This window comes from Hylobates moloch, unplaced genomic scaffold, assembly GCF_009828535.3.
Source record: "Hylobates moloch isolate HMO894 unplaced genomic scaffold, HMol_V3 SCAFFOLD_21, whole genome shotgun sequence".
Lineage (NCBI taxonomy): Eukaryota > Metazoa > Chordata > Mammalia > Primates > Hylobatidae > Hylobates > Hylobates moloch.
The window spans coordinates 14,105,653-14,234,559 of NW_026652296.1; the positions used below are offsets into that span (position 1 = coordinate 14,105,653).

At 45.3% G+C, this 128,907-nt stretch overlaps 2 protein-coding genes across 2 annotated transcripts in view; both read left to right on the plus strand.

Annotated features, from left to right (window-relative positions):
• Positions 1 to 26,528: 26,528 nt before the first annotated feature.
• SLC13A3 (solute carrier family 13 member 3) lies at positions 26,529 to 121,070 on the plus strand. Its single transcript, XM_032142190.2, has 13 exons — positions 26,529 to 26,677; positions 64,998 to 65,263; positions 68,118 to 68,281; positions 78,648 to 78,714; positions 82,319 to 82,504; positions 86,035 to 86,160; positions 89,296 to 89,391; positions 90,389 to 90,493; positions 95,048 to 95,145; positions 103,253 to 103,365; positions 112,534 to 112,695; positions 115,348 to 115,485; positions 118,685 to 121,070. Exons 1-13 carry the CDS (start codon positions 26,567 to 26,569, stop codon positions 118,859 to 118,861), a joined length of 1,809 nt encoding a protein of 602 aa, XP_031998081.2. The 5' UTR covers positions 26,529 to 26,566; the 3' UTR covers positions 118,862 to 121,070.
• A 7,246-nt stretch (positions 121,071 to 128,316) lies between these two features.
• The window catches only part of OCSTAMP (osteoclast stimulatory transmembrane protein), a 9,318-nt gene continuing 8,727 nt past the window's right edge, over positions 128,317 to 128,907 (plus strand). The window contains 1 exon segment of the mRNA XM_032142730.2: positions 128,317 to 128,360. Within this exon segment, the coding sequence (XP_031998621.1) occupies positions 128,317 to 128,360 (44 nt within the window).

Consider the following 128,907-nt stretch of genomic DNA (forward strand, 5'->3'; position numbering starts at 1 on the left):
TGCCAGGCTGCCATTCCAAAGCTTCTGAATCAAAGGTCTGAGACTGGCCTGAGAATCTGCATTGCTAACAAGCTCCCAGATGATGCTGAGGCTGCTGTTCTGAGAACTCCTACCTGAAGGAAAATCAAAGTATGTCATCAGAAAAATAGGAAATGGATGCTGAGAGGGCAAGAAACAAAATACCATCTGCCATACCCATTTTACAGATTGGGGAGTAGAGCCTCAGAGGTGCTAAGCAACTTTCCCAGAGTCATCAGCCTGTAAATGGTAGAAGTTGTGCCAGGCATTATTGCCTACCAAAAGTCACCCTCTTTTATTTATTTATTTATTTATTTATTTTTGAGACAGAGTCTCACTCTGTCACTCAGGCTGGAGTGTAGTGGTGTGATCTTGGCTCATCGCAACCTCCACCTCCCAGGTTCAAGCAATTCTCCCACCTCAGCCTCCCCAGTAGCTGGGATTACAGGTGCCCACCACCATGGCTGGCTAATTTTTGAATTTTTAGTAGAGATGGGGATATCACCATATTGGCCAAGCTGGTCTCGAACTCCTGACCTTAAATGATCCACCTGCCTTGGCCTCCCAAAATGCTGGGATTACAGGCGTGAGCCCATCCCCCCTGCTTTTTTTTCTGACACGGAGTCTCGCTCTGTCGCCCAGGCTAGAGTGCAGTGGCGTGATCTCGGCTCATTGCAGGCTTCACCTCCTGGGTTCACGCCATTCTCCTGCCTCAGCCTTTCAAGTAGCTGGGACTACAGGCGCCTGCCACCACACCCGGCAAATTTTTGTATTTTTAGTAGAGACGGGGTTTCACCGTGTTAGCCAGGATGGTCTCAATTTTTGTATTTTTTAGTAGAGACAGGATTTCGACATGTTGGCCAGGCTAGTCTCAAACTCCTGACCTCAAGTGGTCTGCCTGCCTCGGCCTCCCAAAGTGCTGGGATTATAGGCATGAGCCACGGCATCCGGCCTACCCTCCTTATTGCTTTTGGACAGAACCCCAATTAGTCTAGATATTTTTAGGCGAAGATAGCTTCATCTCAGGAAAGGTCAGATTGGTCTCTAATTAGGAATGGGCATGTGTATTAGGCCTTTTGCATTGCTGTAAAGAAACACCTGAGGCTGGGTAATTTGTAGGGAAAAGAGGCTTAATTGGCTCACGGTTTTGCAGGCTGTACAAGCATGGCTCCAGCATCTGCGTCTGGTGAGGGCCTCAGGAAGCTTCCGATCATGGTGGAAGGCAAAGGGGGAGCAGACAGTGTCACATGGCGAGAGCAGGAACAAGAGAGAGAAGGGGAGGAGCCAGACTCCTTTAAACAACCGGCTCTCTTGTGCACTAACAGAGCCAGGGCTCACTCAGAGATTACCACAGAGAGGGCACCAAGCCATTCACAAGGGATCTACCCCCATGATCCAGTACCTCCCACCAGCCCCACCTCCTACACTGGAGGTCACATTTCAACCTGAGATTTGGAGGGGGCAAACTTCCAAACTGTATCAGCATGTGACCCTTTTCTGGCCAATAAGATACAAGAGCAAATCTGGGAAGATTGCTTCTGTGGAAGATTTTGCTTCTCCTGGAAGGTGAGGAGATGTAAGAATTCTCTCCCTGCTCTGACACCAGCACATCCCATCAACAATTTCTGCTTTTCAATGCAATGGCAATAACCAGAGTTTCAGCAGCCATCTGGAGACCATGAGTCCACCCCGATGATAAAGAGTCAATGAGAGGAAGATGATGAGGTAGAAGGATGGGCAGAGTGTGAGTCTGTTCTTAGTAACCTCAGACCTCACTTTCTGAACTTATTATGTGCACAGGTAAACATCTCCAAAGCTGAAGCTACTGTAAATCAGATTTTCCATCACTTGAAGCCAAAAGCATTCCTAACCAACACAGATACAGACCCCAGGTCCCCAAAGCCATACTTGTTCATAGCATCTTGCTGCCTTTCACCATCAGGTTGGGGCCTCTCTATTTAGATCAAAGTGAAGGAGACAGACTAACTCCAGCCCCTTCTTACCAAGGCCTGGGAGGTGAGAACCCTGCACTGAGACCCAGCCTACTCAAGGCCTGGCCAAAGTCTGCCACCAACTCCCTCTGAGAGTTTGGGGAAAATTCTAGACTTCCCTGGGCCTCAGTATCTCCACCTGTAAAGTGGAAGATTTGATCTAGATCCAGTGGGTTGCTGTAACTGTAGGCAGTTTCCTTGGGTTCACATAATGTTTGCTTTTTAGCTGCCAATGTCAAACAATTTCATATGCTAGTGTTAAACAGTTTCATATGCTAGTGTTAAACAATTTCAAACATACATATGGATGGTTTCATATGTAAAAATCCAGACATCTGGCTTCTCTGGAAACATCATCAGGAGATCTTGCCACATGGAGCCCCTGTTCTAACATCTCTTCTTTTAGAGTGGGCTGTGCTTTCCAATTTGCCCCAGTCTCCACTGCTCCCTATTGCTGTCTGGCTCTGAGTCACTGTTTATCATCACGCTGGCCCCATTGTTCTTCTTATAGAGGTAAGAGGAGAGTGAGATATGTCTTACTCCTCTTGTTACTTGTCCCTGAGAGCATTTGAATTTGCAACCTCTAGATAAGATGGCATGTATCTTCCCCAGGGCCTCAAAGGCATCCCAAAACTCAACAGGTCCCAAAACAAATCCTGGTTTCACCCATGGTCTCTGCCCCCATCACAAACTTGCCATCTTAGTAAATAGCAGCCCCAGGGATCCAGAACTTCACCCCAAACCTGCGGGCTCTCTTTGACTCCCATCTTTCACCAGCTCCCCTCACCCCTATTCAATCCAGCAAAAGATCCTGCCAGCTTTACTTTCAAAATATAATTAAAAAGTTGGGAGAGTGGCTGCCCTTGGGGAAGGGGCAGTGATTTGGAGGGGGCTTCTGGGGACTTCTAGGGGGATGGACAAGTTCTATTTCTTGAGCTCGATGCTGGTTATGTGGGTGGATTGGGTTTGTAAAACTTCATGAAACTGCAGGCATGTTTATATGTGTATTTTTCAGTATTTATGTTGTACTTCAATAAAAAGCTGATGAGGCCAGGTGGTGGCTTGTGCCTGTAATGCCAGCACTTTGGAAGGCCGAGGTGGGCGGATCACCTGAGGTCAGGAGTTCAAGTCCAGTGTGGCCAACATGGCGAAACCCTGTCTCTACTAAAAACACAAAAATTAGCCAGGCATGATGGCGGGCGCCTGTAATCCCAGCTACTTGGGAGGCTGAGACAGGAGAATCACTCGAACCCAGGAGGCGGAGGTTGCAGTGAGCCGAGATCACCACTGCACTCCAGCCTGGACAGGGTGAGACTCTGTCTCAAAAAAAAAAAAAAAGCCGATGAATTTGGAACTACTCTCTGTTCCCCCTCCTGGCCACCCTGGCAGAGGCCATGTGATCTTTTGCCTGAACCCCTGCAGTTGCCTCTCATGGTTCTCCCCACTTCTGCCCTCGTCCCCACTGTTTCCACACAGCCCAGGAATTCTATTAAATCTCAGTTCAGATCTGCCAGGCAAGGTGGTGCATGCCTGTAGTCCCAGCAACTGGGGAGGCTGAGGCGGAAAGGATCTCTTGAGCCCAGGAGTTCCAGGCTGCTGTGAGCTGTGATTGCACCACTGCACCCCAGCCTGGATGACACAGTTTAGTTTTAGTTAAAAACAAAATTAAAATTAAACAAACTAAAAGAAAAGAAAAGAAAAGAAAAGAAAAAAAGGGGCCGGGCGTAGTGGCTCGTGCCTGTAATCCTAACACTTTGAGAGGCTGAGGGCTGAGATGGGCGGATTGCCTGAGCTGTTTCAGACCAGCCTGGGCAACATGGTGAAACCTTGTCTCTACTAAAAAAAAAAAAAATTAGCTGGGCGTGGCAGCATGTGCCTGTAGTCCCAGCTACTCGGGAGGCTGAGGCAGGAGAATTGCTTGAACCTAGGAGGCAGAGGTTGCAGTGAGACGAGATTGCGCCACTGCACTCTAGCCTGGGTGACAGTGCGAGACTCCGTCTCCAAAAAAAAAAAAAGAAAAGAAAAAAAAGAAAACCACTCCACTTCCCCCCTCCAACCTCAGCACTCCCTATTCTGACCTCTCTGCTGTTCCTTTCCCTGCTTTTCCCCTGGGTCAGCCACACTGGGTTCCTTGCTGTTCTTCCAACTTGCCAGCCTTGCGCACATCTCAGGGCCTTCATAGCAGCTGTTCCCTTTCCCTGAAACACTTTTCCCACTGATCGCCACATGGCTGCCTCCCTCATTTCCTTCAGGTCTCTACCAAATGCCACTGTGTCTGGGAAGCCCCCACAGCACCCTCACCCCAGCCCCATCGACTGCCCATCTTCATTCCTGTCAAGCGCATCATGGCCCCCCACAGCCTCTGTATTCACTTGCTCATTTGTTTGCTGTCTGTGGCCCCCTCTAGAACTGGGGCTCTTGGCAGGGAGCTCTGTTTGGTTCACTGCTCTAGCCCTAGTTTCTACCATGGTGCCTGAGATTTAGTAGGTGCTTCTTAGGTATTTTGAATTGAATTGAATTCTCTCTTCCAAACCTAGCCTGCTTGTTGGAAAGAAAATCAAGGATCTACGTGAGCCTTCCTCTGATTCCTCCCACTCCCCCAAACACACACACACACACACACACACACACACACATACACACACACAGGCGTGCATGCACTCCCCACCTACCCTCTGTCTCCCCTGCTGGAGGCAAAACAGAGTATGGTCCTGGCCTGAGGTTTGGAACAAAAAACAGAACACTGGGGGTCTGCTGCCGATCAAAGGCCTCTCCGTGTTTGTAAACCTTGACTCTCTGCCCGGGATGGAGGAGACAAGGGGATGGCCCAGAACCCAGGGTTAGTCAACGTTCCAGGCCAGGAAGGCCCAGGCCTGCCCCCTTCCCCATAGTGAGGAAAGGCCCCACAAGGGCAAACTGTTTGACTTCCCCCTCCAGGGGAAAGAACGGGGAACTAATCCCCACTCCAGTCTGAGGGCTCTCTGTTGGGACCTGCATCAAAGCCAATATTGTTCTTGGAGCTGCAGAGACCTCAAACAAAATGTCACACTGAGAGATGTTGACGGGGTATGGGGGTCAGGGTGCGGAGGTGGAGGGGAGGGGAACCAAAAGTCCCTTCTGTGGAGGGAAGAATGGAATTTGGTGCCAAGATTCCCCTCATACTCTCTCCCACTGCCTACCTTATTTTTCTTCATAGCACTAAGTTCCACATGACATGCTGTGTATTTCACACATGTATCTTATCACAGAGCTACTAAAATGAAAACTCTGTGACAGCAAAACTGGTGTCTGATTTGATCACTTGTATCCTCAGCACCCAGAATGATGCCTGGTACACAATAGGTGCTCAACTAATCCTTGTTGAATGAACACGATTTTGACTGATATTCCTAACAATAAAACCCAATGATGTAGAGCGTGTTTCATCCTTCGATATTGATTGCTCCTCTCCATGTTCTAGGCACTGGGAGTGTGGCAGGGGGCAATTGGGACTCCCTTGTTCCCCTGGAGTTTAACCTAGTGGTAAACACTTTCAGACAACGAATCATGCTATGAAGGAATAATTTGGGGATTTTGTACAGGGTGAGTGACGTGGAGGAAGGCTGTGTTTCATTAGATCAGGAGGTCGCGGGTGGGGAACCTCTGAGGAGGTGACATTTGAGCTGAGGACTGAGTGAGTAGAAGGAACCAGTCATGGTGATGGCGGCGGGAGCTTGGGGAGGGTGCACAGGGAGATCCAGGCAGACTGAGCATTTGTGAAAGCAGAGAACTTGCTATGCTCAAGGAGCAGAAAGAAGACTGCAAAGATGACAGCCCCCAGCAATGGAAGGGAATGGGGGCAGGGTTGAAGGACCAGGCAGGACCTGATCGTTCATGTAAATGCCTAGCACTGTGCTTGGCACACAGCAAGCCTCCATAACTGGGCTGATGACCATTGTTAATATATTTATTCATACCTCACATAGCATGTTATTTCCCAATTAGAAATCATACTTCCCTGTAATTAGGGGTTGATAGGTACGTGGTGCTGTGCCAAACGAATAAACGGGAACAGCACTTAGAACAGTGCCTGGCTTTTCATTCTCTGAGACTTATCATAAACCTATGATGTAGTTGTTTTTATTATCTACATTTTCCACAAGGCCATGGAGGCTCAGAGGGGTGATATGAGCCCACCAGGTGCACAGTTTCAGTGTTAAACATCTGCTGCTTGACACACTACACCCCAAACTTAAACAATAATCATGCAATAATACATCATGATTTTGTGGGGCAAGAATTAGAGTGGGGCTCAGCTAGGTGGTTCTTCTGTTCTCCGTGGCATCGAGGAATGCACTCAGGGTCACTCAGCCATCAGATGAGCTCATCTGGAGGGCCTAAGACAGCTTCACTCATGTGTCTTATGCCCTGATGGGGCTGGCTGGAAGTCTGGGCTCAGCTGTCAACCAGAGCAGATACTCATGGCCTCTCCAGCATGACAGCCTCAGGGCAGTAGTCCAGGTCTCCAAGGACAAGTGTTCTAGAAATCAGGCAGAAGCTGCACGGCTTTATTCATGCCCTGGAAGCCGTATTGGGTCACTTCCACGGTAAGCTGTTGGTCAAAGCAGTCAGAAGCTCACCTGGGTTCATCAGGAGGGGGAATAGACCCTGCCTCCCAGTGGAAAGGATGTCACAGGATTTGTAGCTATGTTTTATAACCACATAGGGACTGGCGTTTGAACTGCCTACCCCACTAGATGGGAAGCCGCATGAAGGAGGGATGCTGCCTGCCTCATTTCATGTCAGATCCCCAGTGTTCAGCACAGTGCCTGGTACAGGTTTGAATTCAGTAAATGTTTGCTGAATGAATAAATGAATAGATGATTCCAAAATCCATACTCCTGTTGCCATGGGCTCAGCAGAGCTTGGGTATGAATGACTACTGCTCTGTAGGGTGAAGGGAGATGTTGAGCAGAAATGCAACCTTGACAGAGGCCTTGACCAATTGCATGAGTTCTCTGAAGGGGGATGGCCCCTCAGAGTTGTCTCAAATTGGGGTGAGGAGGCTGGGAACTTGTATTCCTGCTTCAGTCAGTAACTGGATGTCAGCCACTCTGGGAAGGAAACATGACCTTGGCTAAAGTGGCACTGTTTGCTGAGGCAATTATCAAATGGGCTCATAGCCAAGGATTGACTACTGGAAGCATTCCCAGCAGATAGAGATTTTTGTTCCTAAAGGGGCACTGGGCAGTGCATTCCAACATTCATAACAGAGTATGATGTGCAAATAATCTTCCGCTTGCTCATGTCCCCAACATAACAACTTCAGTCACACATAACTGAAAACATAGACACATAAGGCTCAACATATTAGGTTTTCTACTGCCTTGTAAACAAAGTACAGAGGTGGTTCCATGAATTCATGAAGGAACCCAACTCCCATCTTTCTGCTTTTCCATCCTTAGTGTGTACCTTTCATTCTCAAGGTCAGTTCATGTTGATTTCTGTATTAAATCACCTCACAACTTGCAACAACATTATTTTGTTATTTCTCATAATTCCATGATTGACTGGGCTCAGTTGGGTGGTTCTTCTGCTCCACATGGTGCAGCTGAGATCACTTAGCGGGCTGCATTTAGTGGGAGCTCTGCTGGGGCTGAGACATCCAAAATAGCTTCCTGTCTTTGAGGGCCCCTCTCTATGGAGTCTTTCATCATTTAGTAGTCTAGTCCTTGCTTCTTTATGGTGTGACATTGGCTGCCAAGAGGGAGTGTTTAAAGAAGACAAGCCCTAATGTGCAAGTGGTTATAAGTCTTTGTTTGCATCACATTTGCTGATGTCCCATTGGCCAAAGCAAGTTACATGGCCAAGCCCAGAGTCACTGTGGGAGGGGACTACACAGGGGTGTGAATACCAGGAGGCATGAGTCTGTGGAGGCCACCAATACATCCCTTACACTTCCTGATCAACAATGGCTGCTGGAGCTCAAGCCATGAGTCAGGAAGGAAGAAGGGAGAGGAAAGAAAAAAGGGTATGCTCCTTTAAAGACATGGTCCTAAATGTCCCACATAACAACTTCTACTCACTTCTCATTGGCCAGATCTTAATCCTATAGATACACCAACTGTAGGGAAGCCTGAGAATTGTTTTTAAAGCTGGTCATGTATTCCAGGGAAGTGGCACTAAGGTCCAAAGGAAGCTGCATGTGGGTGGTCCCTGCTACACCAGCCTCCCAAGCCTCCCGTTGCACCTTCTAGGAGACAAGCAAGGTAACCAATTTTTTATTTATCCTTCTGCATTGTTAAGTATGCATGTAATTTTTTTCTTTCTTTACACACTGGCCAGTATGAAGTTTTATATGGATTTCTATACAGATACTTCTTAACTTACAATGGTGTTACCCCTCAATAAACCATTGTAAGTTGAAAATATCCTAAGTTAAAAGGCATTTAATACTCTCAATAAATCCATTGTAAAGTTGAAAAATTCTGAGTCTAACCATCAAAAATCAGAAATGTCTGTATAATGGTCTTAGCACAGTGCTTGGAAAACAATTTTATAAATTGTAGGCATTGCCCCTCAAAAATGGTATTTATTATTTATACAAATAGTAGTACAATAAAATTATGAGTACCTTGAGTCACATTCTCTAATTTGCCTTGGGTGCCAGTGGTCAGACCCACCCAGCTCATGTGGTCTCTTGCCAATAGCTTCCATCAACCTGAGGTTTTTCTAACTTTGCCCTAAGTTGGGCATGATGGCAGGCTTGGGAACAGTCTAGTTGAGGGTTAGCAACACAGACTTTGGAGTCAGAAGACACATCTCTGAGTTTTAGTCTTTTCTTCTGTAATGAAGGTAATCACATCCATCTGGAAGGGTGGTTGTAAAAATAAAATGAGAAAAGCTGAGCAAGCACTGAGCATAGTGTCTGGGGCATAGTAAGTGCTCAGTCAATGGTATGGGATGCCTTGATGAAAGGACTTGACCTGTCTCTCTGACAGTCTTTAAAAGGAAGTTAAGCAGGGTGGGGGGTCCACGAGGGGGGTGGAACACAAGATTTCTCCTTTAGCTGAAGTGTGTCTCTGGATTTCAGGCCATGTGTTATATTCCTTCACTCAACACATACAATAACTTCTTGATCTTCTGATGACTCCAACAAGAAAAAAAGTTCAGTATTTGTGTGGGGATATGGGAGTAGCAGTGTGTATCATTGGGATTTCAGCTCTATCATGCACCAGCTGTGTGACCTGGGACAAATGTCTTAATCCCTCTCAGTCTCAGTTTCCTTATCTGTCCAATGAACATACCTAGTAAGGAATGAAAATTAATATTGGTCAAGCCATCCATTGACTGTGGAAGTTCTTTAAGAATTCCCTTCCACAGTCTACTGAACAGTTTATCTCAACAGTAGGCTTAAAATATTCAGTAAAATGTGCTGTAAACAGATGTACTGTCATCTAGACTTTGTTGCTCCATTTATAGAGCATAAGCAGCATAGATTTAGAATAATTCTTATGGACCTTAAGATTTTCAGAATGGCAAACGAGCAAAGCTTCAACTTAGATTTACCAGCTGCATTAGGCCCTAACCAGAGAGTCAACTTGTCCTTTGACGCTTTGAAGCCAGGCATTGACTTCTTTCTGGCTATGAAAGTCCTAGATGGCATCTTCTTCCAATAGAAGAGTATTTCATCTATGTTGAAAATCTGTTGTTCAGTGTAGTCATCTTCATCGGTGACCTTAGCTTGATCTTCTGGTTAACTTGGTGTAGCGTCTACATCATCACTTGCTGTTTCACCTTGCACTTTTATGTTATGCAGATGGCTTCTTTCCTTAAACCTCATGAACTCAGCTAACTTCAAACTTTTCTTCTGCAGCTTCCTCACCTCTCTCAGTCTTCATAGAATTAAAGAGAGTTAGGGTCTTGCTCTGGATTAGGCTTTGGCTTGGGAATGTTGTGGCTGGCTTGATCTTCTGTGTTAGACTACTAAAACTTTCTCCATATCAGCAATAAGGCTGTTTTGCTTTCTTATCATCCATGTGTTCATTGGAGTAGCACTTTTAATTTCCTTCCAGAACTTTTCCTTTACACTCACAAGTTGGCTGACGTTTGGCACAAGAGGCCTAGTTTTTGGCCAGCGTTGGTTTTCGACATGCCTTCCTCACTAAGTGTAACCATTTCTAGGTTTTGATTTTAAAGTGAGAGATGTATGACTCTTTCTTTCACTGGAATACTTTGAGGCCATTGAAGGATTATTAGTTGGACTAATTTCAATAGTATTGTATCTCAGGGAATAGGAAGGCCTGAGGAGAGGGAGAGAGATTGGGGGAACAGCCAGTCAGTGGAGCAATCAGAATGCACACAATATTTATCCACTAAGTTTGCCATCTCATATGGGCACAGTTCATGGCACCTCAAAACAATTACAATAGTAACGTCAAAGATCACTGATCACAGATCACCATAACAGATATAATGATGAAAAAGTTTGAAATTTTGCAAGAATTACCAAAATGCTACCTAGAAACATGAAGTGAGCACATGCTGTTGGAAAAATGATGCCAAGAGAATTGCTCACTGTATGGTTGTCACAAAAATGCAGTATCTGTAAAACACAACGAGACGAGATATGCCTGTTACACATTATAGTTCTCATTTCAGATGAGGAAACTCAGTTTGAGTGAAACCTCCTGCCCAGCAACAAGCAAGTGGCCCAGCCAGAATTTGAATGTAGCTTTGTCTAATGCAGGGCTGATAGACTCACATAGGTAATGCAGATGGATTTTATAAGGATGGAATGAGTTAAGACAGGTAAAGTACTGAAAACAGAACCTGGCAAATAGTAAGTGTGGTATATGTGCTCGCTAATATTAATATTGTTATGATGATGACTACGTTTGGGCCACCAGATTGAAACCTCTGCTCTAATGCTAAATATTGTACTCTTAATCTCTTAGCTGGTTCTGGAACAGGGAATCCAACCCAGGCCCACCGGTAAAATATGCCCTGGTCCCAGCTGCCTTCACTCAGACTTTGGGGCATGGACCACAGTTCCTTTGATGTCAATGAATCCAATTCTCTAGAAATACCTTTTCTGGTTTGGAGTACCCCATCCTCCCATGCCCAGACCTTGAAGGTCCAAAGTGCTCCCTGGAGGGCCTCTGTCCCTCCATACACTGTTGTCTGGAGCCTTTGATGAAGCCGGTTATTGGGCTGGTTCAGGATCAAGTCCCAACCTGAAAGGTCATGGGAGACAGTTTCATCATAGCTTGGAATGGGTCCATTGGGAAATAACTTGCCCTCAGTGTTTATAGGAACGGCATCAGCATGATCTGGATAGGAAGTGAGTGCCACATCCCTTCCTGGGTCTTTCTCTTGCTATCTCGTAGTCTCCCAGATTTCAGATTTTGGCCTCAAATTTTTGGAATTTTGCCATTGTCATGTACTCCCTGCACTCCAAGTTACTTGGCATTTTTCTTTGAGTTGCTTTACATTGTAAACTTAAATAGATATAAGTTAAACGGAGAGCTTTCTAAAAAAGTCGTAGGCTTTAATAAAAAACAAAAATCACAGCCAGGTGTGATGGCTCATGCCTGTAATCCCAACACTTTGAGAGGCCGAGGCAGGAAGATCGCTTGAGCCCAGGAGTTCGAGACCAGCCTGGGCAACATAGCAAGACTCTATCTCTACAAAAAATTTAAAAATTAGCCAGGCATGGTGGTGTGTGCCTGTAGTTCCAGCTACTCAGGATGCTGAAGTGGGAGGATTGCTTAAGCCAGGGAATCAAGGCTGCAGTGAGCCGTGATCACACGACTGCACTCCAGCCTGGGTAACAGAGTGAGACCCTGTCTCAAAGCAACAACAACAACAACAACAACAACAACAGCAAAGCAACAAAACCAAAACCAAGAATCACTCTCCTTAAGTCAAAAGTAATTATAAGAATAAATAAAATAAAAATAAAACAATATTGCCTGGCTCAGCAGGAGGCCAATGTTTCTGACTCCAAACCCTTTTCTGTCTGTTACAAAGGAAGATTTATAGGGGATGAGGTCTTAAAGGGATACTGACACCCAACTGAGACTCTCTCCACGGTATAATGAGGAGTTAAAGAAAGGTGACACAGGATAACTTTCACTTTCTGTGATTCAATGTTATTTAAATGCCCGACATGAAATTATCCGTGTTTCCTCACTAGTATTCCTCTCACACTTTGAGAAATATTCCACCATCTCATATTTGATCCCAGTACCAGTTCCTCTCTCTCATACCCTCATCACAGTTTCAGCAAGAACTGCCATTTCTGCTGGCAAAGTATATCCAGAATTGAATCCTTTCCTACCACCTCTGCTGTTACTACTCTGGTCCAAGCCACCATCGTCTTAGCCTGAGGTATCTTTGAAATAAAAAGCACACGCACTAGGATGGCTATCATAAAAAAGGTAAATAATGACAAGTGCTGGGAAAATGTAGAGAAACTGGAACCCTCATACACTGCTGGTGGGATTGTGAAATAGTGCAGACACCTTGGAAAACAGTCGGGCAGTTCCTCAGAAGGTTAGACATAGAGTTACCATATGACCCAGAAATTCCACTCCTAGGTATGTACCTAAGAGAAATATAAACATGTCCAAAAACTTGTACACTAAAGGTCAAGGCAGCATTATTCATAATAGCCAGAAAATTCAAACGGTCCAAATGTGTATTAACTGATGAATGAATAATAAAGTAGAATACACCCATACAATGAAATATTATTCAGCAATAAAAAGAAATGTAGCACCAATGCGTGCTATGACAGAGATGAATCTTGAAAGCATTGTTAAGTCAGAGAAGCCAGACACAAAAAGACCACATATTATATGATTCCATTTATATGAAATGTCCAGAATAGGCAAAGCTATACAGACAGAAACTATCTTAGTAGTTGCCTGGGACTCGGGAGGTTGTGGGGAGATAGGGAGTGACTGTTAGTGGGCATGAGGTTTCCCTTTGGGGTGATGAAAATGTTTTAAATTGATTGTAGTGATGGTTGCATTGTGAGTGTCCTGAAAAATCATTACATTACACATACCTTTTTTTTTTTTTTTGAGACAGTGTATCGTTCTGTCACCCAGGCTGGACTGCAGTGATGCAAACACCACTCACTGAAGCCTTGACATCCTGGGCTCAAGTGATCCTCCTGTCTTAGCCTCCCAAGTAGCTGGGACTACAGGCACACACCACCATGCCTGGCTAATTGACATATTCACTTTTAAACAGGTGAATTATATGCTATATGAACTATATCTCAGTAACACTGACTTAAAAAAAAATGAAAGCAGAATATGCCACTCTGCTTAAATCTCCACAATGGCTGCCCTTGTCACTGAGTGTGAAAGTCCCTACTTGGGCTTTCGGGATCCTACTTTGAGTCCTTGCTGGCTGGCTGTGACCCTGTCTCTGCACTCCAGTTCCTTGATGATGCTAAGACCTGTCATGTTGGCTGCTGCCTCAAAGCCATTGCATTTCACTTCTCCTTCTTCCTGGAATGCTTCCTTTGCATACTCAGAAGTTCATTTGTTCACTTTCTTTAGGTCTCGGTTTAACTTAGGGTCCTCTTCATGGACAGCTTCCCTGACCACCTTATCTACAACAGCACCTCCAAAGCATCACTGTCAACTTTCCTTTGCTGCTTCCTTGTGTTTTCTTCCCAGATTTGTCATATTTTCATCTTTTGATTATACATTTTACTCATTTATTTGTTTATTATTTGTACCTGCCATCATGTAAGTTCCATGAGGTCAGGGATTTTAATTTTTTAGTCTTATTCATTAGTGTATATACAGCCTGATACATGGTTGCCATATAACAAATATTGAATAAAACACACGATGAAAGGTATGTCTGATTAATCCCAAGTTTGCTAATGAGCAAAACTGAGTCTGGTAGGTATTCAAATATTATTAATAGTTAAGTAAACATAGACAAGGCATCTAACATAGACCATGCCCAGGCCCCAGAGCTGTTGGGTGTCAAGATTCTGTACTAACTCAGGAGGGTCGCTTCAGCCTTTAGACCTGATGTGATAAAAATCCAGTTCACATTTCCCAGGTTTCACCAGAATCTGGCAAAGGATGAATTAGATTTTTAGGGACAGTGGTTCTCAATCCAAGCTACCCTTTAGAATCTGCTTGGAGCTTAAAAAAAATCCTGATGCCCAAGCCACACCCTAGACAATGAAATCAGACTCTCTGAGGATGGAGCATCAGCACTTTTAATGCTCCTCAGGTGATTCCAATGTGCAGCCGGGGTTGAGAACCATATGGTAGAAGTTTAAAGAAGTGCAGGTAGCACCCTTGTTATCTGAGGGGAATGAGTATTGGGAAACAGCCTCTTGAGTGAATACACTCAAATTGTCGACAACTCCTTTAATATTAATACTTTCAGGGATTTGGTGAATGGAGAATACTCACTGCTACTTTACTTTTTTCAATGCTCAGTATTAAAGTCATATTGCCCAGATCTAATAAACACCTATACTAGAGTTATTACGGTGTAGTGATTGGTTATGCGTGTGGACTCTGCAGTGAAATTGCTTGGGTTTGAATCCCCACTCAATAGTTGTGTGTCCTTGGATAAGTTACTCAATTTCCCTGTACCTCAGTTTCCTCCTCTGCAAAATGGGAATATAATAGAACCTATTTCATAGGGTTATTTAAATGTTCAATGAATTAAATCATGTAAAGCTCTTAGAATAGGACCTGAACTGGAGTAAACAGGTAGTGAATGTGGCCATTATTATTCATGAATAAATAAGCTGGAAAGCCAACATTCCTTGCATTTGACATAGATCACAAACTTGATTAAATTCCCTTGAACAATATAACTGCAATTACAAATCTTAGTAAAGCCCCCCAACCGTTTTTTTTTTTTTTTTTTTTTTTTTTTTTGAGACAGGGTCTCGATCTGTCACCCAGGCTGGAGTGTAGTGGCACAATTATAGCTCACTGTAGCCTTCACCTCCTGGGCTTAATCAATCCTCCCACTTCAGCCTCTCAAGTAGCTGAGACTACAGGCGTGCACCACCATGGCCTGCTAATTTTTGTATTTTTTTTGTAGAGACAGGGTCTCACTATGTTGCCCAGGCTGGTCTCAAACTCCTGAGCTCAAACGGTCCTCCTGCCTCTGCCTCCCAGAGTGCTGAAATTACAGGTGTGAGCCACTGCACCCAGCTAAGCTGATTCTTTTTAATTTAATTTAATTTTTTAAAATAGCAATGATATCTCACTATGTTGCCCAGGTTGATATCAAACTCCTGGTCTCAAGCAATCCTACCTCGGCCTCCCAAAGTGCTGGGATTACAGGTGTGACACACCATGCCCAGACCCCAAGCAGATTATTTCAAATGGTTCAAGCATATTAAACAGCAGACCAAATATACACAAATTCATTGCTGATAAGACTTATAAATTCATATCTTCACAGCAAGGCCAGTTACAAAAGTGCTGAACTCATATAATTTACTTTGTTTCTTATTTATATTTTCAGAACTTTGCAAGGTTCTAATTTTTACCCCTTCCTAGATACAACAACAAAGAAAAAATTCTTCATGAGCATTTAGTAATCTCACCCAATTCAAAAGCAAAGGAATGCTGTGTCAAACATGCCATGCCTATAGGAGCTGAGTTACCAGCTGGCTGACTTCTGATCAGAACATTTTGGATCTTCTTGTATATTTCAAGATGATTCAGGTTCATCTTGAATGATCCAGAGTGTTTGAGCAGTGTGCTTAGTTCCTTTTCGTAATATAAATTTTCCCTGCTATAGCAGGTGCTTACTTCCTTTTTGTAATGTCATTTTCGTCTGCTATATCGGGTGTCCATAAGTCTCTATATTCTATTTGGAGTTTAATCTTGAAAGACTTGAGGTTTTCCCCCAAATGAAATATTCTTTGACTTTCACATGGTAGGCAGGAATGACCCAATGGTCCTGGTATTTTGATAGACTACCACAGTGTCTGATGGCATTATTAGAAACATGTTTTTGTTGTTATTTTTTTGGAAAGAGTTCCACTTCTGGTTCTAGTATAGGAAATGATAAGAGACTGTTGCTCCCACTCTAACACCACCCCATCAAAATAGGCTTTATTAGTTATAAAATCATAGTTTTTAAAACTTCATGGAAAGCTGAGGACACAAAGAAACCTAAAGGAGCTAACCTCCAAGAGGAAATGCCAAGATCATCATAGGGGAGAAGAGACTCATAGCTGCTCCAAACCCTAGCACAACTGCTGGAGAAAGAGGAGACTGCCATGGATGGGCAGGAAGAAACCAGCTAAGTTTTCAATAACATGAGAGCTTCTGTGTAGCTTATAATGGAGATAAACTCTACTCACTGAATAGGTCTGAGTCTGCCCACCAAGTCTTACCACGGGATTTATCAAGTGCGGGGATATTACACCAAAACAGGTGATAAAAGGAGGGCTAAGAAGGATTCCCCTGAAAGCAAGAGGGCCTCTCTTAAGTATAAGACACTCTCAAAAGTTGGCACAGGGGAGCAGGTCAGGAGAACAGACAGAAAACCTGAGGTAGAAGAATTGAGAGATTCCCTCCCCTCCCAGGCGTGCCTGGCTTTTGACTATCAGAAGCTGATAGTGAAAAGACACCCCTACCAGTCATTCCAGGCCTTCAAAATGTGTAGAACCATAACCCTCAAAAGGCCAGATGAACAACTAGGCTGAAAAAATCCTCCCAGGTGTAGGAAATGGGCGGCAGGATTCGAGAACAAAGAGAACTCACCAAAGACCAAAAAGCCCCATGGCAACTTGTCTCTACACAAGAGAGAGAACTCCCAGCATTCCCAAATTGGGCAACTCTTCTGGGAAGCAAAGGCAGATTCCTAAAATCTCACCAGTGCTCAGGTCTCAGATCTGCTGAAGGAAAAGTTCTAAATCTACCCTCAAAACGTTTGGAGCCAGTGATGAACTGAAACAAACTAAAACTGCACCAAAGCTGAAACCCAGCTCAACCACAGGTAAGACTGGTTAACTCCATACTCTATCAGTTTTACAGGAAAAGGGGAGTACCCCCTCCCGGAGGTAAATACTATTTACTTCATTCTCTACTGTTCTTTCTTACAAAAAGGTCAATAATGCATTCAAAGATTAGCAAACACACAGACAATAATAAAATGTGACAGTCATTAAAGAAAAGTACTAATAGAAGCAGATTCAGATTTGGCCTAGATTTTGGAACTCCCAGAGACTTAAAAAATCTACAACAAAATTATAAAAATGAAAGAATCTAAAGAACAACATGCATAAACAAATGGAAAACTTCAGCAGAGAACTGGAAACTATTAAAAGAACTAGCGAAAATTCTAGAGATGAAAACTACAACATCAGAAATGAACACTTAGATCTATAGGAGACTGGGCACAACAAAGACAGGAATCAGTAGACAGGTAATAGAAAATGCCTGTTTGAAACACGTAGAGAAGAAAAAGTGAAAAAAATAAAGAACAAAGAGTCTGAAATTTGTAAGATGATACCAAATGCTCTAACATAAATGTTACTGGAATTCTAGAAGGAAAGGAGAGAGAGAGTGGGGCAAAAGAGGTATTTGAAGAGATAATGACTGGAAATATACCAAAATTGTTGAAAGACATCAATGCACGGATCCAAGCAGCTCAGCAAACTCCGAGTAAATAAATGTAAGGGAAACACTACTCCTAAATGTTTCAGTCAAACTTATGAAAAGTGAAAGATAAAGAGATCTGGCCGGGCGCGGTGGCTCACGCTTGTAATCCCAGCACTTTGGGAGGCCGAGGTGGGTGGATCACGAGGTCAGGAGATCGAGACCACGGTGAAACCCCGTCTCTACTAAAAATACAAAAAATTAGCCGGGCGTGGTGGCGGGCACCTGTAGTCCCAGCTACTCTGAGAGGCTGAGGCAGGAGAATGGTGTGAACCCGGGAGGCGGAGCTTGCAGTGAGCTGAGATTGCGCCACTGCACTCCAGCCTGGGCGACAGAGCAAGACTCCGTCTCGAAAAAAAAAAAAAAAAAAGAGATCTTACAAGTAGCCAAAATAAAAATGGGGCATTACTTACAGGGGAACAATGATATGAAGGGTGGCTGATTTCTTACCAGACATTACTTACAGGGGATCAATTATATGAATGGTGGCTAATCTCTTACCAGAAACAATAGAAACTTGAACATAATGGAATGAGATCTTTAAGTGCTAAAAGAAAAAATAATTATCAATCTAGACTTCTATATCTGGTGAAAGTAACTTCAAAAACAAAAGCAAAAATAAAGATACTTTCAGATAAACAGAAGCTGAGAGAATTTCCTTTCAACAAGCCAGCACTATAAGAAATGGTAAAAGAAATGCTAGCACCTGAAAGAGAAATGATCCTGCATCTGCAGGAAGAAGTGAAGAGATAAGGTAAATATTTGGGAAAATACGAAATACTTTTTGAAGTACATTTATCTTTTATTTATATAATTTATACATGTCTTTTAAAGACTACTGATTGTTTAGAAAATCAAAACAATATATTGTGCAGTTCAAACAGTGGTGTTCTGGTAAATGTTTTAACAATTGGCTGCTGGAAGAAAAGCCCTTATTTATAGAATTTTATTAATTTCATGGTGTAAATATTCTTGCTATGGGTGATTTCATGCTACCATCAGTTCTACAACTGGCTCACAAATTTTCTGAAAGAGTAACAGTCATTTCTCATAAGCTAGCATGGTTTATCTTCAGCACATACTTGGGTTTATAGAATACATAAATTTAAAAAGACAATAAAAGTACAAAGGAAGAGAAGAGGGTGGTAAATGGAATTTTTTACATTATTTCCATTATTGTAAGGCTTTCTTTCTTTCTTCTTCTTCTTTTTTTTTTTTTTTTTTTTTTTTTGAGATAGGGTCTCACTCTGTCACACAAGCTGGTGTGCAGAACTGTGATCTCAGCTCACTGCAACCTCCACCTCCCCGGGCTCGAGCTATCCTCCCACCTCAGCCTCCCAGGTAGCTGGGACTACAGATGCCTGCTACTACGCTCGGCTAATTTTTGTATTTTTTGTAGAGATGAGGTTTCACCATGTTGGCCAGGCTGGTCTCAAACTCCTGAACTCAAGCAACACCCTCCTCGGCCTCCCAGATTGCTGGGATTACAGGCATGAGCAACCATACTTGGCCACCATTATGGTAAGGCTCTTATATTGTTCCTAAAATAATATATCATTGTTCAAAGGTAGACTGTGATAAAGATGCACATCATAATCTCTAGAGAAACCACTAAAATAATAAAACAGAAAAAAGCTAAAAAATTAATAGAGGAAATAAAATAAAATACACCAAAATATAATCAATTGATACAAAAGAAAGCAAGAGAGGAGGAAGAGAGGAACAAAGAACATTTTAAATAAGATAAATACAAAACCAATAGCAAAATGAGACACTGAAATCCAACCAGATAAATAATTACATTAGATGTAAATTGATTAGACATTCCAATTAAAATATCAGAGAATGTTAGACTAGATAAAAAAGCAGAGTTCATCAATACACTGTATACAGTAAACACATTGTACATATAGAAACAGGTTGACAGTTAAAAAAGTGGAAAAGATATACAATATAAACATTGAGCATAAGAAAGCTATTGTGGCTATTTAAATATCAGATAAAGTGGACTTCAAGACAAAGGGCATCTATGGTGATAAAGAGAGAGATTTTAGAATGATAGAAAGGTGAACCCACCAATAAGACATAACAATCTTAAGTGTGTACACATTTAATAACAGAGCTTCAAAGTCTATGAAGTGAAAATTGACAGAACTAAAGTGAGAAATAGACAAATCCACAATTAAATTGGAGATTTTAAGAATCTAAATTTGAAAAGCAGGATCAGCCAACTTGACCCAATGAATATTTTTTGTCACTAAATATACTCAATCACTTAAAAAAAAAATTATGTAAAAAATTAGAGACAGGATCTCACTGTGTTGCCCAGGCTGGTCTCGAACTCCTGTGCTCAAGCAGTCCTCCTGCCTTGGCCTCCCAAAGTGCTGGGATTACAGGTGTGAGCCACCACACCTGGCCTCAATGCACTTCTGTTCTGGCTTTATTGAGGTATAACTATACATAATAAAATTCACCCATTTTAAATGATCAGTTTGATGGAATTTAATAATTATATACAACTGTATTACCACCACCACAGTCAGGAGAACACATGTATCACCCTTTACATTTCCTCATGCTGTTTCCAATTGATCCTGTCTTTTGACCCCCATTGCTTGGCAATCACTGATATGGTTTCTACAATTGAAGTTTGCCTCTTTTAACTCTTCATATAGATATAATTATGCAGAATGTAGTTTTTTGTGTTCAGCTTCTTTCATATAGCATAATGGCTTTTTTTAATATTTATCTGTAGTGTTGCATGTATCAGTATTCCAAAGTAACTACCACCCAGCAGTAACAAGGACACCACCCTCCCGCAGTGTCAATGGAAGCCACATGGGGAGCAAAGACAAGGCACTCCTACTCCTCCAGCCGGGGAGGAATCAGGAGAGGGCTGATGGGAGCTAGAACTCCCAGCACTCCCCAGCAGTAATGAACCCCCCTGAGATGGTTTTGATGTTTGTCCTGTCCAAATCTCATGTTGAAATATAATCCCTAATGTTGGAGGTGGGGCCCGGTGGGAGGTGTTTGGGTCATGGGGTTGGATCTGTGCTGTCCTTGAGATGTGAGTTCTCAGGAAATCTGGTTGTTTAAAAGTGTGTGGCACCTGCCCCCACCGCCTTGCTCCTGCTCTGGACATGTGAGCTGCCTGCTCCTGCTTCACCTTCTGCCACGAGTAAAAGCTCCCCAAGGCCTCCCCAGAAGCCGAGCAGATGACAGCGCCATGTTTCATGTACAGCCTTGCAGAACGATGAGCTAATTAAACCTCTTTTCTTTATCAGTTACTCAGCCTCACATATTTCTTTATAGCAATGCAAAAACGGCCTGACAACTCCCCCCACCTCAGATATTAATGGAGGATGAGGTGGGGAACTACTTTCATCTGGTAGTAATGAGGTGACATCCCCATTTCCTTTGCAAGAGCACTGAAAGAAGTCAGCAAAAACAGAAGGTTTAAATAAGAGCCAAAATTTTGTAATACAATACCCAAAATGTCCAGGTTCCAAAGGAAAGTCACTTGTTGTATAAGACAAGTGGAAGGTCTCACACTGACTTTTTTTTTTTTTTTTTTTGAGACATTGTCGCACTCTGTCATCCAGTTTGGAATGCAGTGGTACAATCTCGGCTCATTGTAACTTCTGCCTCCCGGGTTCAAATGATTTTCGTGCCTCAGCCTCCTGAGTAGCTGGGATTACAAGCATGCCATCACACCCAGCTACTTCCTGGAGGTAGAAGCCTTATCTTACGAGCTCAGTGCCCTCTGATGATGTCCCGGATCATGATAAAAGTTTTTTTTCAAACTTTTTCTCAAAAGCTTTTTTTGTTGGTTTGTTAGTAAAGACGAGGTTTTGCCATGTTGACTAGGCTGGTCAAACTGACTTTTGATGCTTAATATCAAGATGACATGATGGTGTCACACTGGAAACAAACGAAAAAAGTAGAAAACCTCAGCAAAGAAACAGAAGACTTAGCAAGGTAATAGAAGATACAAAGAAGAATCAAATGAAAATTGTATAATTGGAAAATATTATACAATGGATGGGTTCAACAGCAAATGGAGAGGGCAGAAGGATCAGTGAACCGGGACATGGAACAATGGAAATTACTCATTGTGAACAACAGAGAGAGAATAGACTGAAAAGGTAAATAGAGCTGCAGGGACAGGGGGAACTACAGCAAAAGATCTAACATCTGTGTCACTGAAATTATGCAAGGAGAGGAAAAAGAGGGTGGGACAAAATTATTCAAAGAAATAATGGCCGAAAACTTCTCAAATTTGGCTATGTATATATAATAATATATAGCATATATATTATATACAGTATAATATATACTGTATAGTATATATAGTACACATAGTATATATAATATATAGATATATATAGATACAAAATAAAGCAGAGAGGAGGAAGAGAGGAACAAAGAACAAATAAGATAGATAGAAAACAAATAGCAAAATGAGACACTAAAATCCAACCAGATAAATAATTACATTAAATGTAAATTGATTAGCACTCCAATTAAAATATCAGAGAATGTTAGACTAGATAAAAATATAGATATACTGTGTATATATATCTATATATAATATATAGATACAAAAGAAAATAGTATAAATATACTATATATAATATACAGTATATCTGTATTATTATATAGTATATATAATATATATTATATATGTGTGTGTGGTATATATATGCATGTGTGGTATATATATACATGTGTGATATATATATATATACATGTGTGGTGTATATATATATACGTGTGTGTGTGTGGCGTATATATATACGTGTGTGGTATATATATAATATATGTGTTTGTGTGGTATATATATAATATATATGTGGTATATATATGTATTATATATGTGGTATATATATGTATATATATTTGTATATATATGTGTGTGTGTGGTACCACATGTGTATACCACATATATATAATACATATATACATATATATACACCACATATATAATACATATATATTCCACACACACACACACACACACACACACACACATATATGTTAGCTCCCTGAGACCTCCCCAGAAGCCGAGCAGATGGCAGCGCCATGCTTCCTGTACAGCCTGCATAACCATGAGCTAATTAAACCTCTTTTGGCTTATATGTGTATATTTGGTATATGTCTCTCTCTATATATATGAATGAACATATCTATGTGTATATATATGTGTGTGTGTGTGTGTGTGTATATATATGTATATATATAAATCTACAGACCCAAGAAGCTGAGTGAACTCCAAATATTACTAGGGTAAACCAAAGAAATCCACACCACGACATATCATGGCCAAACTTCTCAAAACATAACACAAAAAAAAGAAATCTTGGAAAATATTTATTCAAGAGAAAGAGAAATGAACCTTACCTATGGAGAAGAAATAATTCAAATGATATCATATTTTTCACCAAAGACCATGGAGGCCAGAAAGTAGGTGCATAACATTTCTCAAGTGCTCAAAGAAAATAACAGAATTCTATATCCACTGAAAATAAGAACCAAGGGGAAATCAAGACCTTCTCAGATGTTGGAAAACTAAGAGAATTTGTTGCCTGCAGACCTGGTCTCAAAGAATGATGAAAGGAAGTTCTTGGCCAGGCGTGGTGGCTCATGCCTATAATCCCAACAATTTGGGAGGCCTAGGCCAGTGGATCACCTGAGGTCAAGAGTTCGAGACCAGCCTGGCCAACATGGTGTAAACCCATCTCTACTAAAAATACAAAAAATTAGCCGGGTGTGATGGTGGGTGCCTGTAATCCCAGCTACTCACAGGGCTGAGGCAGGAGAATCACTTGAACCTGGAAGGCGGAGGTTGTAGTGAGCTCAGATGGCGCCATTGCACCCTAGTCTGGGCAACAAGAGCAAAACTCCATGTCAAAAAAAAAATTATATCTGGTAGTTGAAGCAAAACTTAAAACACTGATGTGGTTCTAAATGTAGGTAGAGAAAATACTGAAAGCAGTATTTTAAACTGGGTAAGGCAAAGGGGCATGAAGTAAGGTTTCTATGCTTCGCTGGAATTGGTAAAATGGCAATACCAGTGGATTATGACTTATAAGTTATGTACATGCAATGTAATACCTAGAGCAGTTACTTAAAAAAAGCCATGCAAATGACAAAAACCAAAACGCTAAAAAAATGGACCAAGGCCCTAGATAGACATTTCTCCAAACAAGATTTACAGATGACCAATAAACACATGGAAAGATGTTCAACATCAATAATCATTAGAGAGACGCACATCAAAATCACAATGAGATACCACTTCACACCTATTAGGATGGCTAGTATTTTAAAAAATCACAGAAAATAAGTGTTGGTGAGGATGTGGTGAAACTGGAACACTTGCATACTGTGGGAATGTAAATAGTGCAGGCTCTGTGAAAAACAGTATGGCCATTTCTCAACAGTAATTTTTAAAAAGCGCAGAATTACCTTATGATCCAGCAATTCCACTTCTGGGTATATACCCAGAAGAATTGAAAGCAAGGACTCAGACAGATACTCTTTGTACACCCATGTTTATAGCTGCATTACTCACAATAGCCAAAAGGTAGAAACAACCCAATGTCTATCAACAAATGAATGGATAAAGACGATATGGTATATCCATACAATGGAATATTATTCAGCCTTAGAAAGGAATTATGACACACGCTACAACATGGACGAGCCTTAAGGACACAAAGCTAGTCACAAAAGGATAAATATTCCATGATACCGCTTGTATGAGCTATCCAGATTAATCAAATTTATAGAGACAGAAAGTAGAATGATGGTTTCCAGAGGCTGTGGGAGGAGAGAATGAAGTTATTTTGTAATGAATACAGTGTTTCAAAACTGTAAAACTTCTGACAAGCTTGTCCAACCTGCCTTAGTTTGTTGTTGTTCTTTTCTTGTTTGTTTGTTTTAAGCTTTTAGCAGCCTGAAGCCATGGTTTTTAGTTTCTGTCTCTAGTGATGAGTGGAAAAGAGGGATGAGGAAGGGGCTTTACTGGCCCAACCAGAAACAGAAACTAAGAACTCATGACTGTATTCTTTCCCTTGGACACCTCTGTGAGAACAAAGCAAACTAAACATATGAGAAACTCTTTGGGATCTAAGGCTATGCAGAGAGCTTAACCCGATGATCCAAAGGAAAAATTTGATAAATTTAGCTACATCAAAATTAGAAATGTTTGCTTGGTGATATATAGTTAAGAGGCTGAAAAGACAAGCTACAGATGGAGAGAAATATTTGCTAACAACATAACTGACAAAGGACTGACATCTAGAATTTGCGAAGAACTTTCAAAACTCAACTGTAAAAAACCAAATAATACAAGTAGAAAACAGGCAAATGACAGGAAAAGACAGTTCACCAAAGAGGATATAGAGATGGCAAATTAGCATGTGAAAAGATGTTAAACATCACTAGCCACTAGGGAAATATAAATTAAAACCACAATGAGCTATTACTACGTCCCTGTCAGAATGGTTAAAATAAACAGTGACAACACCAAATGTTGGCAAAGATGTGGAGAAACTGGATGATCCATACATTGTTGATGGAAGTACAAAATAGTGCAATCACTTTGGAAGACAGGTTGACAGTGTTTTAAAAAGCTAAGCATTGCAAATACTGGGCCACCCAGCAGTTGCACTCCTGTATGGTTACCCGAGAGTAAATAGAAGTGAATAGAAGTGACTCACCCACCTTAAAAAAAAAAAAAAAAAATTAGCCGAACATGGTGGCACACACCTGTAATCCCAGCTATTCAGGAGGCTGAGGCAGGAGAATTGCTTGACCCCGGGAGGCAGAGGTGCAGTGATCCGAGATCGCTCCACTGATCCCCAGCCTGGGTTACTACAGAGTGAGACTACATCTCAAAAACAAAACAAAACAAAACAAAAAACCAAAAATAAGAATACCTCATCAGCAGCAATAACTCTCATTGCGCACCTGCTCTGCCAGACACTGCGCTAATCACATTACATGTGTTATCTCATTTAAACTTCCTAACAGCCTCCTTGTCTGGTGTAGACTATTTTTAAAAATTTAACTTCTAAGTTCAGGGGTACATGTGCAGGTTTGTTGTATAGGTAAACTTGTGTCACGGGGATTTGTTGTACAGATTATTTCGTCATCCAGGTATTAAGTCTAGTGCCCATTAGTTATTTTTCCTGATCCTCTGTCTCCTCCCACCCTCCAGCCTCCCATAGGCTTCAGTGTCAGTTGTTCCCCTCTATGTGTCCATGTGCTCTCATCATTTCGCTCCCGCTTATAAGTGAAAACATGTGGCATTTGGTTTTCTGTTCCTGTGTTAGTTTGCTAAGGATAATGGCCTCCAGCTCCATCCATGTTCCCGCAAAAAACATGATGTCCTTCTTTTTTGTGACTGCATAGTATTCCATGGTGTAGACTATTATTATCACCACTCCACTTTCAGGCTCAGAGGCTGTTGTTCAAGGCCACGCAGTGAGTATGTGGCAGTGCCAGGATTTGAACCCGGGTAATAGGAGTACGCGCCTTAATCCTCGCCTTGTCATCCTCAGCCATCTCACAGGCTAGTAAACAGAGGCGAGGAGAGGATAAGCCAGCTGCCCCAGGCCACATTGCTGGGAAGCCAAGAGGCTGAGACCCAAGGCCACACTGCCCTGCGGCTGGGGTCCCGTTTGCTAGTTCTAGTGCCTAACTTTCTCCAACGTTCCCGGGCCTCTTTCACCCGGTCCCAGGGGTGCAGGCACCACCCTTTTCCTCCAGGAGGAGCAGGGAGAGGGCGGGTTCCCCAGCGCAGTCCCCTCCCCGACCCTCCCCCAGGCTTTAAGCCGGCGCCGGGGCCAGGCGGGGCAGTCCCGGGCCGGCCCGTACCGCCGGGCGATCGCGCTGATGGCGGCGCTGGCGGCAGCGGCCAAGAAGGTGTGGAGCGCGCGGCGGCTGCTGGTGCTGCTGTTCACGCCGCTCGCGCTGCTGCCGGTGGTCTTCGCCCTCCCGCCCAAGGTAACGCCTCCTCCGCCTGTGCGCCCCCAGTCAGCCACAGGCGGGATCCTCTTCTCCCAAGCCTCCAAGTTGGGAGACCGCTGAGGTCCCAGTGTAGACAGGCTCCACCAGACCCCCTCGCCTTCCCTCCCTTGCACCTGCCGCGGACCGCTGTGAACGCTCCTAACGCCTCTTCCCTCTTCACAGCTGCTCCTTAGAGCTTGAGTCCCACCCTACCTTCTGGATCTCACTTCCATGGGAATAATTTCGTTTCGTTTCAGTGACAGGTTCTCGCCGGTCACCCAGGCTGGAGTGCGGTGGTGTGATCATAGCTCACTGCAGCCTCCAACTCCTGGATTCAAGCGATCCTCCTTCTGCAGCCTCCCTAGTGGCTAGAACTACAGGTGCATGGCCAGCTAATTTTTTTTTAATAGAGATAGGGTCTCAGTATGTTGTCCAGGCTGGTCTCGAACTCCTGGACTCAAGCAATTCTCCCACCTTCGTCTCCCATATACTGGGATTACAGACGTGAACCACTGTGCCTAGCAGAATTCTTTCTTTCCTGAGCTCTAATTCTGTGCTTGGTGCTGTGTTGCACATTTGACTTGACAGTCACAATGAACACTTACTGTGTGCCAAGCTGTGTGACCTGGGGCAAGTCACTTAACCTCTCTGAACTTCAGTTTACTCGTGTGTAAAAATGGGAGAAATGATAGTGCCCACCCATAGGGCAGCGGTGAATATCAATGAGGCAATATATGTAAATCTCTTATAACTAAACCTGGTACAGAATAAATGCCCAATAAGCAGTGGCTGGTCTTTTTCTGCACCAGGTCCTTACATGACGAGGACGGTAAGATTCATGCGTGCTTACTAGGGGTGAGGATTTGCCTTTTGTGTATCACTTTATTTAATCACTTCAACGCGTCTCAGAGGGGAAAGATTACTTGACCCATTTTCCAGAGGAGAAAACCAAGGCTCAGAGAGAGAAAGTGACTTGCTCAGAGTCACACAGCAAGTGACTGTGTCAGTATTCAGTCCCCGGCTTGTCAGAATCCAGAACCCTAGCTGTTTTCAGTCTCCCCAAGGAAGTAACCCCTGTAAGATCAAAGGCCGCAGGTGGAATTCAGGAGTCATAACTGAAATCAACACTAGTGGGGGCTGGAAGGAGATGGTACCACAGATCTCTTTTGGGTTCTTCACCTGTGCCCAGCCCAGCCAGGGCATCATGAGAGGGCACTAGGCTTGTAAGATAAGGCTTCTACCTCCAGGAAGTTGCTTCACCATCTCTCAGGGAGATATTAAGTGTTCACAAAAATAAAAGTAAAGAGGAGGTATAATTTAGTGGTGCATTACCCAGCACCGATCAGCTGAGACCAGGGAGGTTCTCCTGGAAGAAGGAGCCCTCCTTGGGCACATGGAGTAAGAAGGTGACACCAGGTGGTTCCAAGGACACCCGGGGCTGACACACAGCAAGTTCATTAGTGTGGAATTATCTAAGCTATTAGACTTTCTCGACATGGAGGAGAAAAACACAATAAATGATGGAAGAAGGATGAGATCACCTTTGCAAAACCCAGCCCACCCCAGGCCACTTTCTGACCTGTGGATCTTAAGATCTTGAACCAAACTCCTTTCCTCTTTGGGTTTTGCTTCCCTGTAACTGGAGTGATTGCACCGCTAGCTTCTGGGATCGATGTGAGAGGTTGAGTAAGTCTTTGTGAAACATCTTTGGTGGAAGTGTGGGTGGCTGAGCCTTGACTGATTGCTGTCTGCGAGGCCATAGGTCTCTATTCTCAGTAGGGGTCCCAACAGCTTCTCTCTGCTCTGTCCTCTAGCAAGAGCATGAACCCAGGAGCAGATCCAAAGGTTATGGGGCCTGGAGCATATACCGTTTGATGGGATCTCTTTAAGAAAATGAATACAGATTTACAAATACAAGATTCGGTACAAGGCTTGGGAGAGGCTCTGAAGCTTGAGCTTCACAAAGGATCCTCTTCCTATCTGAACTCCAACATGCACAACTGAATGGAAGGCAGGGAGAGATAACAGGGAGAGCTCCTGGGATGTAACCCCTTATGATGGTGCTAAGCCTGACGAAAAAGGTGTTTTATTGAATGCTTAGCTCTTACCACGTGCTAGGGGCCATGCTAGGAGCTTGTCAGGCTTGTCCCATGTAACGCCCACAACAATCAGAGAGGTAGCTGTTATTTGCTTCCCTATTTGACAGATGAAGAAACAGAAGCTCAGCGGGGTTAGGTAACTTGCCTAAGGTCACACAGCTGCTACAAAGCTAGAATGCAGAACCTGTACTCCTTTGTGTGTGTGTGTATGTGTGTGTGTGTGTGTGTGTGTGTCTTGCTCTGTCACACAGGCTGGAGTGCAGTGGCACAATCTTGACTCACTACAACCTCAACCTCCCAGGCTTAAGCCATCCTCCTGCCTCAGCCTCCCAAGTAGCTGGGATGACCAGCTCCTGCCACCACACCCGGCTAATTTTTATATTTTTAGTAGAGATGGGGTTTCACTGTGTGTCACCCAGGCTGGTCTCAAAATCCTGGACTCAAGCGATCCACCAGCCTCAGCCTCCCAAATCGCTGGGATTACAGGCAAGAGTCTGTACTTCTTTCTAACTGCTGTGCCTTACATGCTCTTCTTAGTTATAATTCAATACAAACCACTCCTTTGTTTCCTACAGTTCCCTTGTGGGGACCCTTTATATGGCTCTAGATGTCACTGCCTCTTTAAGTGGTTGATGAACCAGGGCCTCCTCCCAGGAGGCAGGTCTGGCCCTTTGGAGAACCTTCGCCTCCCTCAAAATCTCTATTGGCATACCTGAAGCCCCCCTCCCATATAACAATATTTATAAAATTATCATTATTAGATTCTCTGACATTAAGAGCAGACATGTTTCTCAATTTCATATACAATGCGAATAAAAAGTATCCCTAGAAAACATCCCCATGTTTATTGTTCTGGGACACACATTTAATCCATTTCCCATTTAGAAAAAAAAAAAAGGTGCAGCTCACTGCCAGTGCAGTATTCTCGGTGCAAAACGGGACATGGGTTAAAGCAAGCACAGTAGGTTTGTTACGCACACGGAGCTTCAAGACAATTCTGGTCATCTTCACCAGTCACTCCCTGTGAGAGCCTCCCCAAACAGTGGACTAACTTCAAAACATGCTTGCTGGGCAATTCAAGACAGGCGTCCTCAGCATCCACTCCAACATCAGATTGCCACTTCTCAGCCTCTTCCACATGGATATTCTGGCGCCACGAATGCAGGTTGTATTGTATACATGGGTCACTAACAACTTGCGAAACTGCAGATATCACATCAGGAAAGAAGTTGGAGATGCTTGGTTATTTGTCATTTAACAGGCAGTGTGGAGCAGGAGACAACCCCTCTTTGGGGCCTGGGTTTCCAGCTTGATGACGTCTCCTATCCACTGCTGCTTTGCTGTTCTAGAAGTCTGTGTAGTCGAGAGGGTTGGTCCTCATGCACCTGTCCCTGGTGACTGGTGGGCTTGTCTTTGGGGAAGCTGGAGTCAATCCGCAGAGCAGAGCTGGAAGGAACAATTCTTACATTATGTCCTCTGGCTCAGAAATGCTGTCAGCAGGGATGAAAAGGAGTGGGATGAGCTCTGGAATGCATGGCTGCTGCTTTCAGCACCACTGGGCATCCCAGCTCTTGCTATGAAGAGGGCTGGGGGCTCAGGGAGTTGGGATGCTACCCCAGGGACTACGTCAATGTTTTCCAAGAATGGCCATCCTGCAAGTTAGAGGTTTGGGGAGTGATCTCAGCTAGTGGGCACAGATGGGGCTGTTATTAATAAAACAGGCTTGCAAATAAGCTCCAGCCCCACTTGTTTGTAGAGAGGCCTTACCCCCTTTCCTGCCTTATGCCCCCTGAGAGCAAATTAAATGATACTGACCACATGTCCCAGAGGAGTTCTTAACACTGGGGACTCACAGGTGACTCTAAAGATGCTCTGAGAAGGAAGAGTTTGGGGATGCTCTTGGCAAGGCTGCTACAGAGTGTTGTGCAAGCTGTGCACTGCACAAGGTGCTTGAGGAGGCAAGTGAGGCTGAACCTGCCTGCATTCCACATGCCAAGCTGTGCACCCTGGTGCACAGCTGGACCCACCTGAGGAAGGGCCTTTTTTTCTAATTTGCACAAAGGTGTCATGTTGGCCAACAGCAGACTTGCTCTGGGGTAGAGATCTTTTGGGGGGATGGTAGTATACCTGTAAGGTCAGAGGACCCCTTTCTTGCATTTGCCTAATTTGTGGGCAGGTAGACGACCAGGAAGATGGTCCTTTCATTCCCAGTTTTGAGGCTTTGGAATCAGAACTGCATTTGCATTCCACATACTTGCTGGGCAAGTCATTTTCTATTTCTGGCCTTAGTTTCTTCATTTATAATAGAGCCATAATATTATATTCTTTCCCAGTTATTTTCTGGCCTCAGTGAGTTAATACATTGTGCCTGTACTATAAATTCTTAGTTTTTTATTTAATGCTGAAAATAGGTTTTAGTTCTCCCATTTTGCAGATGATGAAACTGAGGCTCAGAGAAGTTAAATGACGGAGAGAACATGGGCTTTAGAGTTGAGAAAACCTGGATTTGTGTCTGGCTGTGAAGAAGGGAGCCTGGGCTGGAGACCTTGAATTTCTGAGCCTCAGTCTCATTTGTGAAGTGGGGAGGGCTGACACCTTCTCATTCTGTTACGAGAATTAGGGGAAGATACAGGAGGTGTCCAGAGCAGTGCCCAGTGTATAGTGGGAGTTTATAATTAGAGCAATAGCCACACATTTTTCTCACATTTACCAAATGCTGTTTTACATGCATCTCAAATTTCAGCTCATTTACTCTTCACATCAAATGTAGGAAATTCAAACAATAATTATCCCCGTTTTTAGAGATGAGGAAAGTGAGGCACAGAGAGGTTAAATTCCCAAGGTCACACAGCTACTAAACACTACTTCGGTCACTCCTCCTCCTCTCTTGGTCCTGGACTTTGGAAGTGATGGTGGCCAGGGTTTAGAGAGGCCCTTGAGTTTTCCCCAGTAGAGGTTTTCCAGGAAAAAACTGCAAGTCCAGCTCTGTGGATTGAGCACCTTCTCTGGCCAGACACTGCCTGCTGATTTTACCTTCTATCATCTCATTTGGGCCTCAGGGAGCTCAGACAGGGAGTTTTCCCACATGCACCCCAGAAGGGAGTGAGTCTGGTTTGGTTTCCATCATCCAAATACCCACTCACATCATTTTGGCAAGAGTCCCTCACCACTCAGTATTATTTACTTAATTACATTTCTGTTATTTATTCTTTTACATTAATGTCTTACTGCCCTCTCCTTTAAAAAAAAAACTTAAATGCAATGACTTTAAAAGGAGATTTTATGTGGGTATCATATATGGAAAACCAAGATCATCATGGATGATCAGGAGAAGAAAACTAGCAATAAATAGGTAAATATTTAACGCTGATTAATACTGGGTACATACTGCCTGGTTGAAGATGTGGGCCTGTGACCTGCCCTCTCTTTGTTGCAAAGGGAGGGATATCATCAAGTGAGGCATTAAAGACAAACTAGTACCAAACCGAGACTTTGTTTTGAAATAATGAGAGAGAAAGAAGGATTAGAAGGGAGGTAACTTCATTGTTCCACCCAAAGTCTTCTGGAGTTGGCTTTTTATGCTTCAAGAAATATTGGACCCATAGCCTGAAAATGTGCCGTGTCTAGGGATGTTGAGGTTGACTGACAGCCCCAGCTCCTCAGTTTCCGCATCTGTACATGTATGGCCTTTTTGCCACCATGAAGCTTGGTGAGCTGTTAAGTAAAGGAAATCTCTGGCATGTGGCTGGCTGAACAGTGACCCACCAAAGATGTCAGTGTCCTAATCTCCTGAACCACTGAATGTTACTTTCTATGGAAAAAGGGGACTTTGCAGATGTGATTAGGTAAAGGATCTTGAAACAGGGAGATTATTGTACAGTATCCAGGTGGACCTGATGTAATCCACAAGGGGCGTTCTGAAAGGCAGGCAGGAGAAGTTGAAGTCAGAAGGTAATAGGATGATGGAAGCAGAGGGAGAAAAAGCAATGTGATGTGGGGGCTGTGAGCTGAGGAATGCAGGTGGCCTCCAGAAGCTGGAACAGGCAAGGCATGGATTCTATCTCCTGGAGCTTCCAGGAGGAACCAGCCTGGCCAACACCTTGACTTTAGCCTAGTGAAAATGATTTCAGAATTCTGGCCTCCAAAACTCTAAAAGAATACATTTGTGTTTCTTAAGCCACTCCTCTTGGGGTCATTTGTTACAGCAGCAAGAAAAGATGAATACATGGCAAAACCACCCCACCAGACTGGTTCTCCCAGGAGCGGCTGGGAAGTTTAGCCCCATGTCTCCCTCTGAATTTTGATGCATCAATTGCCCATAATTCCCAGATAGGTCCCATCATGTGGGCCCTGTGTTCCTGGGATGCAAACCCTGGTGTTCAGGAGAGAGCCTGGCTTGGTCAAAAAGTTCCAGCCTTTGGATTCATTTGGATACGAATTCATCTCTGGCCCCTGCCCTGATGAGCTGTGTGATGCAGGAAGAGTGTCTTCACCTCTCTGAACCCAGTTCCCCAGCTGAAAAATGGAAATGTCCACAGTCCTTTCTTCACAGGATTTTACAATGAATAAATAAGTTCATATATGCAAAATGTATGTCTCAGAGGACATGTAAATTTTATTTTATTTTTTGGCAATTTAACCTTTACACATGCTTTTCTGGGTGGGATCTTTGAAATTGACTTGGAAAAAAAACTGGGAGATGCTGGTAGCATTTGGTGGAAAGGACTATGTTGAAATGGTCAGTCCTGCGTCTCGGTTTTCTCATCTGGAGATTGGGTCTAATCATAGTTCAACCTCATAGCATTGTGGGGAGGAAATGGGTTCATATGTTTGAGGCACTTACTGGAGTGCTGGCTTATAGTTAGCACTCAGTAACTGTCAGCTATTGTTATTACAGTTGCCATCGTAACATTTCAGAACTGGTGATCATTCCAGTTTAACCCCCACTAAAAGGAAACTGAGGCCCAGAAAAGGAAGTGAATTTTCCAAAGGCTTCAGTGAGGGGCAGGGTGGGGATGAGCATTTCCATCCCCCTCTCCAGGGAGTACCCTATCTCAGGCATCGGTCATCAATGTTTTTATTTTTTTATTTTTTTATTTTTATTTATTTTTTATTTTTATTTTTTTCTTCTTGAGACGGAGTCTCGCTCTGTCGCCCAGGCTGGAGTGAAGTGGCGCAATCTCGGCTCACTGCAAGCTCCGCCTCCCGGGTTCACGCCATTCTCCTGCCTCAGCCTCTCCGAGTAGCTGGGACTACAGGCGCCCGCCACCACGCCCGGCTAATTTTTTGTATTTTTAGTAGAGACGGGGTTTCACCGTGGTCTCGATCTCCTGACCTCGTGATCTGCCCGCCTCGGCCTCCCAAAGTGGTGGGATTACAAGCGTGAGCCACCGCGCCCGGCCAATGTTTTTATTTTAATTAATTAATTATTTTTGAGACAGGGTCTTTCTCTGTTGCCCAGGCTGGTGTGCAGCGGCACGATCCCGGCTCACTACAATTTCTGTCTCCTGGGCTCAAGTGATCCTCTCACATCAGTCTCCCAAGTGGCTGGGACTACAAGCACACATCACCACGCCTGGCTAATTTTTGTATTTTTTGTAGAGATGGAGTCATGCCACTCAACTGGTCTCAAACTCCTGGGCTCAAGCTATCCGCCCCTCTCAGCCTCCTAAAATTCTGGGATTACAGGCACGAGCAACTGTATCTGGCCTCATTAATGTTTTATGCTAAAGACATTTCATTTAATCTCTGATGGCTAACTTCTAGATGACAGGTGAGGGGGGTCAGAAGTCAAGTTCACTTATTTCTATTCAGATCATAGCTAGCTCTCAACAAAGGTTAAGGACAGCTCATGTTTACTGTGTGTTTATTAGGAGTTCTGGTCCCCGTTTCCTTGCTAATCCCATCTTCCAACCCCACTCCACCTCTCACGCCCTCTGCTCCCACCACTCTGGCTTTCTTACTGCTCCTTAAATATCCCAAGCTTGCTCTCACCCCAGGACCTTTGCACTTGCAGCTCCCTCGTTCTGAACCTCTGTTCTCCCAGATGTCCACAAGGCTGGCTCCTTCCCTTCATTGATCTCCGTTCAGATCTTACCTCTGAAAAGGCCTTCCCTGCCCCTATCTTTAGAACCTATCTAAAATAGAAAGTGAAAAATCCTTTACACTCCATTCTGCCTTATTTTTCTTCATGGTCTTTATCACTACCTGGCAACGTATTATGTATTTAATTATGTATCTGCTGGTGCATTATCTATATTAACCCCCTTCCCCCCTCCCCACCCATGGGGTATAAGCTCACAAGGGCAGGGATTTTTTTTTTTTGTCCTGCTCACCATTGTATCTTTGATGCCAGCCCAGTGCCTGGCACATAGTAGGTGCTCATAAGTATGTGTCAAATAAGTGAAAGAAAGAATGCCAGTTGTGTACTAAGTTCTTGGCATGCATTTTCTCATTAATCCTCACCATGACCCCAAGAAGGAGCTACTACGATTCTCTCCATTTGCCCAATGAAGAGCCCACGTGCAGACAGGAGGAGCCCCCTGCCCACATTAGGCTGGCAGATGGCGGCAGATGGTTCCCAGGCTGACTTCCAAACTCCTGCTGTCGCCTATCTCCCCTGGCCCTTTGCCTCCTGCAGAAAGTTGCTGACCCTGCACACTCCAGGAATAATCAGAGGCTGATTCGAGAGCCAGGTTGGCAATCCAGGGACAGGGACAGGCTGTGACTCACCATAAAGCTCTGGGGTCAGGCTGACAAGCTGAGAAGGCTTCTTGTCTCTGGCTGGCTTTGCGCTTGGACTGGACGTGGTGAGATGAAGAGAGGAAGGAAGGGTGCTCCTGGGGAATGGGAAGCCCAAGAGGCCGGGAGCAGGAAGAGCCCTGAGCAGGGGGAGAGGGCAAGGAGTCATCTTCCCAACTCTAGATGCAGACTTCCAGTGCACAGCGACCCAGGAGGGCAGAAACTGGCAAAAGCAACCATAGACTGAGCACCTACTAAGCGCCAGGTGTTATGCTGGGTACTTCACATGCATTGCAGCCAATGCTTAGAACATCCAGACAAGGGAGGCCTATGAGGAGGCAACCGAGGGTCAGCACAGTGCAGTGTTGTAGCCCATGGTCCCCCCCGGGGGTAGAATTTAAAATGACACCCACACTCACAGCTGTGGCCCCAGGACCCTGTGTCATCCAGCTCCTGCCCACCTGTCCCCTTGTGTCTGTTTTAATGGTAATGGAATTTGTTTTAATCAGGTATGATAAACACACAGACACAGAAATCAGCATCATCAAAGAAGTTTTATGCTCGCATGGCTCTAGAAGCAGGAGGCATACCATGCCACACAGGGCCACACAGGGGAGCAGCAGGGTCTGTCGGGAGGCAGAGGAAATAAGAGGAAACGTGGGCATGAGCGTTTACTGTGGGCAATATGTTCGGGCAAGGCAGGGCGGGCAGGTTTAGGATTGGCTGGTTAGTTTGAATCATTTCAGTGGCTCTGGGGCATAGGGGCTTCCCCTAGTTGTCTTGTACCTGGCTCTGGGGTGATTAGGGCAGGTGGATTCATGTGAGATCCCTCAAAAAGAGGTGGTAGGGAGTATGGGGTCTGCACTGGTTGTTTCACATATGAAGGAATGCTTGCAGGCTAGGAATTCTTTCTAGGAATTTGCTAGCGCTGGGAAGGGGCAGTCCCTCCAGGGTCTCAGAGCCTCAAATACAGAAATTAGAAAACCTGATTTTACAACTTCCCATGCCCTTCTCTTTTCTCACTGTGCCCCAGCCTCATGTGCCTTCTTTCGGTCCTTCAAAGCTGCGAAGCTTGCTCCTGCCTCAGGCCCTTTGCACTTGCTTCCCTGGACCATTCTTGCCCCAGATCTTCCATAGCTGGGTGCTTCTGGTCATGTAAGTCTCGGCTCCGATGGTACCTCCTCCTAAAAGTCCTCCTTGATTACTGCTTCTCAAGCACACCTGCCCTTTTCATCCCACAAATTGCTCTCTAAAACAGCCTTCTGTTTTATTTCTTCATGGCATTCACCCTGATCTGAAATGATCATTTCTTTGTCTAGTGTCTGCCTCTCCCCCTTGGCTGTGAGTGACCTAAGAGCAGGTTTATGCTTATGGTGTGCTCTATGGCAGCCCTGTACCTAGAGTAGTGCCTGACACATAGTAGGTGCTCAGTAAAAAAGTATTCATTCCATGAATTTGGATTTGAACACAAGTTCTGATTTCAGAACCTGTACAAGGTCAAAACCCCAGACTGCTTCCCGGTTTGCGTAACGTTTGAGCAGGAATCAGGGTTTCCGGCCCTTTCTATTTTGAGCTGGGAAGACTGAGGCCCAGAAGGGGACTGAAGAGACTTTGCTAACCTCTCCCAGCCTAGTGGACCCAGATCCCTCATCTGTGCCCCTCCATGCTCTCCCTACCCGGTTTGACCCATTGCCCCAACCCTCAAGTGGGCACATAGACCCGCTGACCCCAGAACAATTCCTCTGAGGTCCAGCCAACTTTCCACTTTCCCGGAGCTCCTGCCAGGTGTGTAAACAGGCTGGCGTGACTTCCAGTGACGCAGCAGGGAGCAAGATCGTGTTTCCTGACCCAACTCAACAGGACAGTGCTCTCTGGACTGATGAGCAGAATTCTCTGACACCGCCAGACCTTGAAGACACGAAGTCAGCACCCTAGCTAGGGGCAGACCCGGCCCGGGCCTGGAACAAGTCAGACACGTGTGTCCAAACTGCTGTCTTCAGCTGAGATGCACCAGGGACTTGGGAAGAGCCACATGAGGTCACACCGCTTCCCGGCAAGTCATTTCCCTCCCCTGAGCCTCAATTTATTCATCTGCAAAGTGGGCATAATGATACTCATCTGCTGGGAAGACTCAACGGTGTGGACACACAGTAGGTGCTTAATAAAGGATTGCTGCTGTTGCTATTATCTGCAGAGAGTCCAGGCTCTCTGCTCTTTCTGTTTGTCCTTGAAATTCACATGAAGAGGGACAGCCATGGGAAGGTGCCTGTGGTGCTGGTGGGAGCACCCATAGGCAGAACACAACAGTGAGCCCCAGCTAGAAAAAGACATTGGAGCAGAGCCGGGGAGGCCAGCAAGGCCCTGCCCTGCCGGCCAACCTGGTGAAGCCCTTCCCCACCCTTTTAGCTCTGCTCTCCTGCAGGACCTTACCAGCCCTCTGCGCAGAGAGAGGACTTTGATTTCCACTGTACTCAGCTCCCCTACAGGAAAGTGCCGATACCTGGGAGGCTGTAGGATGTGACTTCAGCTTTGTTGATGTCCTGGGCCACATCACATGCCTTATTCTTGCACTCTCCTCTGTTCCCGGAGGAGACTTCAAAAGAGCCACAGCCAGCACCTCTCTAGCATCTACTAAGTGCCAGGCGTGGTTCTAAGCACTCATGATATGCTTGTGAGCTTTTTTTATGTTCATTGTGGCTCTGTGGGCTGGTGTGTTATTATCCACATTTGCAGATGAAGAAACTGAGGCACCGAGTGTTTCCGTCACTTGCCCAAGCTCCCACAGCTGGGAAGTGGCCGAGGTAAGATTCCAACCTCACCATTCTGGCTCCAGGGTCTGTGTTCTCAGCCACGCAGTATGACCCAGAGGTGATGGAGCCATTTTACAGGTGAGGAAGTTGAGGCTCAGAGCGATTAAGCCATTTGCCCAGCATCTCATAGCCATTGACAAAGTAGTGGGGTTGGCACTTGAGCCTAGGTCTGCCTTGTTGAAAACAAGTGGAGGCCAGCAGGGAAGGGAGCAATTGTGCTGGATGGGGAAGGTGGGACATCAAGACAGGCTTCTCAGAGGACAGTGACATCATCCAGACACTGGAGTGGGAGTCTGGAAATCTCAGGGGGCTTTCTGAAGATTGGAGTTTGTGGAGACAAGAACTAACACACGTGATCAGGCAGTGGGGGGAGGAGCTTGGGTTCGGCTGCTTGGTTCCAACTCTGGCTTTTTTTTTTTTTTTTCTGAGACAGAGTCTCAGTCTCTGTTGCCCAGGCTGGAGTGCAGTGGCACGATCTCAGCTCACTGCAACCTCTGCTTCCCAGGTTTAAGCAATTCTCCTGCCTCAGCCTCCCGAGTAGCTGGGATTACAGGCACCTGCCCACCACGCCAGGCTAATTTTTGTATTTTTAGTAGAAACGGGGTTTCACCATGTTGGCCAGTCTGGTCTCGAACTCTTGACCTCAGGTGATCCGCCCCCCACCCGCCTTGACCTCCCAAAGTGCTAGGATTACAGGCGTGAGCCACCACGCCTGGCCCCAGTCCTGGCTTTTTTTTTTTTTTTTTGAGACGGAGTCTTGCTCTGTCGCCCAGGCTGGAGTGCAGTGGCGCGATCTCGGCTCACTGCAACCTCCGCCTCCCGGGTTCACGCCATTCTCCTGCCTCAGCCTCTCCGAGTAGCTGGGACTACAGGCGCCCGCCACCACGCCCGGCTAATTTTTTGTATTTTTGGTAGAGACGGGGTTTCACTGTGGTCTCGATCTCCTGACCTCGTGATCCGCCCGCCTCGGCCTCCCAAAGTGCTGGGATTACAAGCGTGAGCCACCGCGCCCGGCCAGTCCTGGCTTTTTAACCAACTGTGTGACCTTGGGCCAGTTACTTAACCTCTTTGTGCTTCAGTTTCTTCATCTGTGAAATGGATATGATAATAATAGATGATGCTTGTAAAGAGCTAAAAAATCATTGGCTACCTTCAGGGACAAAGCACCTACTGTGTCACAGGCCTTAGAGGATATGCTTTAAATCAGTGAGTCTTCCAGCAAATTTGCTCCCAGGAGACATGTGGCAATGTCTGGAGGCAATTTTGATTCTCACACTGGGCGTAGGGTGCTACTGGCGGCTGATGGGTAGAGGCCAGGGATGCTGCTAAACACCCTCCCATGCACAGGACAGCCCCCCACAGAGAATCCTCAGACCCCAAATGTCAGTGGTGCCACGGCTGAGAACCCCTGCCCCAAATGCATTCGTTCCTTTGATCTCTCTGACATGCGGAGGCAGGCATGGTCCAGAGTCCCATTTTGCTGATGAGGAAACTGAGACCTAAAGAGGGGCATGCTAGCCTGTGAGCACACAGCCTGGAGGCAGAGGGCCTGGCAGGAAGGAGAGGATTTGGAAATGGAGGGCGTTCCAGGCATGAGAAAGGCACTCCTGCCCTCAGGGCCTCTCAGAGGCCAGCTCCAGGCTTCACTGGACGGAGCTGACGGCCCCTCTGTCCGCAGCAGTTAGGACAGCCGCCTTTCCCTTGCTAGGGAAATAATAAAAGAGGCCCTTGTTCACCACCACCCACAGCCCCGCTTCTGCCCTGGGTTTTACCATGCCTCCTGCACCTTTCTCTCTTGACAAGCTGAAAGTGCTGGCTCTGGGGGCCTAGGGATGAGGGGCAGAGCAAAGGAACATTCTTCCAGCTCCTCTTATTAACCAATCCCTGCCCCCACCTGTAGCCCCGCTCAGACTTCTCTGGAAAGGGCTAGAATCAGTCAGCAAAACTTCTCATGGTGCCTGAGTTAGGCATTTTACGCTGCAGAGTGCCCAATCGCAAGTGTGGGCTGCTCACTGGGCAGCCAGTCCTGCTTGGCCAGTGCCTGGGACCAGAATCATGGGACGTCCAGGCCTGGGGAGTCCTGCCAAGGCCCGGCTCTCACCTTTCTTTGGAGTTGATAGGGGAGACCAAGGCCTGTTCCGAGAGGACTTTCTCACCCCCCACTAAACCAGACATCAATCGCTTCCTGCTCCTAACTTTTTTCTTGCTGTGGAACCTGTACTTCTCCAGACCCTGGCTTTCCCTTCCTGGAGAAGGAGCCTGCCTCCCCTGGGGTGGTATGTCCCCCTGAATCACCTTCTGGGTGGGTGGAGGAGGAAGGACAGCACCATGAGAGCATGAACCCTAGCACCAGCCTCCCTGGACTCCAGCTTTGCTCTCCCACTTCCTGGCTGTGTGACCTCGGGCAAGTTACTTAGCCTCTCTGTGCCCCAGTCGCCTCCTCTGTAAAATGAAAATACTGATCGGGCCTACCTCATAGGAATGTTGTGATGATGGGTTCATATGCCCAGAGTACTTAGGGGTGTACCTGGCCCAGAACAGGTGCTAGGTCAATGTTTGCTATTGTCAGTAGCAGTCGTAGTGGTATTATTTGCCTTATAAATGAGTTCTTGGCCCTGGGGTCTGGAAGGGCATTATAGGGAATGAGGTTTGTTCTTGAATCCTCTTGACCTCCTCCCTTTACTCACTGTGTGGGTTCTTGGGTTCTCTGAGCCTCCATTTCCTCCCGTATAAAATGGAATAAAGCTCATCTCCTAGGGGCTGCTGGGAAGATTAACTGAGATAATGCTCATTCAGAGAAAAACCTCAGTGAGAGTTCCCTTGTCATTCTTATTCTTGGCCAAAATCCCAAAGTCTCAGATGCCTGAGAAGTGAGGGACCGTGAGCAGTGGAGGCGCATTGTCAAAAGGGGCTTGGAAACAGGCCGGGCCTTTCCAGCAGGGCCGGCTTCCCCCAGGACCAGCTTCCACTTCACTCACTGGTTTCCCAACTGCGCACCCTCCCAGGATGCCTGGGGCAGGACCAGCTGGACCCAGGTGGAGCTGGGATGATGGTAAACATAAGATGATTGAAAATGTCAGGCCAGGTGCAGTAGCTCACGCCTGTAATCCTAGCACTTTGGGAGGCTGAGGTGGGCAGATCACAAGGTCAGGAGATCGAGACCATCCTGGCCAACATGGTGAAATCCCATCTCTACGAAAAATACAAAAATTAGCCAGGAGTGGTGGCGGGTGCTTGTAATCCCAGCTACTCAGGAGGCTGAGGCAGGAGAATCACTTGAACCCAGGAGGCGGAGGCTGCAGTGAGCCAAGATCGCACCACTGCACTCCAGCCTGGGTGACAGAGTCTGTCTCAAAAAAAAAAAGAAAGAAAAAGAAAAAAAAATATCAAGGGCGGGGCAGAGCCCAGGGCCCAAGCAGCAGTGGGAGCACAGAATGTGGGCTTGGATGAGCCAGGACAGAGCCGAGTTTGGCCAAGAACTACGCTGCAGGTGAAAGCCAGGCACTTCCCTTGCCAGCCTCAGTTTTCTCATCCGTCCCATGGGCCCACCAGCCTCATGGGGCTGTGATGAGGAGCCAGGGAAACCAGGTGCTTTGTAAACCAAAAAAGTGCCCTCCAAATAGTGAGAGGTTAATAGGGACCTTGTCCATCTTGTCCACCAATGCACCCCAGTACCTGGTGCACAACAGGTGCTTAATCCATGTGTCCTGAATGATTATGAAATCAAAAGGGATATTTCCTCAGTGTTCCCTGTGTGCCAGGTGCTACCCACAAGTGACTAATATAATCAGTCAAAAAATTTCAATTGAGCACCTGCTGGGTACCAGCTACTATTCTAGGGGGACATGGCAGACAGTCACAGTGAACCAGACAGTCACAAATCCTTTCAGCTATGCAGCTGACATTCTAGCGAGGGATAAATAAGCAAGATCTATAGTATTGTTACCAGAAAGGGGTCCCAATCCAGACCCCAAGAGAGGGCCCTTGGATCTTGTGCAAGTAACGATTTGGGGTGAGTCCACAGAGTAAAGTGAATTTATTAGAGAAGTGAAAAAACAAAAGAATGGCTCCTCCACAGGCAGAGCAGTGGCATGGGCTGCTCAACGGAGCATACTTGTGGCTATTTCTCGATCATCTGCTAAACAAGGGGTGGATTATTCATGAGTTTTCTGGGAAATGGGTGGGAAGTTCCTGGAACTGAGGGTTCCTCCCCTTTTTAAACCATATAGGGTAACTTCTGGATGCTGCCACGGCATTGATAAACTGTCATGGCACCGGTGGGAGTGTCTTTTAGCATGCTAATGCATTAGAATTAGCATATAATGAGCAGTGAGGACAACTAGAGGTCACTTTCCTTGCCATCTTGGTTTTGGCCAGCTTCTTTGCTGCATCCTGTTTCATGAATTGGATCTTTGTGACCTGTATCTTGTGAAACCAGTCCTGCTGACCTCCTATCTCATTCTGTGACTTAGGCTGCCTAACCTCCTGGGAATGCAGCCCGGCAGGTCTCAGGCTCATTTTCCCCAGCTCCTGTTCAAGATGGAGTCGCTCTGGTTCAAACGCCTCTGACAGTAGGTCCCACGATAACTGTTATGGAGAACAAAAGCAGGGTAGGGAGGGAGTTGGGGATGAGAGTAGCACAATTGTAGAGTCTGGAAGGTGTCCTGGAAAAGGGAGCATTGGAACACACACCGAAAGGAGGTGACATTCGAGCAAAGACCTGAAGAAGGTGAAGGAGCAAGCCCTGAGCATCTATAAAGGAAGAGCGTTCCAGGCATAGGAAACAGCAAGTACAAAAGTCCCTTTGGATGGACCCAAGCGTGATTCTTGGCCTCGGTAGAGGGTTTCTCTTGGGTTCTCTCTCATCTAACCAGGCTGGGTCCTTTCCCTGGGCCTGCCATGTGTGCTTCAAATTCCTTTCCCTTTGGGGCCCATATATATGTGGTACCTGGAATCATTACCTTTATCTCCAAATGGTAGACCCAAAGTGGTTTACAGATCGTTGGGAATAACCTTCTAACATAAAGAAGGGTGGGAGCATGGCAAATGTCCAAGAAACAGCAAGTGGTCTTCCTCGGTCCTCATAACAGCCTTTTCCAGGAGACTGATCCTTGGTCCCCTGGTCACAGAAAAACTAAACTGAAGAGCCCAGATGGGATTTAAAGACTTGTCCCACCTCAGTGCCTTCAGGCAGGGTTTCACTTCACCTGGAGAAAGGCCTCCCTTTAGCACCAGCTGCAAAGGTGTGAGAGAGGAAAAGGGAGGTAGAGGGGCCCTGAAGGGAGCTTTTGGTGCACCCCACCACCCCGCTCCATGATGGGAGATGAAGGAACCAGCTGGACAGTTGGGAAGACTGAGGCAAAGAGAGAGGATGGAGCTGCCCAAGGTCACACCATGAATCAGCTTATTTTCTCAGAACAACGTGTTCTACCCTCCTCAGGCTGAGCGAGGCTACCAGGAGCTCCTGCATCCAGGGCACACCCCCACAACCACCCTCCTGTCTGGCTCGTGAATGATTAGTGAGGCCTGGGCAGCCACAGGGTGTGAGCCACTGCAGGAACGCTTTTAATGAATGGCTCCAAGAACTTGAACTTGTCACAACATCCACTAATGAGTCCAGGGGTCTAGCAGAGTCCACTGTAGGGGAGGGGTGGGGGGCGGGGTTCAGGCATCTCCTGGGGCAAGTTTGCTGCCCTTTCTGTTTCCCCCATTGAGTCTTGTGCCCAGATGGACACAGGTGGCCCCTAGCTGCTTTCTCAGAGTGTTTTGGGGCATGGGACAAGGTAAGAGGGAGCCTCGGTTGGCAACCAGAGACAAGACTTCTGGGTGGCCTCAACTACTTCCATCTGCATCACCTCTGGATTAATCCTCCACGCCTCAGTCTCTCCCTCTGGAAAGTGGGCACACGAAAATCAGTTCTGCTCGCCCTCAAGACTGAATTAGCCCCCAGAGAGGATGTGAAAATGCCTATCAAGCACCTTCTGTTGAGTGCCTGTCCTTTCATTTCCTCTACTAGAACCTACCAGAGCCTGGGAAGAGCTGAAGACACAATTACTGTGAAGGGCTTTAATCAGCACCCACACATAGTAAGTGCTCAGTAAATGCTGGCTGCTCCCTTCACTATAATCTTCATCGCTGAGCCGTGGGGATAGCGCCCATAAGATCAGGACTAGGGCCCCGGGCTAGACCACCATGGTAGGATCGTGGCTCCATCCCTTGCTAGATGTACACACATGGGCAGAGAAGTTGCTGAACCTCTGTGTGCTTCATCATTTCTAAACAGGGTCACTGGGACACACAGGCGAGCTAATGTACCCCAAAAAGCATGGCTTGGTGCCTAAGCATAGTAAGCCCTCAATCGATAGTTGCTTTGTTCTTCTTGTCTATGGTTTGCACTGAGGCAGAGGGCCTTGAGCAAGTCACTTGAGCTCTCTGAGCTACAATAAACCAAGCCACCCATAAACAGTAGTTGTTGCTGCCTCTCGGGGCAGTGGGTAGAGTTTAACAAGGGAATTGCAGAACAGTGCCTGGTGTGTAGCAAGGGCTCAACACGTGTAGCTATCTCGGATAGTAGTGGTGTGGCACTGAGGCCATGAGGGTGAGTTGCTCCAGAGGCTGGGGGAGAAATGCCCGTATTGCAGGACTGTCAAAGCATAGCCATGTCCACCTGCCTTTTGATCTCCCCTGGGCATTCTCTGAGGATGGCCTAATATGCATCCGAAATTACAGATGGAGACAGGGAGGCTCCAAAAAGCCAATGAATCAGCCTGAAGCTGGCGGCTTGTAAGTGGTGGAGCTGAGATTTGCACCCAAGCTGTGTGACTCCTAGTGGCCTTGTTCCCCTGAGCCTTCACCTGCCTGATTGAACCTCCTCCTTCAAAGTGGAGGTCTCATGCCAATGTGCTTCTTGGCCTTGGCAGAGAGGGTTTCTCTTGGGTTCTGTCTCTTCTTTCCAGGTTGGGTCCTTTTGCTGGGCCTGTTGTGTGTGTTCCAAACTTCTTTCCCTTTGGGGTCCATATATATGTGGCAACTGGAATCGTTACCTTCATCCCCAAATGGTGGACTTGAAGTGGCTTACGGATCATTGGGATGAAACTTCTAATATAAAGAGGGCAAGGAATGTAACACAGTAACATCTGCCAGTAGTAGGTAACATTAGATATGTAAATCTCCAGATAGATACATAGATAGATAGATAGATAGAGAGAGAGAGAGAGAGAGAGAGAGATAGATGATAGATCTGGGTGGATAAAGAACCATCTATCTATCTATCATCTATCTATCTATCTATCTATCTATCTATCTATCTATCTATCTATCATCTATCTATCTATCTCTCTGTCTATCTATCTATCTATCTATCATCTATCTATCATCTATCTATCTATCTATCTATCTATCTATCTATCTATCATCTATCTATCTATCATCTATCTATTGAAAGAGAGAAAGGGAGAGAAGAAGGAAGGGAGAGAGAGAGTGAGAGGAAGAAAGAGAGAGAGAGAGAGATTACTCTGGGCTATACATTGCACCCAGCCTTTTACCTACATGAACTTATTTAATCCTTCCGACAATAACTCTATGAGGTTGAAATTCTTATCATCATTATTATCATCACCCCCATTTTACAGAAAACCAAGGAACAAAGTTAAGTCATTTGCTCTGGAAGCTATAGTTGCAGGATTGGAACCCAGGCACTCTGGCACTGGATACCAAGCTCATAACCCATAGGCTTCTCTGTTTCTTGGCATCAGGTCTGGATTTCAACCCCCAGCTCCCAGCTCCCTGTCCATGGCTCTTTCCCCTGATCCTGGCAGCTTTTTTTTTTTTTCCCCTTGGGGGCTGGCCTTCTTTCAGGCAATGTCCCACCATGGTGATTCTGTGAAGCCATCGTTCCCATGTTATCCATGAGTAAACTGATGCTCGGAGTGGGGAAGGGACACCAGTCCTGAGTGCCTAAGCCATGATGCTTCAAACCTTATGTGGCTCCAGAGGTTCTGGCACTTTGCAGGCTCAGTCCTGGGCGACGGGATACTGTGAGGTTTAAGGCTTGGCTTCTGCCTTGCTAGAGTGCAAAGTTCAGCACTTCACAGCCCCAGCCCTGGACACTCCTGAGGAGTGGGACCCTTGTAGGCAGCAGGAGGGCACTGCTGTGGGCAGCTGGCCTCAGTCCTTACCCCAAAGTGTGGGCCAGCCAGCTCTCTGCCTGGCATGGAGCTACCAGTACCTGCCAAGAGCCTGGTCACTGCCCAGTGCCTTGACAAAAATGCCAGTTGCAGCCCAGCAGGAAGCTGGGGCAGGGGGAAGGGGGCAGTGGTGGTGGAGACAGTGTCCTGAAAACTCCGGCCCCTGGGTCCCGGGAACAGACCATTTCTCTTTCTTTCCTTTGCTACACAAAGAGGGCAAGTTGGGGGGCAGTAGGAGAAAAGTTGCCTTGTGTATGCCTGGAAATCATTCCTCAGCTCAAAAATTAACCACCTGACATGGCATTTTTTTCCCTCTCTCTCCACCCCCCGTCACCCCTGCGCGTTTTGCTTACAGGCTTTAATCCCTGTGGTCATGTATTGGCTAAGCCTGAGAAGCTGGGATTTCTTTGGCGGGGGGATTATAAGGCTTCCTATAAGAAAGCCAGACCTTGGAGAGTATGTCTGGGTTGGGTGGGTGTCAGCAGGGCTGAGTTGGGGACCAAGGCTAGGACTAGGGTGGCCACATGAGGCACTTGGAGAGCAAGATTGAAGGAGGAGCTCACTCAGGGTCACGCATGAGCCTCGCCCACATGGCAGCCCTGCTGCCAACTCCTGCTGCATGATAAAGCCCGGGGCACAATGGTCTTTCAATGAACTAAGAGAAAGCATGGCCTTAACGTGCAAAATCTACCTCTGACTCACTGTGTGACCTCAGGGAAGCCACTTTCCTTCTCGGGACAACCATTTCCTCCATTGTATATACTAGAAGTTAGATTAGACCAGGGTTTCTCCACTTTGTTCAGCACTGTGGACATTAACCCTATTGGAACACATAATTCTTTATTGTAAGGGGCTGTTCTGGACACTGCAGGATGTTTAGCAGCATCCCAGCCCTGGACTCACTAGATGCCAGGAGCACCCTCCACCAGTCAGGACAATAAAATATGTCCCCTGGGGGACAAAATCACCCCCTGTCGAGAACCATTGGATTAAATGATCTCAGCTTCATTCTGACTCTCATATTTTAAGTACAATATTTTTGAAGCCCAGCTTTATGAAATTGATCTAATTGTATTATTAATAATAATGTTATTTAATACAACATAACAATATATCATATTTATTGAGCTACTGTATGTATCAATCACTGGGTCAGTGGTTACCTTATATTAATAACTATCTCTCCAAGGAAGATGTTGTGATCATATGTCTACAGCACACAAGGAAACTGAAGGTGAAGAGAGTTAACAGGCCCAGGATCAACAGCTAGAATGTGGAAGAATCGGGTCTTGAATTCAGGCTCCTCTGATTCCAAATCCCATATTGTTTCAACTGCGCATGTTTGTTGTAGAAAGATTAGAAAATATAGATATGCAAAAGAAAACAGCACTTTCTGATCACAGAATTACTAGGTGGGAGGCACTTATGGTTTAAGTTAGTAGAACAAAGACTTTTTCATTCCATTCACCTTTCTGAAGCAGTCTGAAAACAACCACAGAAGCAACAAAAGGAGAAGAATATGCCATCTTTGATGAATGAAGGAAAGACCACAATCCCACCTCGCCAGCATATGAAGAAGAGCTGACAATGGCAGGAAACTTTGACCAAAATGCAGAAGGAAATCAAGAGTTGCGCATGTTTCTGCAGATCGTGGGCAGGACGAGGAGTTCTCCTGAAGTGTTTTTGAACTCTGACACTTCTTAATACTGGCAAAGCCTGGAGCATGCATGTGGGAGAAGGGAGAGTTCCTGAGATGTATGTGACAGTACAGCATTCAGATGAACTGATTGAGGAGGCTCCAAGACCCTTGTCAAGAAGCGGGATGTTGGAATGGCACGTGAGAGAGAGATTGTGGATAGTGATTACCTGTATGGCTGTAAAGGTTCTAGTTTTCTCTTGGTCAGTCAAAGAGACATAAATGCTAAAGAGACACCAAAGAACTGTGACCTTCCTAGGTCTTCACACTGAGTAAGGGGCTCCCCCTTGCTTAGAGGAGAGGCATGTTCGGGTCCATGTTGGTGGGAAAGCATTCTGAGACAGTCAACAGAGCCAATGCTTGGATACCTGCGGGCCAGCGCCTTTCCCCACACTTTCCTCCAACAAAGAACCGGTCTTAAAAGAATGACCCCAATTCTGTAATAAGTAGCCAACATGAGATCTGCCAAAAAGAGAGCATGAGAAATAAAAAAGAAAGAAACATAAAATAGAAAGGAGAAAAAAAAGAATAAATACTAGAAGATTTGTGTTACGAAGTGGGAGAAACTATGGGACAGATATTTTTCAGTGAAATATATAAAAAAAATTGCTTGCCTAGAACAAATCTCAAAATAAGAAACAAAAAGGGCAAAGAAGAGAGATTAAGAAGCAGAAGGGGGTGAAAAAACAGCACTCAGGAAGTAAGTAGAAGAGAAAAATAAAGCTATTCTCTTATAAATGCTGTATCAGAAAGAGCAAAATAGGGAAATATTAAAAACACAATCAGAGACATGATATACAGGCTAAAAAAGATTGAACAAAATGAAGTGGAAAAGAAAAGTAAGAAAGGACGAATGAAAAACAATCAATATGGAAGACAAAGGAAATCCAACATCAGCATAATTGGTGTTCCTGAAGAAGAAAATAAAATGGAAAACAATATTGGGATCTTTAATAGAAGAACATTTCTCCAAAACTAAAACATATGCAGGTTGAAAGAGCTTACTGTCTTCCAGAAAAAGCTTATGGACACTCATCAACACCAAGACAAATTGTGGTAACATTAATGGACTTGAAGCTTAATAAAAAAACCTTATGGATATCCAGGCAAAAAAATTCAAGTGAGCTATAAGGGGTGGGAGAAATCAGGCTGGACTCAAATGTCTGCAATAATTAAATATCTACTAATTCTCAGAGAAAGAACATGTAACCCAACAATTTTACAGATATATCACTTTTGTATTCAGGGGATGCCTTCTTTTCTAAAATATATGCATATTTGTTGTTGAAGTTTGGAAAATAGAGGATATAAGAAAGAAATCCAAATTTATTCATAATGTCATCCCTAAGATAGAAATGTCAATCACACACTTCAAAATGCTGTCACAGACATTTGTCCTAATGGAATCCTCTGTGATGTAGACATCCCAATATTACTATTCCCAATTAGAAGATGAACAAATTCAGGCTCAGAGTGTTCAGTGATTTGCTGCAAGAATTCAGCAGCAAAACCACCCATGCCCAGGCTTCCTGGCCCTTGGGCCTGAGTTCTCTAGAACAGCTCTGTCCTATAAAACTTTCTGTGATGATGGAGATGTTCCATATCTGCTCTGTCCAGAATGGTAGACCCTAGTCCCATGTGGCTGTTGAGCACTTGAAATGTGGCTAATGTTACTAAGAAACTGGAATTTTAAATTTCGTTTGATTTTAATGAACTTGAACTTAAATTCCACATGTGGCCCAGGGCCTCCACTGTTTAGACAGGCCAGCACTAGAGAGTTCCTTGGCATTCTTTCCCCTTCAAAGGCAGCTGACCGCTTTCCATTTCAGCCGTCCTCTCAACCTCATCCATATCAAGTTCACCCAGAATCTGGCCTCTGGGGTCAGCCTTGATCATTAGGACTAGGCTCCTTCCCTGTGGCACCTGTCTTCTCCAGGTGCAGACTCCGTTAGGCCTTGCTGTCAGTTCCTTCAGCCCTAGAGATTTTAGCTGAGTCCCACTGGCTTCTGATGGCAGAGGGAGTAGGCTGGGAGCTGAGCAATGTTTTACCTGAAGCTGCTATTCCTTCTTCCCTGGGCCCACTCAGCAAGATTCTCCCTCCCAAAATGGAGCCTCTGGACAGAAACAAGTGGCAAGAAAGCAAACTGCTCACCCTGGCTTGACCCAGAAAATGAGTCTGCAAAATCAGACAACTCTCCCAACCTCTGAACTCCAGAAGTTAAAATTGAAAGGGACAGTGCCTCGGGATCATGTGGCCCCACACTCCTTCCTACCTGAATCTGCCCTTGAGGACCCAAGGGAAGCTTCTATTTTGCAAACATGCAGACTGAACCTCAGTGTGGCCACGTGGCTGGTGTGAGTTCATGGAACAGGAGGCCCAGAGGCAGAGGTTGACCAGAGCTGCTGTTGGGTGGAGTAAAATCATGGATCCACCTGGACTCCCCTCTATGGTTCCACTATTTCAAACGGACCAGGGCTGGGAGTGATGAGATCTACTCTTAGGCTCTGCATGGTCCTGAAGACACCACACCTCCTCTCCAGACCTCAGTTTATATCTGTAAAATGGGGATTTTAAAATGGAGCAGGGGTTTTCAGTGCAGAGTCCGGTGATCCCTACTAATCGGTCAACATCTTGACATTACATTCAGTATTGCGTATGTGTGGGCACATATACAATATGTGGGGTTTTCATTAATTACTGCAGAGGTCCGTCCTTCTACCAATTCAAATCACTTAGATGAGAGGTCATAAATTGGTGACTATGGGTTGAATACCACCTGCAGCTGTAGTTTTTTTTTTAATTGGCCCACAGTTTCCTTTTAATGAGCAAATCTTTTAAAACTGAGATTTCACATAGAAGCAAAATTTCAAGCTTCTCTTGAAACATCAGGAGAGCTGGCATCACGGGACCCACATTCCTGCATCACAACAATCAGAGGAGCTGAGCAGCAGTTGTTGTCCTCGTGGTAGGGGGGGCCCCTGTGTTCCCCACTTCACCACAGGCCCCGCCCCTCCCTAGTGCACTCATGACACCGAAGTCCAATGCCAGCTGTAAGTTACCATTAAGCTTGGGCACTTTTATCCCCTGCTAAAATAATAGTATTCTGTATCCACAGCATGGTTGGAAGTGCAAATCAGACTTGAGAAAACGTGACTTTTCTTACACCAGCCCACATTACTCATTAAATTGTCCCCTGCATATGAGTTTGAAATGCCTGACTTTATATAATTTATTCATTCTTTTAACAAATACCTGTTGAGGCACTGAGGATAGAGGTGAACAAAGACAGAAAAGGCCCTGTTTGCATGGTGCTCATGGTCTGCAAGGAGGAGAGAGAGAGATAATAAGTGAATGAACAAAAAATAAACTTCAGCTAGTGATAAGTGGCTCCACAAGAATGGAGCCAGATAATGTGCAGCAGACCACAATGAGCAGTGTGATCAGAGATGGACTCCCTGGAGGGGAGACCTTTGAAGTGAGGGCTGAACAGCAAGGAGCCAGCCAGCCAGAGATAGAAGGGGAGTGGGTGGGGTCAAGAGGGCCAGGCAGAGGGAACAGCAGGTGCAAAGACCTGGACGGGGGGGAAAAGGCCTGGCGTGATTGTTCTGAGAGCCCACCACTTAGCATTTTACAGGCCTCAGTGCTCTAGTCTCTGCCTCCAAGTCCCCTGGGAGATTTTTGCTCTCTGGAAGTTAGTTTTGTTCTTAAGTCCTGGCAAAGTGGGAAGGTGGGGGGATGAGGGGCAGCAGCACTTCTTACTAATTCTCCACCAGATGTCTGGCATACAGCTGGCAAATCTGAATCCATTTGCCCACAGGAAGCTCAGCTGAGGCAGGGCAGGCATTTGGGGTCACTCTGGCTCTGCTCCAGTCCCTCTCCAGCAAGGTAATAAAACACACTCGACCCACTTGCTGCCCAAACCCCAAGTGGGCCAAGGATTGACTTCCCAACTCCTGCCATTTCCCTTGGGTCACCTCCCCAGCTGACATGTGCTGTATCTGGAGTCATTCCTTCACAGAGGGCTGAGTTGACATCCTGACAGGAGCATCCAGAGAGAGAGGGGAGAAAGAGGGAGGGAGAGAAAGGGAGGGGGAGTGAGAGAGGAAGAAGAGGGAGGGAGGAGGAGACAGAAAAAGGGAGGAGGAGGGAGAGAGAGAAAGGGAGGAGAGAGAGGAAGGAAAGAGAAAGGGAGGGGGAGGGAGAGAGGGGAAGGACAGAGGGAGTGGGAGGAAGGAGGGAGGGAGAGGAGAGAAAAAGAAGGGGGTGGGGAGAGAGAGAGAGAGAGCGAGAATACAGCTTTGAAAAGCAACCCTTGCAGCCAGAATTTAAACAACATTCCTCCCATTTATGTCATGTACAGAATGAATACATCACACAAAAGGACTCACAGGATGTCACCTCCAAAGCAGATGTATTCTAGTGTTCACAACAACTTTTTCCATAATAGCCCCAAACTGGAAATAATCCAAATGTCCACCAGCAGGAAAATGTACAAATAAATTCCCATGTATTCACAGAATGGAATACTACTCAGCAGCAAAAAAGAATAGGCTACTGATACACACAACTGCATGGAGGAATCTCACAGACATTATGCTGACCAAAACAGCCAGACACACTTCAAGCTCATTCTTGTTGGTAAAATTAAAATTAAAAAACAGCCAGAGATAGAAGTACATCCTGTATGATTCCATTATGTCCCAGAACAGGCAAAAACCAATCTATAGTGATAGAAATCACAGCACTGTTTTGGAGGGGATGGGGGAATTGACCTGAAAGGGGCATGTAGGAACTTTCTGGGGAGATGTAAATGTCCTATATCTTGATTGGGATCGTGGCTATATGAATATGACCATTTGTCAGAACTTTTATTTTATGTAAGTTATAGCTCAATAAGCTATTTTTTTAAAGTCATGTTTATTTTTCTCTCCAGCTAGTGCTCTAAAATATTTTCAGTGGGGGAAGTTCTTTTCCTATTACTTGGACAAAAACCCCTGCAGACACATGCCTTTTCCTATCACTCTTGAGATGTAATTAAAATCCTCCAATTACTTTAATACACAAACATGGTCTCAATTCAGAAATTAGAATGGTCAGTTCCAGGTGATCATCAAAACGTGGAACTCGATTTGAAGTGAAATCCTTTCCCCTCCCCTTCCTAGGGGCTCTGCAGGCTGGAAGCTGGGAAAGAAAGATGAAAGAGAGATCATTGTCTCCTGAGTTCCCCTTTATGGTTTCACCTCTTCTTCCTTATTTTCTTAAGCAAGGTTTGTGACAGCCATAGTGAAAGAAGCCAGGGGGCAGGAAGAGGCAAGGAGCCCAGTAGGTGCATGACTCCTGCCCCTCAGCTTCCCTTTACAGCAGACACTTCTCTTGTGAGCATTACAGGGTCGGGAGACTAGAGGATCTCCCCCTTCTCAGAACACTTCACAGCCCTTCCTTTGGGTTTTTTTTCCCTGGCTGCTCCCCCTCTAGTTCCTGGTTTCCTATACATGGGAACTCCCTCAGGGGTCCTATATCACTTAGAAGCAGACCTCTTAGGCAGGATTTTAAAGAGGACCTGGGCTGAAATTCTCACTTCATAACCACATCTGGTCTTTAGAAATACTTGGGCTTTCCCTCCTCACATCTTTGGAATGTTGGCCCAGCTAGGATTGAGGGATAAAACACAGGGTGCTAAGTTCACTTTGAATTTCAGATGAACAAGGAGTCATTTTTAAACTATAAGTATTTCCCAAATAGTGCATAGGATATACTTATGCTAAACAATTTTGCTGCTATCCATCCTAATACTGATTGGATATTTGGGAATAGCTTGTCTAGCTCTCCCCATCTCCCCCTTGTGTAATAGCATAATGCTATGAGCAGCTTGCCTTGTGTCTACCCAGCAGGCTGTCCACTACTTTCATCTCTGTGACCCTGGTCAGGTTACTTATTCACTCTCTGCTTCAGTTGCATTATCTGCTAAATGGAGATAATCATGGAACCTCCTTCATAGGGCTGTTGTGACAATCGCAATTAAACTGAGATAATACACAGGTACAGTTGTTTGGGCAGTGTCTGCCACATAGCAAATTCTCAGTAGGTATTGACTGTTATTAGTATTATTATGGTGATAGTGATTGTTGTTGCTATTGCATGAAAAGAGGAAGAACTAGAGCCTCCAGATAGGTTATTTTCTGGAGAAAGGAGCCAGAACTAGAAGGATGGGGTTCCTGTGAATGAGGAATTGGGAAGGAACAGGATGGTTATTATTAGCATGCCTTGTGGGAGACAGTGAGGCATAGATGGGGAGTGATGGAGGGGCAGAGATGGCAAGGACAAGCCAGGAAGCTTGAGAGGGGTTCTCTTGGCCTAGGACGGAGAGAGATTTTCAGGCATGCTAGAGAATAGAGAGGATGTAGGCATTTGACAAGAACACCCACAGATTGTGCAGAAATACATAGTGATAAAGAGAAAACTCTGGTCAAGCCACCTGGGTTCAAATCCTGACTGCCTTAGCAGCTATGGGCAAGTTACCTGACTTTTCCTGTCTGCCTCCATTGTCCCATCAGTAAAACAGAGCTAATAATATCTGCCTCAAAGGATTGCTGTGAAAATAAAATGAGTTCATAAATGCAATTACTTGGAAATTAATTGCTAGCGATCGTTATACTTTGAGTCCCTTAAATGTTTAAAAGAGAAGAGTTTAAAAATTAGAATTCCTTTTAGACTATGCAGTTTGTAAGCTGCAACACTACCCTGGGACTGAATTACCTGGGACACAGCGTTATATGCATGACCCAAATTAACATCTTTTTATAATTTCCCCCAAAACAGAGGGGGAAAGTAATAGTACTTTCCTGAATCCAGGTGTGTCAGTGTGTGCCTGTCATCCCAGCTACTTGGGAGGCTGAGATGGGAGGTTCACTTGAGCGCAGGAATTCAAGACCAGCCTGGGCAACATAGTGAGACCTTGGTTCAAAAAAAAAAAAAAGAAAGAAAGAGAGAAAAGAAAGGAAAAGAAAAGATTGTTGGGGCATTACATGAGTTAATACATAGAAGACACCTGAAACTTAGAGAATACTCAAAAAATGTTGGTGGTTGTGATTGTCATTATACTGTAGTTATTCTTCTGCATAGAGATGTGAAGCTGCATAGAAAGGAAACTCTCACCAGAGCTCCTCAGAATTGAAATTTTCCAGGTGACTCCATGTCACTGTTCTCAACCATTATATTCCATTTTCTTTTCTTTTAATGCCTTTGTCAGGATCACCCAGGTAACAGGGTTATCCTGTCCTCATAAAATGAATTGGGAAGTGTTCCCTTTTTCTCTGCTCTCTGAAAGAGTTTGTACAAGATGGTATTATTTATTCCTTCAATGTTTGGTAGAATTACCATTGAAGCCAGAAGGGCTTGGAGCTTTTTTGTGGGGAGGTTTTTAATGATTGATTCAGTTTCTTCAATAGACACTGAAATATTCAGCTTTTTAATTTCTTTTTCTGATAGTTGAGAAAGGTATGTTTTTATCAGGAAGTTTCTCTGGTTACTTGAAACCATCAAAGTTATTGGTGAAAAGTTGTTCAAACTATCCTTTTTGTATCCCTTTGATATTGTAAGATCTGAGTCATGTCTTTTTAAAATTCTTGTCATCTATTAAGTTCTGACCTTAGAGTGTCCCTAGCCGGGAAGCCATATTGCTTTCTTAAATTTGTAACTTTGGTGCTATTCATGAGTATCAGACACACACACACACACACACACACACACACAAACCACACACCAATTCCTGTTGGGTTAGAGGAGCAAATTTGCAAGGATCCCCTACTGTTCCAGAAATCTGCCCTCATATTTTAAAGTACAATAGGCAAATAAATGCTCAAGTGCCTGCTGGACAAAGGGGAGGCTCTGACATTAGGAATCTGCAAAAGCTTTTATTCTCTAAGATTTAGTTTAAATAGCTCTTCCTAAGAGAAGTGTTCCCTGCTATCTTTCTTTGTCCTCTAAGTTAAGTTAATTACTTTCCCCTAGGTGTCCCTAGCTTACTGAGAACCACATGTTGGTCCCATTGTAGTTATTTGAGCCGGCATCCACCTGCCTGATCCCTAGACTCTGAGATCTTCAAGGGCAGATGTTCACTTACTCATCTCTACCTCCTGAACTTCCAGCATGGTGGCCAGCAAAGAGTCAGGGTCACAATCTATTTATTCTTTCACTCATTCCACACTCCCTGAAACCAACTCCGTCAATGCGTTGGGGACTGTGCCAAGTGCTGGGGACACAGAAGTGAACAAGACAAAAGCAACGGGGTCCCTCTTCTCAGGGAACTTTCTTAGTAGTCGAGGAGACAGAGTCAGTAAATCATTTTGAATGGACGAACCTTTGCAGGTTACAATTTGGCACCATTTACCACCCTATTTTCCATGGAGCATAAGTTGTGGAGGATTTTAAGAAATATTTCAATCTGTGGTCAAATGTATTTTGGAAACTTTGGGTTAGATAAGGTCAAATAAATATGTGTACTACATGATTTGTCAGCCCTTTCAGTGTACCAATTATGAATTTTTAGCGGAGTGGTGGGGAGAACAGTTCCTGAAAAACTTGTTTGATTTTAGAACCATTTCTTGGGAAGATATCATGTGACCTTGGATGTGATGTGCTGGGAAGTTCCACACAGAGATTGCTTAAGACTTCCTGGGTTGCCCCTAGTAGCTGACTCAGCTGCCAGTTATTCTGTCCGTGCACAATGTACTCAATGTATTTTCCTGGATTTGGAGCCACAACTTTTTTAATTCCAGAACCATCAATAAGATGAGAGGACTTCAAAAAGTTCATGAAAAAATGGAATTAAAAGACAAAAATAAAAATACAAACTTCGTTTCTCAACATAAGCTCCATCAAGTTATAGACACTTTTGTAATGATGATACCAGCTATTTAATCCATCATTAAGAAACTAAGAGTCTGGGGAATTTAACCATGTCAATGTCATCTTTTTTTACATTATTAACTGAAGAAAAATGGGTGCTCTTTAAAGATTTTTAAAGATTAGGAACAAAAAGAAGTCAGAAGAAGCCAAATCAGGACCATAAGACAGAAGCCTAATGATTTCCCATTAAAACTCTCACAAAACTGTCCTTGTTTGATGAGAGGAAGGAGCAGGAGCATTGCTGTGGTGAAGGACTCTCTGGGGAAGCTTTCCCTAGCATTTTTCTGCTAAAGCTTTGGCTAACCCTCATAAAACTCTCATAATGAGCAGATGTTATTGTTCCTTGGCCCTCCAGAAAGTCAACAAGGAAAACGCCTTGAGCATCCCCCCCAAATGTTGCCATGACCTTTGCTCTTGACCAGTTCGCTATTGCTTTTACCGGACCACTTCCAACTCTTGATGGCCATTGCCTTGATTGTGCTTTGTCTTCAGGATTGTACTGGCAAAGCCATGTTTCATCTCCTGTTACAATTCTTAGAAGAAATGCTTCAGGATCTTGATCCCATTTGTTTAAAATTTCCATTGACTGTTCTGCTCTTGTCTACGGCTGATCTTGGCGCAGCGGTCTTGGTACCCATCAAGTGGAAAGTTTGCCCAGCTTTAATTTTCCAGTCAGAATTGTGTATGCTGAACCAATTGAGATGTCTGTGGTGTTGGCTATTGTTTCTGCTGTTAATTGTTAGTCCCTTTCAATTAGGGCATGAGCAAGATTAATTTTTTTTTCCTTGCAGATCCATGTGGATGCTCTGCCACTGCAGGCTTCATCTTCAACATAGTCTCATCCCTTCTAAAACAAATTATCCAGTTGTAAACTAGAATTTCTTTGGAGCATTGTCCCCATAAACTGTTCATAAAGTGTCAATTATTTCATTGTTCTTCCATCTAAACTTTGCCATCAATTTGATATTTGTTTTTGCTTCAATTTTAGCAGAATTCATGTTGCTCTGATAGGGGCCGTTTTCGAACTATCCTTTTTAGTGCCTCAAACTAGATTCTGTTCAGACGTGATAATAAGTTAGTATGAGTTTATTTTGGTGCAAAAATTTGAAATTCATGCATAGTTTTTAAATAATACATATTTTTCATGAACTTTTTGAAGATCCCTTGTCTTAACCTCTCTGTGCCTCAATTTTCTCATTTGCTAAATGTAAATGAAAATAATACTAACCTTCCTTTCATAAGGTTGTTTAATGAACGAATAGATATAACATACTTAGAACAGTCCCAGGCACATAGTAACATCCAATAAATGTTAGTTCTTATTTTTTGAATAGATATGACATACTTAGAACAGTCCCAGGCACATAGTAACATCCAATAAATGTTAGTTCTTATTTTTTCCATCACTGTGTGACAGAGATATTCTGAATTTTGCAATAGCAAGGATGAAAGCACACACATTAAGTTCTATTAAAATGTCAGGTATTATTTATTGTTAGGAGGATGGAGAAGGTGAGTGTTTTAGTCAGGAGTCTGAGTTGCAGATGACAGAAACTTGAATCACAGAGACATTAAGTCACCTATCCAAGGTCACAAAAGTCATGGTGTAGTCAAGCTATAGTTCAAATCCAGGAAGTCTTGCAACAAGCCCATGTTCTTAACCGCTGTGCTGTTCTGCTCTTCTGTGAACCGAGCTGTGAGAGCATAGATATTGGAACTGACCAGGACTTTAGGGTGGGGGTCACAGGATAAAAATGGCCTTTACAAGATGAGTCATAATTCACTAGATGAAGAAGCAGAAGAATGTTCCTGGCAAAAGGAAAAGCATGTGCAAAGGCCCAGAGAATGACAAGCAGTGTAGACTGCTGAGAGAACTGTGTCCAAGAGAACAGAGAAAGTGGGGAATGTGGGAAGCCTGTACTGAGACACATTGATAAGCTTTGAATGCCATGACTGTGAGTCTGGGGGCCATGGGGAGCCAGAGGAGGTGTTTGAGCAGGGGAGCGACATAATCTGAAGTGCATTTTAGAAGTATTCCTTTGACTGCTTATGTGGAGGATTCATGAAGACAAATGCAAAGGTTGAGAAATAGTCTCAGTGAAAGCTGATGAAGTTTGACCTTAGTCAAGGGCAGTGCAGATGGAGAGGAGAGACCTAAACACTCAGGCTCTAATGACAGGGCTTGGACTCTCTTGTATCAGATCATGCCTGGGACCTCTCTCAACTGGGTTTGGCTCAGATAAACCCCAAATCCAGCTGGATAATATGGGCCTTTTTTTGACTCAAATACAAAAGAGGCTTCCAGCATAGGCAAGAAGGCAGTCCCTCTCCTTCTCTGTGCCAAACACCTCTCAAATCCTAGCTCAAAAAGATGCCACGCTCTCTGAGAAGCCTTCTGTCTTAGATCGGGTCTTCAGAAGGACCCTGAGACAACAATTTGATTGCAAGGAATTTGGGGGCAGTGGAGAAGGGAAACAGTGAAGAGCATGGAAGAAATACAAGTGTGTCAATGAAGAGGTTACTACCAGCAGCAGGGACTCAGCCTTACTGGGGACTTCTGGGAAATGGTATTCCACATGCCTCAGTTATCCCACTGAAAGGCAACTGAACTTCGTGGCTGGGAGCTACTCCTGGAGTGTTATTTCTTGGCAGTCTTGGCCAAGTGTGCTTCTAAAACTGGAGAAATCTGAAGATGTCACTGGTGTGAACAGGAATGGTGGGCACTGAAGGGAGAGATGGAGGACTGTCTTAGTCCATTTGGGCTACTATAACAAAATATCTTAGACTGGGTAATAGTTAAACAATAGAAATATATTGCTTACAGTTCTGGGGGCTGTGAAGTTCAAGAACAAGGCACTGGCAGATTCAGTGCCTGGTGGGGCCTTGCTCTTTGCTTCAAAGACAGTGCCTTATTGCTGTGTCCTTACATGGCAGAAGGAAGGCTCTTAAGCCCCTTTTATGAGGAAACTAATCCTATTAGTGAGGGCAGAGCCCTCATGACCTAATCACCTCCCAAAGTCCCTGCCTCTTATTACCACTACAATGGGGATGAGGATTCCATGTATGAATCTGGAGGGACAGAAACACTGAGACCATAGCAAGGAGGTGCTGAGGTGTCTGCCCTTCTCAGACCCCTGACACAGCTCCCTTTCACCTTTGCTCCATAGCTCACTGTCTTAAACTCTGTTTTAGCACTTGTCTCTCTGGGAGGTGAATGATTTGTCTTCATGTCTGTCTCCTTGAGCAGTGGAAGCAGATGAACCAGGGATGGGCTAGGCACCAAACCTTGAATGCCAGGTAGAGGGGTGGATTACAGTCTAGGAATCTAGGACCAAAGATGGGCTAGGCACCAAACCTTGAATGCCAAGCAGAGGGGTGTACTACAGTCTAGGAGTGTAGGTGTCTCATAATAGACCTAAGATGAAAGTGAAACGTCTTATAGTCATATCGTTTTCAAAACACAAAGATGAGGATTGGCTGAAGGGGTCCAAGAGTTCCTTTATGGTATGTCTGGGCTTCTGTGGGAATTTGAGATTATAATCTCCACCAAGGACTCATATTTACAAATTGGGATACCTGTTGGTCTGGCAAGTGGTACACAGAACAGGATACATGGGGCATTCCTTCCTGGGTCAGCAGGAAGATTTGATAGAAAGTAATTGTATATTTTTAAAAGCATGAATTCATTGTGGAGCAGGATACCAAGCATGGGTGGAAGAAAGTCAGTTTTGTGCAGAATGTGATGCAGATTTCCTGGCCCGGGGCGTGATACATGAATGTTCTTCTGCCTGGAGGCCCACAGTGGTGTGCTGCAGCTAGCTTATGCTGGCTTGGGAAATGTGATTGTCAAATTTTTAGGAATTCTAATAGCCAGTTATTAAATACAGACCTTAATACATACACACACACACCCACACCCACACACACACACATGCACACACACACTAGTTTTTCAGAAAGCCAGTTGTTCAACATTTACCAACACACATCCGTTGTTTGAGGGATATTTGGCAGAAAGAGCCTGGGAAGGTGATTTGGGTTTGAGAAGCCCTGTAGTTTTTTTTTGTTTGGTTTTCAGAGACCAGGTTTCACTGTGTTGCCCAGGCTGGACTTGAACTCCTGGCCTCAAGCAATCATCTTTCCTAAGCCTCCCAAGGACCTGGGACTATAGGTACCTGACTAAGAACTGTTTATTGATTGGTGTGGCCAGATTTGCTTGTTAAAAATTTAGAGACTATGTCTTAGTCGTTTTCCTTGTACTAGCTTCCAGCCCAGGGCATAGCATGTGGTCAGGAATAAAGTTTGCTAAATGGATGGATGAATGAATGATAGCTTGGATCAAGCTTTTTCTCTAAGTTGTAGAAGCATGTATTCATCATTCAACAGATATTTTGAGTGCCTACAATGTGCCAGGAACTGTTCTTGGCACTGGGAACACAATCCCTGCTCTCCTAGAGCTTGCATTCTAATAGAGGAGAAAACATACAGAGCTATAAAATCTGCTTTCAGGTGGTAACCGGTTACATAAAAGAACATGAAGCAGGATAAGGGGCTGGAGACAGGGTTTCATGCTGCTTTTGTACCGGGAGCCAAGACTCAAGAGGAGAGGTGGCTCCATCTCTCCAAAGTTGTGTGTCTTCAGGAAGGCCTCTTTGGCTCTCTGAGCTGTGGAAACCGATTGTTCCCAGCTGATATTCAGGTTCCCAGCCTAAGAAGCCTGAGGCAGCCTTGGCCAAGTCTGAAGCCTTGGGTACGCTGGCTCCCCAGGTGGTTACTAAAGCTCTGTAGGCAGAATGTTGGGATTCCAAGAGCTTCTCTAAACAGGGTGCTGTTTATTGTGCCACTGCTTCCCCACATCCCTGTTTGCTGTACTATATACCCGGGACGGGCCTGCCCTCTTATCTCTGTGGAATTCTGGGATGATGCCCTTTGGCTCCAAGCACACATTGAGGCTTTTCCACAAAAGGGTCTCAGCTTCTTGTTGGGGGAGCTTTGGGGTTCTGGAAACAGCTCTGACACCCACCTGCTGACTCACTCTTCCCCTCTCTGGTCCCAGTCTCCACATCTGTAGAGCCAGGGAAATGATAGGGGCTTGGTGATGATCTGATGATCTGCCATTGAGTCCCCAAATCGGGGAAGTTTAGGGGCTGCCAGGATAGGTGGAAGGGAGGGAGAGAACAGAGAAGCCCACTGACAGCTCTTTATCTCACTTCTCCAGAAGATGCCTTTTTCTCTGATTTTTTACATTCAGAGTTTTTCTGTTTTATATATTGAGATTCAACATACAATTTTGCTTGAACAAAGGGCTGGGGGTTATAAGTATTTATGGACTCTGGTCTTGTGATTCTCAAAGATATCTTACCTCTGAGATGCAGGATCCGCCTGATTTGAGAAACTGAAAGGATGATGACAAATCAAAACTTAGAGAATTTTTGGTTGTGGAGTTTGATTCTGTATTATTCCTTTTGCTTTCAACCTTTAGTGTGTGTGTCCAATAACCTGGGTTCTTGGGATATTCATTCCAAGTTGAGTTAATTTGTTTTACAGTTGTTCTTCTCTGGCCCCCAGAAAATAAATTTTAGGTATCCTGAAGGATAACTTTATATTAACTATGGCAGCTTATTTAATTTTTTCTCTAAAACAATGTATCTTAAGTCAATAGGAAAATAGGATGCGCTGTACAGAAATTCTCCCTGCGGGAGACTTTTTGCACATCTACAAATTTCGTGAGTGAATGTGAGCACTGATAGAAAAGCTAAAGGACTTGGGAATCTGGACATTTTCCAATGTAGGGTGTGTTAAGCAGAGTCTCGGGATGTGTTTTTCAAGGTATGGAAATTGCTGACAGTGTGTCTCCCCCATCTCAGTAAATGACAACCCCACCTTCCCACTGCTGAGACCAACAACTTGGAATTGCCCTTGGTTTCTCTCTTTGCCTCACATATCACAACAGATCTATCGGCCAAACTGTCAGATGTGATCTTGGAAATAGATCAAGAATTCAACTACTTCTCACTACCTACAACTGCCGGCAATGGGCCCTAGTGGCCGGTGTCTTTTGCCTGGATTGTTGCCACAGCTGTCTGATGGGTCTCCGTGGTCCCTCCCTGGCCTCCCTGTAAGACGGATTAAGTAATCATAGTGTCCCCCACGTAACCTGATACCTGTCCTGTTTCACTGAGGATATGTTCTATGAGGGTGGCTCTTAGGATGGTGCTCTGTTTGATGTCCTATGGACATGGAATAAAGTTAACAAAACTTACTATAAGTAGGAAGTAAGAGCCATAAGATGGCTCCAGACAGGACCAAATCCAAGAAAAAGTTCATGTTTCCTAGAATATGCAAGATCATTGCCTTGAGAGGACATAAGAAAGCAAGGGCAGGGCAGGAATAGTTTCATTCCAACGGTGATCATGCGAATAATAGGACATTAAGTATTACGAATCCTGTGGGACACAGATGCAGCAGATGTGAAGTCATTGTCATTATCACTCTCATTATGAGAACAGGTGTGTAGTTACAGGTTTTGGCAAATGTGCCCCAATGTAGCTACCACTCCAATCCCCCCCAAAAGTTTCCTGTGCTCCTCTGCAACCCCTACCTATGCCCCCACAACATAGACCTTCCACCCTGGCCCTGGCAACCACTGATTAGATTTAAATTACTTTGTCTGCCTTTCATTGGTTCTAATATTTAGCTGAGAAAAGCAGCAGGGCACTTGTATGAAGGTCTGGCTATGGAGGTAGATTGCCTTGGTCTACCCTGGTCTGCACAGCCATTACCTTGCTAACGACCTCTTTGCACCTCAGTTTCCTAATCCATCAAATGGGGATAATAATCATACCTACTTCACTGGGATTTTGTTAGGAATAAATAGCACCTGGTACTTAATAGCCCAACAGATGTCAGCTATTGTTATTGTTTATGGAGTATGCATCATATGTTAGGCATTGTGCTAAGTACCGTGTAAGGATGTGGCAGTTGCTCCCTGTCCCCCCTCCACATCCCCACTGGTGCTCACCATTTCCGCACACACCAGTAGCTTCTTACTGCCTCTGAGCTGGTCTGTGGGAGCATTTCCTCCGGCTGCAGGAGCATGCTCAGTCTGCACATAAGGATGCCGGAAGTGCTGAAAGTTAATGCTCCCAGTATTAGCCCTCAACCAATGATGGCCACGAGTTGGCAGATAAATGCTCCAACTTCCTTGCCTCCAGTTGAGACAATTCTAAGGCCTGATTTGCCCTGGCCCCAGGGTTCCCCATCAGAACTGAGCGTCAGGTGTCTACAGTGGTAACCTTCTCATGGGACATACACTGAAGCATGGTCTGCCCTGTCCCCATCAGAATTGAGATCCAGGTGTCCACAGTGGTAACCTTCTCATGGGACATACACTGAAGCATGGTCTGCCCTGTCCCCATCAGAATTGAGATCCAGGTGTCCACGGTGGTAACCTTCTCATGGGACACTCTCTGGATTGGGTTCCTTCTGTTTCACTTCCCCACTGTCCTTCCAGAACCTCTTGGGATCCTCTATCAAGTAAACTATTTTCATTCTCATCTTTATCTCTAAGACAACAATGTATTTCATTTCATTCTCAAACAGTCCTATGAGGTGAACCAAAATAGCTCCCTCATTTTATAATTGAGCACAATGAGGCTTAGAAAGGTGATGCCACCTGCTTTAAGTCAACGCCTTAGGCACACACCTGCTCCACTGCTGCCCTGAGAACAAGCTGGGGCAGGCCCTGCTGCAGGCCGGCCTCCTTCACCCTCTGCCCCCAGCCCGGGCCTCCTTCCCCCTCTGCCCTGAGCCCTGGGCCTCCTTCCCCTTCTGCCCCGAGCCCCGCTGACCCTCTGAGCATGCATCTCCTCCTGCAGGAAGGCCGCTGCTTGTTTGTCATCCTGCTCATGGCGGTGTACTGGTGCACGGAGGCCCTGCCGCTCTCAGTGACGGCGCTGCTGCCCATCGTCCTCTTCCCCTTCATGGGCATCTTGCCCTCCAACAAGGTCTGCCCCCAGTACTTCCTGGACACAAACTTCCTCTTCCTCAGTGGCCTGATCATGGCCAGCGCCATTGAGGAGTGGAACCTGCACCGGCGAATCGCCCTCAAGATCCTGTTGCTTGTTGGAGTCCAGCCGGCCAGGTAAGAACAGGTAATGGTTCCAGCCCTACAGCGGAGAGGCAGAGGGACCACACCTCTGGAGCCTGTACCTGCTCTTCTTGGCTTACTAGTCCAGGCCAAGAAACTCATCGGTTCCCACTATTTATTTATTTATTTATTTATTTATTTATTTCTCAACTATTTAGCAAGCACCCGCTGCATGCTAGACACAGCACTAGGCCCATCAGGGGCAGCTGTTCTCAAAGGTGCAGAAGAATCACCTGGGAACATGAGATACTGACCCCCAGGCCCCACCCCCAGGGATTCCAGTCCCATAGTTTTGGAGGGAGCCACACTGACAGTTTGACCCCGACTGCTCAGGGCTGAATCCCAGGTGACCTGCTCTGAAAAATGACTTAACCTCTGTCTGCCTGTGAAATAGTGATGTAGTGGCACCCGCCTCATAGAGTTTAGTGAGGATTAGATGAGTGAATGCAGGTAAATCCCCTAGACCTGAGCAGGCAATGCTGGCTGTTAGCATTCTTGTTTGCTATTTACCTGCCTAGGTGATGCAGATCAGGTGGGAGTTGAAGGTGGGGGGGATGCAGAGGATGTGGGAAGATGGGCTTGAAGGGAAAGGGAGGCACGGTCACAACCCTAGAGAGCCTCAGGCCCTCTGGCTAGGATTTGGACTTTTATTCTTAGAGGATTGGGTGGCCTTTAAAATAGGGATGTTATTTTCATCTTATTTTTTGTTCCATAAACCCCTTTGGCAATTTGGTGAATCTTAAGGATCTTCCCAGAATAATGTTTTTAAATGCATAAAGCACAACAGAGTTTGAAACAACAACTACAGCAAAATGCAATTATCTGATTTTTTTTTTTTTAAACACAGACACCTGTGCCCTGGTACAGGTAGGTACCGTTTTATTAACACAGCAAATGGCAAGACCAAGTGATAGGCCTAATCACACCCGTAATGTTGAGCAGTTTTGAGTGTCGATGATATTTCAAGATGTCTGCAGTGATTATAATGTCATATAAAAATATCAGGGATCTTGCCGGGCGCAGTGGCTCACGCCTGTAATCCCAGCACTTTGGGAGGCTGAGGCAGGTGGATCACTTGAGGCCAGGAGTTCAAGACCAGCCTGGCTAACATGGCAAAACCCCTGTATCTACCAAAAATACAAAAAATTCGCTGGGCGTGGTGGCGCATGCCTGTGATCCCAGCTACTCAGAAAGCTGAGGTGGGCGGATCGCTTTACCCCAGGAGGTGGATGTTGCAGTGAGCCAAGATCATGCCACTCACTATACTCCAACCTCAGTAACAGTGAGACCCTGTCTCAAAAAAAAAAAAAAAAAAGAAAAGAGAGAGAGAAAGAGAGAAAGAAAAGAAAAGACAGAAAGAAGAAAGAGAAAAAGAAAGAAAGAAAGGGAAAATGTCAGGGATTTTTTTTTGGGTGATAGAGCGTCAGGCACTGCTCATACACTTAAACTTTGTTGCCTGTTTATCACTGAAGGAAATGCTTAATTTGATTAGATGTTAGCAAAATGAAGATACGCATTTTCTCCCAATCCAGTTCTGAATTATATCCATAGACTTATAGTTATAAATCTGTGCTTTAAAGGGTTCTAAGCTGAGGAATGACATGGCCAGATTTGCATTTTATTTCAAATACATCTCATTTCCTTCAGATTTGCATTTTTTAAAGATTCCTCTTAGCTGCCTTGTAGAGATCAGACAGGAGGGTACAGGCATGAGAAGCTGATACATCCCAGTTAGAAGGTCATTTAGAGTGTCCTGACAAGAGACAGTAGCAGCTTGGACTAGGAGGTGGCAGTGGAGATGAACAGATTGGATAGATTTGAGAGGAATTTGGGTGATAAAATTGACACAGGGGAGGGCGTAGGAAAAGAAGGTTCTGGATGACTCCTAGGTTTCTAGCATCATCTCTGTGCCAACCGCTCTGCTAGGCTCTGTAACTGTGCCTCCTCCTGGAGGAGCTGCCAGTCCTGTGGGACAGACTCCATCTATGGAACTTATTCCAATGCCAAGTGGAATTTGATCTCCAAGGGGCACATCATGGTGTGAGAGCCCACGTGAGAGGTAGGGAGGTAGGGGGAAACTTCCTGGAGGAGGTCACATTTGAGCTTGACTTTGAATAATGAGTAGGGCTGCTCTTAAACATATTCTAAAGTTACAATAATTAAAACAATAAGACGCAAGTCTGGAAACAGATTTTTGAAACACAGAATAAATCTAAAGGAAACCCAAATCTGAAGGAAGGATTATCCAATAAATGGTGAGAGTTGGGATAATTGGTTTATTCTATTAAAAAATTTACATGTTACTTTGTACTATGCATCTAAGTAAATTCCAGGTGGATTCAGAGTTCAACATAAAGAGAAAAAATCCTGATACTTAGATTCTGTTGGTGGGAATGGACCAAGCAAAGGCAGGGATGCAGGGGAGTAAAGGCACTGGGTGCGGGTGAGAAGTTCAGCAGAGTCTCAGCAGTGGGTAGCTGGTAAGAGGAGGGGAAAAGGGGGAGGAAGCTGAGAAGGCCATGAGGGAAAGATAGTGGAGTGTCTTGGTGCCCTGGCAACTTTATTCTGAAATGGGTGTCACTGAGGATTTTGGGGCAAGAAAGAGAAAATGTCAGGCTTGGGATGTCTTTATAACCTGGGTACCTGTGGACAGTTCACTTAAACACATTGAACCACAGTTTTCTTAGATCTAAAATAAACCTGGTGAGTGGATTTGGTTTCTGCTTTGAGTCTCAAGTTTCCATCTGTAAAATGGATGGATTGTATTCCTCAGGGATGGCAAACTGGGACCAGAGAATCTCCTGGGCCCTGGGCTCTGGATGTGCTTCTAATGCCATCTGCTCTGCAGGCTCATCCTGGGGATGATGGTGACCACCTCGTTCCTGTCCATGTGGCTGAGCAACACCGCCTCCACTGCCATGATGCTTCCCATTGCCAATGCCATCCTGAAAAGTCTCTTTGGCCAGAAGGAGGTTCGAAAGGACCCCAGCCAGGAGAGTGAAGAGAACACAGGTGAGGCTGTGCAAAGGGATTGGGTCCAAATCCACCATGATTTGGAAGTGGGAATGGGATGTCCAAAGGATGTTAGGGAAGGCCAAGGGCATGCACACTTATTAAGCACCTACTATGTGTCAAGTGTTTTAATTATGACAATGACTGATAATTAGATAAGAAATCATGGTATCTTGGTTGTTTAAAATTTGCATTTATTAAGCACATACTATATACTGAGCAGTGAGTTGAACTCCTTACATCCATTATCTCCCTTAACTCTCAAAACAGCTCTATGAAGTAAGTTAATTAAACCTTGTTTTACAGCATTCAAAGAGATGCTCAGCATCACCAGTACTCAAAGAAATGCAAATTGAAACAATAACATTTTAATCAATGAGACAGGCAGAAATAAGAAAGCTGGTGAATCCCCATGTTGACAGGAATAGGGGCCATAGGAACTTTCATGCACTGCTAGAAAGAATGTGGACTGGGTTAGAGTTTCTTAAGGATCTTGTGCAAGGATTTAATCACATTAAATGTGTTTATACTCTGTAACCCAGCAGTTTTGCTCCCAGACACCAAAGGAATTCTCCCCTAGGTCCAGGAGGGAACACACATAGTGATATTCACTGTAGCGCTCTCTGTGGTTTGGGGAGTTGGTGGCTACATGGGCCTTATCGCTAGTACAGGCAAAGGCAAATACGGTGGGTACATGCCATTGAGCATTATGCTGCTTTTAAAAGAGAGAAGAATTAGTGAACCATATACTTCTATAAATGGATCTCATAGAGCAGTTATGATTGGGGGTAAAAACCAGAATGAGATCTAGAATACAACCTCAATATGTAAGCTGAAAATGCACATGAACGACAAAACATTTTGTAAGAAATGTATGACGAAAAGCTACACATTAAACATATCAGAATGGTTGCTATGGAAAGGGCGAGAGTGGGAAATGGGGAGAGAAAGGACTAAAAAGACCCAATCAATTATAGAAAAGAGAAGCTTTGTGCAGTAAATAGTGATAGCGTGTTATGAACGGAGGGATTTGATTCCCTCAATCCTCTGAAATTATGTTCTTAATAAAACAAAACATACACAGCCATTGTATGTTTAGGTGACTACACACAGTCTCCAAGAGGCAAATGATTTTCTCAAATCACATAGTGAAGTTAAAGAAGTCCAGGATCAATTCAGAGGCACAATGACGTCACGACTTTTCATTGGCAACTCTGGTTCCCCTGGTGTTATGGTTGCAAAGTGGCTGCCACATCATGTCACTTTAAAATGTCTTACTTTTAATTTACATAACTGTATTTTAAAAGGAAGATTTGAATTGATACATATGTGGGCAGAAATGGCTAGTTTAACCCCGGCATCGATTCTTCCTTTGTTCTTTTAGGAATCGAACCCAATACTTTCCTCTCTGAGGAAAGGCTGAAACATCAAGCTCCCCTTGTGATAAGACTTGGTCAGATGACTGAGTCTGGTCAATGGAATATGAGTGGAAATGATGTGTGCAACTTCTGGGTTCTGTCCTTCCTGCCGGGTGGAATGTGAATATGATGGCACCTGGGACCCAAAGACAGGAGCCACATCTTGAGAGATAGATGGCAGATCTGCCCCTATGGCTTTGGATCATTTACCTCAGTGAACACAACAAGCATTATCCATGAAATCATAGGTTTTGTGTGCTAGTTCTAGTTTTTAAAATATGAATTAAATTAAATATGTGTCTGTTAAAACTTAAATGTTGACCCATGTACCATCTAAGTTAATCTCACTGAGAGTCACATGAGTATTTCCCTATCATACACTAAGGGGTCCTGCTTATTTTATTTTCATGGCAGCCCTGAACACTAGAAATGATTATATGTACTTTACAGCTGAAGTTCGGAGAGGTGAGATGATGCATTCAGGATCATAGCATTGGCAAAGTGGCAGAGTCAGCTCTACGCAAGGGCAGAGTCTTCCGTGAGGAAGGGAAGAGAAGCTTTATAGCATGGATTAACAAACTTTGTCTATAAACGACCAAAGAGTAAATACTGCAGGCTTTTGTGGGCCACTCTGTTGTAACTACTCAATGCGGCCCTTGCAGTGAGAAAGCAGCCACAGACAAAACAAACCAGCAGGTGTGGCAATGTGCCAAAAAAAATTGTATTTATGGGTGCTGAAATTAAAATTTCATATAATTTTTGTATCAGGAAATATTCTTCTATAGATGTTTTTCAACCATTTCAAAATGTAAAAGCCATTCCTACTTGGCAGGCCACACAAAAACAGGTGGTGGGCTGGAATGGGGCTGCATATTGTAGGTCGCTGACCCCTGCTGTACAATATTGGCTTTCTTGATTTTCAAACTGTTTCCCTTAAGAGAACTGCCTGATGGTCACCCTGGGGTGGACTCTGCCCTTTTCCCCATTTTAACCCTAGTTAGACTCAGTTTATTCATTTTGTACACTGGGCTTCTAAGCAATAATAACCAATATTTACTGTGCACTTAGTTTATGTGACGACTCTTAGGTGGACCTTATATCTGAATGAGATGGAGCAAGCCTCGACCTCATTTAGAGAAATGGAAATTGAGGAAGGAATTAAAAAGAGTCCTCCCACCCCCCCGTTACCCAGTTTTCAAACAGTGGCTCTGGTATTTTGAATCCAGGCTGGCTGACTTCAGAGCCTACATTCTCAGGCTCCATTATTCTGCCTCCCACATGAGACTTTTTCCAAAGTGGCCAAGCAAATGACTGAAAGCCAAGTCCCTCATTATGAGAATGAAAAATCTGAGACTCAGGAAGGGGAAGGGACTTGCCCAAGGCCACACACAGTGGTGGCCGTGCATTGAAGTCCAGAGTCTTTTCCTATGCTGCAGGATGTCAAAAGGGAGGGGACCCTGGGGGTTGGGATAGATACCTACCTTTACAGGCTATGGGATCAGGGAGGAGCAGGAATTGGTTAATGATCAGCTTCTAAGACCTAAAACAAGGCTAATTCCAGTACAAAGAGAGCTATTCCCTTTCATCCAGTTCTGAGCTTTGACCAGGTGGCAGGAGGCAAGGACAGGGGTGGAGGGAGTAGAGATTCTGCCAGTGGGCTAGGAGAGGCACAAGGAAGTTCCTAGGAGCTGTAGGTTCATGAGGGACATCTGTGGCACCAGCAGCAACCATAAGCATAATGTGAGCTGAGCTCTCATTTTCTGAGCAACCACCACATGCCAGATACCATGCTAATTTTTTTATACTCATTAGCTCATCTGATCTTCATAATTGTACTAGGAGGTAATGATGCCCATTTTATAGATGAGGAAACTGAGGCTCAGAGAAGCAAAATGATTTGCCCAAAGTAACACGGTGATTTGCTGAGCTCTGTCTGAATCCAGAATCTGTGCTTATAAGTACCTTGTCATGGTGCCTGGTACAGAGGAGGCAGAACCTAGGGCAGGGTGGGGCTATCTGGGTAAGACTCCAGAGGTCCTCAGACTTGGAGGGCCGCCCTGTTGCCTTTCTCCAGTTCCTTTACCCAGTTCTGTGCCCTGCACTGCCTGGGGGACCCGGGGGCCATGTGAGCGATTGCTTCACCAATGTCCCCCTGCATGCACGCTCTCATTAGGTCCTCCACCACAGCCCTGTGGGGAGGCACTATTAGCATGCCTGTTTTACAGACGAGAAAACTGAAGCTCACAGCCACGATAGACCCAATGTTCCTTGGCCAGTAAGGGGCCCACCTGGATTTTGTTTTTGTTTTTTAGAGACAGGGTCTTCCTCTGTCTCCTAGGCTGGAGTGCAGTGGTGCAATCAGCTCCCTGCAGCCTCAAACTCCCGGGCTCAAGTGATCCTCTAGCCTTGGCCTCCCAAAGCACTGGGCTTACAGCCGTGAGCTACCACGTCTGGCCCTCCACCTGGCTTTTGAATCTAAACTCTTTCCCTTCCTTCTCTCTGTCCATATAAAGTTAGCTTGCCATCTACATCTTTCTTTTATAGGAAGGCCCAGGATGCCACCCTTTACAACACAAGGGTCTTTAATGTTAGGCGAAGCATTGTCCTCATCCATATGCTAACCAAACTTCTGCAACTTTCCTCATCTATAAAACGAGGACACTGCCTCTTACATGAGAAACGAGAGCCAGGTACACAGGAAGTGGTTAATATATGGCAGTTGTATTAAAAACTACCTATGAGACTTCCAGGCATTGGAGGCACAGGTAATGAGACCTTCTACCTCAATCCACCTTGGTGTTTCCCTTCCTACTTGAGTGGGATTGATTTGCTTCCTGGTTTATAATCTGTCTTCTCCATAGACTCCAAGCTCCATGAAGGGCCTATCAGTCTGTCTCATTGTGGTGAATCTTCACTGTTGCAGTCTTGTGCACCTAAGACACTGTTGGTATATAGTAGATGTTCAATAAATGTGTAGAATTAATGAATATACAAATAGACCATTGAACTAACTGTTCTATGCCTCAGTTTCCTCAAACCTAAAATGGGGATAATAATCCTTACTACCTAGGCTGACATGAGTGCTAAATGAGTAAATGGACATAAACCTGCTTAACTTGGGGGCTTTTGACCTTCCCTGGGTGCTGTTTACCTAATCTGACACAAGAACTCTTTCCTGAGGGCCCTCTTCCTTTAAATTTTAAGAACATCTTAGTCATACCAGGGAGGCTAGACTAGAGTTATCAGTTTCACGTCAGACCTGCTGAAGTGCCAGGTGGGTGCCTTGGAGATGGACCGAGGTTCAGGGGATGGGAGATCCAAAGTTCTGGGTATAATCCTGACTCTGCCACTGACCCATTGGGTCCTCTTGATCCCAAATTTAGCTCACCTTTCTGGGCCTCAGTTTCCCCAGTTGTAAAGAGGAAGGCAATAAACTTTGCATAGGTCTCTAAGGCTGCTTGGAGACAGCTATAAGATTATAAATGTGAAAGTTCTCAGTCCTCTGGCCTGACACAAACTCAAGGATTGGTATGATGTGAATAAGACCCTACAGAAGCATCAAGCTTCTAATCAACTGGCAATTTCTGGACCCAGAGAAGTCTCTCTGGGGACTTTGCCCCACTGGCCTGTTTCCACGTGGTCTCTTGGGCCACTGAGGTCACAGGAAGCACAGGGGTGGGTCCCGTGTAAATGCCTAAGAGCTCTGCTCCGCACCAGGTTTCCAGTTTCATCTTCATGACTTTATCATCATCATCAGAAAATAATGCCTGGTATTAACTTTTCTTACATTACTAATCTCCATAAGGAAAAAGCAAAACTCCCTCCTTCCCGATCTTATATGATAAAGCTAATTACTGTTTAGAGTTCTGCGTGTATGAATACCCTCACTGCCTTATTTATAGCACATACAATCTCTTATCAGGGCTCTTCAACTCAGATGCAGAACAAACGGGGCCAGGTGGGGGCTGTGGCAAACTGGTGAGCTCAGTTTCCCTATCTGTAACCTCAGACAAGTTGCTGTCCACCCTGGCTGCATAAAGGAATCACCTGCACAGCACCCAGGTGGGAAGAGGGTAGAGTGAGCTAGCGATGGTGGGGACTGGGGGTCACCAAGTCAGAGTTCTTACTGTCTGGCCATCCCCTGGGGAGCAACTTTGCCCCCAACCTTAGTGTGCTATTAATAGTCCCTCGCTTCCTACTTCAGTGCCCTGGACCCTGGCCTCGTGCATGGCATGTGGACCTGTTCCCAGCACTCGTGCTCAGGGGCCCTCATCCCTATGGCCCAGGGCAGCTGATTCAACTTTCACCTTCAGGCCCCTGCAGGGGGTCAACAGGGCCAGCTCCAGGCACAGGAAAAATGACACAGCCAGCCACCATGGAATCCTGTTCCCTCATGGTACCAACGGTGTACCACGAGAGCAGCCCGTGGTGGGGAAGGGACTTCCCCAAACCGCGGGGCGAGACAAGGAATGTCCATATGGCTGTGTATGTGGCCTGACTTCCATGTGAAGGAAAATCCCATCTAAAAAAGAAAAAAAATCAAACTTTTTTCGTGTCTTGCTTGGGTTCCTTGAAGAGTGCCAATGGCCTTCACCAAAGACCCCAGGAATACACTAGTAATGAAACAAGCTGAGTTATCATTTACTGCAGCAGTGAGGGGACAGGGCACACACGCCATGAGCTACCCTGATTATTTCAGGAAGGGGGTGTTAAAAGGAACCCAGGACAGGATCTGGGCTGCAGGTTGGGCACTGAGAGAGACCAGAGGCAATTCTGAGCTGGGTAAGGAAGGAGCAATCACTCATTTAGCAAGAGAGAGGGATGTTGGGATTTTGAGGGTGACACAGCCACTTGCCCTTAGACAAGATTATGGAGAACAAAGTGACCTGGCTCTGAGTGTCAGAATCATTCCCTACGCTCTGTTTTCTTCTTTCTCTGTGGTAACCCATATTTACTGAACTTTTGCTAGTACTCAGCTTCCTGTTAAATTCTTTCTGTCTTTTTTTTTTTTTTTTTTTTTTTTGAGATGGCGTCTTGCTCTGTCACCCAGGATGGAGTGCAGTGGCATGATCATGGCTCACTGCAGCCTTGACCTCCCTTGCTCAAGCAATCCTCCCACCTCAGCCTCTTGAGTAGCTGGGACTACCCGGCTCTGCTGAAGAGTTTATATCAAGATTGACAAACCATGGCCCTCCACATCCAGCCTACTGCTTGTTTCTTCTACAGCCTGGGAGCTAAGAATAGTTTTCATATTTTTAAGTGGTTGAAATAAATCAAAAGAAGAAAAGTATTTTATGATGTGAAAAATTATATGATATTCAAATTTCAGCCCAGGCATGGTAGTTCACTTCTGTAATCCCAGCACTTTGGGAGGCCGAGGTGAGAGGATTGCTTGAGGCCCAGAGTTAGAGACGAGTATGGGCAACATAGCAAGACCTCCTTTTTAACAAAAAAATACAGCAATTAGCTGGGCATGGTGGCACTTGCCTGTGGTCCCAGCTACTTGGGAGGCTGAGGCGGGAGGATCATTTGAGCCCAGGATGTTGAGGCCATTGTGAGCTGTGATCGTGCCACTGCCCTCCAGCCTGGGCAACAGAGCGAGACCCTGTCTCAAAAAAAAATTTTTTTTGATGTCCCCCAAATAAAAGTTTAGCCACACTCAAGCATTGATGTGTTGTCTGTGGCTGATTTTTTGCTCCTATGGCAGAGATGTTGTTATGACAGAGACCTCACGGCCCCCCAAAACCTAAAATGTTTACTATCTGGCTTTTTACAGAAGTCTGCTGATCCCTGCTTTTAATAGGTTAACTCTTTTTTTTTTTTTTTTGAGATGGAGTTTTGCTCTTGTTGCCCAGGCTGAAGTGGTGTGCAATGGTGCTGTCTCGGCTCATCGTAACCTCCACCTCCTGGGTTCAAGCAATTCTCCTGCCTCAGCCTCCTGAGTAGCTGGGATTACAGGCATGCACCACCATGCCTGGCTAATTTTGTATTTTTAGTGGAGACGGGGTTTCTCCATGTTGGTCAGGCTGGTCTCAAACTCCCGACCTCAGATGATCCGCCCACCTCAGCTTCCCAAAGTGCTGGGATTACAGGCGTGAGTCACCACACCTGGCAGTAGATTAACTCTTTAATCCTCTTGACAATCCTAGAATGGTTACTTCCATTTTATGATTAAAGAACTGAGGTATAGGGAGATTAAGGGATGTACCCTAACCAGGGTTTCTCAACTTCATTACCAATGACATTTGGGTGGGATAATTCTTTGCTGGGGTGGGCTGACCTTTGTATTGCAGGATGTTTAGCAGCATTTCTGGTCTCTAACTAATAGACGCCAGTAGTACTTTGCCCTTCCACCCAAGCTGTGATAACCAAAAATGCTCCCAGACATTGCCCAACATCTCTTGGGTACAGAATTGGCCCTTACTGGGAACCACTGACCTAAAGTCACATAGTAAGTGATGGAGCTAGGATTTGAACCCAAGGCTAATGTGTTTGGCCACCAGCCACACACCCAACTCCCAGAGGTGAGTTATTTTACTCTTGGTGGTGGTTCCAGCTGCAGGAACATTCAATTCATTCTAATTTTCTTTTCTCCAAAACACTGTCAAAGGCTGCTGGGGAGTCTGGTCTATCAAGCAGAGGAATAACTTTATTATTTTTGTGTATTTGTTTTAAGAGACAAGGTCTTTCTCTGTTGCCCAAGGTGGAGTACGGTGGCATGATCATACCTCACTGCAGCCTCCAACTCCTGGGCTGTACTGATCCTCCACCTCAGCCTCTGGAGTGGTTGGGACTACAGGCATGCACCACCACACCCAGCTAATTTTTTGAAGAATGTGTTTTAGAGATGGGATCTGGCTCAGGCTGGTTTCAAACTCTGGGCTCAAGCAATCCTCCTGCCTCAGCCTCCTAAGTAGCTGGGATTATAGGCATGAACCACCACACTTGACCAGAGAAATAACTTTAAAAACAAAGTTAGCTCCTGTCCTGAGCCTCCTCTACTCAAGTGCTACCCTAGTTCCTACCTGACTCAGAGGAGAAGCCACGGTCCTTCCTGTGAGCTCTGAGATCCCTTCATGATCCCACCCACTTCCTACCACCTCCACCCCCTGCCACTTCTCTTACCTTTCCTCCTCTTACTCTTCTCCTCCCTCTGGCCCCTGCAGCTCCACTGGCCTCCCCTCTGCTTCCTGGGTGTGCTCCCACCCCAGGGCCTTTGCACCTGCTCTTTCTTGCCCCAGATGTTTGCATGGCTCATCCCCTCAGCTTCAGGTCTTGGTTCGAAGTCAAATTTTCCTTCTCTATCAGACTTTCTTTGAGCCTTGAAGAAGGCGTCTTACCCCAGGATGCCTGGCTCCTTCCCTGCCTTGTTCTTTTGCATGGCATGCATCTTCATTTGACATACTGCGTATGTTACTTAGTCATGTGTGGTCTGTCTCCCCCACCAGAAGATCAGCTCCACGAGGACGTGGACTTTCATCTTTTGTCACTCAGTACCAGGTACATGACAGGTGCTCCATAGCGATTTGCTGATGGGTCAATTGGCTAGGGTTCATGTGCCCCAGTTGTGGCTCTGGGTTCCAAGTTGCACCAAGCTCTTATCTCAAAAGAAGAACTGAAACACGTCCACCACTTATTACTCTCAGCGTCTGTGTGGTTACCAGCCAAATCCAGCCACCATCATCTTAGCTGGAAAATGCAACAGATCCAGAACTGGGCTCTCAGTTTCCATTTTTGCCCCTTCCCCTACGTCCATTTTCTCCGACCAGGCCCAGAGTTGTTTGTAAAATGTAAATCATATCATCTTGGGCATTAAATCCTGCAGGGGGTCCCCATCCCTGATTTAGTTCCCGTTGGCCTTTGCCCACTCCGTCCCACCCCTCATCTCTCCTAGGCCTTTCCTATACACCTCTTTCCCAGCACATGGGCTTCCACAGTTCTTCATCTCAGCCAAGCACCTCCTTACCACCGGGCCTTTGCACTTGCTGTTCCTGTTTCCTTGCACCGTCTTCCCAGGGCTCTTCATAGGATGGATTCCATTTTATCCTTGAGGTCTAAGATCCAAGGCCATCAGCACATAGTGTCTTCTCTGTTGAAGAGAGAGCCCACCTACTCCCCTCTCTGCTTTCCAGTCACACTGCCAAGCTCTATTTCCTCCATACATTTGTCCCTACCTAAAATGTTTTTTATTCGTTTATTGCCTATCTCCCCTTCTAGAGTATGATCTCCATGGAAGCCAGGGGCCTTGTTCTATATTGTTCACAGAGTACCCTGAGAACATAGTCAATAGCACATAGTAGGTGCTCAATAAATACTTTTTGGATGAATGAATGAATGGACAATTGGGGTCGTCCAACCCATTGATGACTCATTACCAGTCACAGCTGGCCTTTCACAACTTTGGCAATGGCTGCTCAGGTAAGCCTAGGCTTGAGTTATGGGTTGTCAACAGCTCTGCAGCTAAACCCCTGCCAATAGGCCTGGGCACATCTTCACATATGGACGGTAGGACAGGAGGATAGAATGCTGAATGACTTTTCTTTTCTTTTTCCTTCCTTTCCTTTCCTTTCCTTTCTTCCTTCCTTCCTTCCTTTCCTTCTTTCCTTCCTTTCTTTTTCTTTCTTTCCTTCCTTCCTTCCTTCTTTCCTTTTTTCTTTCTTTCTTTCTTTCTTTCTTTCTTTCTTTCTTTCTTTCTTTCTTTCTTTCTTTCCCTCCTTTCCTTTCCTTTCCTTCCTCCATCTCTCTCTCCCTCCCTCCCTCCCCCTCTCTCCCTTCCTGTCTCTCCCTCTCTCCCTCTCTTCCTCTCTCTCTCTGTCTTTGTTTTTTGATTCAGTGAATAGCATAGGATCCTTGGCAAAGAAAGCATTCTTGACTGACTTCACGAGATTTGGGACACTCCTGTTCCATTCGCTACATTACACTAAAGACATCCTGCTCTTTCCTCCTAGCTGCTGTGCGAAGAAACGGCCTACACACTGTGCCCACGGAGATGCAGTTTCTCGCCAGCACAGAAGCGTAAGTTACTGATGAAATTCGTAGAGGACCCAGTGCTTGATTCAAGGAGACGATGGACAAGAATTCACTGCTGCAAACCGTTTTCCTCCCATCCCTGAATTTTTCTACAAACGACCTAATGCCTAAGTTTCCACCATTCATCTCTGTGGCTTAAACATTAACCTCAACAGCCTCCTTTAAAAAAAATGCAGACATGGAAAGAGTAGGGCAGTACATTAAATCCCTAAAGATCTGGTGAGGTTGAGGATCACAGGTACTTTCCTCTTGAAAGAAGAGACCCAGAAGAGCAAGATAGCACAAACTGCATGACAGTCAAGGAGGAGAGGGGTGCAGGCAGGGTTAACAGTCCATACAGACAAAAAAATACCTTATAAAACAATAGCAGCCCTTCACCCTACATGACTTAGAAAGCATCTTCACATTGATGTTGAAATCGCATTTAGTCTAGAGTATCCTTTGCATTATGGCAGTGTAGTTAAGATTATGGGATTTGGAGTCACAAACACCTGACTTGGAACTCTGGCTCTGCTCCATACTGGCTATGTGAAATAATGAGATAATGTAGATAGAGCAGATAGTCCAGATGTTAGCACTTGTTGTTATGGCATCGTGATCTCAATATAAGAGTGATGACACAACAGGGAGCCAAGCAATCTGCTCAAGGCAGTGCTGGGCATTGATCCGGTCTATTTCATTCATTCGCTAATATTTATTGGGAGCTTACAATGAGCCAGGCACTATTCTAGGGATGGAGATACAGCAAGGAACAGACAGAAAGCCCAGCCCTTATGGGCTTACATTCTAGTGGCAAGAAACAGATAAGTGAATGTAATCCATGGTGTGTCAGGTGATTGATAAGCTTCAGAGGGAGATTAAAGCAGGAAAGAAGGTGGGGGAGGCGAGCTGGTAATTGGGAAGGGGCAGTTTGAATATGGGTGGTCAGGGAAGTCCTCACAAGAAGATCGTCCTTGAGCAAATCTCTGCAAGAGGTGGGGAGTGGTGGGGGTATCCATGGGAAGAGTGTTCTCAGCATGTGGACCAGCACGTGCAAAGCTCCTGAGAGGTCAAAGAGCAGCCAGGAAGCCAGTGTGGCTGGAGCCGAGTGAATAAGTGAGCACATGGTAGGAGGTGGGGTCTGAGATTTGGCTTGGGTGGGAAGAGAGTGATGGTGGAGGACAGAGCACGTGGGACCTCATGAGCCATGGATATAACCTTGACTTTGAATGAGATGGGAGCTGATGGAGGTTTTAGCAGGACAGGGGCATGATCTTATGCCTGTTTCATCCCACAGCCTGTGCTCCCTCTTGGCACCATGTCTGGGGGCTTTGAGTCTAACACTGAGTAGTGAGTTCTGTGACTGGTCCAGCCACTCAGGACTGTGTGGCCCGGAAATATGCTTTAAACATCTGCCTGTGCAGTGCTTGCACTGGGTCTGTTGCAAAACCCAGTCCTCACCCTCTGGAAGCCTACATCTGTTGGAAGCAAACCCCTTCCTTTCTCTGGGCCTCAGTTTCCTCACCTGAACAAAAAAGTGGTTGCTCTAGATAAACTCTAGGGCCCTTTTTTGCTTTTTCTCTTTTTGATACTCAGGATGGTTGGGGTCCCCAGGTCTGAGGGAGGCCACAGTTCTGGACCAGGCCTGCCACTCCTGAGAAGTCAGACCATGACGGTAGTTTCCACCTGCTTCTGGTCTTTGCCTTCCTGTCATACTGGAAATCAGCTACTCAGACCCCAGCTCATGTTCACATTGCCCTCTGGGGAAGGCGTCCCTTATATAGTGATTCAGGCCAGAGGGTATTTGAATTATCTTTCCTTCTTTAAGTAAATATTTTTTCATTTTAATTTCCACTTTAATTTAAAAAAATTGATTTGTTACACAGAACACTTTTTTTAAAATCTTAATTTATCTTTTATTCAGATTCATTGAAGTATAGTTGACAAATAAAAATTATATATATTTAAGATATACAATGTAATGTTTTGATATATGGGCACATTGTGAAATGATTACCATAATCAAGCTCATTAACATATCTGTCAGTGCTACAGCAATTCTCAATTTCATTCACTTAGAAACAATTTACAATTGCATATGTCAAAAAATACTCTTAAAATAAAAGATAAATGCATTTAGCACCTCACTTCCAGAGGTAGATTATAACAGTTAAATGAATACCATTCTAGACTATTTCTTGACAGACAGCTGTATACATAAATGCATGCGGTGGCTCATGCCTGTAATCCCAGTACTTTGGGAGGCCAAGGCCAGCAGATTACCTGAGGTCAGGAGTACAAGACCAGCTAGGCCAACATGGTGAAACCCTGTCTCTACTAAAAATACAAAAATTAGCTGGGCATGGTGGTGGGCACCTATAAACTCAGTTACTCAGGAGGCTGAGGCAGGAGAATCGCTTGAACCCGGGAGGCAGAGGTAGCAGTGAGCTGAGATCATGCCATTGCACTCTAGCCTGAGTGGCAAGAGTGAAGCTCTGTCTCAAAAAAAATAAATAAAAATAAATAATAAACAAAATAAAATAAAAATTGATAATGCTATATATGCTGTTTTGTAACCTGCTATTTCACTTTTTTTTCTTCATTTCAGTCTGTTTCCAAATACCTATTTTACTTAATGGAGAATAGCGGACATCATTTCACCTCAATAATGCCAACATTATGATCTTTTAATTATGTACTTAATAATTCTTAATTTCATTATTTCCCAAAACTCTTTAACTGTACAAGAAAAACAACCCAGAAAATAAAAAAGAAAAAAAATACGTAATTCCACTCCTGGGAAAGGTATCAAAACAACTTGCATGTATTTCTAGACTTTAAATATTCTTATATTCATGAAACATAGATATTTCTTTATTTTTATTTCTTACTTATTAATTTTTTTTAGAGACAGGGTCTCACTCTGTCACCCAGGCTGGAGGGCAGTGGAGCAATCATAGCTCACTACAGCCTGAAACTTTTGGGCTCAATCAACCCTCCTGGCTCAGCCTTCCCAGTAGCTGGGACTACAGGTGCGTGCCACCATGCCCAGCTGATTTTTTAATTTTTTTATAGAGATGGGATCTCACTATATTGCCCAGGCTGGTCTCAAACTCCTGTCATCAAGCAATCCTTTTGCCTTAGTCTCCCAAAGTGTTGGAGTTATAGGAGTGAGCCACAACGCCTAGCTGAAACATGAGTATTTATAAAATAAAAAACTAAATAGTACTATGACATGCCTTTTCACTGTAGTTTGTGAATGGACAGCTCTCATCTTAGTAAGTATCCATTTAATAGCTGCATTGCTGTTCCATCCAGGAAGAGAGTCATCTTTATTATCAGCCCCTTTTTGATGGGCATTTAGACTGTTCTTCATTTAAATTATATTTAATGGCATGGTGAATTCCCTTGTACCCACACCTGAGACACTTGTCTATTTCTTTAGGATACATTCTTAGAGTAGAATATCTGAGCTGAAGAGTTGCACCTCGTTACAAATTACCTGTGCCAAATTACCCTCTAGAAAGATCACTTAGCTCCCCAACTCCTGGGCAGTCTGTGGCCTGTTCTCCATATGTTCTGAATGGCTTCTCTTTGGATTTGTTTAAAGCAAAGACCACCCTGGGGAGACAGAAGTTCCACTGGATCTGCCAGCTGACTCCAGGAAGGAGGATGAATATCGTGGGAACATCTGGAAGGGCTTCCTCATCTCCATCCCCTACTCAGCCAGTATTGGGGGCACAGCCACACTCACGGGCACAGCCCCTAACCTCATCCTGCTTGGCCAGCTCAAGAGGTGAAAGCGAGAGTCCCCACCCGCAGGGTTCTGCTCCTCCCCTCCTCTTCCCTCCTTCATTCAATATCCAGGGAATGTGTATTGAGGGCCTTCTCTGGGCCAGGCTCTGGGAACACAGCAATGCACAAAATCCAGTGAGATCCCTGCCTTTGGGGAACTTCCATTCTGGCAGGAGAGACAGGCAATAAATGAAAAAGCAAATGAATATAAAATATATCTGTGTCATAAGTTAGGAAAAAAATACAGCAGGGAAAGAGGGTAGAAGTGAGGAGAGTGGGGTGCTAGTTTATGTAAGTTAGTCAAGGACACCGGTTCTCTCTGATGGGCTGACATTTGAGCAGAGACCTAGAAGGGAATGAGCCATGTGGACACAGGAGGGAAAGGCATTGCCGACAGTGGGGAGTAGCTCTTACAGGGCTTGGAGGTGGAGCTGTTCCTGGGGAGGTTCAGGGACCAGCAAGAAAACTAGGGAGACGAAGAGCCTGGGGCGAAGGGAAGGTGAGAAGACAAAAGATTATAGCAGTAAGTGTTGTCTAAGGACTCCAGCTTTTCCACCAAGTGAGATGGGGGTCATTGGAAAGGTGACAGCAGAGGAGTGACCCAGTGGGAGGCATGGGTCTGTGGCTGTCATGGCCCGAGAGAAACCTTCCAACCATAAGCAGGGTCCCCCAGTGGAGTGAGCTCTGCTGGGAGCTAAAGTCTCCCTACCCCTGGAAGTGGTCAGCAGTGACTGGGTGGCCGGTCAGGGCACGAGGATAAGAGAAAGATTCTCCAACTGCACAACTTGCCGCTCCCATTATTCTAAACCTCTGGTTTCTAAGATTTTAAAACTTCAGTATTTGAAGATCCTGTCTCTAAGACTTTTAGGTTCCAGGATTCCAAGGCAGGGTTTCTAAGATTCCTTGCAGTGGAGATGTAGCATAGGTTCATTTAATTTACATAAATGCAAATGTAAGCATTTGGCCAACAAAGGACACCAAATAGTATTTGATATTCAACATGGCTGCAAATACTAGCTGACTTCTTTACCTGTTGCCCAACCAAAGAATCAAAAACCTGTGGGGATGAAGGGAGGCCCTGCTGATCTCCCTGAGAGAGGTTTGCTATGTGTGCAACCCTCAGTAACATACATGTGAGTAATTACAGGTATTTTTACAAGAGATTTTAGTACACCCATGTTTGGCCACATGTGCTGATTTTAAAACCTTAACCCCTGAGTGAGATGAATTGCCAATACATTCTCAGATTCCAAAATGCTTTGATTTTAAGATTTGATGATGGAAACCAGTGATTGTCAACCATGCACTGGGAGAGGTGAAAAAAAAAAAAAGAAGTCATAGGGGTATTTCACCAATTGATTTAAGCCCACTGAGTTTTACTGCAAACCTTAGATGTCTTTTTATCTCTATCCTTTAAACAAGGCTGACTGTGCCTTCTGGTTTTAGCTCAGTGACAGAAAAACCAGAAGCAAAGATGGTCCCGCTTCAGGTGTGGGGAGGATCTAGGCTCAGCCCTTTAGTGTTCTGCCGAGGGGCAAGGTACGCATTTGGTATTAGGGTTTGCCAGGACCCATCCCCAGGGCTGGACAGGAAGATGTGGGCTCTGGGGATGAAGAGCAGAGCCTAGGTTGGGGATGGAGAGAATTGGAGGGGAGCAGTTGTCAAAGCGTTTTCAGGCTGCCTGCCTGCCCTGATGTGAGTAGGACTTTGTTCCAACCTGAAATGAAATTGGGGAAATTATATTTTTTTGTATGTCTATTTCATATTTATATTTTCTAAAATATATCTTATGTATATTTAAGTATGTAATATATATTAACATATAATACATAAAATATATAATATTAACATATATACAGTAAAAATATCAAATGTAGGATTTCAAGTAAATTACATGCAAATCTTATGCAACGCCAGGGCTCAAATGTAGACCCTCTGGTGTAGGAAGAGGGGATTTAAAAGGAATGCTAGGTAATACGTGATTTTGATTCTCCAGCTGAGAACAGGAGAAGCCTGGGGAGACAGGAGAAGTGATTGCCCTGAGTAGTCCTTTGGCCCTTGTTGCCAAAATACATTTTATTGGTTTATTCTGATTATAAAATGATATTGGCACACTAAGGAACATTTGGAAAATGTAGAAAAAGAAGTTTGAAATATCTTCAATCCCACTGTCGATATGTTAACAGACTTTCTTCTAGACTTTTCTATGTCCATATATTAAATGTGTATATATTTAACATTTTTGCCACTATGCTCTTAATACAGTTTTATAGTCTGATTTTATTATTAAAATTTTTTAGAAAACATAAATTTTAGTGACTATTATCTTATTTTGGGTGTACATACTTTAATCATAAGCATTGATTGTTTTCATTTTATAATTATTATTATTTTGCTATTAAAAATTATGTAACTGACCACACACTTGCTGATATTTTAATATTTTTACAGCAATATTTTTATTTTGTCTAATTATAGAGGTATACTTATTCATTGTAGAAAATACAGGTAGAGAAAAAGAAGGAAATAAAAACCTCTTAGAATCCCACTATATAGAGTTTATTAATATTTTTGTTTGCTTATTTATTATACAATAACTGTTAACGTTTTGGTTTATTTACTTATTTACCTAGAAACGTCCGTGAGTGTCCACATACTTTTGTATACATCATTCCATAACTTCCTTTTCCTCTTTTCAATCTAGCACTTATATTCCTGACCACATTTCTGGTTGGTTGTTTTAAAGTTTATTTCTAGTAGTAGAATTTCTGGGTAAAAGGGTATGCACATTTTTAAGACTCTTACTGCATTTTACCAAATTCCTCTCCAGAAAAGAATATTCTGATGAACAAACATCAAGAATCTGCCTGTTCTTCCACATCTTCACCAGCACTGAGTGTTACTGCCCTTCATCCTTTCAGGCTTGATGATGTCTTAATGAAACTGAGATTGGACACTGTTCAGCAGAGAAAGAACTCATCGACATTACCATTGCCTTGACAAAATGGCCAGGGTCTTTGAGCATATGTGATAAGGAGGGCAAAGGTTTCAGCCTGCAGATGTGTTATGTTTGACTCCCACATTCATTAAAAACATTTTCATGAATTGCCAACATTTAAACATCACATAACTTCAAGTAAAACCCAAACCTGGGCTTACTGGCTCTGCACTCTTGCATGGCAGCCATGGGGGAGCAAATAGCAGCTGAGCCCTTTAAAGAGCAGGGCTTTCTTCAATTCAACAGGGCCCGGCCTGGCCTGGCCTGTTTCACTCAGCTGTCTGGCCTCCAGGGGGCAGAGATTTTGACTGTAGGGCACCCATTGGTCCCACTAGGTCAGAAGCCAGCAGCCTCCAAAGAAGAGGAAGAAAGGGTGCTTCTATTAGAATAGGTGGAAAACACTGTTCCCAAGACTTCCATGAGACCCTCTCATTCCTCCTCCCCACTACTACTAGTACCGCCTGGTCCCCTCTCCCACTCCCAAAATGGGCATGGCTGCCCTTGGCCTGTTCTCATCTCCCGCTGTTCTCCAGTTTCTTTCCACAGTGTGACGTGGTGAATTTCGGCTCCTGGTTCATTTTTGCCTTCCCTCTTATGCTGTTGTTCGTGTTGGCAGGCTGGCTCTGGATCTCCTTCCTGTACGGGGGACTGAGCTTCAGGTACCTCTCATTTTCTTCTTGGCAGATAGAGTGGGGAAGCAGGGAATGGCGTTTCTAACCTCAGTATCTGCCTATGAAAACTGAGGATGATTGTTATTTCATGTCGTATTCTCATTTCTTTCTTTTATGTATGTATGTATGTATGTGGGTATGTATATATGTATGTATGTATGCATTTAGTTTTACAGACGGGATCTTGCTCTGTCGCCCAGGCTGTAGTGCAGTGGTGCGATCATAGCTCATTGCAGCCTCAATCTCCCAGGTTCAAGTGTTCCTCTGGCCTCAGCTTCCCAAGTAGCTGGGACTACAGGCGAGTGCCACTGTGCCTGGCTAATTTTTTTTTTTTTTCAATTTTTTGTAGAGACAGGGTCTCACTGCATTACCCAGGCTGGTCTCAAACTTCTGGCCTCAAGCGATCCTTCTTGTCTTGGCCTCTCAAAGCTCTGGGATTATAGGTGTGAGCCACCATGCTAGCCATATTCTCATTTCTTGACCTCCCAGGGATGTGAGGATTGAGAGGTGTGACCTGCCTGCCACACCCAGACCCTCTGTTGATGTCACATATTATTAATAATTATTAATAGTATTGTCTTTAAATAAGGTAAATGCTCTTGACCAGAGAAGAGGGGAGTGGACAATTTCCCATTTTATGGGGCCCTAATACAGAAGATAATTTGGGGTGGCATGAGGACAAAATACTAAATAACACCAAATCATATTATGGGAAATATGTCTTTATCAACTCTCATCACTCAGTCTACTTACGTTGAGGAGAAAGTCTCAGTTGGGTGCTAAAGAAACCTTTAATATCTAACATTTCCAAATCAACCTCTAAACGAAGAAAGAGCAAGCTTCAGACCCAGAGGCTTGAGCCAGAAATGATATCTAGCCAAAATGTAATACTGGCACTTTGTTTTCCTATATTTATTTTGCTTACTTCAATTCCTTTTTAATATGGCTATGTTAATTTGGATAGGCAACTCATATATATGCTTCTCAAAAATCAAAACAACGCTAAGAGGTATGCAGTGAGAACCCCTCTTCCCAACCAGGGGCCTCTTCTGCCACGATATCCTCCCAAACAAGCATCCACTTTTATTGGTTTCCTGTGTAACCTTCCAGAGTTTTCTTAAGCAAATATGAGCAGACATAGATATCTTTTTCTAGTGACTGGCCTCCCTGACCGATTTTTGTTTTTTGTTTTATTTATTTATTTATTTAGACAAAGTCTCATTCTGTCACCCAGGCTGGAGTGCAGTGGCGCCATCTCGGAGTGCAACCTCCACCTCCCAAGTTCAGGCCATTCTCCTGCTTCAGCCTCCAGAGTAGCTGGGACTACAGGCTCTTGCCACCTTGCCTGGCTAATTTTTTGTGCCTTTTTTTTTTTTTTTTTTTTTTTTTGGTAGAGAGAGGGGTTTACTCTGTTGGCCAGGCTGGTCTCAAACCTCAAGTGATCCACCCACCTTGGCCCCCCAAACAGCTGGGATTACAGGCGTGAGCCACCCATGCCCAGCTGTTTTTTTATTTTTATTTTTATTTTTTTCTCTTTTACCTTGCAGCTCTAGCTCAAAGGAAGCAAGCATTTTTATAAGATACATTTCCAGAAGTGGGATTTCTGGATCAGAGAATAAACACATTTTTATTTTGATAGATATTATCAAATCATTCTTCATAAAAATTTTACATGTTTCCTCTCCCATGCACAATATATGAGAGTGTCTGCTTCCTTGCAGCAAAGTGGATTTTTGCCAATCTGATAAGAGAAAAATAACTTGTGTTTATTTTATGAAGAGTAATTTTGGGCAACTTTTCATAGGTTTGGAAGCATATGAAAAGTTTGTTCATAGGTATTTTCTTTCCTGTGAATTGTGAAACTGTGTGTTCGCATTTTTATATATTTTTTTCAAATGGGTTTTTGGTCTTGTTCTTACTAGTTTCTGGTACGCTTTATATTTTAGAAAGATGAGTGCTTATTCTACAATAGAAGCTACATTTTTTTCCTGATTTGTCTTTTGGCTTTGCTTATGGTGCTTTTCTCCCTGTAGAATTGTTTTAATTTTTTTTTTCAATCTTTTCTCATATGGTTTCTGAAATTTCAATTACAGCTTAGAAAGGTTTTCCTAATGTAGGACTTATAAAAGAATAATCATATGTTTTCTTCTAGTATTATTTTTTTACATTTAAACCTCTGATCTATTTGGAGTTCATCCTTATGGTACAATGTGAAGTTTGGATTCAACTTCACTTTTTTTTGTCCCAAATGGTCACCCAGTGTCCTAACACCATTTATGGACACACAACATTTTACTATTTTGATGAAGTCAAATTTATCTATCTTTTGTGGCTTGTGTTTTTGATGTCATATTGAAGAAACTGTTGCCTATTCCAAGGGCATGAAAATTTACCACTGCCCTTTCTTCTGAGAGTTTTATGGTTTTAACTCTAACCATATTATTCCAAGGCACATGAAACTTTGCCCCTGCCTTTTCTTCTGAGAGTGTGATGGCTTTAGCTCTAACATTTAGGTCTTCAATCCATTTTGGGTTTAATTTTGTATTTGGTGTGAGGTAGGGGTCCAGATTCATTCTTTTCCACATGGCTGTCCAGTTTTCCTAGCACCATTTGTTGAAAGGCTATTCCTTCCCCCACTATTCAGTCTTGGTACCCCTGTCAAAAATCAACTGGCCATAGATGGATGGGTTTATTTCTGGGCTCTCAATTCTGTTCCATTGATCTATATGTCTGATACCATTTACTGAATAGCCCATCTTTTCCACACCAATCTGAGATAGCAACTTTATCATAGAGTAAATTCTCATTTGTGATTGAGTCTGTGTCTAGACTTTCTGTTTTGTTCCATTAATTCCTGTGTTTATTCATGTGCCTGTTGGACCCACTCATGGATTTTAAGCCTGGTAGTCATATGATCAGATTCACATTTTTAAAGATCAACCAGGCTATATGTGGGGAGAACAACTGTAGCAAAGGAAGACAGTTACAGGGAGACCAGCCATCAGGCAGTTGCAGCCTCCCGGACAGAGAGGATGTGGCTTGGTCAGGTGGTGGTGCTGGTTGTAGGTGAGAAGTTAGTTATACCTGCAGTGGCCACTCCTAACCTCCCACTTTCTGTTTCAGGGGCTGGAGGAAGAATAAATCTGAGATAAGAACCAATGCAGAAGATAGGGCTCGAGCTGTAATTCGGGAAGAATACCAGAACCTGGGGCCCATCAAGTATGTGGGTGTCCTTGGGTTGAGGAAAGAGCTGAGTATTAAACGCTCAGGAGAGCTTCCGCCTGGCCTGGCCCTGGGCCCATGGGGGCTGAGCTCCAGGGGAATTCCAGGACCCATGGCCTGGGAGCCTAGAGACGGAGGATGGGAGGTGGTTTACACAGTTAACCTCTTGCCGTGGTGCTGGGGTAGAAACCTGAGGACCAAAATGCCTCTCAGAGTGTACTTACAGTGGGATCTGCTACCTTCCACCCAAGGCACCATTTCCCTCCCGGTATGCAGAATACCTGACACTATCTCAGATGACTTCCGGAAACTTGTTTAATGCACATTTCCATATGGTGAAAATAATGGATTCAGTAGGCCTGTGTTCAAGGACCAGCTGTGCCACTCATGTCCTGTGTGGCTTTGGTCATGGCACTAACCCTCTCTGGGCCCTGCTCTCCAGTCTGTGAAATGGGTACATTGGGTAACTGTCTCCTCTAACTCTTGGGGATCCTCTCTTTCCACCTCCATCCACCCTCTCTCCAGGTCTGTTCCCTCTCTGTGTCTCTCCTTTCAGTGTAGACAGACTGTGTGTTTTTCTGTCTCTCTCTCTCTCTCTCTGTATGAATGCTCCTCTTTCTCTTTGCCTACTGCATTTGTCTGTTTCTCTTCCTCTCTGCTTTTCAGACTGTGTCTCTGTTTCTCACTTTCTTGATTTTCCGTAGGACCCTGGTAAACTCCTGGTGATAATGAAACACGCAATTTCGGGGAGGGGGTGGCTTGAGGCTCAGGAAGGATCCTGAGGGAGAGTGGAAGTCCTAGGACAGGAGTCATTTACAGTCCATTGGCACCCCTCCCCTCACTCTGGGCACTCGCTGGGGAGTGGATGACTTCAGCTTTTTCAGAGGCAGAGCCTGGGCCCAGTCACTCCCAGTGGGCAGCTGCCTGAGCCTGTGCCTGCTGCAGTCTGCCTGAAACCCAGGGTCACCATCATGCCTGCATGTCTGTGCCACAGGTTTGCCGAACAGGCCGTTTTCATCCTTTTCTGCATGTTTGCCATCCTCCTCTTCACTCGGGACCCGAAGTTCATCCCTGGCTGGGCCAGCCTCTTCAATCCTGGGTGAGACTCTGGGGACCCACAGGGAGGAGTCCAACAGGGAGGATTCTGGGCTGGGCCACCTGGAGCTGGAGAGGCAGCAGTGCAGCTGGGGAGACACGCATCCAAGTTTCCATCTTTTGTCCCATATGATTATTAATAGCTCCCTCTTTCACTCTCAAAACAGTTTAGGTTTGGGTGATAAAATATGACTTCTCATGTGTTGGGAGCTCTGGATTTGGAGTCAGACTAAACTGAGTTAGAATTCTAGCTCTGCCACTTACGAGCTGTGTGACTGAGCAAATGGTTCATTCATTCAATCAACATTGATTGAGAACCTATTATGTGCTAAGCTGGATGCTGGGTGCTGGGACACGGACAAAAGCAAGTAGTTAGACAACAAAATAACTGCATTGCAATGAGTGCTATGAAGGAAAGACTGAGAGGGTTGTGCTATAAAATAATAGAGCAGGGGCATTGACTTTGGACAGTTCTGGGAAGAGCCAAAGCTTAGGAAGACTGCAGATGAAAGCAGTGGAGATGCCCTGGGAATGTCTACTGAAGCCTGAGTCAGAACAAAACGTAGCATGTTTGAGAAAATGAGAAAAGCCCAGTGGGAGCGAGGCCTGGTGGGAAGGAAGGAAAGCGGGTGAGGAAGGGTGGGGGAGGGCCAGATCAGAGTGTCTTTTCGGGCATGTTATGCATTTTGATTTTTTTTTTTCTGTGAGCAGTGGGCAGCCATTGGAGGATTGTAAGGTACTCAATCTCTCTGTGCCTCAGTTTCCTAATCTGTAAAATGATATTATAATAGTACATTTTTCATTGGCTTGTTGTAAAGATAAATGAGTTAATACCTGTCAAGTGATTAAAATGGCTCATAAAGGCCAGGCGCGGTGGCTCACGCTTGTAATCCCAGCACTTTGGGAGGCCGAGGCGGGCGGATCACGAGGTCAGGAGCTCCACTAAAAAACAGAAAAAAAAAAAAATTAGGGGTTGTGGCAGGCCCTGTATTCCACTACGGAGGTGAGGCAGGGAAAGGGCTCATAAAAAGAACTCAATAGTTGTTAGCTATATTCATTAGGAAATGGATAGTGGGGGCAAAAATATAAATGAGGAGAATAGTTAGGAGCTATAACATCATCTAGATGGCCCCTGTCTTTTTGGGCCAAATCTGGCCCGCCATTTTATTTTGAATGATTTTTACATTTTTTAAATGGCTGCGGAAAAATCAAAAGACAATGTCTTGTCATACACGAAAATTATATGAAATTCAAATTTCAGTGTCTGCAAATAAAGTTTTATTGACACACAGCCACACCTATTCAATTACATATTGTCTATGGCTGCTTTCAAACTCCAATGTCAAATGTGAGTCCAGACAAACACCATGTGGCCTGCAAAGCCAAGATACTTACTATGTGGCTTTTTACAGGAGACATTTGCTGACCCCTGGTCTGGGGGATGGCTTGAGTGAGGGTGGTAGCAATGGCGATGCAGCAGTCAAGATATCATTCAAAGTTAAATGTGGGACTTGTGCTGGATTGGATTGGGGGGTGTGAATGAAAGGAGTGCCTGCATGGATGGTGGTTAATTGCAGAATATTTTTTAGGGGGCTGGGAATGGCTTATTCATAATTCTATTTTGGACTTGGTTTAGACTTGTCAAGCTCAATAGGCAGTTGGGTACGCAAGACTGGAGCTTAGAGGAGATGTTTAGGTGGCAGACATAAATCTGGGAGTCATTGTATAAATTTGGGAGTTAAATCCATAGGAATCAATGGGCTCAGCTTTGGAAAATGTTTAAGGAGAGTACAGAAGACCATGAGAAACCCCAGCACTTGGGAGCTGGGGAAAGGAAAATGAATTTACTAGAGAAACAGAGAGATGATGAGTGAGGTAGAAGGAAAACTTAGAGCTATGGACCAGCAAAAGCCAAGAGAGGGGAGTGTTTTAAGACGCGTGAGTGGGTACTGTGTCCAATTCTGGTGTGAGTGGGAACATGATTAAAGAGAGATGTATCTGCTGGATTTGGCGAAATCTGATTATTTCGATTAGCCCCATCCAAGAGAGATATAATGTGAGCCACATATGTATTTTAAATTTTTTGGTAGCTATATTAAAAAAGTGAAAAACAGATGAAACTAATATGAATAATATATTTTATGTATAAATTATTAGTGAGATATTTTGCATTCTTTTTTTCATGTGAAATCATCAAAATCTGGTGTGTGCTTTACATTTAAAGCACATGTCAGTTTGGTCTTGCCACATTTCAAGTGCCCACTAGCCCACATGTGGCTTGTGGCTACCATACTGGACAGTGCACAATCCAGATATCTCACCCTCTGGGCCTCAACCTCTTCCCTGGTAAAATGGGTGACATAAATTCTGATCTCCTGAAGGTTGTTATAAGCAAGAAACAATATAATTTCATGAAGCCGTGAAGCTCTCATTGCTCTTACCATTTTTTTATTTTTCCAAAATGCAGATGCTTTATTTTTTTCAGATGCAAAATGGGCATTATAAGTATTTCAACAATACAGAAAATGTGAAAATCAGCTAAATCTCAGTCTCTAATTCTGATATACATCTTTCCTGACTTTTAAAAAATGGCTATCTGAGAACTGTTCTACATTGTGATCACGCTGTTATCGGACTGTATACATTTGTCAAGACTTGTTAAACTATACCCTTAAAATGGGAGCATTTAATTGCATGTTAATTACACCTCAATGAAACATAATGCCAATTGGCTTTTAGAACCCTATTAAAAGAAGATTTTTTTAACAGAAATGTGATCACATCGACCTATTATTTGTAATCTGCTTTTTAATTTTGTATTGAATTTCAAAAGTTACGCGTACTCATAAAAATTCAAAGAATGCTGAATTGAAAAAGGAAAAGTTAGTGGTTCTTTGTCCACTTTATGTCCCACTGCCCAGAGATGATTGCCACGAGCAGTTTGGTGTATGACATTCCAGATATGCACACATATCTTCACACATACACACATACAAATATGTATACATATAACAAAAGACTGTAAAATATAATAATATGATCATGGAAAACTTGCCATTTTGGACTTACTTTGTTCTTTTTTCTAAATTTTATTTTCTTGGACTCAGATCACAAATTCATTCTTTTAAAACACTGCATAGTACTCTACAGTATGGGAGCATTTTGATTTATTTAACCAATTCCTTATTTGACTGTGTTCGATACTTCAAATAAAAACTTTTAAAATAAAATTTACAGGGTATCTTCGTGTATTTCTATGTCAATACATAGAGATTGACATTATCTTTTATCTTTTTTTAAACAGATGCAGTGTACTTCATAATATGAATGGAACACAATTTCTTTAAACATGTGTTTATCAAAAATCTTCCAATTTTTTTTTACTCTTATCAGTAATGAACATCGTTGCACATAATCTGTGTACAAAAGTACGACTGTTTCTCAAGGTTAAATTCCTAGAAGGAGGATAACTGGATCAAAGGGTATTTACATGTAAAATTGGAAACATGTTGCCAAATGCCCCAGGAGGTTAAACTGGTTTATTCTTTCACTAAGGGCATATGTTCCCAACACCCTCACCAGTTTTACTCTCCTTTTCAAGTCTTGCCTGTTGGCAGATGAATGGTATACCATTAGTGTTTTGATCTGCATTTCTCTGATGATAGTGATATTGACCATCTCTTCCAACTTCTTGTCTGTTTGAATACTCTCCTTTCCAAATGTGTGAGTGGAAAGAGCTTTGGTTAGCAATGAGCTCTAGGCTTTGTTGAACTTGGAGCCAGAGCAATCTGAGTTTCAGGCCAGTCTACAGAATGGGAGCACTTCGATTTATTTAACCAATTCCTTATTGGATTGTGTCCAATGCTGCAAATACAAACTTTAAAAATAAAATTTACAGGGTATCTTGGTTGAATTTGTATGTCAGTTTACCAAAATGACTTGCTCAGGGTCTGCCCTTGAACAAGTTGTTTCTGCTCTTTGACCCTCTGATTCTCCACCTGAAATGGGAAGTGCCTGCCCCGAAGGCTTAATGTGTACAAAGCTCCCCTAAAGGACACATTGTGGATGCTTGAAACGTGACAGTTAGGTTTTGAGGGGCCATGAGGCTGGGTCAATCTGGGTTCCACTGGTGTGAGTGGGCTGTATCTCGATGCAGTGAGTTGCCCATCCCAGGAGGGATTCAAGCACAAGCTGAACAGACAGGGCTCATACAGGAGTCCCAGTGAGGGTGATTTATAGGGGTTCCAAGGATTCCAATATTCTGTGGCCCTCAGATTCTCCCCTCTTCGGTCGAGTCCCTCTTCCTAGGGTTCTTGAGTTGGGAGGATAAGCATTTGCTTGAGCCCAAGCAGCATCTAAATGCCCCCAGGGAGCTGTGAACGAAGAGCTTTGCACCGTGCTGAGTGCATTGCAGGACAGAATCCAGTGGCCCAGCCTCCAACAATGGCCCCTTCACAGCAGGCCTAATTCCCTTCCACAAATCCTCCTTTACAAATCTGCCAAACCTCGGCCCGCTGAGATGCCCAGGGTCACATGCTTTGGGGCCTTCTCATTGTAGGTTTCTTTCTGATGCCGTCACCGGCGTGGCTATTGTCACCATCTTGTTCTTCTTCCCGTCTCAAAGGCCCTCTCTCAAGTGGTGGTTTGACTTCAAAGGTAAGGTGGTCAAGGCTGGGGTCTCAGTGGGTTCAGTGAGGACTGTGGCGTGGAGTGTGGTCATCAAGGGCCTGGAGCCTCCCACTGCACTAACCACATGGTCCTTCCTGCTTCTCCTTTCACTGTCTGAGCCATTGCCTTGTCTGGGGACTGAGGGCTGCCTCAGGTGGTAGTCCAGGACAGGGGTTAGCAACTGCGGTCTTCAGACCAAATCCAGCCGGCTGTCTGTTTTTGAACAGCCTGTGAGCTAAGCACAGTTTTCAGATTTTTAAATGGTTGAAAAAAAAAAAAAGAAAAGAAAAACATTTTACGACATGTGAAAGTTACATGAAATCTAAATTTCAGTGTCCATTTATCAAATTTTGCTTTCCCCTAAGGAATTTGTGGAAATTTATTTTCTTTAGTTATTTAAGTACTTACACAATAGCCTCAATTTTGCCTCTTGGCCCACAAAGCAAAAAATGTTTATTTTTCTTGTCCTTTGCAGAAAAATTACCCCTTGACCCAAAGCAGGAGTTGCACCTTGGTTGCCCAAGGAGCCACGCGTGGAAAACACAAGCTGGGTTTCAACGGTATAGGAAGTGTTGGGGACTGAGGAAAAACTGCCTGAAGGCATTCAGATTCCATTTTTTAAAAATCACTGAGTACCTCTAACCAAAATGTCGTAGACTGTGGTCTTCAGATTGCCAGCTTGCGACTCCCTCTGGTGTCCAGCAGATGTCTACCAGAAGGTGACGCCAACACCTGAGGCTGCCACCTGGGGCAGTTGGATGAGCTCCTCCGGAGTCAGGAAATAGGGACCATAATCAAACTGTTTTCTATTGTTGAGAAAAATAGTGTCACTCAGGATAGCCCCAGCCATGGAAGAGTCGGGGTTTGAGTGTGGGGAGTATAGTGTATGTGTCCTATAGGAAGATGAGGATTTTACAGGCTCCATAAACAGTTCTTTCTTTCTTCTTCTTCTTTTTTTTTTATGGGGTCTCACTCTGTCACCCAGGCTGGGGTGCAGTAGCGCCATCACAGCTCAGTGCAGTCTCGAACTCTTGGGCTCCAGTGAACCTCCCACCTCAGACTCCCAAGAAGCTGGGATTACAGGTGGGAGCCACCTCGCTTAGCTAATTTAAAAAAAAAAAAAAATTGTAGCAGGCTGGCCATGGTAGCTCACACCTGTAATCCCAGCACTTTAGGAGGCTGAGGCGGGTGGATTGCTTGAGTCCAGGAGTTTGAGACCAGCCTGGCAACAAGGAGAAACCCCATCTCTACAAAAAATAAAAAAATAAAAAAAATAGCTGGGCGTGGTGAGGCATTCCTGGTAGTCCCAGCTACTTGGAAGGCTGAGGTGGGTGAATTGATTGAGCCTGGCAGGTCAAAGCTGCAGTGAGCTGTGATGGCACCCACTGCACTCCAGCCTGGGTGACAGAGTGAAACCCCATCTCAAAAAAAATTTTTTTTGTGGTAACAGGGGTCTCACTACATTACCCAGGCTGGTCTTGAACTCCTAGCCTCAAGTGACCCTCCCATCTCTGCCTTCTGAAATGTTGGGACTACAGGCATGAGCCACCATGTGCAACCCATAAACAATTCCTGTAGCATAGCTGGACCTCAGGGAGGCTGGAACTGGGTCTAAGGAGGCTTAGCTGTGGGCCTGTGTACTCTACAGTTGAACAGGATTCAGCTTTTCTCCATCTCTGCTTCTCTTCCAGTTAATCTTCCAACTGGCTGTTCTCATCATTCCCTCTGTATACAATTTCTTAACCTTTTCCTAGTTTCTGCTGCTTATTAGGTTTTGCACCTTTATAGTTTCTGCTTCATTTTAGTCTCTACTTTTGTTCCCTTGTAGTGTCTGATCCCCGTGGCTTCTGCTAACTCCACTTCCTCATGTTTTCTATTCCCTGTGGCATCGCCCCTCATACTTTCTGCTCCTTCCTACCTTCTTCCCCCTAGTGGCAGCCACTTCCTCATGGTGTCCATCTGATGCCTTGAGCCTCTGTTTCCCCAGAGCCTCTGTGTCCTCACAGTATCTGTTTCCTCCTGGCTGCTGCTTCCTCACCCAACTTCAGCCCAGTTATGTCCCCTGTGTGTCATACGGCCTCTCTGTTCATTCTGTCACCTTCAGTTGTCACTTCTCTTCACCCAGTGGGTCTCTGTTTCCCATCGCTGCATCTGAGAGTAAGAGTCCGGTTGGTCCAGCTTGTTCTTCTTGGGCAGATCTCCTCCCACAAGGCTACTTCACAGCCTCATAGATCCCTGGCCAGCCTATGGATCAGCTGCCCTTGGTCAGGTGCCCATCCGTGGTTCTGGCACCTGGGGGTGAACTCACAATGCCCAGGGCTTTCTCTCAGCTGGGGCCATGGGGAAGGCGCTATTGTTGCAGGGCAAGCGAGCCCACAAATTGGGGCTTAGTCTGGGAGGGTTCTTGGCTTCTTCACCCAGGAAGGAATTCCAGGGAAGCCAGTGGTGTTAGAAAGCCACTTTTATTGAAGCAGCAGTGCACAGCAGCAGCAGAGGTTCTGCTCCTTGTGGAGCGGGGCTACCCCATAGGCAGTGTGCCCAGAGTAGTAGCTCAGAGGCAGTGCTGCAGTCATATTTATATGCACTTTTAACTATATGCAAATTAAGGGGTAGTTTATGCAGAAATTTCTAGGATAAGGGTGTTAACTTTTAGGTTGTTGAGTCATTGCCATGAAAAGGGATGGTAACTTCTGGATGTTGTCATGGCAATTGTAGACTGACATGGTATACTGGTGGGCGTGTCTTATGGAAAGCTGCTTCCGCCCAGGACCTGTTTTAGCTGGTCCTCAATTTGGTCTGGTTCCCAAGCCCCAACCCTGGAGTGAGTCCCACCTCCTACCTCACTATGACATAGATGACTGGCATCCCAGCTCTGCTACTAATTTTCTGGGTGACCTCAGAGAAGCTCCTGTATTCTCTGAGCCTTGTTTCTCACTTAGAAAATGAGAGAGTCCCTTAGATGCCTTCCACCTCTGGCTTTTACTGGCTTTATAGATCAGGGGTTACAAACTCAACTGCCTACAAGGAGGTAACACTTATTTTATATATAATATATATATTTATATGTTTTATAAATATATAATCTATTATATATATATATATATTTGACCTATATTTGTCTCCAGATGGAAGGTAACGTTTGTATACAGCAGATTGGGTACAGGAATATGTGTCTCAAGAAACACGTGGTCCTCCTTGTCAATCTTTCCTTTCCCATTTTTGAAACAGAGAGCAGTTTCCTTATTATACAAAGGGAGACAACAGCTGAGATCAGTAAGAAGTGGTGAGAGGCTGGGCGCGGTGACTTACGCCTGTAATCCCAGCACTCTGGGAGGCTAAGGTGGGTGGATCACCTGAGGTCATGAGTCTGACAGCAGCCTGGCCAACATGGCGAAACCCTGTCTCTACTAAAAATGCAAAAATTATCTGGGTGTGGTGGCACATACCTGTAACCCCAGCTACTTGGGAGGCTGAGGCAGAAGAATTGCTTGAACCCGGGAGGTGGAGGCTGCAGTGAGCCGAGATCACGCCACTGCACTCCAGCCTGGGTGAAAGAGTAAGACTCTGTCTCAAAAAAAAAAAAAAAAAAAAGAAGTGATGAGAGCCTCAGTCTCGTGGCAAGGCAGGGTCTGTGTAAAATTGGTGAGCCAATCCCCACTCAAATTAAAGGGGCAGATATTACTTAGCTTCCACTGATTGTACCCATGCAGGAGAACAGAACTAGTTTAGTCAGATTTGCTGATTTTTCAAAAGAAGCCAAAAATCTAGATTTTTATGTGGAATCTCCCTGGTTTTAAATATTGGCAACTCATTCAAGCTGAAAAACAAATACTATGTGGGCCAACAACAGTAGCACTAAAACACGTGTTTCGAGTCTGTTCCATGGAATGCCAGTGTGTGCCCTTAGCCCAGGGGTCTTTGAACTGGAGTTTCCAGCATTGCCCAGTGGATGGGGAGGGAACTCGATGAGCACTGCCTGTCCTTTGGCCACCAGTGACCCTGTGCAGACTTGGCTGATGTGATACTTTCTGGTATTTAACACTAAAGACTTTTATGGAGTCTTATATTTTGGTCAGTAAGTTTCCATAGAGAGAAAGTGATTTGTTCAAGGTCACACTGCTTATTAAAAAGAGTCAGGGCTAGGTGTGGTGGCTCACACCTTTAGTCCCAGTACTTTGGAAGGCCGAGGCGGGAGGATTGCTTGAGGTCAGGAGTTCAAGAAGAGCCTGGACCACATAACAAGAGCCTGTCTACAGAAAATTAAGAAATTAGCCTGTGTGGTGGCACACACCTGTAGTTCCAGCTACTTGGGAGGCTGAGGCAGGAAGATTGATTGAGAAGTTCAAGGTTGCAGTGAGCTGTGATGGCGCCACTGCACTCCAGCCTGAGCAACAACAGAGTGAGACCCTGTCTCAAGAAAAATAAAAATAAAAAAAGACAGGCAGAGAGAGAGACAAAGAGAAAGAGAGAGACAGGACATAGAACCCAGGCATTCAAGCCAGCCTTGATTTTCTTCTTATACTCACCCCACTATTCTTTTGTGGGTCTGAGTTGCACTTGCATTTCTCACCCTTTGTGGTCATTCAAGTATTGATTGAGTACCTACTATGTGCTAGGCACTGTGTGGTGGAAAAGTAGTTGATTATGATGATGCTGATGATGATGATGATGATGATGATGACGACAACGACTTCTCTTTCCCCTTTGCCAACTAGCTGTTCCTCTAGGGATCTTCGTGACTCACTCCATCACATCATTCAGGGCTCTGTCCAAATGCCACCTCCTGAGAAACCTTCCCTGACTACACCATCTAGAAAAGCGCCCTCCTGTGTTACTCTTTATTCCTTTACCTTATTTTATTTTTGTTCATAGCACATGAAATTTCTTGGCATTATTTATTTATTTATTTATTTTTTAAGACAGGGTCTTGCTCTGTTGCCCAGGCTAGAGTGCAGCCACACAATCTCGGCTCACCGCAACCTCCGCCTCCCGGGTTCAAGCGATTCTCATGCCTCAACCTCCCAAGTAGCTGGGATTATAGGCACCTGCCACTAGGCCCGGCCAATTTTTGTATTTTTAGTAGAGATAGGGTTTCACCATGTTGGCCAGGCTGGTCTTGAACTCCTGACCTCAGGTGATCCGCCCTCCTCGTCCTCCCAAGGTGCTGGGATTACAGGCATGAACCACCATGCCTGGCCGGTATATTTATTTGTTTATCACCTGACGTCCCCCCTGGAATATAAGTTCTCCAAGGAGATGAATTTTCTCTGTTTGGGCCATTTCTGTATCCTGAGAGCCCAGAAGAGTGTTTGACATGTGGCAGGTACTCAATATATATTTGCTAAATAAATAGCCAAGAACTGGCCGGGCGCGGTGGCTCATGCCTGTAATCCCAGCACTTTGGGAGGGCGAGGCGGGCGAATCACAAGTTCAGGAGATAGAGACCATCCTGGAGAACACGGTGAAACCCCGTCTCTACTAAAAAAAAAAATACAAAAAATTAGGTGGAGCTTGCAGCGAGGCGAGAGCGTGCCACTGCACTCCAGCCTGGGCGACAGAGACGAGACTCCATCTCAAAAAAAAAATAAAAATAAAAAATAAATAAATAGCCAAGGACTTGCTCTGGGCAAGGCCCTGGGATGAGTCCTTTGCACAGAGGGACCATTTCATCTTTCCAGTAAGTCTCCAAGGGCAGTGCTGTTACTCCATTTTGCAGAAGAGGAAATCGAGGCTCAGAAAAGTAGTGAATCACACAGCTGGAGCACAGCAGAGCCAGGATTCAAGTCTAGTTCAAAGCTTGTGCCTTTAGCTACTGCTGTAGACAGCCAACTGGCATCAGGTTGAGCTGCAGTGAGAAATCCACAGTCAGAGATTGTGCTTATGAGAAATAGCAGCAAAGGCATGGTTGGATGGGAAAACAATAAAAACCATGGTAGCTAACGTTAACTGAGCACTTGGCATGTGACAGTCTGATACACACTCGCCATTTAATCTGCATTACATGGGACCCTGCTCAAGGCCTTCTTCCTTCCCCCATCCCATCCACCCTTACCTGCTGCGTGGGGTGAGTCACTTCACTTTTTCAGACTTCTTGTACTTCTTTAATGAAATGATATTTTATCATCTGAAGGCAGAGGGCTGGGCCACCTGCCATGTCTGGTTGCCTTGTCCAGTTCTGGGCTTAAGTGTATGTTGCATTTGGCCCAAGAATCCCCTCAAGGTATATGACACCTGCACTGCATGTAGATACCATGGGCTGCATGTGCCTGTGGGCTGCATACGCCTGTGGGCTGCATATATATACCTGTGGACTGATACATCTGTGGGCTGCATACACATGTGGGCTGCATATACCTGTGGACTGATACATCTGTGGGCTGCATACACCTGTGGGCTTCATACATCTGTGGGCTGCATACACCTGTGGGCTTCATACATCTGTGGGCTGCATACGCCTGTGGGCTTCATACATCTGTGGGCTACATACACCTGTGGGCTTCATACATCTGTGGGCTGTATACACCTGTGGACAGCGTACACCTGTGGGCTTCATACACCTGTGGGCTGCATACACCTGTGGGCTGCATGCACCTGTGGACTGCATACACCCGTGGGCTTCATACACCTGTGGCCACATACACCTGTGGGCTGCATGCACCTGTGGACTGCATATACCTGTGGGTTTCATACACCTGTGGGCTTCATAGACTCGTGGACTCCATACACCTGTGGGCTGCATACACCTGTGGGCTGCATGCACCTGTGGGCTGCATACACCTGTGGGCTGCATACACCTGTGGGCATTATGCACCTGCGGACTGCATACACCTGTGGGCTGCATACACTTGTGGACTACATGCTTGCTGGTAGAAGGATTTCATTAAGTAGCTTTTATTATCTTTATTTCCTGACTATAAAATCTTGTTTTAGGTAAACCACTGTGTAACGTTTGGAAAAAGCTCAAAAGGAGAAGCAAAATGTCCGTAACTGCTTGACCAGGAAGTGTCCTGGGAGATGGCAAACTGCCTTAAAGGAGTCAGACCCATCCTCCCTGCTTCCCTGGTCACAGCCTGCCAAGAGAAGTCCTATTTCAGGAGTGATTGCCCCACACCAGGTGTGGGTCTAAGTGTGTCATATACATTATTTGACAAATATTTACGGAGTAACCATCAGGTGTCAGGCACTGTTCTAGACCCTGCGGATGCAACTATCAGCTAACTGGAAATGCCTCATCTCCCTGCAGATCCATCATTGTTCTGGTTCGTGTTCACAGGGACCCCCCTGGTTCTGTAACTGTGCCATGTGCCAGCTGAGGAAACAGGGCTCAGGGAGGCAAAGTCACTTGAAGGGCATGCAGTAAGCCAAGATTGAGGAGGGTCTGTCTCCAAGCCTATGCCCCCAACCCAGGGATGTCACACTACCAGCCACGTGCCAGGTCCAACCCACCACCTGCTTTTCTAAATAGAGTTTTATTTACAACCATGCCCACATGTTTAGGTATGGTCTCTGGCTGTTTTCATGCTACAATGACAGAGTAGTGACAACAGAGACTGTCTGTGTGGCCTGCAAAGCCTCAGTGATTCACTTGCTAACCCCTTGCAGAAAGTTTGTTGACTCCCCCGCCCACTGTCCTCACCACAGCAGCGCTGCCTCTTTTGAGGAAATAAAAATCATCCCATCATTTCGGGGCTCAAAAATACCCTTTGTTTCTATTTTTCTAAATTTCCTTCCTCTTTTTCTTTCCTCTCTGTACGTGTTCCAGTACAAAGAAAGCCTCTTCTCTTATAAATGAGGGTAAAAATAGCACTTGTGCCTAAGGGCTGTTGGGAGAGTTAAGTGATATCCTGCATGTGGAGTTTCCAAAAACTCCCAAGCTGTGGGAACCATGAAAGTTATTTTCACTGGGAATAGAGCAGCTCCACCTATCACGATGCCTGTGCACTCTCTCCCTAAAGCTCCAAGTCAAATGCTTGATCCACACTTTGGCTTCCTGGGGACCCCTGAGTGTCCTCAGTAAGATGGGGCTGCAGGGCTGGTGGCCTGTGCCTCAGGCTGAGCGGCCCTGAGTGTGTGCTGAATCCCTCTCTCTGCCCAGCTCCCAACACAGAGACAGAGCCCTTGCTGACCTGGAAGAAGGCCCAGGAGACAGTGCCCTGGAACATCATCCTTCTCCTGGGAGGGGGCTTCGCCATGGCCAAAGGTTGTGAGGTAAGACCCCCTGGTTCCCCCATCCAGCAGGAACAGCGGGAGGCAGGTGTGGGTGGGTCCCAGTGCTGGCTGCAGCACCAGGATCAGAGCAGGTGAGCTGCACGGGCCCCGGGGGCACAGCCGGTTTCCTCACTTGCCAAACTGAGATGATCATAGTTCACTCCTGGTGCTACAGAGAAAGAGAGGAATGAGTATGACCTGGATCCTTAAGGAGCTCATGATGGGCAAAATATTAATATAATACTAATACTAATAATACTAGGACTCGAGGGCTCTGTGACTTCAGAGGGATAACAACATATTGTGCTCACCCAATGCCAGACACTGTTCAACATGCTTGTGGAGGCGGAAGGATGGCTTGAGGCCAGGAGTCCAAGATCAGCCTGGGCAATATAGTGAGACCCTCTCTCTTTTTTTCTCTCTGTCTTTTTTTTGAGACAGAGTGAAAGGTTGGAGTGCAGTGGTGCCAACACAGCTCACTGCAGCCTCAACCTGCCGGGCTTAATCAGTTCTCTCACCTCAGCCTCCCAAGTAGCTGGGACTGCAGGGATGCTTCACCATACCCAGCTAATTTTCTTTTGTATTTTTTTTTTTTTTTTTTTAGAGATGGGGTTAAAAAAAATCAGCCAGGTGTGGTGGTCCTAGGCTGGAGTACAGTGGAGTCATGATCATAATACTGCACTCCAGCCTGGGTGACAGAGCAAGACCTCCTCTCTAAGAAAAAAAAAAAGAAAGAAACATGCTTTACACATTAACTCATTTAAACCTCCCAACAAAGCTATAAGGTAGATACCATTATTATGCCCATTCTCCAGATAAGGAACTTGAGACACAGAGAGATAAAGTACCTTACCTAATGTCACACAGCTATGGAGTCAGGATTAGAATCCAGGCAGTTTGGCTCTAGGGTCTATGCTCTTAACCACTCTCATATAAGTCCTAGATAGTGATATTAATGAGTTCACGGATGTTATTATTAATGTTATTCCAGAGGGCTTTGTGAGCTCAGAAGTCAGGGCTGGGACCAGGGTGGGGCAAATGAGGCACGCGGAGTGCAGAATTGCAGGGAGTGCTCACTCTCCGGGGTGTGCAAGTGCGGGTCAGCCAGCCCAGCTCAGAGGCAGTGCAACGTCAGCATCTAGCATCTGTCACCACAGATTATCTCACCGAATCACCACACCAGCCCTAAGAGCTGGGTAATGCTTTTATGCCTTTTTTACAGATAGGAAAACTGAGACATGAAAAACTAAGCAACCCTCTTAAATTCTTACAATTGTATTCTGCTTGGGAGCTGGGGTTCAAACTCTCCCTGATTTCAGAGTCCAGGCTCCAAGTTGTTCACTCTAGAATTTTGCACATGCCAGCCATTGTTTGAAGTGCTTCGTGAATCGAATATGACTCAGTTGATCTTTATAAACACCGCTGAATCAGAAACTATCACTGTCTCCATTTTAAAGATGAGGAATTGGAGGCAAAATGAGGCTAAATAGCTCGCCTACGTTTGCACAGCCAGGAGATGGTAGAGCCAGGATCTGAAGCCAAAGCTCACGTGGCTGAGCTCCGTCCCACCCCGAACGCCTTGTAAACTGAGGCATTAAAAACCACGGCCAATTAAAAGTCCATCTGAAGTTAAGGTTAAGGGAAGCTGAAATTACTTCTTTTACTGCTTCTCTTATTAATTCAATTTTAATTTTCAGTTTCAAATGAAGTTACAATGTTGGACACCTGTTAACCGTGGACACTGGGCAGAAGCCCAGGCCTGGGAATCTCAGTACCTGGTCAATCTAGGCTCTACCACTCCTTGCTGGGACACGTCAGGCAGGTTTCTTAACCTCTCTGGGTTCCTATTTTTCTCCTCCATAGATTGAGGCTCAAAGTTCTTACTCTACAGGGTTGTTGGAAAAAATTAAAGAATAACTGCCCAATACACATAGCCGATAAGAAGTGCTAAAAGCTGCATGTACACCAGCTCGTAAATCCTCATGTCATGGTTTCTACAGGTTGAGCTTTCAGGAAGCAGACTCTGGGATGGAGATTCACAAGCACGGGCTTCATTAGGTTGTGCCCTTGGGGTCACTGTGGAAGGGAGAGGAAGGAAGCAGGAGAGTGCAGAGGGAGAAAAGCAGCTGGAGGCAGACCCAACCCCACAGGAGCACTGGAGCTGAGATGGTCTTCAAAAGCAGTCCGAGTAATCAGAGATAGCCAGGCCCTCGTATCCCAGCGTCCATCTGTCTGGGGACACAAGCTGCCCCAGGTGCAGGTATGACCTCAATTGAGGCCGCTTTTGAGGTCTGAGACAGCCGACTGCACTCCCTTAGCTGGGGCAACAAGACCTCCACTGATGGGGATCTGAGTGGCACATTCAGGCTCTCTACATAGTTGCTCTTTTTTAAATAAAATATGTTTTACTGTATTTATTAAAAAACACATAAATAATGATATAGACTTCAAAGGGAACAAAGGAATAGATGAGCAAAAGTACTGTTATTTGTCTCCATTTTAGGAATCCTGAGACCCAAAGAGGTTAAGTAACTGGTTCTGGGTAACACAGCTCTTTAGTAGCAGGGCTAAGATTTGAGCTCATGTCTATCTGACTTATGCTATTGCCTCCTGCTGGGGGTGTCTTAGGGAAGGCTTCCTGAAGGAAGTGACATGTTATCCAGATCTTGAAGAAGCTTGAGGTACGATGGAACCAGCCCATCTGGATTGGAATCACAGATTTCCCACTTCTTAGGTGTATGATCTTTGTCAAGTTACTAAACCTCTCTGGGCCTCAGTTTCCTCATCTGTAAAATTGGAATCACAATGGCACCCACCTGGTAAAGTTGTCATGACTATTAAGTGAGTCAATATATGCAGAGAAATGAGAACACAGCCCAGCACAGTTGGTTATTATGGTAAGATACTGAGGAAAAGGAAAATCAAAATCAAGAATCATGTGGAGGTTCATGGCTTGAGCAACTTGGTGGAAATGGTGCCATTTACCTCAGTGATCTGAGCCTAGCCTGGCCTAGAGGAAGGAGACTGGATGAGATGACCCTGATCCAGAGGTTTCTCTAAGCTCCAGGAGTGGTGTGGGGAGCACTGGCTCTCAGCGGAGGCTGGGCTGCGGGACGCTGGGCATGCTGAGAGGCCACCCTGGCTCTGAGCCCAGCCCTGGGCAGCTGGCCGGAGTTTCTCTTCAACAGGGGCTTTGTGTAGTAGCTGTTCCTTTCCCCAGCCTCTGCCGTACCATCCCCTCCCCAGGCAGCCACAGCCTGGCCCAGGAGCGACCAGAATGCTTATGGCACATCCTGGTTCCTGGCCCCTGCCGCACGCTCTCATCAGAACACAGCCTGGCAGCCTCCTGAGGAGCGGAGGTCCCTGGATGCAATCCAGGGTGAGCCTGGGTGTGTGGGCTCCCAGCGCTGGTTCTGAAGAGCAGGGAGCCTATCCTAGTGCTTACTTTGAGCCTCGGCAACTCACTTAAGCCCACTTAGGGTCCTCACTACAGTTTTCTCCTGCCACAAAACCGTATAGTCATGACTCTGCATAGACTTAAACTCAAGTCCAAGGTTTCCCTTGGCCAACACAGAAAGCTGTATGGGACACTGTAGGTCTCAACATTGGCACCTACCTCTCTTCCCTCCTAACACCCCTCCAGTTTCCTTGGCCCCTTCCTCAGCCACAGCAGACTCACATGCACCCCACAGCCTTTGCATCTTCCCTTTCTCTGTTGAATTTTCGTCCTGAGAGCTCTGAGTCCTCACTCTTCAGGTCTCAGCCCCTCGGAAATGCCCTCCCAAGCTCCCACATCTAGAATAGCCTCCCACCCCAGTCCCTCTTCCTCTCATGACCCTGCCTATTCCTATATACCACATCTACCCCCGAAATGATCCTGTGGGCATGTTTATTGATTGTATCTCTTACTAGAATGGAAGCTCCATGAGGGCAGGCGGAGACCATGTCTGTCTTACCCACCACTGTTCTAGGCACCTAGAAGACACCGGGTGCATAATGGTGCTTAACACATCGTTGTTGCTATGACCTACAAGATGGGCTGCTTTGAGAATTGCTAACATAATGTATGGAAAGTACCCAGAAGAGTGGTGATATACCCTGGGGGCTCAAACCAGGAGCCACACTCATCTTCACTATTATTATTACTGTTATTATTGCATTAACTCATTGATGAAAGGTTGATCTTATTCTGTTGCCACAACAAACTTACTTACAAATATGCTGTGGTGATGGAGGTAAGGAGAAAATGTGTATTCTCCCCATTCCTCATTTTCTGCCAGAAATCTGTCATCTTTATTATTGATGTAGTTTGGCTGTGTCCCCACCCAAATCTCATCCTGAATTGTGTAGTTCCCATAATCCCCACATGTCATGGGATCTGGTGGGAAGTAATGTAATCCTGGGGGCGGTTACCCTCATGCTGTTCTTGTGACAATGAGTGAGTTCTCAAGAGATCTGATGATTTTTTATAAGAGGCTCTTCCCCCTCTCGCTCGGCACTTCTTGCTGCCACTATGTGAAGAAGGAAGTGTTTGCTTCCACTTCCACCATGATTGTAAGTTTCCTAAGGCCTCCCCAGCCATGCTGAATTGTGAGTCAATTAAGCCTCTTTCCTTTATAAATTACCCACACTCGGGTATGTCTTTATTAGCAGAGCGAGAATGGACTAATACAATTATTATTACCCTCATTTTATTGGACAGACAAGCCTAATGACATGACTAAGATCCAGATTCTGAATCTTACTAGGGTACGTCATATTATTTATTTGGGCAAATCACTGAGCTTTTTTGTGCTTCAGTTTCTTCAACCATAAAATGGAGATAATTGTACAGATGGTTCCTGACTTCACAGTGATTCGATGTATGATTTTTCCACTTTGCAATGGTGAAAGAGTGATATGCATTCAGTAGAAAAGGTACTTAGAATCTTGAATTTTGATCTTTTCCCAGGCTGTGATATCTGGTAGGATACTCTCTTGTAGATGCTGAACAATTATAAGGGTAAACAACAGATATTCTACAGTGTATAGCATTGCCAGATGATTTTGCCCCGATGTAGGCTAATGTCAGTGTTCTGAGCACATTTAAGGTAGGCTGGGCTAAGTTATGATGTGAACAGGTAGGTTAGGTGTATTACATGCATTTTCCACTTCAATATTCTCAATTTGTGATGGGCTTATTGAGACATAACTCCACTGTAAGTCAAGGAGCATCTGTAATCTGTATTCCATGAGGGGGCTATGAAGATTAATATTTACAAATGACTTAGAAGAGTGCCCAGCACAGAGTAAGCACTATATTGTGTTTGTTAGATTAAATGATAGCTCAGATTCAGTGCTTACTATGTACAGAGACTGTTTTGTGTGCACTTATTTAATCCTCACTGCAATGGCTGAAAGAAATCAAGGAACAGAGGTGTTAATTAATTTGCCCAAGGTCACACAGCTTGTAAATGGTGCAGTGGTTTGAATGTTTATACATGTGCATAAAGCCTTGTCTTTTTTCCTTCCTTTAATCAAATTCACTGGTCTCTTTACCTAAGAATTATTATACAAAGTTGTATGCCCACAGCTGAGCCTGTTGTGTTTTATAAAGCCTTTTAAAAGATTTTCAAGGGTGTTTTGGCCACAGGAGATTTTGACTGCAAATATTGAACTTATGCCATAACAAACCTCTTTATAAGATGCTCCTCTACTGTATATCAAAGACACCAAGAGAACCTGGTTGGAGTAAGAAAACAGGAGGAAGAGGGAAACATTACTCTACCAACTCCGTCTCCCCACCTCCCATCTTTGCAAGGTGGCCTTGGGTACTTCTGGTCATCTTCAAGGCCACTAAGGAAGATAATTTGACAACCACTGCGCTGGGCGATTTCTGAGTTCCACCACTTCAGGCATCTTGTGACTTCATGCTACTGGTTATGGCAGGCACTAACCAAGAGCCCAGCCACTTTCCTAGGCCCTTTATAGATTCACTCCTTTTCTCCCAACGGTAACCCTCTGGGGCAGGCACTCTCATTATCCCTGGTTTACAGATAAGGAAATTTTAGCACAGAGAGGTTAAGTGACATGCCTAGGAAGTTAAGTGACAGCTAGAAAGGATTAAGCTGGGAAGCAAACTCAGTCTGACTCCAGAGCCCCTTCTCTTTACCTTCTGGCAATGCCATCTCTGACCTTGGCTGTTGCTGGTCCCTGGAGTCCCTGGGAATACTGTGGGGCTGTGTGTTCCCAAGGAAACAAAGCTTCCAATTCCTAAGAATATGGGAAAGAGGCTGGGGCGTGGTGGCTGATGCCTGTAATCCCAGCACGCTGGGAGGCCTAGGCAGGAGGATCGCTTAAGCCCAGAGGTTTAAAACCAGCCTGGGCAACATAGTAAGACCCTGTCTCTGCAAAAAGAATCACTTAAAAAAATTGAGCCAAACATGGTGGTGTGTGCCTGTAGCCTCAGCTACTTAGGACACTGAGGTGGGAGGCTTGCTTGCTTGAGCCCGGGAGATAGAGGCTGCAATGAGCTATGATTGTGTCACTGCACTCCAGCCTGGGTGACAATGTGAGGCTCTGTCTCAAAAAAATAAATAAAATAAAATGAGAAAGGGCAGGTGAAGTCCCTTTAGAGTCCCCAGTAGAACCCTACGCAACAGGGGTTATCCTCTCTTAGGAAGCTGCCAGACCTCCCTCCAGCGCTGGAGCTGCGCCAAGGCCTGTGTGGCTGCGGGGACGCTGGCTGGAAGCCCGGTCACTCAGAGGCCCAGCTACGGGGCAGCTCCTGGCTTCTCACTTGCCCGAGTCATTAATATTCCCTCTCTCTAGCCCCTCTCCGTTTAATTGCACATAGAGCTGTCAGGTCAGACTCTTTGCCAGAGCTGTGGCCTATGGGAAAAACCAGAGGTCCCATTTTCTCCCTGCAGCACTCCTTGCAGCCAGGGGAGGGGCTGTGGCCTCCACGCTGCCACTTAGCATATTCCCCAGGCTAGCAGACAAACTGCAGATGTACCAGAAACACCTTAGTTTCACGAGGACTCTTCTGGGGAAAGATATTTTTAAGCATTTATTATTCTTACATTGAAGGTAACTTTTAAGTCAAATTGTAGGGGCAAGTGTACTATTTTATTTATGTAAAAAGTGTATGCTGTATTCTATTTTTTTTTTTTTTTTTTTAGATGGAGTCTCGTTCACTCTATCACCCAGGCTGGAGTGCAGTGGCGTGATCTCAGCTCACTGCAACCTCCGCTTCCCTGGTTTAAGCGATTATCCTGCCTCAGCCTCCCGTGTAGCTAGGATTACACGCGTGCACCACCACGCCTGGCTAATTTTTGTATTTTTTTTTTAGTAGAGATGGGGTTTCACCATGTTAGCCAGGCTGATCTCGCACTCCTGACCTCAAGCGACCCGCCCGTCTTGGCCTCTAAAAGTGCTGGGTTACAGGCGTGAGCCACCACGCCTGGCCCTGTATGCTGTCTTCTAGAATTGATTATGAAATTTTTAAGTTCTGAGTAAGCAGGGGCTTTTCTATTAAAAATAAAAAATATATATAAAGTGTCTTTGGTATACTGGGTTGATAAAATGGCTATGGTAGCAATACATTGGATTCTGAATGTTAACGGACTAACCCAGCTCTGCCCTAGATCAGCTCCAAAACCTACAGCTTTGTTCTAGGTCTAAACAAACGGTAGCTTTATCGTGATCTTGCTGCATCACAGTTCCACCAGGGGGCAGCATTGAGCACGTTTTGACATCCTCAGCTTTGCCGCTTTGTGGTTATAATGATGTGCTGGGTCAGTTATTTAAGGATGCATTTGATGGTGAGAGGACAGAGGTGCGGAAGAGTATTCTAGATGTTATACACTGGTAAATAGGGTAACTTCTGGAGAAGTCAGCAGAGAGAGCACCCAAATAATTCTGCAGCACTGACAGGCGAGTGGAGTCTCGGTGAACTTCTCTACCCGTCTCCGCCCTGGAGGACTGGAGTCAGCACTGGGCATTGCTCTTAATTTAGAGACAAGGTGACAGACTGATGGGTCCAGAGGAAGATGCTGATTTGCGGGGAGCTTTGCAGAATCACATCATCTTATGGAGGTAGATGGGTGTCTCAGGCACTACTTTTAGGGATCCTGGGCAAGTCACAAAAACTTTTTCAGGCTGAAGTTCCTCCTCAGTAAAACACAAACCAATATTTACCTTTTGCGATGGGTGGGAGGAGTCAAGGAGCTAATGCCTGCAGGTGCCTGGTCCCCTGTAAAGCCTCAATAATGGTGATTCTTACGACAATGAATAATAATACAATGTTAATATTTGTATTATCATTGTAATAATTATCCTTATTACTGTCTATGTGTATGTGTGTGTGTATATATATATATATATCTAGCTTTTGAGACAGAGTTTCTGTCACCCAGGCTGAAGTGCAGTGGCGTGATGTTGGCTCACTGAAACCTCTCCCTCCCAGGTTCAAGCGATCTCGTGCCTTCGTCTCCCGAGTAGCTGGGATTACAGGCACACATGTAATTTTTGTATTTTTAGTAGAGGCGGGGTTTCGCCAGGTTGGCTGGTCTGGTCTCGAACTTCTGACCTCAAGTGATCCGCCTACCTCAGCCTCCCAAAGTGGTGGGATTACAGGCGTATAAATACCATTATTATTGATAATTACATTGATTGTGTTGTAGTTGATGTATATCTGATACAGGTTTTATATATGATATATAGCAAATCTTGTATATATATATTTCATACATATTAATATATTATTAAATAATAATTATAAAAATAACGAATATTTTATATAAGTAACTATTACTATTTGGGTAATTAATAACCTTCACTAGAGGGATGAGAAGTTTTACTGCTGAGGGTCTGGTTTGATTTCCCTCTCCCACTTAAATCGGCGCTTAGGGGTGCTAGAACCAAATGGATTATTGGAGACCCAGGGGTTTAGGTCCCTGGCCTGTGCGAGATAGAGTGAGGAGCAGTTCAAGAAGCAGAGAGGCTGCTGGCTCAGATGTGCGACCTTGGCTTGCATGTGTGACATTGGACGCGTCACCTCCCCTCTCTGCACCTCAGTCTCCCCGTCTGGGAAGGGGTACGGTTGTCATTGTGATCTATCCTAACCCTCTCTGGGGGGCGGCAGCTGGAGATGGGCTGGGGTATGAAGGAATGCCTTTCCCTCCACAGGAATCGGGGCTGTCTGTATGGATTGGCGGGCAGCTGCACCCCCTGGAGAATGTGCCCCCCGCCCTGGCTGTACTGCTCATCACTGTGGTCATCGCCTTCTTCACTGAGTTTGCCAGCAACACGGCCACCATCATCATCTTCCTGCCAGTCCTGGCAGAGCTGGTGAGGGTCCTTCTGGGGAAGAGGGGAGCACCCCTTCCCCAACACACATTCAGAAATCTTCCCCCTGCCAAGGGAGCTTCGCTGGGGGCTACAGTTGCTATTGCTGTCTTCCAAAATACATTGTCAGAACCAGAGTACAACTTTTTAAAATACTGGATGTTTTCCTTCAAAAAATGCATACATAGAGTAAATATTTTCAAAGTGCTCCCAAATCTCTCTTTCAGGAAAATTAACCCATGGTGACATGGAGAGTTTTCTAGAGCAGGTAAATTGCCAATTTTGGATTAAGAAAAAGTAGAAAATCTGAGTAAACAAATGGCCATAGGAGAAATTCTAATGGTAAGCAAAGCAGTAGCCTCCCTCTAAAGCAGGAGTTTCAACACTGTTGATAGTTGGGGCTGGATCATTCTCTGTACGGGGCTGATCCGTGCACTACAGGGTGTGTAGTGGTGCCCCTGGACTCTGCTCACTAGAGACAAGTGGCGCCTCCCTAAATCATGACAATCCAAAGTCTCCTAGCACTCCCAGATATCCCCGTCAGGGGAACAAATCCTTCCCCCTACCCAGCTGGTAACTCCTGGGCTAAAAATCACCAGCCCCAGGCCGGGCTCTGCCACTCATGCCTGTAATCCCAGCACTTTTGGAGGCTGAAGCAGGCAGATTGCTTGAGCTCAGGAGTTCCAGACTAGCCTGGGCAACACGGTGAGACCCCATCTCTGCAAAAAATACAAAAAGTAGCCAGGCTGAATGGCAGGTGCCTGGGCAACAGAGCCAGATCCTGTCTCAACACAAAAACAAAATCACCAGCCCCAGGTGGTTTGCTGGGTGAGAGCTAGCAGATTTGCAAGGAACAGAGAGTTCCCAACTCACCCGAACTGTTCACCAGCATAGAAAAATAGACATGGCCACTCAATTTATAGCTAGCAAAACCCTGACCCCAAAACCAGATAAGGAGAGCAAGGGAAGAGAAAGCTGTGATTCAATCTCCTGTAAAAAGAAATGCACATAGCAAGATGAAACCATGATTGAATGAAAAGAACAATATATACATAATCAGGTAGATTTTATACTAGGAGTTTTAAAAAGGAAACTATCAATATAGTTTTATATTTAAACAGATTAAAGAACAGACCATATAATTACCTTAATGTAACCCACACTGATAAAATTAAACCAATGTTGCAAGTAAATGCTTTGTATGCAAACAGTGATGCCCCAGCACACATACCTGCAGCACCTTGTCTTTGGTTTCTGTTTGCTTATTTTATGCATCAATTTATCTGTGTTAGCACACAGATATACAGTGTGTTATTTTTCAATGACTGGAGAATATTCCATTATAAATGGACAGTTGTTGGTTTATTTAAGCAGTCTCTCTGCCCAGTGGAAATATTGGTATTTCCAGACTTTGCGGTTACTCAACAATGACGCGTCACCTGAGCCTTGTCTATGCATCATTGATTACATCTAGAGAAATTCCTATAACTGAGATTCCTGGGTCAAAGAGCATGTGCATTTAAAATGTTGTTAGAGATGAGGAAATTGCCCTCTAAAGTGGTTCACCATTTTATAGCAGTATGGGGTGCGAGTCCTCAGGGAGACCTGGTGACTGAAAGAAATGGGAGTATTATAGGGGGTATGGGGAAGGAGAGGGAGCACAGAACCCAGCCAGGTCTGTAAGGGGCAGCTTTTGCTGGAAAAGACACTTGCAAATGACACATTCTTGTAAACTTTGCTTATCATCAAAATCAAAAAACATTTTACATGCAAGAGGGTGATTTTAGAGCTTTTTGGGAAATAAATATGATTTGGGTTGTAAAAATTCCCCAGAAGGCCCAAAAACATCCTATTTAAGTAAAATGCCAGAAAAGTGATCAGTATGAATTGTAGGCAGGAGAGGTGACAAACTGGTGGCCCACTAGCTGAGGCTAGCTCACAGGGGGCTTGATACACACAGTCTTAGAAATTTGGAAGAGCTACCAACAGATGCTCCCGTGAGCTTTCTTTCTCACAGAAATCCAGGGATGCCCCCAACAAGAGGTATCTGGAGGCCAACTCTGGGTTGAGATTGTTTGGCTGAGGGAAGGAGCAGGCAGGGGAAGTGTTTTAAAGCCCTGGTTCTCAGTGTACAGTCCTTAGATCAGCAGCACCAGGGGAACATGTCAGGAATGCAGATTCTTGGGTCCCACCCCAGACCTGCTGAATTAGCAATTCTGGGTGAGGTGGGGCCAGCCATGTGGGCTTTAACAGGCCCTCCAAGTGCTTTTCTGCACTCTCACATTGGAGAAGGAGTGTTCTAGGTACATCACCCCAGCCCATCCCTGAGCAAACCACAGTGTGGCCCTTGAATGTCACTAACCCTGGCAATGTTCTCTCCACCTCTCTCTCGATCTGGTTCTCTTCTTACCTGCTTGTGTCTGTTTCTGCCTGTGCATGTATCTTTCTGACTGCCTTTTTCTCTCTGTCTCTCTAACTCTCTCTTCTCACTTGTCCCTGTTGTTCTCTGCTACTCTGCCAATCTCTATGGATGTCTTTGTCTCTCTGTCTCTATGTCTTTGTGTCCCTCTTTCCAACTGCCTCTCTCTCTCTCTCTTGCTGTGGTCGCTCTGTGTTGGTCTCTCTCCGGGTCTCTCCCGCCTTTTCCTGGCCCAGGCCATCCGCCTGAGAGTGCACCCCCTGTATCTGATGATTCCGGGCACAGTCGGCTGCTCCTTTGCCTTCATGCTTCCGGTCTCAACGCCCCCCAACTCCATCGCCTTCGCCTCTGGACACTTGCTGGTTAAAGACATGGTGAGTCTAGGCATTTCCCAGCAGAGGCCCTGGGATGTGAGTGGGCAGCAAGGGGGCGGGCAAGGCCTCTATGCAGGACTCCTGCACCCTGACCCCACTCCCCAGTCTCTGAATAGGTCTTTCTGAGTGGGACCAGGAACATACATTTAGCAGAGACTCTGGGATGATTCTTGCACTTAGGCAATCTCAGGAAACACTGCCTTAGTGACTACTTTCCAAAATTTGCTCCAGAGGCAAGGAACTTCCCCCTCCCTCTGGACCCCACTTCGTGCCCAGGATCTTTAGGGGACAGAAGCAGCAGACACACCCTAGGACTCAGGGTGGGCCTCAGTGCTCAGCCAGCTGGGAAGGAGACAGAAGCTGAGGATTGTAGCAGTGGGAGGACCCCACCAGCTTTCAGCAGGGCCCAGCCATTGGCACTATGTTCCCTCCCCCAGAAGGTCCCTGCTGAACCAGCTCCTCCCTTCCGGCTCGTGACTCCTGCAGCCTTTTCCCTCTCCACTGGCTTTGCAAATAACTCTTCCAAAGCTGTCAAAGCCAAGAAGGGCGACCTGCTTAACCAATAGCGTTGCAGGCCCTCCAGACACAAGACCCCTGCAGGACACATGGGGAGTGAGAGCCAGAGTGAGAGCGAGGCAGAAAGGGAGACACAGAGCAAACAGAGAAGAGAGGAGACAAAGAGACGCTCATTAATTTGTTCATTCATTGCAGCACTATTTACTGAGTGCATTCTATGTTCCAGCCACTGGGGGCACTGCAGAGCGGGAGAGACACTGATCTGCCTCCAAGGAGGGTGCTTTCTATTGGTGGAGACAGGCGTCAACAAGTTCAGCAGATTTTCTTAAATTATGTAAATTTCAATATTGCTAGGTGCTCAGAAGGAAATAAAACGTGAGGAAGTGTAAGAGGACGGGGGAGAGGGGTGGCAGGGAAGCCCTCTCCAGGAAGGTGACATGGGAGCTGATCATGGGAAGCAGCCAGCCTCACAAAGAAAAAGGAGAAGAGCAGTCCCAACGGACGGCGCAGCAGGTGCAAAGGCTTGGAAGTGAGGAATAGCAGCGAGTGCTCCAGAAATTCAGGGCCAGGAGGTTGGGGTGGCTGCAGTGGAGTTGGAGAAGGATGAGGTTGGAGACACGAGGTCGGGGAACAGCGGGGACAGGACAGATTTGGAATCTTATTCAAACCACAGTGGGGGCCCTCAGTAAGCAGGGCAATGATGTGATTTCACATCTGTCTGTAGAAGATCATTTTGGCTGCTGGCTGGAGTGAATCGTTAGGGTGGGAGGGACAAGTGTGGAAGCAGGGAGGCTACTTAGAGAAAAAGACTGAGAGGGCAGCATGCAAACAGCACAGATTTGGAGAAAAAAGACAGCCAGAGAAATGGAGTCCCCAAGAGGTAGAGACTTGGAAGAGATGTGGAGGGGTACAAGGGGCACCCCCGGTCAGCCAGTCCCAGGCAGGAATGGGCCACCTGCAGGTTTGCTCCTGAGAGTAATGAGTTAGGTGTTAATGAAGTAGCTAACATGGGACCAGCAGGAATTTGGGGCCCTGGCAAAGGGAGACCCAATCCTCCCCCAGTTTCCCCAGTGTGTCCGCCAGGCTCCCTCTAATCCTCCGAAGGTGCCAGGGCTTCCACCTCTGTGCCCTTAGAAGAGAGGCAGGACAGCACATGTAATATGTCCCCCACCCGTCCGTGGTAATATTTATTTAACACCTTTACTAAATCAGCTTGACATTAAAAAAAAAAAAAACTTAAATAAGAATATTCCAGAAGAAATGTTTCCAGTGCATCCATCAATGGAAAACCGGTATTATTAATATATGCCATGGCCAGTAAACCTAAAAATAAATGCCAAGCGGCAAAAACAAAAGAATTAAGCTCTCCCTGATAGTAGCTGCCTGGAGAAGGTTCTGGGCCTCTCCTTGTTAAAAGGGCAACTGACAGGAGCAGAGAAGTGCTGAAGCCATGGTGGCCCCATGAACCCCAAAAATCTGCGACAGGTCTCAGTAAATTTAGGAAGTTTATTTTGCCTAAGTTAAGGACGCACGCCCGTGACACAGCTTCAGGAGGTCCTGACGACATGCGCCCAAGGTGGGTGGAGCACAGCTTGATTTTATACATTTTAGGGAGGCATGAGACATCAATCAACATATGTAAGATGAACATTGGTTTGGTCTGGAAAGGCAGGACAATTCAAAGAGGGGAGGGGGCTACCAGGTCATAGGTATATAAGAGACAAATAGTTGCATTATTTTGAGTCTCAAATGACCCTTTCCAAAGAAGGCAATCAGTTATGCATTCATCTCAGTGAACAGAGGGATGACTGAATAGAATGGAAGGCAGGTTGGCCCTAAGTAGTTCCCAGTTGGACTTTTCTCTTTAGCTTAGTGATTTGGGGGCCCCAAGATTTATTTCCTATCGCATCCCTAAGGGAGACTTTCTCTGGGAGGAATAGACAGAAAGAGAATTAGAAAGGAAGTAACTGTCTCACCATGTGATTCAGGCTGGGCTATGTGAAGGTGGGGCAGCCGGGAGACCCAGGTGGGAAAACAGGGATTTTCAGCCCAAGGTGGACTGAATGGTCCAAGAGGCCAGCCAGGGTGGGGAGCAGATGGGCACATTCTCCACTGACAGAAGAAAATGCTTCCCAATGGACAAGGGTAGTCTTGACTAGGACTACCTGACTGGACTGGACCTGAAGTGTGTGTGTGTCTCTATATATGTGTACATATGTGTGTTTGTACATGCATGCGTGTGTGTGTGCATGCGTGTGTGTATATGTGTGTGAGATGGGGGTGTTTAGTGACCAGACAAGATTATTTTCAAGTTAGGTGACCTTGGACAAGTCAACTTCTCTAGGTCTCATTTTTCTATAAAATGGGGATTAATAAGAATAACCTTTGTAAGGTTGCTTTCTGGGTTAAACAGCATAACCCTGTAACAACTGCATAGCACACAATGCCTGGAACCTAGAGGCCATCAATGAATGGGGACACTTGTAGCTCTTTGAGTGACAGCCTAGGGTAGTGTAAAGATTGAAGGGTCCCAGGCATTGACCGACCTGGGTCTGTGTCCTGGCTCCATCACTTCCTGGCTGTGCGATCTTGGGTGATTGACTGCCTGTCTCTGAGTCTGAATGTTTCCATCTGTATGGTGGGTCAGGCGCTGACCCTTCCCTCTGTCTGGGCTCTATTTCAGGTGCGGACAGGCCTCCTGATGAACCTGATGGGTGTCCTGCTGCTCAGTTTGGCTATGAATACCTGGGCACAGACCATCTTCCAGCTGGGCACCTTCCCAGACTGGGCTGATATGTACTCGGTCAATGTCACAGCATTGCCACCCACCTTGGCCAATGACACATTTCAGACCCTCTGAGTCCCCCTGGAGGACTCCCTTGAGGCTGAACCCTCTCAAAGGGCTGTCGCCATCACCTGCTGCTAGGACACTACAAAACAATCAAATAATTCTTTTTCTGTAATCCAAGATGCAGCAAGCAAGGGTGACCTCCAGTGGTCCACTCAGGTCCATGAGCCATTATCTAGGACACTTTCTCTCTCTTTCATGCAGTTCGAAGCCCAGATATCTCTCAGATCTGCTGCCTGAGAAATAAGCTCCTTTATCAGTGAGCTGTTTTATCGTTAGGATGCAAGAGAGCCCAGTTTCATCAACAGTGAACAAATCTGGCATGGTGTTTGTCTCGTACAGTTGGGATAGGAGGCCATTCATTCCCATGCGCACAGCTAACATTATCCCCCAGTGATTACTTTCGGTTATACTGGAGAGACCACCTTGTCTTTAAAGATCACTTTCCTGGGCTGCAGTGTTCCAACCCAGTTGTTCCAGCTGTTCACAACCAGTGTGTGATTTTGCTTAGTTGGTGCCCATTCTGCACCAGTTGTTTTACCCCTGCCGATAACCAGCAGTCAGATATTCTTTTTTAATCCTTAGAGACAGGGAAAGGGACAGATAGCTTTCCAAGGACACGAGACTGTGCAAAGCCTCTTTGCTGTTTCTCTGGGCTCCTGAGCATACCAGGGGAAGTTCTAGAAACCGCAGCTGACATCTCGACCCAAGAGATTTAGGATTCTCCTGTTTCATCTGGGTCAGTTTGGCCATAATTCTGGGGTCAGGCCAGGCCTGGGTCCTGCCCTCCCATGGGGTGATTCATGACCCCTCCAGCCAGGACCCTCCTACATGTGGCCCCCAAAGGCCTCTGTGGCTGCAAGGTGGTCAGTTGCTCCTTGTCCCAGCAGGTGGCCTTGATCTCTCCATGCCCCACCTTAAGTGGTAAGCATGTTTAATTATCAAAGGCCCCATTTGTCAGGGGTGAGAGAAAAGTCAAAAGATAAATTGGGGCCTTGTAAAAGGCCAGGGTAAAATGTCTCAGGCAAGCAAAAGACTGTCCCCTTCTACATATGGGTAAAACTGAGATGCCCCCGTGAGCCTGAGGCTGGAAGTGGTGTCTGCCCCTCAAGGGTTAATCCCTCTTTGTTCCAAGCAGAAGCATTCTGGCATACCAGTGAAGAGAGCAGGCCCTCAGGAAGTGTCCGCTGAATGGAACGGCCCAGTGTTAGCCCAGTATGGGAAAAGACACCAGCCCAGGGGCCCTGAACCGTCACACTTCCCTTTCCTAAGCCTCTGAGGGTGGAGATTCCCCTGGGAGCGCTTGGCCAGCTGGGAAGGCAGCACCCAGCTGCACTCGTTGTTGATACAGCATAAGTGAATCATGGGCATTTCCCTGAGAGCAGTGGGAGAGGCCCTCTGAGTGGGAGGTTGAGCTCCACCTCCTTTCCAAGCGAGCACTCAGTGTTGAATCACAGTTACAACCCACTGGGGCTGGTGGGAGGTGCGTTGTATGGGACTGGAAGCAAGAGGTCCATTCAAAGAGAAACTCATGGGATTTGTAACCAGATGAATCATGATTTCAAAGACTTCTGATCAAAAATACCGTGAAATAAAGAAAGTTAATCAACATTGGACCTGGAGATGATTTGCCTTTCTGAACATAAGAGAGCTTCAAAGCCCCAAATTCCTGGGCTGGGGATTCCACAGAGTTGACCTCTCTGATTTTCTACTGCTCTTCCCTCCCCTCTCCAGCCACACACTCAAACTCTCCTGCCTCAGGGCTTTTGCATGTGCTGTTCCCTCTGCCTACAACACTCTGCTCCCAAATATGTGTCTGGTTCCCCGACTCACTTTATTCAAGTCCCTGCTCAGGTGTCACCTTCCCTGAGAGGCTTCCCGACCTCCTGTCTAAAATATCACCCTCATTACTCTCCACCCCCTTACTCTGCTATATTTTCTCCTTAATAGTTAGGACACTGTATAACTTATCTTCCTATTATCTTCTTCTCCCTATAGAATATAAATTTATGAAAATACAAATGGTATTTTTTTTACTGCTGTAACTCCAGTTCCTAGAACAATTTCCAGCACATAGCAAGTGTACAGTAAATATTTGCTGCTTGAATCTACACCAGAATTAACAAGAAAGCCATCTCTCTCTCTGATCTGGGGTCTGTTTTGTTCATTACTTTGTTCACTCCTTCTTCCATTTATTCATTCAATAAACATTTATTGGGAACCTGTCATGTTCTGGTTCATCGTCCCACCCACATGGAACTTACGCGCTGGCAGGGGAGACAGGCAATAGGAAGATAAACAAATAAGTCATGTGTCATGATGCCGGCTAAGAAGAAAATGACCAAGATGTTAAACTGACTCAGAGGCTACTTTAGCCAGGGTGGACGGGGAGGACTTCTCTGAGGAGGTGGCATTAGATTGAGACCTGAAGGAGTCAGCCAGATGCTCATGGCAGTGTGGGAGGAAGGGAGAAGGTGGGAGCGATGGGGAGTCTCTGGAGAGAACGTTCCAGGCAGGGGGACTGCAAGTGCAGAGGTTCAAATGAGCAGATTGCTTCACTTAGCTGGGTGCTCTGAGCTGGAACCTTGTGGCACTTGGAAATCTAGAGTCTGCCTCTTCTGGCTGGTTACCAGGTCTCTCTGCAACTTTCCTGAGAAGGCATCCTAGCTTGCTCTGACCGGATGTTACTCAGTCCTTGAAGCCTGAAGGGCTTTGCCACTCCTAGTGAAAAAGATCTGCGGGCAGAAGGCGGCAGCACCATTATGGTACGCTCATGGCAGCATGCGAACAAGGAGATGGCAGGGCTGGTACAGAGTCATTGGAATACAACAAGGGCTCATGTCCAGAAGATATGAGGAGCACCCCAACTCAGAAAAGACAAGACAAACAAAACAAACAAAACCCTGTTTTTGTTATCTATGGCTGCATAACAAACCATCCTCAAACTTAGAACTTTGAAACAGCAATTTCTCGGCTCACGTTTCTGCGTTTGGACAGAGCTCTGCGGGGATGGCATTGTCTCTGCCCCATGAGCTGGGAGTTTTGCTAGGGCTGGAGGGTCTGCAGTGGCCGCTGACACTTCAGGGTCTCTCTTCACGTGGCTTCTCCAGGAGTCTATCCTGGACCTCTTTACATGATAGTGGCCTTCAAGAGCGACAAAAACCGAAGCTAAAAGGCCTCTAAGGGAAGGATGTGGAAGTCAATTCTGCCAAATTCTATTGGTCAAAGCAGCCCACAGGACTGGCCTGGTTCAAAGGGAAGGAAATAGACTCCAGCCCTTGATGGTAGGGGCAGCATCCACCAGGGAGGGGAGGGACAGTGGGCTGCCATGTTTGGAAGCCATTTACCATAGCCCCCAAGAGAAAAGTGGACAAAACGTGTGAAATGTCATCCTGAAAAAAGATATCTACATGGCTCACAGGATTATGAAGAGATACCCAAACCTACATGTTTATAATTTGCAGGGAAATGCAAATTAAAATAAATTCAACAACATGCCAATCGGACTGGGAAAAATAAGAAAAGTGGACAATAAGTCCTGGTAGGATATAAGGAAGCAGAAATCATGTCAGCCCAGCCAACAACTTGGCAGTAATTAGAGGTATTCATTATCTGCATTTCCTATGACCCATAAAACTACCTCATGGGTCCTAAGGAGACAATGTCAAAGGATATTTGTGCCACTGTTGTTTGAGGCCACCTAGGTGACCATCACCAGGGGAGTACTGAAGTAAAATATAAAGGAAATACACTAAGGAAAACACAGGAACACATAGAAATGATGAACTACAGGTACACAGAGTGACAGATTACACACAGACATATTCCAATATGAGTGTCAAACAGATATAGAGTCAAGTAGGTGGAGAAATGGAGGTGGTGATGATAGTTGTAAAAAGGAGATGAAATAAAAGTCACTAAACAAGGAGTTCAATAAGCCTCATTGGAATCCTGGCTCCATCTCTAACATGCTGTGTGACCTGGAGCAAATCTCTTTTTTTTTTTTTTGAGACTGTATCTTGCTCTATAGCCCAGGCTGGAGCATGGGGTGCAATTACAGCTCACTGTAACCTTGAACTCCTGGGCTCAAGTGATCCTCTCACCTTAGCCTACTGAGTAAAAAGGACTACAGGTGTGCACCACTATACCTGGCTTATTTTCTTATTTTTTTGCAGAGACAGGGTCTTGCTATGTTGCCTGAGCTGGTCTCAAACTCCTGGCCTCAAGCAGTCCTCCTGCTTTCGCCTCCCAAAGCACTGGGATTATAGGCACGAGCCACTGCACCTGGCCTACTACTTTGGATTTTGATTTTTTCATCTGAGAAATGAGAGCACATAGATGGGGTCTCAAGAGGAAATAGCACGCAAACTAGCTAATTTGTAGAGAGTTTAGTAAAAGGTCAAGTTACAAGGTGAACAGAGAGTAGGGAGACCGCAGGAAAAGTGTGGGACCCCAGTGCTGAGAAATCAGGGAGTGAGGAGTGGAGGAGCACCTCCCAGCCCAAGGCCTCAAGGGAGCAAGCTTCCTGACGGGATCTGGGTCCAGGGACACAGCTGGCTCTTGGTGACTGCAAGAAGGGGTGGGCTCTTCCTCTCCTCCATCCCTCAGCTCTCCTGCTGGGGAGTCAGGGCTCCCTGGAGAAACCAACAAACAGGGTGTGCATGCGTGTGTGTGTGTGTGTGTGTGTGTGTGTGTGTGTGTGTGTCTTCTCAAGAGACAAGGAGAAAGATTTCTTTTAGGAATTGGCTCACACCATTGTGGAGGCTTAGCGGGTCCAAAAATCTGATGGTGAGACCAGTAGGCTGGAAAGCCAAGAAAGTGCTGCAGTTGGAACCTGAAGGCTGTCTGCAGCAGAGCGTCCTCTTGCTCAGGGAGGGTCAGTCTGTTGCAATATTCAGGCCTCCCACTGATGGAGGAGACCCACTCACATTCTGGAGGGTGATCCACCCTACTTGAAACCCACTTATTCAAATGTTAATCTCATCTCAAAACATACTCACAGAAACATCAAGAGTGATGCATAACTAAATCTCTGGGCACCATGGCCCAGCCAAGTTGACACATGAAATTTTGTGTGTTTCACAAACAGGAGCCAGAATGCAAGGCGGGCTTTGATGCAGCCCGTCCAGGTCCACCTCCAGGGTGCAGGGCAGGGAGGAGGAGCATGGGGAGGGGTCTGGAGAAACAAGCTTTGAGAAGAGTAAGGCACAAAGGGTTGACACATCAGAGCTTGCAGTCTGGTGCCAGCCTTCAGCCAGGTTTTATTTGTCCTCTCCCCAGTGAGTTTGGTTTTTTTATGTTTATTTTTTTTGAGACAGGGTCTCGCTTTGTGGCCCAGGCTGGAGTGCACTGGCTTGGTGTGATCTCAGCTCACTGCAACCTCCATGTCCCAGGCTCAGGTGATCCTCCCACCTCAGCCTCTGGAGTAGCTGGAAGTGCACACCATCACGTCCACCTATTTTTTCTATTTTTAGTAGAGACGGGGTTTCTCCATGTTGCCTAGGCCTCAAGTAATCCCCCTGCCTCGGCCTCCCAAAGTGCTGAGATTACAAGCGTGAGCCACCGTGCCCGACCCCTGATGAATTTTAAATTATTATTTGTTAGTCATTAAAATTCAGGAGATTTCACATAAAAATCTGGATTTCTGCTTCTCTTAGAAAGGAAAATACCAGATCTAGCAATACGAGACCCTCATTGGCATCTGGCAACAATTGTTTTGGAGCTGAGTAGTTTGTGGAGGAAATCATAAGTTGGAATGTAAACATTCATTAGCCTCAGTCCCCACCACTCTTTAATGACTTACACTGGCTCTCCTCTGTCAACTCTGTCACTTCCCTGGCTTGTGAAAGCATTTGAATCTATGACACTTGAATTGCATGATCTGGGAGGTCCATTTCAGCATTAGCGGTCACGGGTTCTAATGGCCTAGAGCAGCCCTGCCCAGTGACCTTTCTGTAATGATGGAAATGGTCTATAGCTGCCCTGTGCAACACGGTAGCCACTTGCTATGTGTGGCTATTGAACATTTGTAATGTGGCTAGTTCAAATTGAGATTTGTCATAAGTAGAAAATTGTAACATGAGAAAATAAATGTAAAATATCCTGTCAATTTTTTATATTATTTACATGTTAAAAGGATATTTGTGATATGTTACATTGACTAAAATATTTTATTAAAATAGATTTCTGTTTTTAAAAATTCAATTTTTTAAATTTAAAAAATGTTATATACCAACTTGACTGGGCCACAGTGCCCAGATATTTGGTCAAGCATTTTTCTGTATATTTCTGTGAGGGTGTTTTTAGATGAGACTGACATTTGAATCAGTGGACTTTGAGTAGGCTACTAGAAAAGTTTAAATTATGCATACAGTTCGAGTTGGTGGTTCACATACTGTTGCTATTGGATAGCACCAGCAATATAGGAAGATTTTGGCTGCTTCTCTATATTCTCAAACTATCTGGACAGTGGCAACATTGAAGAAGCCTGAAGAATTCAGTAACTCTAATATTCTATGCAGCTGGGTACAGTAGCTCACACCTGTAATCCCAGCACTTTGGGAGGCTGAGGTGGACAGATTACTTGAGCCCAGGATTTTGAGACCAGCCTGGGCAATGTGGCAAAAGTCCATCTCTACTGAAAATAATACTCTGTGGATCTCTGATTCTGATCCCAGACTGGGCTCTTCAGGAAGATCTGAAGGCTTACCTCTTCCTCTTCCTCTTCTGTCTTATGGCTCTGAATCCTCTGCCCACAAATTCCCCGCAACAAAGCTGATTCTATTTTTGATGATTCAGAAGCCCCTTCCGGATGTTGTGGGCCTTGAGGTCAGGCCAGCCTTATATAGACAGAGATAACTGCCTACATGTACCGAGAAAAGCCAAAAATATATTTTGCCTGTTCACTCCCTATGCCCCCATGCTCCCAAATCTTACATATCCACCTGAGGCCTTCCGGAAACAAACTGCCTGGTCCTTATCCAACCAGCTCCCTAGTGCCTATGCAGAAACTGGGCAAATGCTGGAGGCTGGCTTCTAGGACTCTTTCTGTCTGACCAGTACAATGCCCTGAAGTTTGCTATGTGATGGGATCCAGGCCAGGGTGGCCTGGTGAGCATCAGAAGTCTCAACAATCGGATGTGAGCAGACAGGGGCTCGCTCGGCAGAACTGTCATCCCAGGTAGGAGGGAGCGGGGCATGAGCATTTACCTATTGCTTACTGAACACTCTATATGCATTATCTCATTGAATCCTCAAACAGTCCTTAAAGTAGGTACTGTATTACCCCTCATTATAGCAGAGGATGCACAACTTCAGAGAGGGACAGTGTTTTGCCCAAGGTCACACAGCACAGTAAGTGGTAAAGCGGGCATTTGAGTTCAGGTCTGCTGCCTCCAGTCCAGGGCCCCTGCAGTTTAGGGGGAATAGCTAGACATCTCCTTGCAGCCAGACAGCTAACAGCAGGCCTGACTAAGGCCTCCTGCGGAAGGTGAAAATTGATGGTCCTCATGCTGGCTTTGGCCCATAGACCTGTTAAGATTGGTCTGCACGGTAGTCTTTCATTTAAAAAAAAAAAAAAAAGCTGACATTTACATTAAAAAGAGAATGACTGGCGTCTTTAGAAAAGCTGGAAAATCTGGTCATGATGGGCCTCATTTTCAAGGGGCTTTGACCCTCAATTGGAGATGAATAACAGCTGACCAGACAGGAGGGAGCGGGGGCTACACTTTGCAGCTCACTGCTATTTGCATTCATCCTGCTTTGTTCATGACCTGAGCAGGGTGGCCCCTGTGGGTACACAAGTTTGCTGCTGCTAGTCTGCCTCATGTACTTAGTTCTTTGCAGACCTGGTAGCTGGCCTAACATCCTGGAGGGGTGCACGGTCTGGGAAGTGTGTTAGGCCCTCTGAGGGTTCTGGTCACAGGTACTCCATTCAATCACTGTGTGACTATAAGAATGTCACTTCCCCTATCCAGGCCGCAGGATGTTCCCCTTCAGGCCTGAGAGTGACCCCGGCAACATGTCCTTATAAGGGAAAGTGGCTGTGCCCCTACTGGTCCATCCCACAGAGGGGGAGCCTGGGGGGCTCAGGGGAGGCCTGCTGGGAGTGATGAGGTAGAGAGATGCTGGAGAGGTGTCTGCATTCCAGGTAGGAACTGGCTTTCAGAATAGCCTGAAAGCAGACCTACATGGCACTAACTGCAGAGCGTGTGCATGGGGAATTTACATTATTGAGTACCTACTATTTGCAGTACCAGCTGCACTATGAAGTAATCACGAGGTCTGTGAATTTTCCCCTCCACAGCAGCAGAGCCCAGTGGCTAACTGGTATACCCTGAAGCCAGCCCGCAGGTTAGAAATCATGGCAGTACCATTAATAGCTGAGCAGTGTGGTTGGCGACGTAGCTCTCTGAGTCTCAGTTTTCTGAGCTGAAGAATGAAAATAACATCCTCACCATAAAGGGATGTTCAAAGTAAGGGTTCAGTGAATTTGAAGAGAAATTGTTTAGAAGAACTCCTGATACATAGTAAGTGCTCAATAAACGTTAACCGTTATTTTCATTAACCACTTCTCTTTTTTTTTTTGAGACGGAATCTCGCTCTGTACCCAGGCTGGAGTGCAGTGACGTGATCTCAGCTCACTGCAACCTTGCCTCCTAGGTTCAAGTGATTCTCCTGCCTCAGCCTCCCGAGTATCTGGAACTACAGGTATGCACCACCACAAACCAGCTAATTTTTGTATTTTTAGTAGAGACAGGGTTTCGCCATGCTGGTCAGGCTGATCTCAAACTCCTGACCTCAGGTGATCCACCCCCCTCAGCCTCCCAAAGTGCTGGGATTACAGATGTGAGTCACTGCGCCCAGCCTCATTAAACTTTTTTTAAGGGGAGAAAACAAGCAGAGAGATATGAGGTCACCTGCCCAAGGTCTCATAGCTAGGGAGGGACAGAGCTGAGATTTGAAGCGAGGTCCAAGTCAGGCTAAAGACAGGAAGGGGGCTGGGGAAGGAGACCAGAGCCACTGCTCCCAGCACTTGGCAGGGGTCTGATTATCATCTGTGAGTCCTAAGAGCAGGGATCAGGCTCCCCTTGGGGCACACAACTATGGAGTGAGAGGGAAGGGGAAGCTGTATGGTTTCTCTGTGCCTCAGTTTCCTTCTCTGTAAAATGGAGCTAATTCTACCTTCCTGCTACCAAGATTAGAGACATTGCTTGGAAAAGGCTGTCTTTTTCTCTTCCCACACCTTCCACCCACTCTTGCTTGTGGGCAGAGGATGAGGCAGCTTGCCCAACCCTCCCGGAGGTGGACCCCAAAAAGGGCGGGACAAGGCAGCCAGGAGAGCTTCATTAAAGAGTGGAAAAGCAGAAGTGACAGGGATTCCCAAGCCCCAGCGATTCCCCCACTTCCTCTCCACCTGCCACGGCTGCCAGCGACCGCCTGCCTGAAACCACTGCCATTCAGACAGTATGCCGGGCCACCCAGGAGCAGCTGAGCACCTTGTCAAGACCGGGTAGGTCTGGGGACTTTGGACACTGAGGGCTACAGGTGAGAAAACAGTCAGCCAATGGGGGTAATGGATATGAACCCAAATCTTCAGCTCCGCCATTCCTTAGCTATGTGACCTTATGCAAATCCTCACCTCTCTGAGCCTCAGTTCCCCATCTGTGAAATGGAAGTAATAATGACATCTAGGAGACTGTTGCCAGAATTGAATGAGAAAACACATGCTTAGTACTTGGCACATGCTTGGCTCAGAGTAAGCACTCACTAAACAACAGCTAGTTTCCTTGCCATTTTCAATACCCCGTGCAGGAATTGTCATCCAATATGACTTAGGCCTGGCTTTCAATCCTTATAATTGTTTTTATTATCAGCTATTATTCCAAAAGCTACTGTGTTCCAAATATTAATTATATTGTAGAAGAGGGTGTTTAGTCCCAAACTCAAATGCCTTCGGGAGCTGGGAAGGGGATGCGCCCGTGGAAGGCCACCTGGGTGTGCAGACAGACCCGTTCATTGATCAGCAGGATGCAGTCTGCAGGGTTGCTCCCCTGTCG

Excerpts from the sequence above, each read along its gene's own strand:
- SLC13A3 (XM_032142190.2), top strand. The coding sequence starts at position 26,567 with ATGGCGGCGCTGGCGGCAGCGGCCAAGAAGGTGTGGAGCGCGCGGCGG. Across the intron at positions 65,264-68,117 it reads GTTGGAGTCCAGCCGGCCAG|GCTCATCCTGGGGATGATGG; the intron begins GTAAGAACAGGT and ends TCTGCTCTGCAG. Across the intron at positions 103,366-112,533 it reads CCATGGCCAAAGGTTGTGAG|GAATCGGGGCTGTCTGTATG; the intron begins GTAAGACCCCCT and ends TTCCCTCCACAG.